General features: G+C 46.6%; 8 protein-coding genes, 2 long non-coding RNA genes, 1 other non-coding gene and 1 pseudogene across 18 annotated transcripts in view; 6 read left to right on the top strand and 6 right to left on the bottom strand.

Annotated features, from left to right (window-relative positions):
• Positions 1-9,098, bottom strand: part of LOC100822243 (probable phosphoribosylformylglycinamidine synthase, chloroplastic/mitochondrial) — a 10,178-nt gene extending 1,080 nt beyond the window's left edge. The window contains exons 1-6 of one of the 6 annotated variants that reach the window (XM_024460618.1): positions 8,769-9,072; positions 7,764-7,859; positions 3,482-7,686; positions 3,106-3,274; positions 2,218-2,311; positions 1,908-2,131 (exon numbers count right to left, since the gene is read on the bottom strand). In XM_024460618.1, coding sequence (XP_024316386.1) covers positions 3,487-7,686; positions 7,764-7,859; positions 8,769-9,062 — 4,590 coding nt within the window. In that variant the 5' untranslated portion in view covers positions 9,063-9,072 and the 3' untranslated portion in view covers positions 1,908-2,131; positions 2,218-2,311; positions 3,106-3,274; positions 3,482-3,486. Of the gene's footprint in view, positions 518-1,907; positions 2,132-2,217; positions 2,312-3,105; positions 3,275-3,481; positions 7,687-7,763; positions 7,860-8,768 lie in introns of those variants that run through there. The other 5 variants (XM_014900883.2, XM_014900884.2, XM_024460617.1 and 2 more) reach the window with 5 other exon arrangements.
• A 1,871-nt stretch (positions 9,099-10,969) lies between these two features.
• Positions 10,970-13,479, top strand: LOC104584154 (annotated as a pseudogene).
• A 14,305-nt stretch (positions 13,480-27,784) lies between these two features.
• Positions 27,785-29,006, bottom strand: LOC112271956. The gene is made up of 4 exons (XM_024462256.1): positions 28,771-29,006; positions 28,254-28,354; positions 27,969-28,152; positions 27,785-27,840 (listed from the first exon to the last, which is right to left on the bottom strand). The coding sequence occupies exons 1-4, from the start codon at positions 28,837-28,839 to the stop codon at positions 27,829-27,831; spliced, it is 366 nt and encodes a 121-aa protein (XP_024318024.1). The 5' UTR covers positions 28,840-29,006; the 3' UTR covers positions 27,785-27,828.
• Positions 29,007-31,541: 2,535 nt separating this feature from the next.
• On the top strand, positions 31,542-32,522 carry LOC104583670. Its single transcript, XR_731563.3, has 2 exons — positions 31,542-31,687; positions 32,131-32,522. It is a non-coding gene; the product is annotated as an uncharacterized LOC104583670 (long non-coding RNA).
• A 6,997-nt stretch (positions 32,523-39,519) lies between these two features.
• LOC100821935 lies at positions 39,520-40,792 on the top strand. Its single transcript, XM_010236512.3, has one exon. It carries the CDS (start codon positions 39,521-39,523, stop codon positions 40,607-40,609), a length of 1,089 nt encoding a protein of 362 aa, XP_010234814.3. The 5' UTR covers position 39,520; the 3' UTR covers positions 40,610-40,792.
• A 3,663-nt stretch (positions 40,793-44,455) lies between these two features.
• Positions 44,456-65,165, top strand: LOC100837496 (UDP-glucose:glycoprotein glucosyltransferase). Of its 2 annotated transcripts, XM_010236508.3 has the most exons (37): positions 44,456-44,858; positions 45,319-45,696; positions 45,779-45,932; positions 46,752-46,923; positions 47,815-47,888; positions 47,969-48,065; positions 48,175-48,287; positions 48,460-48,575; positions 50,293-50,350; positions 52,378-52,530; positions 52,920-53,018; positions 53,132-53,287; positions 53,501-53,569; positions 54,070-54,158; positions 54,247-54,409; positions 54,632-54,766; positions 54,843-54,948; positions 55,038-55,132; positions 55,224-55,336; positions 55,448-55,658; positions 56,468-56,536; positions 57,981-58,126; positions 58,457-58,558; positions 59,727-59,874; positions 60,835-60,891; positions 60,965-61,095; positions 61,186-61,274; positions 61,348-61,661; positions 61,729-61,821; positions 62,485-62,546; positions 62,893-62,995; positions 63,076-63,234; positions 63,357-63,497; positions 63,621-63,664; positions 63,747-63,861; positions 64,388-64,540; positions 64,634-65,165. In XM_010236508.3, exons 1-37 carry the CDS (start codon positions 44,680-44,682, stop codon positions 64,802-64,804), a joined length of 4,827 nt encoding a protein of 1,608 aa, XP_010234810.1. In that variant the 5' UTR covers positions 44,456-44,679; the 3' UTR covers positions 64,805-65,165. The 2 variants fall into 2 exon arrangements, with proteins under 2 accessions (XP_010234810.1, XP_010234811.1); XM_010236509.3 differs by lacking the exon at positions 61,729-61,821.
• A 598-nt stretch (positions 65,166-65,763) lies between these two features.
• Positions 65,764-71,951, bottom strand: LOC100821618. The gene is given in 7 exon segments (XM_024461411.1): positions 65,764-65,943; positions 65,945-66,307; positions 66,417-66,546; positions 66,667-66,923; positions 67,000-67,009; positions 67,087-71,579; positions 71,664-71,951. Coding segments are annotated over 7 exon segments (5,721 nt in total).
• Positions 71,952-75,403: 3,452 nt separating this feature from the next.
• LOC112271440 lies at positions 75,404-77,297 on the bottom strand. Its single transcript, XR_002964383.1, has 2 exons — positions 76,656-77,297; positions 75,404-75,544 (listed from the first exon to the last, which is right to left on the bottom strand). It is a non-coding gene; the product is annotated as an uncharacterized LOC112271440 (long non-coding RNA).
• A 6,282-nt stretch (positions 77,298-83,579) lies between these two features.
• On the bottom strand, positions 83,580-83,718 carry LOC112272085. The gene has a single exon (XR_002965783.1). It is a non-coding gene; the product is annotated as a small nucleolar RNA Z247 (small nucleolar RNA).
• Positions 83,719-92,685: 8,967 nt separating this feature from the next.
• On the top strand, positions 92,686-104,069 carry LOC100837189 (non-lysosomal glucosylceramidase). Of its 2 annotated transcripts, XM_003574002.4 has the most exons (18): positions 92,686-93,164; positions 93,244-93,354; positions 93,471-93,527; positions 93,667-93,743; positions 93,839-93,938; positions 94,726-94,799; positions 95,242-95,342; positions 95,567-95,670; positions 95,946-95,999; positions 97,000-97,055; positions 97,143-97,181; positions 97,312-97,453; positions 97,615-97,799; positions 99,493-99,560; positions 99,786-99,858; positions 101,369-101,430; positions 101,685-102,930; positions 103,279-104,069. In XM_003574002.4, the coding sequence occupies exons 1-18, from the start codon at positions 93,084-93,086 to the stop codon at positions 103,535-103,537; spliced, it is 2,889 nt and encodes a 962-aa protein (XP_003574050.1). In that variant the 5' UTR covers positions 92,686-93,083; the 3' UTR covers positions 103,538-104,069. The 2 variants fall into 2 exon arrangements, with proteins under 2 accessions (XP_003574050.1, XP_024316776.1); XM_024461008.1 differs by lacking the exons at positions 92,686-93,164; positions 93,244-93,354 and having other exon boundaries at positions 93,466-93,527; positions 93,823-93,938; positions 103,279-103,753.
• Positions 104,070-112,726: 8,657 nt separating this feature from the next.
• On the top strand, positions 112,727-116,672 carry LOC100836882. The gene is made up of 4 exons (XM_003574001.4): positions 112,727-112,975; positions 113,065-113,142; positions 114,402-115,245; positions 116,320-116,672. Exon 3 carries the CDS (start codon positions 114,415-114,417, stop codon positions 115,210-115,212), a length of 798 nt encoding a protein of 265 aa, XP_003574049.1. The 5' UTR covers positions 112,727-112,975; positions 113,065-113,142; positions 114,402-114,414; the 3' UTR covers positions 115,213-115,245; positions 116,320-116,672.
• A 5,427-nt stretch (positions 116,673-122,099) lies between these two features.
• LOC100836571 (3-ketoacyl-CoA synthase 12) lies at positions 122,100-125,611 on the bottom strand. The gene is made up of 2 exons (XM_003574000.4): positions 124,715-125,611; positions 122,100-123,093 (listed from the first exon to the last, which is right to left on the bottom strand). The coding sequence occupies exons 1-2, from the start codon at positions 125,284-125,286 to the stop codon at positions 122,244-122,246; spliced, it is 1,422 nt and encodes a 473-aa protein (XP_003574048.1). The 5' UTR covers positions 125,287-125,611; the 3' UTR covers positions 122,100-122,243.
• Positions 125,612-141,066: the final 15,455 nt, after the last annotated feature.

Genomic DNA, 141,066 nt, shown 5'->3' with positions numbered 1-141,066 from the left:
GTTTTCTTCAGATTAGTTTTTCTTTAGATTAACTTGTCATTAAACTGCCAAAACTAGAGCTGCAAATTTTTGACCCTCAGGGTACCCTTTGACCTTTCTTAGTTCAACCAAATGAACTAAAAATTTAAAATGACACAACTTTTTGAAAAACTAGTTCATTTGTTTGAACTAAGAAGGGTCAAAGGGTACCCTGAGGGTCACCATGTTGCACCTCTAGCCAAAACTCTACAACTCTTGCTGAATAACCAAGTCCAAGGATGACCAGCTTGGTCTTCATAGACGTAGAGGCTACCATCTACGACTAGCTCCGGCAGCTTGGTCTTCATCGTCATTCGGGATTTGTGGTGAGTTCTTGGTTTATTCCAGGCATTGTTCAATTTGATTCATATCCCGATGGGTTCTGCTGTGTGTGGGAGAATTATTTGCTCCTGGAATTGTCTTTGAAATGCTTAGAGATTGTAGTACCCCTCTGCTGGTTTGTAAAATGAAATAACCATTCTCCAGCACTAGTCACACTCTGTGAAATGGAGGTTTTAACGGTGTTAATTACCAGTGGGATACATCAGTAGAATATGTTTCAGCTAAAATATGTTCAAAGACGTTTGGTAAAAAACTGTTTTTACGGAACCAACATATAATCGAGATGTAGATGGACTTGACTGTAGTTAACCAAACCACAGTGTGGTAGAAATAATAGCAGCAAGCAGTAACTAGTAAAAGAAGGCAGCCTATGCTATTCCTTGTAAAATCATATTCGCTTTTAGCGCTTCTTGTTGCTGTAAATTCTGTCTTGCCGAAATCTAATAAGTTCCGGTGTGTACTTAGTGTTCGAATTTTCAGTTGTCTAAGCGTGCAACTAACTGAAGTTATAATCTGCAGAACTACCACTCTACCTTACTTTGCCAAACTGAAACTTTTTCTATTAAGTAACCAAAGCTTTTTCTTTCTATTAAGCAACCCAAGCCTTTTCTTTCTATTAAGCAAATTTTCTATTAAGAAGGATTTCTGATAGCTGAGTTGTTTTGAGGACAAGTGGAAGCTTCTAGCTAGTTTATAAAGAAACAAGTGTTTTGTGTTTTAGTTTTGTGCTAATTACAAAAGGGAGCAGATTTAGGACTTATTTCTCTGCTCACTAGGTTAGTTGTTCTTATTAAAAAAAATGTTCAGAATGCTTACTGAAGTTAAATTTATCTGACTTAATTCATTTGCTTCTACCTTGCTTTGTACTGAATGTGCTTTTATAGCTGCACTTGTTTGCAATCTGCTATGATCAATCTTTGTACATTGAGGAATTGCAGAAGCTGCAATATCTGTAATTAAAGCCTCTAAGAAATTTTCACTTCTTTTCAGCTTGTGGCTTCTTGGGACCTAGAAGCTGTCCAAAAGCTGAAAAGAAGGGGGCAATAAAATGGGCTGCTAACAACAACCAAACTTGCAAGAAGTAGGGACCACGCATGCTGCTAAGCTCGGAGGAGTTTGGAACACTTATGGGGGCTATAAATCTGGGATAAATATAACTGGCCCAGGTCAGGACTCATGACAAAGTCTTACTAGAAAGAAGAAAAAAACATATTCTTTCTAGTCTATAATCAGAACTCTCATGCATGGCAAAATAATTAAGGAAGGGTCGATCACATTAGAATACACTGTAACTTGATGGATGCATATAACTTGCAGGTCACAGTACTTCACAAATTGCATCATCACTGTGACTCTGTGAGTGCATCTATACTAGATAAATACATGAGAAACATCTTAAACTGGACTAGGAAAAAAAGATCCTGAAGTGGTCGTTAGCGTTGGAGGATCAATGTGAGGATCTAGGCGATGAGCTAGGCATGATGACCATCTATGAAGTCCATGAAATAGAGAAGAGTTTAAACAATGAAAAAGATAGCACTCCCCACAAATCCAACATGGATGATGGATCACTTGAAGTCTAAGATAAGCACATGCAGACAGGTAAATCAAACTCTCAGGTCTGAAGCTAAAAGCATCAGCCAAGCAAAAGCATCAAAGCCAGGTCAATCAAACATCATCCAAGTTATCTGGTTCAAAGCTAAAACATCATCCAAGCCAATATTGTCATTTACTTGCCCCTACAGTTGCTGCAAAGATACTCCTACAGTACCTGATAGTAAAAGAAAATCAAAAGCATCAACTGCTCTTGATTATACAGGAAGCTCAGATTCAAAGGATCATTAGAAGTTCACAAACCTTATGCTTTCTTGTTGACAGCTACCAGGGTCTCAGCAATGTTAAGCAGCCCTTTACTAGCAGCATACTGGAGAACATAGTGGAGAGCATATAACTGGAAACGAAAGAAACTCCTGTCAAGAAATAGAACTGCAGTAGAACTGAAAATGAAAGAAGCTTCTCATCTTGCAATTGACAGAAATGAAATGGATTGACGAGAAACTCCAACCAAGTTTAGAGAATGAGATGAAATTACTGTACAATACTAGAGATAAGAACTGCACTTCACCATCAATATCTTCCAACAGTATAACAAATTTCTGGAAGATAGAATGGAAAATTTATTTGTACACAACTACAAAGAACTATAGATCTACAGATCAATAGATCAGGTTGGGACTCAGGAGCTATAACAGCTTTGGATTTTGTAAATTATTAATTGGATTCACAAGAAGTCAAAGTGCTAGTGTATATTCATAACATTTCCTTAATGCTTTGTTTTACACTGCAGAGGATGATCAACAGGGACAGTCAGGGCTAGCAGTTGATGGAATCATGATTGTCTTCATTGATAGAACCTTGCTGAATCTTCATTATATCTAATGACTACTGTAATAATTTATGAAGTTTGACAAGGATTTGCTTGAAGAAGCTAATGTGCAACTTTTGAGATGACAATAATATTTTGTTCTATTTTTCTGACATAAAAAATGGTTGTCTGTAATGAAATCTAATTGCTGAAATTAACATGCAGCTATCGATTAACAATATCCATAGTTGTCACTGCATTTGTATGTGCGTTGGTAGCATGGCTATCTATCAATCTAACTAAAATTGGCTCTTCATTAATTTGTTTGTTTCTATGACATCTCTACATATCAATTAGCCAAAAGTGAATGGAACACCCACTTATCATAGCAGGATGGCACCTCGCGGGTTCTTGCGGGATAAATGGGCCAAGACTGCAGAAATCACTTATCCCAGCAGGATGACACCTCGCGGGACACAGGCAGCAACAACCGTCCCGTGTAATACTGCTAATGCGATGCAGGTGGACAAGCACATCCCAGCTGCACCCCTAGGTAGCATTCAAGCAAACACAGTACTTACAATAGACTTGGGTAAGAGTGGGCATTACTACAACATAAAACAACGAGAATACCATTTTTTAAACAGAAATGAGTAGTTTAGATGTACCACAGAAAAGGAAATTGTGTCTAGCTTATGGCTGACAAGAGATCTGCCTGGATTGGAAACAAACCAAGGAGGATATGATATGATTTACCTTTTCTATGAACACCATTCTCGTGCATTCTGGAACATGCGCAACCAAGGACTGGGACCACTCTTCTCAATCTGCCATTCCTTGGGATACCATGGATATTGCCACATCATAAAGGAACGCTCTGGGTGTGGCATCAGAGCAAGGTGTCTTCCATTAGGGGAGCAAAGGGCCGCAATACCAAGTGGAGAACCATTGGGGTTAAAGGGATAGACCTCTGTGATGTTATTAGCATCATCGCAATATCGCAGAGGAGCCAGATTAGATTTGACAACACCAGATAAGACATTTTCATCTGGGAAGAAGGCTCTCCCTTCACCATGAGCACTCCAAATGCCCAAAGTAGAGCCTTCCATACCTTTGAACATTATAGAAGGAGAGTCCCCTATGGCTACACTGATAAACCGACACTCAAAACGACCAGATTCATTGTGAATGAACCTTGGCTGGGACATGTCTCCACCTGTACCAAGGGAGCCTCCAATATCTGGTCCTGGCACCCAGCCAAGAAGAGCCATGAGCTGACAACCATTGCACACTCCAAGGCTGAACGTATCTGGCCTATTGTAGAACTCCTGGAACTGCTGTATGAGGGGCTGGTTGAACCTGATAGATGCAGCCCAACCTTTCGCTGAGTCTAGAACATCTGCATAGCTAAAACCACCAACAAATGCAATCCCACGGAATTCGTTTAGAGAAGCCTTATGATTCAAGAGATCCGACATTGTGATGTCCCACGGTTCAAAACCAGCAGCATGGAATGCAGCAGACATTTCCCTATCACTATTGCTCCCTTCTTCACGAATGATAGCAACCTTTGGTTTTGAAGATGCAGTCAATAGTTTCTTGTCCGTGAATGCGGGAGCGAAAGACAAATGCCATGACGGCGTTTTTCGGCTTTTTAAGCCTTCTTTCTCAAGTAAAACACAAGACTTCAGCCGCTGTAGCTCCTCAAGCTGGAATCCTGTTTCCTCCCATAAATCTCTGAGGTCTGAAGTTCTTTCCTTCAAGCACACCACACCATCAACAAGCAGCTCTATTTCCGGTGCTGCTGTTACTTTCCCTATCACATCAGCAGAAACCCCTGCTGCTTGAAGCTTTTGCTTCACAACATCATAGTCTTTTGAGTGCACTTCCATAACAAGACCAAGCTCCTCGGCGAAAAGTGCTTGAAGAAGGTCATTATCTTTTAATTCTATGTTGAGGTTAACACCACAGTTGCTAGCAAATGCCATCTCAAGTATTGTAACAATAAGCCCACCATCGCTAATGTCATGACCGGAGGAAATCAGACGTTCACTGAGCAATTCTTGAACAATCTCGAACACTTTCTTCAAGTAAGAAACATCTTCTATGTCTGGGCAGTCATTTCCAATTTGGTCAAATGCTTGTGCAAGAGCAGAACAACCAAGTCGGCGTTTTCCTTTAGACAGGTCAATGTGCAACAGAACCCCATCATTCCCAAGCTTTAAATCTGGAGTAACCGTCAAGGTTATATCAGGACATGTCACATAAGCACTGATGACAAGATTCCCTGGAGCCTTGACTACCTCGCCATCACATTGAGCTGCCATAGAAAGACTGTCCTTTCCTCCATCAATTGCAATACCAAGTTCTATCATGCAATCAGCCATTGCAACAGCAGCATCATACATATCCGCTCCCTCTCCATCAAGCTTTGCAGCATACATCCAATTACCGCTCGCTTTGACATCGGCAAGAGATGTAACTTTAGCCCAAACCAGATTGGTCAGTGCTTCCCCAACAGCAAGCCTTGCCATGGCCTCAGGATTAAGTAAACCCTTTATTGGTTGTTCTCCGATGGCGCAAGCACCACCTGTAAGATCTGTGTATGTCTGTGCAATTACAGCGACATCAGCAAGTGGAAGTTGGAGAGGGCCAACTGTCTGCTGCTGTGCAACAAGACCTGTCACACACCTGTCAACCTTTGTGGTCAAGAAACGCTTTGAACATACAGAGGGAAGCTTCAATACTCGCTTAAGAACATTCATTAGTGTGACCTCAGGTGCAATATCTAAGGGCTCACTCGATCGAGAAACTCGCTTGAACTCAAATGTTTTCTGAGGCATGTCTCCTAATACCTTTTCAAGCTCGAGATCAACAACAGGCAGTGGAGGAGGAAGGCCATTCAACTTCGCATGCTCCACAGCAGCACCGTCAATCAAAACAATCTTTCCACTACCATCAATTTCCCCGAGGACAGCCATTGAAACTCTTTCTCTCTCACAAAGTGACTGCAACAGGCTTCTGCTCTCAGGCTTCACCAATAATGCATCTTGTTCCTGGTATTCAGCACCCCAGATCTCCAACACAGATAGTGTGTGATCACCAACAATAATTGAGCGGATATCAATTTCAGCGCCCTTAGGATAAATTATTTCTTTCACAACATTGCAATTTCCTCCAGCTCCCTGATCATGAATGCTGATGATTGGATTCTTCTCTCCCATTTCTGCACATGCCCTGATCACGCGATATAGTTTCTGTGCCATCTCAGCATCTCCACGCTGCACTGCATTGAAATCAAGTTCTGCATCATTCTGTCCGCTAACCATACTTGAGGCAGCACCACCACCCATACCAATTCTGTATGCTGGACCACCAATCTTCACAACTAGCATGCCAATTTCTGGATCCCCTTTGGATATGTGTGCATGGTCAATCTGCCCGATTGCTCCACTGAACATTATTGGCTTCAGCCATTCACGGCGCTCCCCATTTGGCAACCTCATACCGAAAGTTCTTGTGAATCCCTGAATTAAAGGCTCGCCAAACTTGTTCCCATAGTCAGAAGCACCATCACTAGCATCAATAAGAATCTGCAAAGGAGAAGCTAAGTTCAGTGGGTATGAAAAGGATGAATCCTCCCAGGGTGCATATGACTCTTCCATTAGAAGATTTCCAACACAATAACCAGCAGTTGAAGCAACGACAAATGAACCCTTTCCAGTCGCATGTGTGTCTCTTATACGGCCACCTGCACCTGTTTCTGCTCCTGGGTAGGGTGCCACAGCACATGGAAAATTATGGGTTTCTGCTGTGAACAGAATGCCAAGTTCACGCATCATAAGGGATAACGGTGAAGTAGAACCTGGTACTGCTGGACGTAGATGATTTACTGGGTTCCCTTTTATTGCACTTGAGTTATCCTTGAATCCAATTATAGAGTTATTAGGGTTAGCCTTCAAGGGACTCTTTACTAACTGAAACAAAGTTCTCTCCATGGTCTCTCCATCTATCTCAAGCTTTCCGTTAAAAAACCAATGCCTGCTGTGCTCACTATTGGATTGGGCTATGTCAAAAAGTTCCACAGTAGTTGGATTGCGCTTGATGTCATCTCTGAAGAGGTGAGTGTAGTACTTGATATCTTGCTCATCAAACGCCAGCCCCATTCTGATATTTATTTCCTCAAGTGCTTCCCTTCCCCTTTCAATGACTGGTATAACACTGACAGGTTCTGGAACTACATCTGACCGAAATGATGTAAGCTTGCTAGGATAAACACACTCAGTCATTCTGTCATGAATCAAAGCAGCAAAGCTGTTGAGCTGGCTTTCATCAAGTGGGCCACTACCAGGCTGAAGGCACAAAAGATATCTTCTAGATCTCTCCAGGCGAGTTACTTCCATTAATGATAGAGCTTTACAAATTGAGACAGCATTGGTCGAGAAAGCTGTTGAAAATGTCATCCGGGGACCGACCTCAACAAGGAAAGAATAAGGGCTCCTCAAAACTTCCTCCTCCAGAAAACTCCCTGATTGTAAGTTCTCAGGTTCATAAGTTTCCGCTAAGAGCCACTGAAGTGCTGTGAGCTTCTCAGAACTTAGTGCACTTTCCAACTCAACATTGAAGCATTGCTCGGTTTTTATGTCAATAATATTAGAAGACACCTTTGCCTGCACTTTCCTGAGTAAATCCTTGGTCTCACTCTCTTGAAGAAATGGTCTGCGGTAAAGGTGAATAATCCTTGAAAACAATTTTACATCATCGACAGATTCCTCTACCAATGGACTATTAACATCCCTCGATACTGCGGCATTGAGAGCTGGCATTGGTCGGGTATTTGAAAGAGCAAATCTTTGATTAGGTAACCAGCAAAAATGACGTAGGTCCAAGCAACCTCTAACCATTCGTGACCTTCTCAAGGAAGACTGTCTTGCAGAGATAAAGCTATGCCTTTGTTTTACCTGGGGAGGACACACATAATAATTATTACATACAGGAAAAAAAGTATCATTAGGTGACAGTTCAACTATGTGCATACCATATTACTAGGAAAGCTTTGAAGACATAGCATATGTCTTCCTGTCATTTCAGCAGCAGATGCCATGTTCACACAAACCTCGGATACTCCAATAACCTGTGAAACAGGAAATCAAGCATTCAGCCAATGAGCATAACTCAAGTTTAGTCTACAAGGTATAAAGCTATAAATTCAGTTTATGCCATTTGCAAGTGTTGAAATCAGGAACTTATTTCGTTATATTTCAACTACATAAGCAAAAAAGGTTAATGCAGAAACATACAGACAGATCGATATACATATTGTTCACTGTTCCTGGATATGAATAATAGCACATAAAAATACCGAGCAGTCATGAATAGCACATATGTTCTTACCACCTAAAAATCCCTTGGGTTGCACAAATAGAAACAAAAGAAAATAGCTTGCTTAGCCAAATGTTCATGAAGATTTAGTATTTTCATCAATCTCATATTTACATAGTTCATTAATTGCTTGTTTGTGTGACTGCAGGGAGCCCTCCCTTATATAAAAAGAATGAACTGGAATAAGATTATACAAGGGCTATCAAATGCAAGATAGTTCAATGGCAGTCCAGTAGATATATGGGCAATTAAGAATTAACTCTACGTTCAGATTCCATAAAAAAAAATCTAGGTTCAGTATGCAACCATACAGAAATACAGACGAAGCAAAAATAAGTGTGAGCTTGGTTCAGTAAAGCACTCAACTAAGCAAACAAACTTGACCAATACCAAGTACAGACGGCCAAAACAAAACTTAGAGGTTCCTATTTGCTACGGCCAGCAAGCATAGTCCATCGCAAATTAGCACCATGGAAGCAACACAAACCAAATAAAGTAGCACATGGAAAATCGAGAGAATGGGACTGAATCTAGCATATCGGACATAAACAACTGGATAGCTTAATATAAGAAGGCTATGTCATGAAGAGATGAGCATTACTGCATGAGCAGCATATATGCAAGGTACAGAGTGGACACGAGCGGCAAACATGCAAGCTACCGGGTGGACACAAGTGGTGGGTGCCGTAGTGTACCGCCGAAGATGACGCGCGCAGGGCGCCGTCGATGAGCGGACGGTGGAGGCGTTGAGTCGAGGAACAACCGGAAAAGAGTCCGGGACGAGATGCGGGAGTGGAGGACGAGCGGCTGCAGCGAGAGGCGAGTGAGCACGCCGCGCGGTGGAAGGGGCCGGGGTCGGTGCCGGGGAGGAGACGGGTGGAAGCACCTCCTCGCGTGCGTGGAGAGGACGCGGGCAAGGCGGCGCAGAGCGAGGACAGGGACCCCGGCGGCGCATAGATTCTCCCCTGACTTTTGTTTACTTTCCTTTGTTCTTTGGGCCGTCGTCTTTGCAAGGGAAGGGTAGGGTGGGCCTCTGCTTGATTGCCTCGCTGGGCCTGATTTGTTCTTTTTAATTTGAAAGAAGTACATATTTCGTTCTTAAATGTATCTTTTGGGATAAAACCTTCCCGAAGTTAAAAACCGTTTATGTTTAACCCTCAAATCCATAAAACCAGATAAATCACCCATTAGACGGTTTTCATGCTGATCTGGTCAATTTAAAACGGTTTTGTTGCTGATTAGGATTTTAACCTCTGTTTTGACCTGTTGACATGTCATGTAAAAATTTTGTCTTTCCTCTTCGCCCGTTCCTCTCTCTGTGCCCGAGCTCCCTCGTGGCCGAGCCGCCTGGCCCTGACCCCAGGCCGCGCCTTCGGTCGTCACCGCCTGCTCGCAGCCCGGCTCGCCACCGGCCACCGTCTGCCCGCGTCACCCCCGCCCCTTGGCCGAGCTCGAGTTCGAGCCGACTCCATGGCCTCCAGAAAATCCAAGCCCACAAGTACCTGTGTAGCCTACCAGTCAACGAGCGCAAGCAGGGGGAAACCCTCCCGCAGGTGTTCTGGAGCAATCTTCCGCCCTTGCTCTGACGGATCTGTCGTCCGATCCCTCGACACGGCGGACGTCCTTGCCGCTAGTGGCCACAAGCCCGACAACGATATTGCATAGGGAGCGCCTATTGCCCAGTCGACCCAGAAATAAGTCGACGTGGGTAGGTACTGCTGATTGTTTGTGTGTAGTCATCGATGCCTATTTGGTGGGTTGTTGTCATGATGTTTGGGATTTGTCTGTTGGGCTTTGTAATGACTTTCTCCGTTTGTTGGGCTGGTGTCCTGATCTTTGGACTTCGTCTGTTTGGGCTTTATACTGACTTTGCCAATTGGATGTACCCAAAAATGGATCTCTCCTTCTGGCCGTAATCAACAAACAAAACAGCCCGAAAAAAAATGCTAAGTAAACAAGAGAAGGCTGGATCCAGAACAGCAACCCCCCCTTGTTGCCCTCAGGATCCGCAAACAAAAAACACGAAGGAAAAAAAGGAAGGAGATAGAAGCTCTGACGAAGAAGAACTAGATCATGGCGACTCCCAGCTACGGCGCTAACGCGCCGCCAGAAGACAGTGCAACAAAAAATCCAACGGAAGAGGATACATACCAAGGTACTAAAGAACAGCTAACACTTCATCCGTAACCTCCTCTTGTCCAAACCAGCACGTGAATCTTTGAAGTCTTGTTTAGATCTACCTTTACTTTGTCCAAAAAGTACATCCTGTTGTTTTGGAGATAAAAGATGACTTTGGAATTTCCTGTGACTGTGCAACAACAAAAACAAGCAGGCATTGTGGATTCGTATGGTGATTACCTGCTGGGGGTTCGCAGCATGAAGAATCCCATGTAAACGCTGGCAGCTCTCAGGTTTGTCATCGTGCCCCTCCCTCCCACTTTTCCAGCAACAAATCCAATGAATTCAACGATGTTTCCTAGTGGCTGAAAAAAAAAAGAAACTGGTAAGTTCAGTTCTGTTGTGTAAAAAAATTCATTTATTTATTTTGTTTTATTTCAACAAGGACATTTATTAAAATACAGAAACAAACAAATAAGAAGTATATGCTTAGATTCTGAAAACACCATTGGTTGCCCACCCCCTATGCAGGGTCCTGCTTGCGATGGGTGGGGGGATGGGTTTATGCAATTGTTGTTGGGCCCTAATTTGTCGTTTCGCAATAAGGAGGTAAAAAAAATTATATTGTTGGACAGACAAACAAATATATGACAGGGCCATTGTTGGAAATTCTTACTAGTCCATTGGGTTTTATATGTATTATAATTTGGCTATTTTCTGCTTTACATGTCAACATTGTGAAAAATGAAGAATGATATGTTCATGATCACTGGACGTAACGGGAGAGAGGAAGATTTGCCTGATAATTACTTTCATGATTATCGCCCTGTTCCCACAGCAGATCATACAAATGACAGCAGTTGCAGAACCCAGTCTAATGGAGCCCAAGAGAATAACTCTTACATATCTGATGACAACTCTTGTGAAGACAACATAGTTGACATAACAAACAATGGTGCACATGACACAGTGGCTGACTCTGCAGACAAGGCAGTGGGGGAAGAAGCTGAACAAGCTATTGAACATCTATCACAGGAAGACATAGAGATATTCCTTGAAAATGAGAGTGTGATTGGTGCACAAACCTGCAGCCAGGAGGTTAGAAGCCATCACGTCCCGCATATGAACCAAGTTTTTGTTTCTGAGGTTGATGCATTCAGTTTTTACAACACCTATGCAAGCATAGTTGGTTCTCTGTGAAGAGAGCTGGAACCTATCGTTGCAGAAAGGAAGAGGTTAGAGAGGTGACAAGGCACACATATAGATGCAACAGGGCAGGCAAGATAGTTGACAAAGAAGTGATTGAGCAGAGAAAGCAAACAAAGGAGCTTAAAAGGCTGCAGAAGAGAGGGTTGACAGCAGTCCGGGGGAAAAGAAAAAGGAAAACAAACTCCATTGAAATAACAGACTGCCAGGCAAAAATGGTGATCACACTCAAAGATGGTACATGGCTTGTAACAAGCTTGGACATGCAGCACAACCATGAATTGAGCCCGCATGGAGAGGCAAAGTATTTGCGATCACACAAGCATATGACCAATGTGGAAAAATTGTTCATCCGCACGTTCAATTCTGTGAAGCTGCCCACAAGAAAAATTATGGCCATCCTGTCATATCTCAGAGGTGGGATACATGCAACACCGTACACCAAAAAAATTCTGAGCAACATGCGGACATCGATCAGGAAGGAGACAAAAGCCAATGATATGATGATGGTTCTGCAGTACTTCAGGAAAAGACAAGATCATGATCCTCGGTTCTACTATGCATTCAAAGTTGACTCGTCAAAAAAGGTGGAGAACATCTTTTGGTCTGATGGGAACTCAAGAAGATTCTATGAGTTATATGGAGACTGCATTAGCTTCGATACAACATACAAGACAAACAGATATAACCTGCCATTTGCACCTTTTGTTGGGATAACAGGACATGCCCATAACTGCTTATTTGCTTGTGCTATATTGCATGATGAAACTATAGAAACATTCACATGGTTGTTTGACACATTTTTGCACTGCATGGGGGGGAAGAAGCCAGTTACAATTATAGCAGATCAAGATGTTGCCATGAAGCAAGCAATACCAATAGTTTTCACAGGAACAAAGCATAGGAATTGCCTCTTCCATATCAAAAAGAAAGCAGAAGAAAAGTGTGCCCGTTGCTTTGCTACTAAACCAACTTTGCATGAAGATTTTTCTGATATTGTGAACAAGTGCTTCACAGAAACAGAATTTGAAACACTATGGCCTGAGATGATAGTGAGGCACAAGCTGGAGGATATAAAATATTTCAAGCAAATGTGGGACATGAGAAAGAATTTTGTTCCTGTTTATTTCAAGAAAGATTTCTTCCCTTTCATACACTCAACTGCCAGGAGTGAAGACACTAATGCTGTCTTCAAGGACAATGTTGGTTTAACTTATAGTGTTATTAGTTTCCTGAGTGAGTATCAAAGGATTTCGGAAGATATAATGGAGAAAGAGAGGGAACAAGACTCTCTAACTAGAACAACAAGGCCAACAATGTGGGTTGGTTCAGCAATTGAATTACAAGCTGCGAAGAAATATAACAGGAGTATTTTCTACAAGTTTCAAGCACAGCTGAAACTGACACCAAAACTGCATGTCCTGGAAGTTGAGAAGAATTTGAAATATGATGTATACAAATCAAAGATCCTAGCTGACAAAGATTTTAGGCAGAGGAAATTTGTTGTCATGGTGGACTGGTTGAATGAGGATATAAGTTGTATATGTCAGAAATTTCTGAAAGACGGCATTGTGTTTTGTCATGTGCTAAAAGTGCTGGATTTCCTCAACATATCAGAGCTTCCTGATAAGTATTACATTGACAGGTGGATGCCAAAAGAAACAAAGTATACCAGGGACATTGAACACAATATGCCGGTTGAACATACAGAAAACAGCCCCCAACTCCGATACAACATACTATGTCAGTAGTTTATAGAGGTGGCGTCTGATGGCTCGGTCTGTAATGAAAGGTACATGTACTTGCTCGGTGAGATTAAAAGGATTAGGCAACAGCTAAACACAATGCCAGGCAAAGAACATACACAACAGCAGGCGGAAGGTGCAGGTAGTGCACGAACTGGCGATGGTGAGGTGGTATCCGAAAACACAACTGTTGTGCAGCCTGATATGATTCTTGCTGATCCGGATGTAGCTAAATCTAAAGGACGTCCTAAGACTGCAAGGCGTCATAAAACAATAATGGAGATAGTACTCACAAAGCAATAGATAACATGCATCCACTGTGCAGTTTCACCAGGGCAAGGAGTGAAGCACACGGCGCATTTAATGAGCCGACAGGAGGGGCGTTATCCGTCTAGTCGGGCGAACAGTGGTTGTCCAGTCCTATTTTTTAGGCCCTAGGCCCCTAGCCGCGAGGTTGGCGCTCATGCATGTATGCCAGCGCACCAAGGAGGAGCTGCCCGAGCTCCTTGCTCGCCACTTGTAAACCATGCGCCGTGGCACCTATGGTATCCCCTTGGCTATAAAAGGAGGACCCCCGCCAACGGTCAAAGGGTTCGTGGGTTTTCTGGTTGGATTTTTCTTGATTGGTTCGTTGGTTCGATTGTTGAGCCAACTCGTAGTGCAACACTGACAGTAGCCCGAGGTAGCAAAGAACACTTAGCCAAAAAGAGACCACCCAGGGGCTTCCCCCGGCAACCTATAAAACAGCCGATCTCACAGTAATACAAGCTCAGACAAGCAGGACGTAGGGTTTTACACCGCAAGGTGGCCCGAACCTAGGTAAAAAGCGTGTGCGTGCGTTCTTGGTAGGTTCTTACGCCTCACATTGGCCACACCGGCGATCGCCGGAGCGATCCCCGTAGCCCACTGCCGAACCTAAAAAGGGGGTGCCCGCGCATCCCCGGTGTCGGAGCCCTGTGCGACGACATCTGGCGCGCTAGGTCGGGAGCGCGTGATGAGAGCTCGCCGGTGACTGCCGGCGGCAGCGTCTACACCAACATCGGCCTCGTTCTCCTCGACGACGGAGCCAACCACCATGCCTCCCAAGCGGGCTGGTGACCCTCGGATCGACCCACGTGAAGCCCCAGCGGCACACACGCGGTCGCATGACGCACAGCCGGCATCGCGGGTTACGGAGAATCCTGAACCCTCACGAGCGCAGCAATCGCAGCTGCCACCCCCACCTCCTCGGCCGTCGGCAGATAACCGGCCGAGGGGGCCGACGGCCCCCAGTGCCGGGGCCAGTCGTGCGAGCGGCCATGGTGCCGCCCACAACGGCCAGCGATTCGATTCGCGGGCCGAAGGCGCGCAGCATCAGCTGCGCCACGAGCACACCGCGTCGCGGGCGACACCGACAGGGTCGCACCCCGTGCACCCAGGTGCGTCCGGGGATAGAGCAGAGGGCACCCGCTCGGGAAACCGGCTGCCTCCCGCGCGAACCCTGGCGGAGGCCATCATCGCCGCGCGGGTCATGGTGCGGTACGAGCCGCAGTAGGGCACGCCGGCGCACGAGGCATGGAGCGAGGAGCTGGACACGCTCCTCGCGCTCGCCGCCCAACAGCCGCAGGGCGAGGGCGCCTCGACAGGCTCCGGCAGCGGGTAGAACCCGGAGCGCGGAGACGCGTCCCGCGCCTCGCGGCAAGGGGAAAACCCTCCCCCGCAGGGAGGCGGGGACCCGAAGGGGTCCTCGGACTCGTCACCCACCGTCACGCGAGGTGACACGTGCAGCATCTTGAATTCCCGCCAGCAGGAGGACCTGCGTCAGCGCCTGCAGCGCCGGCGCTGGCGCGATGTAGAGCGCCAACGCCCCCAGGAGCAGGAGTATGCTCCTATGGGCACCGAGGACGGCTGCACCGCGTTTACACGCGAGCTGCGGCGGGTGACATGGCCCCGCAAGTTCCGAGCGCCCGCGGTCGGTACGTACGACGGGACCGTGAATCCCAAGGATTTCCTCCTGACCTACACGTTGGTGATGCATGCCATCGGCGCCGACGACAAGGTCAGAGCCAACTGGTTCCCGATGGTCCTGAAAGGATCAGCGAGAACCTGGCTGCTCAACCTGCCTGCTGGGTCCATCGCCACTTGGGCGGACCTGCGCGAGTAGTTTGTGAGTGCGTTTCAGGGCGGTTACAAACGCACGGGAACCATGGCGGAGCTGCACACCGTGGGCAAAAGCCGGGAGAGACGCTCCGGAGCTTCGTCAACCGCTTCTCCAACCTCTCCTACTCTATCCCAGAGGCAGAGGTCGCCGCCATCGTCAACACCTTCGCCATCAACGTCCGCGATCCCAAGATGCGCGAGACACTGAGCACGCATCGGATCCGGATGACGCAGAATCTGTACGCCTTGGCGCACAAGTGGGCAACGGCCGAGGAAGGGCGCCTAGCGTCCGAACTTGCAGCTAAAGCTGCTGCGAGCCCAGGAGAGGGTTCGCAGAAGAAGAGTTCCCGCAAGCACAGCGGGAAGCAAGTCCTCGCCGCGGAGTCGGGGGCTGCTGCGAGGCCTGTGAAGAAGGCCTCGCTCGGTGGCGGGTCTGGCGGCAAGCAGGGTTACGCGCCCTGCTGCCCCATCCATGCCAACTCCACCCACGACGCGCAGGACTGCCACATCCTGCAGGGAATCAAGCAGCGACGCGAGCAGCGCCACGAGGAGCGCCGGGCAGCCGGCGCCTGCTTCAACTGCAGCGACATCGGGCATCTCTCCCGAGATTGCCCGAACGACCCTAGAGCGGGGCCGAAGCCTGCCGGCGGCAGGGAGGAAGCCCAGGGGGGATGCGGCCAAGCCCGCGCCGGTAGGGAGCGCCCCCCCCCCCCCCCGGGGATGAGACCGGGCCCATGCTAAGGAGCAGCACGAGTCCGATTGCACTGGCGGCGATGAGCCAGGCTTTAAGGAGCCCCGTGGCGTCGCCTGCATCCATGGGGGAGCTTACCCTCTCCCATCCCATGCCGCGGTGAAGCGCCTCACCCGTGACGTGTGCGCGTTGTTGCCGGACGCGGAGCCGCAACAGCCGTTAAGGTGGTCGCACGTGCCGATCACCTTCAGCGCCAACGATCACCCAGCGCGGCAGCTGGGTTCAGGGGTCATACCCTTCGTGGTCTCACCGATCATCAGCAACATGACGGTGACCAAGGTGCTGGTGGACAACGGAGCGGGGCTAAACCTCCTGTCCGCCAGGTTGGGGGAGAAACTCCAGTTGCCGGTGGAGCAGCTGAAACCCATTGACCTGTTCCGGGGAGTGAACCCCGGGATCGTGCGCCCCCTGGGGTGCATCACGCTGCCGGTGACCTTCGGGTCCCAGGAAGTGTTCAGAACCGAGCACGTAGTGTTCGACGTGGCGCACACCCCATTGCCCTACAACGGGATCCTTGGTCGGCCGGCGCTGATCAAGTTCATGGCGGCGACACATCGCGCCTATGGCGTGATGAAGATGCCGCCCGTGTACGGAGTCCTCTCCATTAGGTGTGAGGTTGGGGGAGAAACTCTAGTTGCCGGTGGAGCAGCTGAAACCCATTGACCCGTTCCGGGGAGTGAACCCCGGGATCGTGCGCCCCCTGGGGCGCATCACGCTGCCGGTGACCTTCGGGTCCCAGGAAGTGTTCAGAACCGAGCACGTAGTGTTCGACGTGGCGCACACCCCGTTGCCCTACAATGGGATCCTTGGTCGGCCGGCGCTGATCAAGTTCATGGCGGCGACACATCACGCCTATGGCGTGATGAAGATGCCGCCCGTGTACGGAGTCCTCTCCATTAGGTGTGACCTCAAGGATGCGGCCTGGTGCATTGGCGAGGTCGCCAGGGCCGCCGCCGCAGCCGACGCCGGTGACGAGGACGTTGCCAGAGACGAAACCTCGCCTGGGGACGGCCCGGCAACGAAGAAGGCCTGCGCTGCCCCGCAAGAGCTTGCCGGGGGAAACGCAGGCTCGAGCTCGTGCCCCGGCAAGGGCCAGAAGCTCCAGGAGGAGGCCACCAAGGTGAAGAAGCTGCCCCTCCAAGCCGGCAACAAGGAGCGCACCGTCACCGTCGGTGCGAACCTTACTGCCGAATAGGAAAGCGTCCTCATCACTTTCCTCCGGGAGAATGCCGACGTGTTCGCTTGGGAGCCGTCGGACCTTCCCGAAGTCCCTAGGGAGGTGATTGAACATCGACTCGCGGTGCGCCCGGACGCCCGCCCCGTCAAGCTGAAGATTCAACGGCAAGCGCAGGAGCGCAAAGATTTCATCAAGTAAGAGGTGGACAAGCTCAAGGCTGCCGGGGCTATCAGGGAAGTTCTGTACCCAACTTGGTTAGCTAACCCTGTAGTAGTACCCCAGTCGAGAAATAAGCTTCGCATGTGTGTAGATTTTACTGATCTAAACTGTGCATGTCCCAAGGATCCTTTCCCTGTACCTCGCATCGATCAAATAGTTGACTCCACCGCTGGTTGCGACTTGCTGAGCTTTTTGGATGCTTTTTCCGGCTACCATTAAATCAAGATGGCAGTCGAAGACGGGGAAAAAACAACGTTCATCACCCCGGTTGGCTGCTACTGTTACACGTGCATGCCTTTCGGGTTGAAGAACGCGGGCTCAACGTTCCAGCGCGCGTTGCGCGAGTGCTTGGGGCCCCAGCTAGGCCGGAACATGGAGGCCTACATGGACGACATCATCATCAAGTCGAAGCGCGGGGACTCGCTGATTGATGACCTGCGGGAGACGTTTGATAACCTCCGCAGAATCAAACTCAAGCTGAACCCTGAAAAGTGCACCTTTGGTGTGGACTCGGGCCAGCTTCTGGGTTTCTTGGTTTCGCACAGGGGGATACAAGCCAACCCACAGAAAATAGAAGCTATCGAGAAGATGGAGGCTTCCCGCAAGGTGAAGGATGTCCAGCGCCTCAATGGTTGCGTTGCCGCGCTGGGCCGCTTCATATCAAGGCTGGGCGAACGCGCCCTGCCTTTCTTCAAAGTGATGAAGAAGAAGGGCCCAATAGAGTGGACCCCCGAGGCCGAGGCGGCGTTCCGGGAACTCAAACAATACCTGAAGTCGCCGCCCGTCCTCATCGCCCCCAAGTCGGGCGAGCCGCTATTACTCTACCTAGCAGCGACGGAGCAGGTGGTCAGCTCGGTGCGGGTTGCCGAGAGGGAGGAAGATGTTCCGGGGACTGAGGCTACGGGGCAGGGGGCTGAACGGCCCCCAGCAACCGCCTCGGACCCAGGGACCACCCCCGAGTCGGCAACTTTAGCACCACGCAAGTGGCTCGTGCAGCACCCAGTGTACTTCGTCAGCACGGTGCTGCGCGACGCCCGTACGAGGTACCCACAGGTGCAGAAGCTCCTTCTGGGGATACTGCTCGTGTCCCGGAAGCTGCGCCACTACTTTCAGGCGCACCGCGTCACCGTGGTGTCGGGGTTCTGCCTCGAGCGAGCCCTCACCAACCGTGAAGCCACCGGAAGGGTGGCCGAGTGGAGGATGGAGCTGTCAGAGTTCGATCTGCACTTCACCAACTCCAAGAGCATCAAGAGTACGGCCCTGGTGGACTTCGTCGCAGAGTGGACATCGATGAGTGTAGAGGAGGAGGAGCCGGAGACCAGCCTGCCAGGCAAGCTGGACGAAGGCCACTGGGTCATCTACTTCGACGGCGTGTTCAGTCTCCAGAGAGCCGGATCCGGGGTCGTCATCGAGTCACCGACGGGGGATCAGTTGAGGTTCGCTGTTCAACTCGATTTCCCGAACTCCACCAACAACACGGCAAAGTATGAGGGTTTGGTCGCCGGATTGCGGGCAGCGATCGCCCTGGACATCAAGCGCCTGGTCGTTTGCGGGGACTTCCAGCTCGTGATCAACCAGGTTAACAAGGACTATGACTGCCCACAGATGGCACCGTACGTGGAGGAAGTCCGCAAGCTAGAACGCAAGTTCAAGGGCTTGCGATTCAAGCACGTCAAACGCAAGGACAACTTCACAACTGACGAGCTGTCCAAGATGGCAGCGGAACGCCGGAGGCCTCCGGCGGGGGTGTTCTGCCACAAGCAGGCGGCTCCCTCAGTCGCCCCCAAGCCGGTTGCCAGGGAAGCCCCTCTGGCGGCCGAAGGAAACCCCGCGACAGCAGGGGTCCATGCCACTGACGTAGCGGCATGCGTTGGCAGGGAGATCCCTCCCTGGGCGATGGAAATCGCCCGCTACCTGAAGGGAGAGGCCCTCCCAGAAGACGACGTCGCCGCGGAGCAAGTGGCCCGGCAAGCCAAAATGTACACCGTGGTGGACGGAAACCTCTACCGCAGGCGTGCAAATGGAGTCAAGCTCATCTGCGTGCCACAAGACGAAGGGTGCGCACTGTTGGAGGAGATAAATCGAGGCACATGCTCTCACCATGTGGCCTCCAGGGCGCTGGCCTGCAAGGCGTTTCGGCACGGTTTCTACTGGCCCACGGCCCTGGCTGACGCGGAGCAGCTGGTGAAGACGTGTGAGGCATGCCAGTTCCACTCGAAGAAGAGCAACCAGCCGGCGCAGACCCTGCATGTCATCCTGTCCTCGTGGCCATTCATGGTCAGGGGGCTGGACATCATCGGCAAGTTGCCGAGAGCGGTCGGCGGCTACGAGTACTTGCTCGTAGCGATCGACAAATTCTCCAAGTGGGTGGAAGTGGAACCAGTGCGGAAGGTGACCGCCTAGGCGGCCATCAAGTTCTTCAAGAACATTGTGTGCCGGTTTGGTGTGCCCAATGGCATCATCACCGACAACGGCACGCAATTCACGAGGGCGGTGTTCCAGGCCTACTGCGAGGGCATAAGCACCAAGATACACTTCGCGTCCGTTGCTCACCCAAGGAGTAACGGGCAGGCGGAGCAAGCCAACGCGGAAGTGCTGCTGGGGCTCAAGACGAGAACCTTTGACAAGCTCAAAGGCCACGGGAAACACTAGGTCGAGGAACTCCAGCACGTGCTGTGGTCAATCAGGACCACACCTAGCCGGGCAACGGGCAAAACTCCTTTCGCCCTTGTCTACGAGGCAGAAGCGGTGCTGCCCCTCGAGCTCAAGCACGGATCTTCCCGAGTACGCGCGTACGGCAACTCCAGCCAACACGAGCAAAGGGTTGATGATCTGAACTTCATCGAAGAGCTTCGATGCCGGGCTGCTGTGCAAGCCGCGCGCTACCAGCATGGACTCCGTCGTTATCACGACAGGCGAGTCCGTCCCCGGGGGCTCGAGAACGGAGACCTTGTCCTGCACCGGATACAAGGAACGAAGGCCGGGAACAAGTTGACTCCAAAATGGGAGGGGCACTTCCGGGTAGTGCAGGTGACCAGATCGGGGGCTATCCAGCTGGAAACCGAAGAAGGCTTGCCGGTGCAAAATAGCTGGAATATTGAGCACTTGCGCAAGTTCTACCTGTGAAGCGGCGGAGCCCGACCCTCAAGTGATGCCGCCGATGCATACCTCTCGAACTAGTGTAGCCGGGCAGCCCCCGCGTGTAAACCCCTAGTTATTGTGAATAAAGATAAGTGTTGTTTCCTAAATGTTTAATTGCCTCATTTTATCGGCATGTTCCTTCCACTCCTGTCGTCTCCTGCTCTAGGTGCACAGAAGTCTCTTTCCATACTTGGTTGTGAGCAGGGGGCTGCCGGAGCCTCGAAAACGTAAAACCCGTTGCCGGATCACTCCGGCACGGAGCATGCAGTTGCCAGGCTTCCCGCGACGTGCTGGCGTGCAGTTGCTGGGCTTCCCGCGACGTGCATCTTGGCATGCAGTTGCCGGGCTTCCCATAATGTGCATCATGCAGTCGCTGCGTCCGGGAAATAAAAATGCTCACAGCCAAGTTTGGTATCGAACCTTTTGTGCCCGGGGGCTGGGAGGCAGGAGAGCTTTGTGTGTTTATCATGAATTTCGAAAAAAAATTGCAGCATCTCGTGCTTGGTAAGAATCTAATGTACAGGGTAAAGGTGGAATCTTGCGCACTGTAATGCCCGTGGACTGCCCACGAGTCGCGGCGTGTAGCAACGCCTTGTGGTGCGGAGCACCCGCACAACGAGGGGCTTGCCACGTGTGCCACAGCAACTTGGCATGCGGAGTGGCGAAGGCCGTATCGCACTCCAAAGGGCGGGGCGCCACGTATGCTGTGTTGACCCGGCGTGTGTGGTGGCAAGCCCCCCCCCCTTCCGCGCCTATGAAAGGAGCGTCCGGGCCATGGAACAGCACAGACCACAGCCAAGAGGCTAAGAGGGCGGGTGGTGCCGTAGAGGCACGATGGGGGTGCATCCCATCGCGCCCAGCGCCGACGGGTGCACCGCCATCGCGCCCTTGCCGCATCCCCCCACCGAGCCCACTCCGAGGGGTGTCGCAGAGACACGGTGGTGGTGCATCCCACCCGCGCTCAGCGCCGGCGGGTGCACTGCCGCCGTGTCCTTGCCACACCTCCTCTAGCGAGCAACTCCGGGGCGAGGGCTGCCGCGGAAGCACTGTGGTGGTGCATTCCATCAACGCTTGGCGCTGACGGGTGCACTGCCGCAGTGCTCCTGCCGCATCCCTCCAGAGGGTATCTCCGCAAGGAGCAAGGGTTGCCGCGGAGACACTATGGTACTGCATGCCATCAGCGCTCAGCGCCGACGGGTGCACTGCCGTAGTGTCCCTGCCGCACCCCTCCAGAGGCGAGGGTCGTCGCGAGGACGCTGTGATGGCGCCGGTGCCGGCGTCCACCGTTTGCTCCGGCCCACCACAGCGTCCCTGTTGCGTCCCTCAGGCAGATTTTCCCCAAATAGCGAGGGCTGCTGCGGGAACGCCGTGATGTCCTCGCCACCCGCATTTGCCGGTGGTGGTGAGGAAGTCAAGACGTCCCGGCTGCACCCCTCGAAAGAGGTTCCTCCAAATGCAAGGGCTTTTCCAAAGGCGAGGGTTGTTGCGGAGACGCGGCGGTAGCATCGTCGTCGGCGCTTGACGCCGGCGGCGATCCTGCCATGGCGTTCCCGCTGCATCCCTCAAACAGGCTTTCTCAAGGGCGACGTACCAGGCGCACACCTCCGCCAAGCGTGCCGAGCACGAGACCGAACGAAAAGCTAAGTGCTTGCACCTGAACGATAAACTCCTTAAGAACTGAACGTAACTGAATGCTGCCTCGCTAAGTGTTGCCCCGGAACCTGCGTGTAGCCAGAGTGTTAGAAGGACGCTTGCGGGGGGAGTGCGCTCCCCGTGCGGCTTCCGGGTCCGTCCCGGGAGGGCATGGCTTGGAGTAGTTACCCCGCAAGTGGAGTGGCTCGCCTCTACTGCTTGGCCCCAGGTCGGCGCTGCGGGTCCGTCCCGGGTCCCTGGTCTGGTCAAGGGTGAGGCGCACGAGTCCCCGGCAACACAAAGCACAACACACAAGGGCGAAGGGATCCACCCTGCGAGGCAGCCCTGGGAACAAAGGACAAGGATTAAGCAGAACTAAAGAGCTTGATTAACTAAGTAGCGAACGATTACATGAACTAATGAAACTGTAATTGTTCAAACGGCGCCAAGCGCCATGCTTGCAGGAACGAAAACAAAGCAAAGAAACAGCAAGAGGCTGCAGCGACTAGTTGTCGGTGTCTTCCGCCGGGGACGACTCGGGGTCCGGCTTCCGCTGCATCCACTCGACCACCTCGTCGACGAACCCACTGACCGCCTGAGTGTGGGTGGGCTCATCCTCGCTGTCCGACCAGGCGTCCAGCAGCGTCTCGAAGGAAAACTCCGGGTCCCGAAGGTGTACCATCGGAAGGATCGTCCCGGCGACCTCCCGGGCGCAGTTGGCAACCTCGTTGGCGCCAAACTTGGCGATCCATACATCGAGGGGCCCCGAACTTCCCCACCAGGTCGGAGAAGAACGGGATCAGCGTTGAGACGTCCGTGCCGTCCACCTCCGCGGCCTGCAGCTCGAACCTGGGCAGCAGATCACGCAGCGCCTGGGCGATATGGAGCAGCTTCTCGGTCTCCAGCTGCCGTTGCCCGATCAACGTGCTCTGGTGGAGCCGGGCGTTGAGCGTGGCCTTCTTGGCCTTCCGGAGGCGGCTCGCCAGCGACGCGAGCTCCGTGGCTTGGGCCGTGTTGTCCTCGCCGGCCTTGGCGAGCTTCTCCCGGACAGTGGCCAGCTTGTTCTCGAGCCGGGCCGCTCTGTCCATGGCGGCGCCGAGCTAGATCTCATGCCGGGGCTGCCGCGTCGACCGCGCTTTCGGTGGCCTTGACCTGCCCCTCCAGCTTGACGCGCAGGCCCTGGATCTCACCGAGATAGTTGGCGATCAGATCGCTCTTCTCGCTGATCCGAGCCTGGGCTGTAGCGAGCACCTCGGCGTGCTCCTTCTTGGCTTCCGCTTGAGCCACCACCAGCGAGTCCAGAGCCCCCTGGAGCTCGGCGCGCTGAGCCTCCAGTCACCGGTAGAGCTCTTCTTCCGGGATGACTGGTGTGTCGGCATTCTCAAAAGCTTCCTGGGCAAGGCGCGCCTCCTCCCTGTCGAGGCGCGTCTCCTCCCATAGCCGGGAGAGTTCCTGCCGCTCCTTCTCCACGGCTTGCCGCAGCTCGCCAAGCTGGCTCTTGGCGATCGCGTGGTGCTCCCTTACCTCGTTGAAGGAGGTGACGAAGGCCAGTTGCTAGTCCTTGACGGCGTCAAGGAGCCGGTGCCCTCGGTCGAAGACGCTCGGATCCCAGGTGATGGGATTCCAAGCCACCCCGGCAAGGGTGCCGAGGTCGGTGTCGAAGGAAGCAGCCGCCGACGACGAAGCCCCCGCCGCTACCGTATAGCTGGACGGGGGGTCATCCGCTTGCGGCAGAGCATCTTGTCGCTCCTCCCCGGCAACCTCCCCCTCACCCGCGCCCAGGGACTATGGGGATGGTGAGGTTGCCGCGCCCCCAGCAGGGGCCGTCCCCTGTTGGACAGCAGAAGAACCCGCGCCAGCGGCGCCTACGACCGCTGGCGCGTTGCGGGACACCGTCCCGGTGGCGGCGGTAGTCGCCGCTGCCGCTGCCGCTGCGGTCGCCGCAGCAGGGCGTGGCGTGGGGGCTGCTTCTGGCCCCTCCGTTGTCCCTATAACCTCGACGTCGAAGTCGAGGTCAACTACAGTAGCACCTGCTTCCGGTGCGGGTGCGCTTGGGCCTGCAGCAGCAAGAAATGTGAGAAGTGGAAAGCTAGAGAAGTTCCCTAGAAGTGGACGAGGGGGCTCAGGATCGTTACCTTGCAAGAACGTTGGGCTTGCGGGGGGAGCCTCCCCCTCCTCCTCCGTCCCGGCAGGGGTCTCCTGGAGGCTTGCTGCGGGCGGAGCGTCGCCTATGGAAAGAGAAGGTACGGTTACATGAGTAGCTGACAAATGAAAATGCAGGAAAGGAGGCAGGAAGGAGCTGTAACTGTTGCTGGCGCCACCTCTGTTGGGGCTGAGTCGCCGGCAGGTGCGATGGCGGCGCCGTTGGCCCCTGTGCCGGCCGGGTCGGCCGCGCTGCCGTCGTCCGCGCGTGCCTTCTTGCTCGGCGCGACAGGCGGGGACTCGACCCTTCCCCTCTTGCCGGCGCTTGCCGATGAATCAGCCTTCGGGGGGTTGCGCCGGAGCGCAAAGCCTCGGAAGACCCCCCGAGCGGGCGGAGCCGTGGGTGCCCGTGGGGTTGCCGTGGCCCGGGGCACCGCGGGAACCGACGACGGGGCCGCCGCGACGTCGGGGGCCGCCGTCGATGGAGCTGCCGCCGCGGCCCCGGCGGCTGCTGCGGAGGTAGGCGTCGCCGGGTCGATGGCGGTCGCTGCCGGGGTGGTCACCGCCGTGACCCCGGCAACCACTGCAGGGATGGTCGCTGCTGAGATGCCGGCGGACGCCCCCAGGGCGGCCGCCGACGCGGAGCCGGGTGCCGCCGCGGGGGCGGATGCCGTCGTAGCCACTGTGGAGGTAGCCGCGGTCGCTGCGTGCGCCCCTGATCTTCGCACGATCAGGGGCGCGTCGTCATCCACGGGGACGACTGCCTGGGACGTGGCAGGCTGGCCCGCCTCGTTGTCCGAGGACTGCAGGGAGGGCCAGCTCACTTCCGATTCGCCCCCGCTCTCTTCAAGCACCTGCTTCCCGCGGGGTGCGGGCGGGGGACAGCGCAGGGACCGAGTGGGGGTATCGTCCATCAATCCCCACCAGTTGCAGGGCGGGAAGGAGGCGACGATGTCGTTCAGCCCCTGAACGCGGCGTGGAGGGAGATAACCCCCGGCAGGAACCCCGTAGCGGGAAGGTCCTCGGCGGAGATCCCCTTCACCCACACCTGGAGGGATTCCGGGTCCACGCCTTCGTGGTTGTGGCGTGTCCTGTCTCCGGGCCCCGTGTACATCCACGCGGGACGGAAGCGCAGTTGGAGCGGCGCGACTCGCCGGCTGATGAAGGTTCGCGCCACGTCGACGTCGGTGAGCCCCGCAAGCCGCAAGGCCTTGATCTTCTCCACATGGGGAGGAGATCGGCGTCGCGGTGGTACCGGTCCCGCCAGCCACTGTTGGGTTGCCGCAGCTCGGTGGGCGAGAGGATGAACTCCTCGGGGTCTTGCACCTGGACCCAGCACCAGTCGCCCCGTCATTCCTTCTCGATCTTCTTTTCCGACCGGATGATGAACTCAGACTTTATCCGATCGCGGGCGCGGAACACCACCCCCGACGACATCGTGTTCGCGTTATCGATCCGGGGGTAGAAGTAATGCTGGAACAGTGCCACCGACGGCATTACCCCGACGAATGCTTCGCAGAGGAACTGGAAGGTGGCGAGGAGGTAGAGAGACGTGGGGTGGAGCTGCGCCACCCGCAACTGGTACGACTCCATGACCACATGGAGGAACAGGGAGAAGGGCGGCACCAACTCGGTGAGGATGAAGCGCCCGAACACCCGAAAGTCGTTTTCCTGGTGATCGGTGCCTGCGGAGAAGATCAGGGTCTCCCCGTGCTCGTTGAACCCAAAGGCGACGGCGTGCCGGATCTTGGCCAGCGCCTCGCCGTTGTAGCCGGGCCGGTAGAAGGCAAGCGTGGCCCTCATCGCCCGCTTCTTCTGGTCTTTGTCGGCGGCGGCCTTGGCGGCCGCCTCGCTTTTACTGGCCGCCGCTCTCTTTGGGGCCTTCACCTCCTTTCCCTTCCTGGTGGTGGGGGGCGCCATGGGGAGCGGAGGCAGAAGCTAGCGAAGCTCTTGGGCGCAAGATGCGAAGAAGTTGGAAGACGAAGACTGGGGGGCTAAGTGTTTTCCCCTCAACGCAGCTGTAAAAGCTTTATAACACCCCGCCGTTTGGTAACTGCCGGTTCCGCACCCTACGGGCGCGCTGGGATAATTGCTAATCAAAGAGATAACGGGAAGAGTGGCCTTAACTTCCTTGTTTAAGGGGGAGGTTACAGCGGAAATCTCGCACCCACCACTCCGTCCGTAACGGCAGGGTATGTGGGATGGCGATGAGATGCGGGCCCGAGGCGAGTCGGGACCCACGCGTCGGTTGGGGCGTAGCCCGGCAACCGACCGGGGAAAAGTTCGTCTAGGAACAGGTGTTGCCGACCCACGCCCCGAGGCTACTGTCGCACCAGTGGCACCCGGGGTACCACCGTTGCACGACGCGTGGGTCGCATCACTGAGTTCCCGGGAGGATCTCACCCTGGGCAGCAACGTGCAGGCTGCCCGGCAAGCTACCAGCCCGGCAGGGCTAGCGGGGCTTCGGGGAATAATCCCGCCTAGGCACCCCTCAGGAAGGCACTTGCCGGGAGGAGGTGTTCCCGGGCGCAGGTTCCCGCCGTGAGGGCAGGGCCGAGTGAGCAGAGCAGCGGGGCCACGTGGGCGCGTGCCAGGCGCCCAGTGTGCAGTTTCACCAGGGCAAGGAGTGAAACGCACGGCGCATTTAATGAGCCGACAGGAGGGGCGTTATCCATCTAGTCGGGCGAACAGTGGCTGTCCAGTCCTATTTTTTAGGCCCTAGACCCCTAGCCGCGGGGTTGGCGCTCATGCATGCATGCCAGCGCACCAAGGAGGAGCTGCCCGAGCTCCTTGCTCGCCACTTATAAAACATGCGCCGTGGCACTTGTGGTATCCCCTTGGCTATAAAAGGAGGACCCCCGTCAACGGTCAAAGGTTCGTGGGTTTTCTGGTTGGATTTTTCTTGATTGGTTCGATTGTTGAGCCAACTCGTAGTGCAACACTGGCAGTAGCCCGAAGTAGCAAAGAACACTTAGCCAAAAAGAGACCACCTGGGGGCTCCCCCCGACAACCTGTAAAACAGTCGATCTCACAGTAATACAAGCTCAGACAAGCAGGACGTAAGGTTTACACCGCAAGGTGGCCCGAACCTGAGTAAAAAGCGTGTGCGTGCGTTCTTGGTAGGTTCTTACGCCTCACATTGGCCACGCCGGCGATCGCCGGAGCGATCCCCGTAGCCCACTGCCGAACATAAAAAGGAGGTGCCCGCGCATCCCCGGTGTCGAAGCCCCGTGCGACGACACAAAGAAATACTTCATTGGCTCCGCCCCCTCCCACCATCCCTATTTGTAAAAGAACATGAACTAAAAAAAGCAAAAAAAATCTCTCAATCTCGTGATCTATTTTCCTTTGCTGTCCAACTCCTATATTTCTCTGGACAATTTCTTCGTCACTATCTGCTACTGCTAGCTCTGTGAAACTTCTACGGTGTGTGTGTGCCTTGGATGAGTACTCATACTTGACCCTGTCCAAAAAAAAAATTAATAAGAAAGTTCAGTGATGAAAATATTTTACATGAACAAGAAAAAAAAATATTGAGTGACATAAAACCCAATAGAACAAACAAAAAAAACTGAATCTGAGAACACATACCTTTCTGAAATAGTTGTCGACTAGAATCTTTGCTTGTACTTCTATGTTATCTGGTGAGAACATCATTTCATTCGCAAGCTTGATCCTGAAATTTGGTATGTCGCTCCTGGAGAAGCAACAACTTTGTCGGTTGCGCGGTTCCCACAGCTCCATAAATTTCATCGCAAAAATTCCACAGTCGTCACTTGAAACCAAAAAAGAAAAAAGAATTAGAACTGTCAATTAAAATTGGCTGGTACAGATTAAATTACAAGGAAGAACTTGTTGCAAGAAAATGTTTCATACGTGTTGTCTTGGGTTGGAACCCTTGGATAAATAACACTTAATTTGTTAAAATCTTGTGGCTTTAAACCCCTCTCTTGCCAGGTGATCATAAAAAAATTTATCTGCACATAAAAAACACATTGTACCTTTCATGAATCATGACTAGAAAAAAAAACAAAAAGAAAGAATATAGGCGCAGCAAAAAACTTCAGTTCAGTAGACAGATAGTAGACAGGCTGAAGAAAATCAGCATATACCATTGTCTTTTGACACCTCCTTGTGAAATGCGGTGTTCATTCCATATAGGGAATCAAGAAAAATAAATTTCTCGTCTATGATATCCACCACGAAAGCAGACCAGTGGTCCTTCCAGATGGAGGGGAGGAACAACTAGAATGCAATGAAGTTAGGGGAAAAAAAGTAAGGATGCATTGTGATTTTACAACTACAATGCTTTGTTTTTGGATCAAAATGACAAAACACAAAACAGCTAAACAGCAAAAAACATTATTTAAAATCCTTTTGCCAAGAAACTTACTAAATCTGTCAGGTGTAAAGGCGTAGCTCTGCCAGCCCCGTGGATAGCGTTTAACGCTTTCTCCTTCATTGCGAGATAGTTGGCCTCGTTTGCCCATTTCTCGAGGAAGAATTCCTGCGTAAAACAGTAATAAGTAATAACAAGGCACAAAAAGTATAGATAAAAACTAGGTGAAAAAAATGTGGGTATAAACAAAATGCACCAAAATAAACATGTGATTCCCAGGGTACCCAACACAAAAGTAAAAATGTAAAAAAAAAACTTACCCCCAGGTGGTGGAAGAAGAAGTGTTTCCTTGATGAACTTGGATGTTTCTTTGTAAAAAGCTTTCGACAAAAAATATCAATGACATACGCTTCTACCCAACCTCCTTCGTTCATTGAATTGCCAAACAACTCAAACGACACGTTGATTTTGCCAATGTTTAGAGCAACGCAGATGTGTCATATTTTTTTTTTAAAGCATAATACATGTGTTAGTAATTACATACATACATATACATATACATATATATATTAGATACTAAATATTCAGATTATATCGACTAATATTAAATTATATGATTGATTAATATTTAATTATTATGATTATCTTTTACAGGATCTTTTAAGGCTGGTGAGGCCAACGGAGTTACCGACGGTTCGTGCAGTGGTGTAAAAATCCTACTCAGTACTCACTGAATTTTTCACTATATTGCTTCAGGAGTAGCTAAGTTTATTTCCCTAGGTGATCTTAAACAAGTTTATATTGGTGATTTCTTATCGTCTTCCCAGGTAGTTTCACCCGAAAGGAACACTTCTCTACGGTTACATGGTTCTCGTTCAAACGCCATACAAGAGGCTTACCTTACTACCTTCCCGACCTTATGTTACACTGGCTTGATTATGTTGGCTTTATTACAGTGGGAAGAGGTGCTACTACTACTAGAGAGCAGATGGTTTGCTCGCTAGTTGCTCTAACTTCGTGCTACTGAAGGCTTGTGTTCTCAGGAATGTTGTGTGTCCTCCATCGCAGCAAGAAGGCTCTTTTTATAGGCAAGATATGGCTGGCTTCAATAGTGCTCTCATGCATTATTTACCTCTCCTTTCTTATTGGTCATGATGCACCTTCATTATAGGTCTTAGGCCTTCTTTATAGCCTCTTGAGTGCATGCATGCATGAAAAGATGAGGTTTTTTGGCTGCCACTTCTTTGGATGCGAACGTGGCCTCCTTCATCCTGAGAGTATTCTTGTGCTTCAATGATAGTGTACACGACACAATGCACATTTCTTGTCTGCTTACTTGGTTATTCTTCGTCTGCACACCCTAACTCATAGGATCACATGCAATTGTGATCTTGCATGCTGATGATGGGTTTTATATAATTAAGACATGCTAACAATGGATCTTAGGATTTAATATTATTATATATTTTTGGTTTTTTTTAATCTCAATCCTATTCAAATTATATTCTATCAACTATTCAGGTATAGATCAACTATTCGGGTATAGATTCGGAGGTGTATATGTCCTCCCCGCCCGAATTGATAGATATATAGAGAGAGAGACACACACGGAACAGACAAAAAGCAGAAAACGGAGATGTCCCCATCAAAAACAGGAACACACAACGTACTGCTTATGTGCATTGAGTTCGCACAACATGGTGATTGCTTCGTAGCGGATGTATTCTTCCCTGGTTGGAGCCTTAGTTGTTGTTTTGTCATATGGTGAGAATGCATATTTGCTAGGCTGGAAAATTCTCTTCGGTACAACATTTTCTTTCCCTGAGGAGCAACTGCCTGAACCAAACATCACATTCCTCTCATTAAAACCTTGGTTGTAATACTCTTCAGACATTTCAGACAGATTTGCCCGCCCGTGTTTTTCTTGATTTTCCTGTAATACCAACCCTTCTGGAGGTGGCTGCAAAAAGACATGATGCAAAAGGTACCGACAGTTCATATGCACATACATGAAAAAAAGCTATCCCTGGAAAACAACGCGAAATCAAAAAAAAAGGTGCGGGCTAGAGAGTTTCGGGAAAGCTTAGTCCAAGGTACATTGGTCCCTTCAAGATTATGGGACGAGTTGGGAAGTTAGCCTATCGTCTCGAGCTGTCAGAGTCAATGAAGGGAATGCACAATGTGTTTAATGTCTGTATGCTAAGAAAATATTTTCGAGATCCAGAACGTCAGATTACCTTGGAGCCAATTACCATTGAGCAAGATTTAACCTTTGAGGCTTCGCCACTGAGGATTCTGGAGGAGGCCGATAGAGTATTGAGGCGTCGAACACTCAAGTTCGTCAAAGTGCTTTGGACCAACCAAACGGAACGAGAAGCGACATGGGAACTCGAGAAACAGATGCGGCAGAAATACCCAGAGCTTTTTTCTCATGGTGAGTAATTAAGTTTCTGTTTTTTTTGTTTAAATTGCTGCACTTCTGCCTAGTAGTGGAGCGAAGAATTCGAGGGCGAATTCAGTTAAAGGGGGGAAGAATGTAATACCCCAAAACTTATAAAGGTTAGTTCTGTCGAGAGCCGAAAGTGTTGAACAAAAGTTGACTATTCAAACCGTAAGCCATACAGAAAAATTGATACCATGGTTGGATTCGTCTCGTCAAGACGAACGAAAACGACTATAAGCTTGTCAAAATTTGGAGTTCAGAAATTATGAATTTTTTTGTTTGGTGTCCTTTTGCTTTGAGCCCTTAAGATTAATTTGGAATAAAGAATAATAATATATAGAAAAGAAAAACTGATCTCCAAATAAAACCAGATGAAGGGGATTAGGAAATAAAGTTCCCTTTCGGCCCTGCCTTTTGTTTTCCCCAACTCCCCTGCCGACCGTCGCTAGGGTTCCAGCCGCCGCGGCTGCCGTTTGGGCTCTGCCGCGACTCACGATGGTTTTCCGTTGTCTCTCAGCACTGCTGTAGGTACATGGCTGTTTGATCAAGTCCCCGCTGTTTGGTTGAGTAGTTCACTCCTTTTAATTAGAGCAGTGCGCTGGGTTCAGTTTTAGTTGCTTCTGGTTGTTAGCGTTCAGAGGAAGGAAAGAAACTGCATCTGCTAGTGCTGTGCTAGTCGGCTGATTGGAATTGGCTTTCAGGTGTTTGATTAGGTGCTGAACGGCAGTTGCAGGGGCTGTGTGTTCTCTTGAAGATTGATTAGTTGGGTGCAGGCGGATACAAGTATGGGCACTGACCGATTGGTTTACTACAGCATCATAGGGGAATTTAATTCTGTAGATAAGGAGACAAGGAATAAAATTTAGCTTTAGCTGATCTTGGCAAAGGGATTAAGAAAAAAAGACCAAGAACTTGCCCTTTAAGCTGTACCTTTCGATTCGAGATAGGTTCTAAGACTGTCTTACCCACAGGTTCGGGAGCTCCGGGCGTTGGGCATCAATCTTCAGTTTGATCGTCAGCCTATTTCGGGTTTTAAGGCAAGTGCAGATGGAGTTTTCTTTTTTGTGGTTGACTGCACATGTTCCATGCTATTTTTTTCCCTGTGTTTGTTGTCCAACTCAGAGTATATGCACAAGGCATAGGTTGACTAATCCGGCACGGACCAGAGTGAGAAATGTCAAATATGTCTAGTCCGGTGAGGAAAGGACACGGGATGTGTCTAATCCGGAAAGCAATGTGTTCAGCTATGCATTTGTGTTAATTCAGATTTATGTCAGAATTCATCTTAAGAAAATGTTTGATGTTCAGTTTACACCATGTATTTGGCTGAGTATTTTACTCATACTTGTTTCTTCTTGTTGAATTTTATTGGTTTTCATGTACTCAAATAGTAGCATCCATGGGAGGGAGTAGCATCACATCACCAGGACCTCACTTATTGTTCTACCACATTGATTAGTTAAAAGTCTTAATCCATGGGGATTGAAAATATCACACCAGAACTGCTTAGTTTGAGTCTTGTTGGACGCTCAGAGAATATTTCATTTCTATCTTGGAGTCTATTAGTCAGTGTATGAACTGCGTGCATGCCGTATCTTGTATTATGGATTATAATTGAGAGAGATATTAAAATGCATGTCGTGGATGTCCTTATAAACAAAGGAGGCTTTGTCGAAATTTCTAGTTTTTCCTAGAATTTAGTGTTGCTGGGATTAGAGTAGTAATATTCCGGGTATGGTCGATACTTGGGGTGTTACACCGAGAACCCGCCGGAACCCCTCGCCGCCGTTCTCCCGAGCCGCCGCCGACCTCGCTGGAGGTAAGGCCGAAGACTCTCATCCGTCCGATCTAAATCAACGGCCACGATTAGATTTCTCTCTAAATATTTTATTTTGAGAGAATTTTTGTCCCAAAAGTTGAATCATACGAAGATATGATTTTACAAATTTTGTTGCATTTTATTTGACTTAATTTGGAGATTTGAATCAAAAGTTTAGTTCAAAACCAGAAGAAGAAAAAGGAAAAAGAAAAGAAAGAAAAAAGAAACCGGACCGACCCTTATTGGGCCGGCCCACTTACCGAACCACGCGCAGCCCAACTCCGCCGCGCCCGAGCCGCTGCCGCTGCCAGGCGGGCCCCACCTGTCAGCTTCGCCTCCTTCCTCCAACTGCCGCCCGATTTCTCCGCGCAGACGCCGTCGGCCACGCCCACGACTCCACCCCGCGTCCCCCTCGCCCACGACCCTCATCTAACCAACCGAGCGCGTCGGTATAAAGCTCCTCAGCCCTGCAGCCTTTCCCCTCTCTCGCTCGACCGTTTCCAGGTCGCCAGGCTGCCCAATTTCTCGTCGGAAAACTTCGGACGCCACCGCGTTTCTTGGTCGCCGCCGATTAACCGGTGATCCCTAGCCGCCATCTTCTGGTGTTTCTTTCTCCTCTCTTCTTTGCGCACGCCGTGACGCGCTTTCTTTTGCTTCTTGTGCACTGTAGCGCCCAGACCGCCGACGACCGAGAGCTTGCCGTCTTCTCTTCGTCCTAGGCGTCGCCACTGTCGCCCTCGAGGAAGACCGCCGCCACCATCGTCTTCACCTCGCGGAGCTGCTTCTTCCCCAAGTTTCCTCGAGCCTGAGAACCCGCCAGAACCCCTCGCCGCCGTTCTCCCGAGCCGCCGCCGATCTCGCCGGAACCCTAGCTCACCGGAGGTAAGGCCGAAGCCTCTCATCAGTCCGATCTAAATCAACGGCCACGATTAGATTTCTCTTTAAACCGAACCGGTGCGCAAATTCGACCATAGGATCTGCCTTATTCAAATGTTTAAAGTGTTTTCCCTGTCCAGTAGGATCAGAGGGATAATTATTTTTGTAAAATAATCTTGCAGTACCAAACTATTTTGTCCATACCTTCTAAAATACTCATTAAACTATTATTAAATGTGTTATAATAGGTTAATATGTTATAATCTTCCCAATCCTTTGAAAAAAATTCTTTAAAACAGGAACTAAATTTGTGAATACTAAAACCAAGCTAGGAATGCATCATGGCATATTCTTTGTATTGAATTGCATGTTTATGTGTATTTGTGCTTGTTTATTTTAGATTGTTTGGAGTGTGAACCTTGTTGTTGCGAAGAGTGCGAGAACCAGCACAGCTTTGAACAAGGCAAGTCACTTTGATCATTTCCCTAATATTTTACTATGCACTAGATGTTTTATTAGTTGCATTAGGAATATTATTTGTATCTCTATGCTAGCTATGAATTCCAGGTAGTGTAGTTTCTATCCGTGCCATTACCTTGCTACCAAATTGCCATCGTTAGTAGTTGAATGCTATGCTATGGTAGTATGGTGGGGAAAATCACTACATCATGATAATATTGTGGTTATGGAGAAAAGCTGAGTTTTACATGGAGTATGACAAAACAACTTAATTGTTAATGAACCATCCTGAGTGGGCGGCTTTGAGATTTTGGATGTTATGCGATGTCAGGTCCATGTCTATGGGTCCATTTCTATGAGTCGTCTCGCCATGTCTATGGGAGCGCCTGCGTCGCAAAATGTGGGATGCCACCCGGGGTAACTAGAGACTGGACTAGTTTCCTGTTTAGTAGCTTCCAGTACAACCACATGGTAATATGGGCTCTGCCAAGATTGAGTAAGCTGTTTGAACTTGGGCCCGAGGTGATCGTGATGATGTAGCCGTGTAGGTGGGAGTGGGTCTCTCGGTATGGGTCTGGGGGATTACTTCTCAAAGTCTTGTAATCGATGTCGTTGCTACTCTACCCTGAGGACAGCAAGGGATTAACACGTCGGTTTATTGTGGGTAAAGTGTACAACCTCTCGAGAGTGTCAAACTAAGTACTTAGCCGTGTCCCCGGTCATGGACATTTATGAGCAGTTAGATTAGGAAACTGTAAGAAAAGTCTCACTCACTCTAATTTCCTAAAATTAAAATGAATGGTTTGAACTTGGGTTTAGGAGCATTGTTGTGTCTACTCAATGTCCATAGTTTAATAAGAGCATTGGTGTGTCTACCCAATGTCCGATAGTGATAAAACTATTTGATTAAAATGATAGGACTAAACAATTAAGCTTTTATGCAAGTAGCCTGAACTCCACCTTGCCATAAATATGCATGTACTTGTTAGGTGCTATTATATCAAAATGTGATCTTGCTAATACATTCAATGCATTGACTCTAGTGGCTGCATCGTTTAATGATGCAGGAAGTTCTGACGAGGAGTAAGGATACGTTTTGGTCTTTGGGTTGCGAGCCTACATTCCAACACGCTACCACTGTGGTGTTGATGTGACTCTTGTATCTTCGTTTTCCGCTATTAAACTTTTCGTTTTAATTTCGGCTAACCATGTGGTTATGCAAGTTTGTAAGTACTCTTAAATTCTGGATATTGCTTTCTAATATTTGAGACCTTTGTTCTATGGTATTACATTTTGAAACTATGTGTGCTAGTGAGTCGATTCAGAGAGTAGCACTTAAGCACAGAGATCATAATCTTTTATGGGCGCGGTCGTTTCAGGTTAAGTGCAGGAAAACACTCACAGGGGAATATAAAAAAAATAAAAAATAAAAGGTGTGTACACGTCAATGCTAATTTTCTGAAAAAAAAACACAAAACAACTAAACAGAGCTGCACACGCAGCCGCTTGCTGATTGCGCGCATGATTCATACCCACGTGCATATAAAAAAAGCTTCCAGAAAAAAAACATGATATTGTTCTGGCAAAAACCAGACACGGACCCAAAAAAGTTAACATAAAAGGCGGTCTGGCCAGATCTGAGCCACACAAATCCATGTTAGTTTTTGCGGTTAAGGTGAATGTCTTACCTATGGTAGTACTAAAACTAGCTACCTTAATGGAAAAACAAGGGGTTGAAAAAAAATGAGTAAAATGTGGACATGGAGCACACCTCGGCTTACAAAAGTTGAAAAGAAAATGTAGAACTCATTACTATATAAAACATTGCAAAGCCCTGTTTTAACCCTAAATACATCTACTTGGGTTGCAATTAAATTAAAAAAAAGAAAATTTTGGTTCTAAAAAATAAATTTAGTGGCAACCATTTACTGGAACATTTATACAACCATGCATGGGATTTTGTGAGCTACACTCCATTTTAAAACACCAACCCCCCCCACACCCCACACACACACACACACAAAATACGCCTATCGAAACCCGATAACTGCATCCTCTAACATAGAAAATACACAAACAGAAAAAGGGGGTGTGTGGGGGGTTCTCTCTATTATCCAATCTGGGAATAAAAAATTACATCAAGATTAGTTCTGCATGAGAAAAAAAGGACTCATTAATCAAGAACGCAAACTAGTAAAAGCCCAATCATCCTACATTAGACATCTCAACTTCTTAATTTGGTGCATAATTTAAAATCTCAGCTGAACTAAAATTCGTGATTAGAAAAAGTTAGAAGAAACACGGCCTCCTCTCCAAAACAAACAAAAAACAAACACAACCCCTGACTCCGTATCTGCAACACGGTAACAGTCCCCCCCCCCCTCCTATCGAATCAGAGATGCAAGACAACCAAAAAAAAGCCCTAACCCTAGACACACATCCCCTAGCGTGGGCTGCTAGGCGCGGAAGGCGCAGATCGAGGGCGGGGGGAGAAGAATTACCGCAAAGTGGAAGGAGCTGGGCGGCGCAATCCGGCGACACAGGCGCAACACGAAAGTGCTCCCCGGCGACGGCTCTCTCCCTCTTCCCGCACACCGTCCCGTCTCCCCCCTCTTAACTCTGTCGGCTTGTAACATCCACCAGAGACTCGGGGGAGAGAGAGAAATAAAAGAAACAACACGGTTCCCCGTCTTAACTCTGTCGGCTTGTAACATACACCCCGCCCTGAGGCCCCAACAAAAAGCCCAACAACAGACGAGCTCCCGAGCCCAGACAGAATACAACAACGCGCAGCCCAACAAATAGCCCGCCCGGAGGGACAAAAAGAGAAAAAAGAAAAAACGCACGAATCTCCGCGCAGCCCAACAAATCGACGGCGCCTGAAGGTCGACTGAGAAATATCGCCTGATCAATAGCAAATCCGTACTGCATATAGCTAGAGCTCTTTGTATCGTATGAAGAAACATACTGATTGAAGTCTCCGAACAATTGAAAGATTGAATACCAATCTTTAGAGTTGTGCAATTGAGTACCGACCTCTTGTGTTTTACACTTGTAGCTCTCCGTTTATTGGAGTCTCTGAAAATTGAAGGATTGAGTACCAATCTTTTGAGCTGTGCAAGTGTAAAACTGAGCACAAGCAAAAGCTGTACATCTGAACAACTGAAATTTTGAAGCACTTGACTGAAATCTTCTCTTGCATGATAATTCAAGTACAGTACATATATTATGCCATTTTACTTGCACACTCCTTGCAAAATCTCAGTTTTCAAGCTGAACACATCAATACATCTGCAAAATGTCTTAACACGCTTATAATCACCGAACTGTTCCTATCGTGAACATGCCTTTGCACAAGAAAACAACTGGAAGGCTGGAACCCAACACAGCAGCTATCAAGCCACCCAACCTCCGAATGGGGCAATTGCACACGGCACACCGTGGGATGGCCGGGCCGCGCGCAGATCCAGCTCGAGGCGGCTGGAATATTGGCGCGCGGAAGGAATACAAAATAAAGAGGGGTGATTTGGGGCGGCTGGAGGCCATGGAGTCGGCTCCAACTCGAGCTTAACCAGGGGCATGGGCGACACGAGCAGAAGGGACCGCGAGCACGGGCTGGCGGCGGTCGGCGGCGAGTGGGGCTGCAGGCAGGCGGCTCGTCCACAAGGGAGCTCGGGCACACAGAGGGACGGGGAGAGGAAGAAGAAAGGCACGATATCTGCAACTGCCACGTCAGCAGGTCAAAAGAGAGGTCAAAAATCATAATCAGCAGCAAAATCGTCTCAAAACCGTCTAATGGGATGATTTGTCTGGTTTTGTGGATTTGATGGTTAAAAATAAACGGTTTTTGACTTCAGTGGGTTTTTCGTCCCAAGACATACATTTTAGGTTGAAATATGGACTTCTTTCTTTTAATTTTACTACTCGTTGAATTGGCTTCATCCGAATGGAAAGCCTAGAGGAAAGGCCTGTTTGGTCAGAGGAAGGCGTTGGCGAGCACACGAACCTGGACCCTCAACGCGGAAATAAGGACGGACCTCCAGCGCTTCTACCTCGCCACCGGCGCCGACGATGACACGAGGTGATCCATCGATCCATCGAGCTCACCTATAACTCTTCCTACCTGATTACCCATACATTTTGCTACATACCGATACATGATACATCGGCGGCTCTCAAGGTCTTCTTGTTTTTCTTCCTTTCATGTTTCCTTGCACAGTTATACTACTCCGTATTTAATTTATTTCTCAAAAATACTACTTCTTCCGATTCATAACGAGTGTTGAAGCACAAGACACTCCCCGCCAACTTTTTTCTTCTTCTTTGCTCCTTTTCAATAAGTGTCGTTGATTTAGTATAAACGGAAATGCTGGTTAGCACGAGACACTTGCTTACCAACTTTTTGTTTATTCTTTACTCGACTTTAAACATGACCTTCTAGCTTATTCTTTGATTAGAGATGCCTTATCTGATTTACTATATTAACCAAATCATGATAGTGCTCGTTGATGTGCCTATCAATACTTCTGATCGAGTAGTAGAAATTTTCTTAAACATATTAAGGCAAGAAACACACAAGTCAAATTCGTAAAAACTTAAACATGTATTGGTTGATCACCGGAAAAAGTGAATATTATCGGACCCGCGGAGGAGAGACGTGATATAAAAGGAGAGGAGTGGATTTTCTTTCTTGGGTGTGTAGGATGATCTTATAAGCAAATGTCGTCATATACTTATCAAGTATGGCGGCACTTTTTTCTCTTTTCTCTAACTACTAAGCATCGGTACCTACTATGCTATGATCGAGTGTATTTCTTTCTTTTCTTTTCTTTTCTTTTCTTTTCTTTTTGTTGAGTGTATTTCATTCCTCGCGGCCAAGGCCCAAGGCGCGGGGCACAGCCCCCATCTCGCAGGCCAAGTTTTCCTAGATTCGTTGCTTACTCGATCGACGAACCTTTGGATCAAAGTGGTGAACAGCGTCACCGTCCAACAAGTCACCACATGTGCCTTTTCCGTTCCGTAGCCTCCAATCCAACCGCCTTTACCAACTGATGAGCAACCGACTTACTAAAGTTTCCCGATTCCACACTGTCCACTTACCTAATTTTAATCCACCATTCCAGGAAGCAATCAGACACGTGTTGTCGGCACCGACTCTCCTCGCCCATAAATTCCACGCCGTCGTGCCGAGAGCCTCGCCATTCGCCATGGCTTTCATGTCCACGGCAGCCGCACGCACCCGAACCCGCGTCGCCACCGCCGATCACGAAGACGAGGAGGAAATAAGGCATGCCAAGAAGTCACAACACAGCCACAGCAGCAGCTGCACGACCTCTCCGCTCGACGCCGTGCCGGAAATCAAGAGCTGCAGCCGGTATCCGGCTCGCCGCCGCGTGCAGGCCCCGGCGCCGCTCGTCGTCTCCGATCGCACGCTACGAGAGGCCGCCACGCTCGCGTACATCATCCGGGCGGCCCGCCATGATAAAAATGATACTAATACTGATAAGAATAATACTCATAAGCTGCTCGTCTCCTCGGAGCGCCCGCACGTACGCCTCCGCGCCGACGCCCTGCGTCCACTCGCCGTGCCGCTTTCCCGCGACGGCCCGGAGCGCAAGATCTCCGGGCCGGTCATGGACGCGTCCGTCGAGCTCCTGCGCCGCCGCCTGCTGCAGGCCGCAGGAAACGAGCAGGGTACCATCCTCAGGAACGGACGCCGCGTCCTCCTGCTGGGCGTCGAGGAGCAGGACTGGCTGCAGTACCTGGGCAGCAGCTCCCTACGCCCATCGCCAACAACGCCGCCCGACCACCAGAACATGACCTCGACGGCGAGGCATTATCTCGAGCACGACGTGGTCTTCTTCCTGGTGAACCACGAGGAGCACTTCTTCGTGGCGGCCCTCGACGTGGGCAAGGGTGAGTACCGGGTGCTGGACGCGGGGAACTACGCGGCGCGCGGCGACGACGACGCGCGGGCGTACTACGACCGGGCGCTGGCCAGGATCCGCGACGGCGTGGCGCGGTGCATGGAGGCGGCGGGGCGGCCGGCGCCATGCCAGGACGGCGGGTGGGGGATGGTGCGTGTGGAGGAGGGCCTGCCGGAGCAGACGGACGAGTCGTCGTGCGGGCTGTTCGCGCTGAAATGGATGGAGCTGTGGGACGGGGAGAAGCTGGAGCGCGGGTTTGATATGGACGAGGTGCACGCGCTCCGGGCGAGCTTGGCCGAGGAGCTCGTCTTCTCCGAGATGAATGAGATGCGTGGCGTCAAAGAGGAGATCGAGTGGATGATGATGTAGACAGTACTGGATGTAGATGCAATTGTAGCGATTATGTCGATAGATGCGTATCACGCACTAACACGCCTGGGCAGGATTCCATATTTACAGAGAAGAGAGCTCAGAGATTGTAACTTCGTATGTGGTATATTGTCTCAATTGAAAATTAAGAAAATTCCGAGATAAACAGAGTATTCTTTTTCACGCTTTTGCTGCCGAGATGTTTTCTGAGTATTAATTACGGTCATGGATTTTCTGTCGTCTGATTCATTACCGCGCGGCGTGCATCTTTTCTTTTTTGTGATGGTAGCGTGGGCCGTTTGTTTTAGTGTCGATTGGTTGTTTTCTTTTCTGCGCGTCCGTTATCTCCTGTCATTTACAAGTTACAACAGGAAAAAAACTACTGTGCTAGAGCGGCAAAACAAAACAAGGGAGTGGGTAGCCGAAACCTCCAGTGACTCCCCCGCGATCTACCCCCATTTGGTAACCAACCACGTGCCTCTTCCTTTCTTTTAATCCTCTCTCCTTTCCTTTAATCCCCATATTTACTCCGCAATTAAATGAGGTGTCCCACCTTTACCTGATCTCTCTCTCCCTCCCTCACAACCCGCCCTACGTCTCCACGACACCACCGTCGGCACCTCCAGGCGTCCCCTCGGGCTGTGGTCGCACATCGAGGAAGGCCAGGAGGTGGCGCTCAGGGCGCCCCCGCAGGCCACTGTCTCGGCTTCCGCCACCGCCGGCCGTGGGCTTAGCCATGGCTGCCCTCCATGATTCCTTCGGCCTCCGCCCCCATCCCCGGTTGTCTTGTGTTTTTTCTTTGAATCTTGTGGTTTCTCGGCTACCCGTCTTCCCCCATCTATTTTTTTTTTTAGTTGGTATCCCATCGCGGGCTGTGGAAGATGCTGATTTTGGATCTCGCGGTTTCTCGTTGAGTTGAATTGAGAGTCCATACATAGATCTAAGAGGTACTGCGATTGTGGTTGATGAGGTACTTAGGAATAGTTTATGTCTCCTGTGATGATACCTTGTTGAATTCTGAGTACATACGTGGTTTTGTTGAATTTAAAGTTGAATTCGAGTTCTCTTCGTTTCTTCGTTCTATCTCTTTGATCATCGATTGTTGATTGTTACGATCGAGGATTGATGAGGTAATTAGGTATCTGTGATGTTCATCTAACTTATAGATCTGTGATGAACTTGTCGTGTATCTGTCATGCACTATGATTTTTTTTCTGGATAACGTGATGTACCGTCTCGTAAGTTCATGTACACGAGGTATTTAAAAATTGATAAGGGTGCATATCATACGATGTACTAATCTCACAAGTTCATGTGCACGAGGTATTTGAAAACTGATAATATACAAATTATTTACCATAATGTATTAAATATGTATTTAAAACATGTCATGTAGGACAATGCTCTTTAACGTAGGATAGTGAGAGAGATAAAGAGAAAGAATCGGAGAAAAATAAAGTGTTAGAAAAAAATGCGCGTCTGACACAAGTACCACTTTCTTGTTAATCTCTCTGTAGTATAGAAAAAAAAACTAATTCGGCAGGTCTGAGATGAAACATGTGGCTGTGAAGATGGAGATAGCCCGGAGTTACCATCTCCGCGTTAGGAGTGGGTAGCTCAAAGAACAAAAACAAGTGAGAGGGAGAGGCCGGGGGACCATGACAGAGGTGACTCACACCGTGCCTTGCTATCATGCATCCACCACTAAACTTTATCCACCACTCATTCTGGAGTCTCATGTGTTGTGAGACAACGAGTTCAGCATGGGAAAAAAAAGAGCTCCGCCCGCGTTTCTGCGTGAAACTTCAACTGAGCAGGCTCTCAGGCGGAGTTCTGCCGCTCTCCCCTAGCCCCTGACGCCGCAGGAAAGAAGGGGATCAAGCTCCGGCAGCCGCCCCTGGCTCCTCTGCCCCTGTTCCGACTAAACGCCAGCAAGGGCGGCCGTGTCGGTGGAGGTCATGATAGCTGTCCGAATCGCAGCGGGTGACACCTCAGGTGTAGCGACTTGATGACGACTGCTATGCCGCTTAGGTGCGGGGACCTCGTCGTGCCGGACTCCATGAACAGAGGGAAGCATGTAATCATCGGTGAACTCTGGGTGCATCTCGCTCGGCGCCCAGGTTCTCACAGAGCACCATCTTGCCGCTGAACACCTCGTCGGTGTGGGAGCTGCAGGCTCGAGCGTCCAGGTCGCCATTTGCGCATGCGAACACGTGTGGTGCCGCGGCAATTGCCGGGCATCACTGTTGTGCATATCGCGCGGTCCGTGGTGCCAGCCGCGACGGTGAACAACCACTGGTCCTTGCACAGAGACTCCTCCATGAAGAAGTCGGGGTCCCGGGGCAGGTTGGCCTGCGGCTGCGCCCGGCGCCGCCATATCTCGATGTTCTTGGTCGCACGTGGCCAGAACTTCTTCGGGGCCATGGCAAGGGTTTGAGGAAGTGGGGGCGAATGGGAGTGTGGTGGGGAAATGGGGACGAGCGGTCGCCATTTACCTAGGACCGGAGGCGGGTTGATGGGCCCATGAAAGGTGGAGCCGGGAAGCTGAAAGGGTTTGACTCGGCGAACGAGACGGAAGCGGCGCTAGTCCGTTCGTTGTCCGTGCGGACGCAAACCCGACCCAACTATGGGTCCGGAATGCGTCCAAACGGGAAAAAAACGGATGCGGGGCGAAATGAGTGGCCGCATTGGGCGTGCGTTTGTCAGAAATAGATGCGTACAACCTAAATGGGTGGCCGCGCTGGATCCAGCTCCTGCAAATTCCCTAACAATTCGTTTGGATAATTCCCTACCCCTCTACATATTTTCGTCGTTTTTAATCCCGTCTAATCTCAACCTTTGGGAATTAAACAACGTTTGAGAGAATGGGATTGCTGACATAGTGGTAAAATGTGGGATTTGTTGACTAACTCAGTTCAGCTTATTACTACCCAGATTCGTCTCCTATATTTTAGACTAAGTTAGATAATACTCCCTCCGTCCCATAATTCTTGTCTCAAATTCACACAAAATGGATGTATCTAAAAAGCGTGTAGATACGTGTAATATTTCGACGAGAATTATTGGACGGAGGAAATATTATTTACAATTTTGCAAATGCATGTAGGGAATTTTATCATGTGTCTTGGGTTACTTCGGAAATTAATTATATGTCGTTAATAGTCTGTCTTTGATCATTTACCTCGCTTTACTTGGACACCTTGATGATTATCCTTTTCTATTTTTCTAGAATAGTTACACTTTTCTATTTTTAATTCTATTATTTATTTTTCGAGCATGTGTGAAATGACACACATACCCGCCCGCTTGCGTATGCGCATAGTTGTATTGACGTCTACGTGTGCGTGGCATTGAAGAATGAATGCATCTTTTTTTTCTACTTTTTCCGTCCAACAAATGATGTCTCAACTTGAACTAAATTTGAATGCATTTATACACTAAGTCATGTCTAGATACATCCAAATTTTGACAAATTTGAGACATCTTTTATTGGATGGAGGGAGTAATATCTTTGTACTAAAATTATCACAACCTATCTTGTTTTCTAGTTCAATGGTATTTTTATAAAAATCCTGAGATTTATCTATCTTATCAGCAATTCCGCTCTCTCAAACAGAATTTTGGTTCGGGATGCCGACCGAGCATGATTAATAAGGACAGGGTGCTGGTTCGAAGGATCGAGAAGTCGGGGTTTATTTAACTCTTTGTAGAAACCAACCGGTTGTGATTTTGCGAGAACCGAATTTTCTGAAAACAAGAGTACCGAACCGGACGGTTCGGCTAAACCGCTAAACCGAACGCCCAGGCCTTCCCTCTAATCCGGACCTCTCATGCTGCGTGCGTGGAGAATCGGACGCCCGACGAAACCAGTCGCTATTTATGTGAAGTCACAGCACCCAGGTCTCCGGCGAAGTCTCCTGGCACCCCCGCGCTCCACATCTCGTCGGCGGCGAACCCAAAACCCTCACAAAGTCTCTCTTCTGATGCGGGCTTCATATTCCGTCTCCTCTGCCGTCTAGTAACTCGCATCGAAGCGGCGGGAAGGCTTCGGATCGAAGCGCGTCTCGCCCATGGCGGCGGCGCGAGGGTCCCGATCTGGGGTCTCGGGGGCGGCGTTGGCGTTGCTTGCGGCGGTGCTCGTCGGATGCCTCGCCGGGGGCGCCTCGGCGGCTGAGATCCGGCGGCAGAAGAACGTGCAGGTGGCGCTCCGGGCCAAGTGGGCAGGCACGCCGCTGCTGCTCGAAGCCAAGTGAGTAGTTCTCTGTGTCGTAAGTTTTTACACACCGTGTCTTCTCTGTTCACTGAAAATTTGAAATGTTTGCTCTCTTAACGACGTTTTATATACTTTCTTTTTTGCTTTCAACGCAAGCTCATCTTATCTTTGCCAATTTTCCATGTGAGCTTTGATTTTATTAACTGTAACCAAATGCTGTGCCACTAAAATTCTTATTTATGCTTTCGAAGTGAACCAGTGGATTGGCCAAAAGTTGTGCAAAGTTCATACTTACCAAGTACGTCTAACTGATCACTGATAAATAAGTCTAGGTTATACTAACAAGTTCACAACTGACACGCAAAATAAGTAAGCCAGTGAGCATAAGCATGTTAAGTAATGTTAATGAATATTTTGCAGCATTGTTGTTACTAAACAATTTTACCTTTTATTTTCTTGGCAACACCTAATTTGGTATGTTTACTACTCTTATTAGTGAACTGCTCTCAAAAGAGGGGAAGGATCTTTTTTGGGGTTTTGTTGACCATTGGAAGGAGCTGGACAAAGGTTCTGAATGTTTGACGGCCAAGTGTTGTGTCCAGAAGATTGTTGAGGATGTCCACTCACTTATTGGCGAGCCACTGGCTTCAATTTTTGAGTTCTCTCTTACACTCAGATCAGCGTCGCCAAGGCTAGTGCTTTATAGGCAGCTTGCAGAAGAGTCATTATCTTCAGTTCCTGTTGAGGATGATGCACTGGAGCAAATTTCTGGCCATGGTCCTGTGGAAGGAACTTGCTGCTGGGTAGACACAGGGAGTGCTCTATTGTTTAACTCAGCTGATCTACATAAATGGCTTGAGGGATCAGGCAAGCGGTAAGTATCTTTATTATTTATTTGTCACTTTGTGTAGGGCTTCAGGCTGTATGGTGTGAAACTCTGAACTTCTGTTGAACAGAACCATGGACTCCACTGGACAACCAGAACTATTTGACTTTGACCATGTATATCCTCGCTCAAATGTTACTGCTCCAGTTGCTATACTTTATGGGGCTGTTGGGACAAAATGCTTCAAGGAGCTGCACGTTCGTCTAGCAGAAGCATCAAAGAAGGTATCATACTTTTGACTGATTTCTGGTGTATTTCAGGCTTTCAGGGTATCTGAGGTCCTGAGAGAATAATGAACTCAATAAACATAGGTGTTGTTAGAGTGATATTGTCAGTAAAATTGTTGATGTTCAAGCTATTACTACATGTTGATGCATGAAAACATTGGTATCTATTTCCTTCCAAACCAAACAATATCCTAGGCAACTTTGCTAAATACATTAAATTGCCAAAGACCTGGCTTTGCCTAAGTTTGGCTTGCAATATTTTGGCCTGGCCGCTTGGGTCACAGACCAAACAGCCCTTCATGGTCGCTGATAGCCTATTGATTCTTTCGGTTTCCAATTGTTACTACTTACTGGGAATTCATCTTTCACATGGTGTGAGAACTTAGATGAACTTTAGTCACATTAACAGTAATCTTTATGAAGTACTCCCTCTGATCCTAAATTGTTTAATTCATTGCGCCAAACCTCTATGTCATTGTTGTAATCCTACTAATTGGATCGTTTATAGTTTCTATGTGTATTGACCTTCTCCTGCGTAAGAACCACATGTGTAATGGTTTGAACTTCGAACAAGATTGATGTTTGTAGATACTCAAATATGTCTTGTTCTGAGTATGCTTATATTGCATGTTTTTATCACTTCAAATGGTGGCACAAATATAAGGAATCATGACTAACGTCTTCTAATCAGCATCTAGTTTATTTTTTGCAACCATAAACCTTTATGTTTTGCTGGCTTTGCTTCTAGTTTTGCTGTATTATATTTTTTTCCTCAGCTGTAAGCTTTAACTGTTATACAATATATTTTGTTTATAGGGAAAAGTCAGATATGCTCTGCGCCCTGTTCTGCCATCTGGATGCCAGGCTACATCTAGCTTTTGTGCTTCCATTGGTGCTGTAGATGCAGTCACTTTGAGTGGTTATGGGGTGGAACTCGCCCTAAAAAACATGGAATACAAGGCCATGGATGACACTGCTATAAAGAAGGGTAATTTTGTTAGGTGTTATATTTGCACCAGAGCATACACACATCACCAGTCAGTTCTTAATAAGAAAGATATTTATTATGGAATTCTCAAATATGCTGTATCTGTTGAAAACAAGCAAGTGAAAAATCTCGCATGCCACCTCTTTCTATGAAATAAATCAGTTGTGAAGATGGCATCATTCATAACTTTTTCCTTTGGTTGGTCGATGGTTTCGTGTGTGGTGGGGTATGTGCACACGGTTCAAACCTTTTTCCTACAACTGGGTGTGGTTACTTTGAATGCTTAATCTCACAACATAGATTAGGTACTGCATAGCACATCATACAGCATGTACACGTAATATGTAAGCACAATTAGCTAGCATATATAGTACCACATAGTGGCAGTGGTGGGCCCAGAATTTTTTCACTGGGTGTGCACAAGTTAGTTGGCCGTGACTTTAGACACTAATGGGCCTCCCAAGTTGCTCCAAAGTGCAGCTTGGCTGGGGTCTCTAATTTTTCCAAAATTTGTCTATATGCCAGGTCCACCCATGCATAGTAGTATATGAGACATGGGTGCAAGGTTAAGAAAAGTGCTAGGCTCTCTCTCTCTCCCCGACCTCCTAGGACTGAACCACACCTTTTTGAACCTTGGATGGGTGTAGATGCTTGAAAGATGTACTTTATATTTGAACATAGAAAGGAGTATGCCTAAAAAAATGCATACAACATAAAAAAGTAGTGTATATACTACGGTGGTCTTTTCGTAATCCATGCTACGGGTACATACTTTATGTCGTGAGAAACCACACCTGGCTGTAGGATTTGTTTCCTACGTATATATATGCCTTTTGTTTTTTATATATTTCGAAACCTGAACATTCCTTATTAGTCATTACATTCTTCCAGGTGTTGCTCTCGAAGATCCGAAAACTGAGGACCTCGGTCAAGAAGTCAGAGGGTTCATATTTTCCAAGATTTTGGTTCGTTTAGTTCAGTCATGACTTTGTTGACTTGGTATATTGTATCGCGAGACAAGTATTAATCCTTTTTTTTTCTCTAGGAGCGCAAGCCAGAGCTAAATGACGAGGCAATGGCCTTCCGGGATTATTTATTGTCATCGACAGTATCTGACACACTTGAAGTCTGGGAACTCAAAGGTACCGGTTGCCGTTGTTTTGTGATTCTATTTATCTTTCAAGTTACAACTGTACATCATGCCATGGTACAGAAGCGTCCTATTTATTCCTGTTCTACTGCACACCACAGATTTGGGTCATCAGACAGCACAGAGGATCCTTCATGCATCAGATCCTTTGCAGTCAATGCAGGAAATCAATCAAAATTTTCCGAGTGTAGTTTCTTCACTGTCACGGATGAAGGTAGATGTTTTATCTGGAATTCCTTTTAAACCTTCAGCTATGAACAGAAGTAATGAGAAATTGAGAATGACTACTTTTTTTTGCAAGCTTGTAAATATTTCATTTTTGAGGACATTCATATGAACTACTGTTCCATATGCAGACTGTCAATAATAATTTCATGTTTGTACAGCTTGATGATTCCATCAAAGATGAAATCATAGCAAATCAGCGGATGGTTCCACCTGGCAAGTCATTAATGGCTTTGAATGGTGCTTTGATTAACATCGAGGATCTTGATCTCTACCTGTATGTTCTACCGTACTTCCTGGATAACTATTTTTCTTGTCACCTCCATTCCAAAATCCATGACTTATGGAAAGCATGCAGTCAAACTTCTCTATGAAAACTATTTAGTTTTGTTTGGTAGAAATTGCATCATTAGATTTGTCATGAAAATAGTTAAAAAAATATTTTTGCTAACATATACGTATTTTTAAAAGCAAAGGTCAAAGTTGCATCTTGGAGAGTGTGCCCATATCTTAAGTGTCATATATTTTGGAATGGCGGGAGTATAATTTGCTTAGCTTTTCTCACCTTGACGAGCTTACGGTGAATTAATTTACTTCTTCTGGTAGGTTGAAAAGGGACTTCAATCAATATATCCTGTAACAACTGGTGATTAATTCTTTCTGCCACTTGTCACTACGCCATTTGAAACCGTCCAACTGAAGATTTGTGCCCAGAAGTGTCAGTTTCAAACTTATAATGCGAGAGGATCTTTGCAAATAATAGTTTGTTGGCCTTTTTCAAGCTAGTTAAAGCGAAAGATGACATCCCTTCTCCCAAAGTGTAGCACACACCACTTCTCCAATATGTCACTGAGCTTGGGTACTGCCCTGTATCTGACAAGCCCCTCACCCAGTGCAACCACACTCACCCATAACTAGGGCTGTCAATATGTCAAGCTCGAACGAGCCTTAAATTACATTCTAACCTCGAAACAGAATCAAGCCCAGCTCGTCCAAAGCTTGACGGAGCTCGAGCTCAGCTCGGTGTAGCTCGGTAGCAAATAGTTGCACAAATTTTAAGTATAGAACCTAAGCATAGGGGAACCAATAAATAAAATTCCAATGTCAAGACAGCAACATCGCTCAGAGTATCCATGAAGACCATTAAATCCATGACAAGATTCACAATATTCAAGGCAAAAAGGCTTAAGATCCTTGGTGGCATTGTTGCCTTGATGAAAAAAAATTGTGGCGAGATGGGAGCATGGGCGAATGACGGCCTTGCCTAGGTAAAGCCGGAAAGCAGCAGCAGGCGACACCAGTGTCACCCAGGCAGTGGAGGACGTCCTCGTTGATGGAGCAGGTCGGCACCTTGGTCTTTGGCTTTAGTTATGGACGCAGGGCTGGTGAACACAAGGGAAGTTAGGGGATGGATGGTGGTGTTTGGGTGTTCATGATGGGCTGCCCAAGGAGGCCTTGGGACATATACAATCTTTTGCCACCGAGATTACAGAGTCCAGCCTTGACGAGCTTTTTCGAACACGAACCTGTAAGCTTGGAAGCTTGATGACAGGCGTGAGCTTGGCGTTAGTCTCTTGAGTCGAGCCTAAGGCAATGATAAGAGTTTTAGTCTAGGAAATCATAACACAAACATGACTTTTGATTCTGTAGAGTTTGGGAAGCATATGCAGTTAGAGGCGATACGCTAGTTGCAATGGCTGTCCACTCATGCAGGACAGATTTGCTAGGTTTTGCAGTGGGGTTAACATAACAACTATCAAAAGCAGATCAATTTGGCATACATTTCATTCCTTCACTTGTCACTTCCTTTCCCTCAGCACCTCATATTTCGTAACTCTATTGTTGCTTTTTTTGTTTGCTCTGTGTTTGGTCCGTATCTGGCACTACTTCACTAACTTTCAAAGTTTGTTCATGTTAAGATGTTTAACACTTTTGCAGTCTAATATACATATGTGGCTAGAAAAGTAGACATTTGATTAGGGTTTATCTGACAGGTTAATGGATATGGTCCGTGAAGAATTATCTCTGGCTGATCAGTTCATCCGATTAAAGGTGTATTTATTTTAAGTTTGCTTTTAAATGTATTATCTGGCTAGCTATTTCTGTTCCAAGAGAATTACTTTTGGTGTTTGTTATTTACTTCTTTTTAAGTTTCAGTAATGGGGAGATCATGAACATCTACCAATATATTATTAGAGAAACTGGTTAAACCTTGCTTTTGAAAAATGAGAAGTAGATTTGTTATCCTGATTTTTTTTTGTTATGACTTGCGAAGCGTTTGCATGCAATTTGCAGTAGAACTACAAAATGAGATCTGCGGATTATATTACTGCCAGCTTCATTGCTCATCCGAGAACCTATTTAGCACTATATGATTTAGCTTTGCTGGTTTATATACTTCTTCTTATCATAGCTTCTGGAGTAAATTGCATGGAACCACCACATTTCGGTGACTTGTTGTGAAAAACACCGGTTTTGCTAATTTTCGTGAAGTTGTTGCACATAACACTGATTCTGCCGATTGCGGCGTATAAGCGCGTTTTTGATACCTCGGGCCCACACGTCAGGTTGACTGGCTCAACATGGCGTTAGACGTCCGTTAGCCAGGTATGTCCAAGCCTAACTGTTCTACCGCTGACCGCGGGCCCCACCATCCTCCTCCTAATGTTCCTGGCTTCCTGCATCCGCCCGCCCCTCCTCCCCATCAGCGCCGGCGGCCCCCAGCGCTGCCCCCCGGCCGCGCGCCGCCCCGCGCGTGGTCCTTGCTCCGCCTCCGCTGCCTCACCTCGCGCGCGCCGCCCTGTTCCGCCCCCGAGAGCGCCCGCCCTGCCGCCCCTCGCGCTGCCCCCTGCCGCCCCTGGTCCGTGCCTCCGCTGCCGCCCGTCACGCGGCGCGCGCCTCCGCTGCAGCCCCCGCGCTGCCGCCCTTGCTCCGCCACCGCGCGCGTCCGCGCTGTCGCCTGCCGCCCCGCGCGCGTCCCCTGTTTCGCTGTCGCGAGCGCCTCTGCCTTTCTCCACCTCCGCCGCGCGCACGCCCAGCTTCACCCTCCATCCTCGTCGTCTCCCTCCCCAACCGCGGCGGCTCCTTCGCGCAGGAACTGCTCCGGCGCCAGATCAACGCCGCCGCTCCCCCGCGCGCGGCCTGCATCGCCGCTTTGCTTGCATGGAAACGAGAGAGAGCTCGTGGCGGTAGAGCTTCAGAAGGATCTGGCTCTCGTGCTAGCCTGCGCGTGCGCTGGGCCGTGGGATCGGAGGGAAGGCGGAGGAGATGCGCGCGCTCGTGCGTGTGGGGAGGTCGGGGAAGAGGGGTGGGGAAATGGAGGGGTAGAAGCCGTCGTGGCTGCCTGCAATGGAGGAGGCCTCTGTGGCCAAGCTACCCCGCGAGGTCACTGACGGCGCTAACACCATGGTGAGCCGGTCAACCCGACACGTGTGCCCGAGGTGTCAGAAACACGCTTATACGCCGTAATCGACAGAATCAGTGCTATGTGCAACAAGTTAACTGAATTGCGGTGGTTCTGTGCGAAAATTAGCAAAATCGGTGGTTTTCGCAACAAGTCACCGAAATGTGGTGGTTCTGCGCAATTTACTCTAGCTTCTGGGATTTGATTTTGACTTGAAGCGCCTTCGTATCCTTAATTTGTCCAAGTTTGATGATAATTCCATCATTGAATTATTCTTGGAGCTTGAACAGTAAATAGGAGTAAGTACAATGTATTATGTCTAAAAGGCTATCAGAGCATTTGTTCTGCAGTGAGGATGTTTGGAGTATTTCTTGGCTATATTTTTGTAACATATTCATTTCAGCATTGGTCCTTTTATGACCAATATTTTTAAAATGCTAATACATTTTTGTTGAATGTTTCGTATTTATGCTGTGAATTACCATGTTATTAGTTAACAACTTAACATATCATGTTACCTAGTTAGTATGACATGCATGTGCCATATCTATTCTAAGCATTTCATTACCTGATTCCTATTTTTCTCTTATTCCATTTTAGTACATGTACTCTATATTTTTTTACTTTCTCACTGATTCACGTGTTTTGTTTACAAATACTGTAAAATGCTTACCAGTTGCCTAAAAGTGCTGTCCACAAGATCCTGTCAGCAGCGCCACCAGCAGAATCTAATTCATTCCGTGTTGACTTCCGGGCTTCCCATGTTCACTATCTTAATAACTTGGAGGAGGATGACTTGTATAAAAGGTGGAGAAGCAACCTCAATGAGGTTTGTTTTACTTCTCTTTTTATCAACATTATTGGATAGAGATTGTCATTTGAATGTTGCTTTGCTGTGCCAAATTAAATGAGGAACTCGAGTAAATCTATTAATTCCATGAGTTTAGGGGCATAAAGGAATTGATTCTATGTTCTTTACCAATAATAAAATATCTTAATTCATAAGCCTTGGAATAGTATTGCCGTGTCTGTTTATCTTTCTGTCTTTGCATTTTTAGTTTGCTCTATCATCTAGGAGAACTGTTTGGTGTCCAAAGATAATTGGTTTATGCTCTTCACCATCTATTTGACTTGTTTCTCCATACCCTGGTTAAATTGTATCACCAAACTACTTCAATCTTTAATGGTTGTCTCACCATTTCATTTGTTTCTTTGTAGCTATTGATGCCAGTCTACCCTGGTCAGATGCGCTACATCCGCAAAAATCTATTCCATGCTGTTTATGTACTTGATCCGGCTTCAGCATGTGGTGCAGAGGCTAGTATCTTGCTTACCTTTAAGAGGAAATATGCGTTTTCTACACTTTCTGTGCAGTACTCATTTATTGACTTCTAGTCTGGTGTTTGCTATTTTCACTTATAACTTTACAGACTATTGACACGATCATGTCTCTATATCAAGATAGTGTCCCTGTAAGGTTCGGTATCATAATGTACTCTTCAAGATTCATAAATGTTATTGAAGAAAATGATGGCACTCATCAAGTAAACGATGGATCTAAGAGCGAAGATGACACTTCCACTTTGGTAATCCTGTTTTCAATATTGCATTACTGTCATTTCTTGGGATCTACTTTGCTTTATGCATGTTAGAATGGCAAACTGGTTTACATCATTCCTCTAAAAACTTGCATCAATGTAGAACCAGTTTCCCAGTTTGCTCTTAAACTGGTGCCGTGATTTTCTAAAATTTGCACTCCTACACTTTGATGTGCTTGCTAATGTTTCCTCTTTGTACAGATAATAAGGCTTTTCTTGTACATCAAGGAGACATACTCAACACAGTTGGCTTTCGAATTCCTAAGCAATGTGAGTGAACTTGACTCCCCTCTTATAAATTGAATGAAAAATGAGTCAACGAAAGCTCTAGCCCGTCTGCTGATAATCCTTTACATGGTTTCATGAGTGTAATAACAAAACATTGTTTTTATGTTGACAAAATTCTTCGCCTAGTTTTATCACTGAAACCAAAAGGTTGAGATTTATTCCATATATCCTGTCATGATTCTTTCCATACTATATATTTGTTTCTTTAGAACATTTTGCAACGATGATCGAATTATGGCTGATATGGATTCTTAGAAATTAGAATATAGTGACATTAAGATCCAGTTATGTTGGATATTTTCGCTGTCTGGTAATTGCAGCGTGTTACAACTTCAAACTTTGGTTGATAAAACCATGATCCATTGGTTATCAAAATCATTATCTTGGTCTTTGCATCATTTTGACAGGTTAAGCCAAACTATACTGTCTGTAGATGCTCTAAATTTTACATAGCTGTAGTTTAGTGATTATTTCTTCTTCAGATACATAAATTGAGGAATGGTGGCGATGACTATAGTGAAGAGCCTGTGGAAGCTCATCATGTGGAAGAGGCATTTGTTGATTCCGTACTGTAAGCATGTTTACTAAGTTTTTGGAGCTTAATGCCCAAACAGAATCAATGCATTTTCCTTATGTTACTTGTATTTGATAATGTGTAGGTCAGGTGCTAAATCTCACCCTCAAGACGTGCTGCTAAAGTTGCAAAAGGAGAACATGTACAAGCAAGAGGCTGAAGAAAATTCTCGTTTTGTTCACAAACTTGGGTTGTATAAGCTCCACTGCTGTTTATTGATGAACGGACTCGTGCATGAATCAAATGAGGTAATAATTTGCTATCCAACTTAGAAGTTGATGAACTGGGAGAAGCATAGCCTTCATAGTGTTTAAATTTAAGAACTGTAAATTTGTCTTTTCTACATCAGGTGTTCGGTGTTCCATTTACCAGTTGTAAATTTGACTCTACTAAGGAACTTACATTAAAACTGCTGAAGCAATAGTTACTAGCTAACATGGTTCCATTTTACTATTCTTGTACTTCTAAAGGATGCGACCATGAATGCTATGAATGATGAGCTTCCTAGGATACAAGAACAAGTCTATTATGGGCATATCCAGTCCCATACAGATGTTTTGGAGAAATTTTTGTCAGAAAGTAGCTACAAGCGGTACAATCCATCCGTAAGTACAACGATTTCTGAAAATTGTGACAGCATTGGCTCTCTATCCACTTAACCATAGAATATTTTACCTTCAGATTACTGGCAAGAGTACAGAGAAGAAGAGATTTGTCTCACTATTTGCATCGTATCATCAGGAAGATTCTGTCCTTCATGACATTAACTACTTACATTCTGATGGAAGTATGCTTCCTACTACTCTGTGCTTGCACCTTGTCATGTATTGTCAAAGATATCTGGTGTTGTAATTTAGTTGTTAAATGTGTCTGCAGCTACAGATGATGTGAAGCCTGTAACTCATCTACTTGCTGTTGATCTTTCTTCAAAGATTGGGACAAAGTTGCTTCATGAGGCCATATGTTACCTGGTAGATGCAGCAATTGCCTATCATGCCTGTTAATAGTGTGCAATTTATATATTTTTCTACTGATATTGTCTTTCTCTCCAACATGATACAGATGGACGGGTCTAATAGAGCTCGTGTTGGTCTACTACTTTATGCTCGCAGTGATAGTGCTTCAAACATTTTACTTATGAAGGATATCATTGATAGAACTATTTCATCTTTCAGGTTCACTCTTTTTTTTTTCTTTTGTTACAAAAGACAGCCTATGGTTTTCTTCCTCTCATCATTGAATACATCAAGCTTGTCACTAATCTTGTGAGTTATTTCTTGTTTCAGTGACAAGGAAAAGGTACTGGGCTTCCTACATGGGTTTTGCAAATTTTATGAAAGCCAACATATGCCTGCCTCTACTGCGGTCGGCGATAGGATTAGCCCCATGATGGACGAGGTGTATAACTTGGCTGCTGAAACAGACTTGCCTGTTGATGATTATAAGTCGTGGCTTGCAAGTTTTTCTGCTGACACAGTTCTCAAAAGGATTGATAAGGTCAGTATCTGAGGCCTGAACTTTCTTTTCCTCTTTATGAAATTCTCTCTCTAAACTGTTAGTATGTCTAGTTTTAACAGAGCTGGGTTCAAGCAAACACTAGCATGACATGATTTTTTCTTTGTTCATTTGATAGCTCAATTTAATTCGTCCACACGATTGATTGATCAAGTCAATCTGACCATTATGGATACTGGATCTAGCTTGAGTTTGGCTTGAACTGGGAGCAGTTCTAACCATCATAGCGCAGTTTTAGCTGAGCTAATATAGTAATGAGTGTGCTTGGTTCAGCTTAAGAGCCCTAGAGACCAAAATATTTATGTACTTGTAGGTCGTAGGTATCTATTAGCTGAAATTGTTGTTGGTCCCAGCATTGGCTCAATTTCTGCAATAGCTGAGCTCAAATTTAGCAGAGACCAAACCAAACTCTTACTATTAATCTCACCCAATCCTATTTACAGAGCATTCACGTTACTTAGTGGCTCACCAAGTGACACAAAGTGCATATTATAACATAGATAGATTCTCGGAGGATCATTACTACCTGCTTTCTTGCCAGTTGCCCACTGGCCCACCATCTGTTCAAGACCAGTTGGCCTTTCAAACCAGAACTACTTTTTTTTGACAATACAGTTTGGGCGAATCTACTGTAAATACTCTTTTGTGAACTTGGCAACCACAGCCTATTTTCGGTGAAAACTGAAAAACCATAACAATGACTCGCGAGTTTTTCTTATGTTCAAGTTTCATGTCAGTTCCCCATCAAATCTTCCCAGGAACATATCACTCATATTTCTTTGGTTATGCAGCTGAATGACTTCTTGTTTGGTCAACTGGGGCTTGAGTTCGGTAGCAACGCTGTTATCACAAATGGACGGGTAAGATTTATGTTTCCTTCATTTTTCTGTTGATGTCGAAACTAGTTCCATGTCTTGGTCCTTTTGGTGGCCGGCCGCAATACACAAATACTTCCTCTTTACCACACTATATTGTTTTAGGACATTGACTCGGTCTCCAACGTGACACTTTGACCTTCACTTTCTTTGAAAATATGCTGCTTCCCATAAATACACATGCCTTTCTTACGGGAAACCATAGGGGAGAGCCTAACTGGGCATATATATTGAATATAGAAGACAAATTGATAAACCATTATGCATCACGGCAGTATAGTTTATGCTTGTTCTGGTAATATCATTTTGATCTTGCTAATGCTGGTATAATTTCTATATTAATAGTGTAAGCTAAAACAAATTGACTGGCAGATTTTCTTTTTTCGAGATTGGACTGACAGAAATTTTAAAAAGACCTATAACTTGAAATGGAGGGAGTTATTATTACCATTGCTATCTGTCTAGGAACAGTATAACAATCTTTTTGTGGCGACACGATTATTCCGGCGTTGTTTGGTATTGCGGTGGATTCTCATAATCCAGTTTGCACCACCCGCTTTTGCCTATTTTATTGTTTGGTTAACAATTTTTTTACTGCTTTTGTGTATATTATTCTATAGTGGATTATAAAATAAATGAGTAAATTACAGAAAGCCACCACATTAGTGGCTAGGGTTACAGATTGGTACCAGTCTACGTTTTTGTTACTAAAAACCACTGGATGGAACTAAGTGTGCGGTTGTTAGCGAATAACCCCAAAACTGACAGGAGGACCCACTGTCGGGCCAGCATGGCTTGCCACCGTGTTGCCCGCGTGGCGAGTGCGGCCCGCACCTTCCTGCGCTCTCTTTGGACGCCGCGCACCCAGCCTTCTTCTCCAAGTCCGGCCGAGATGCTGCCCGTCCTGATCTCTGGCACTGACTGCTCCCTGTACTTGACAAAGCATGGAGAGACGAGAGGCACCAAACACGAACGAATTCCCTCCTCCTCCTCCTGCACTCACCAAATCAAATCCCCCCAAGAAAATCTCTCTCTTCCTAATGCTACAGGAGCCCAAGAACATGAGATTTCTGCAATCAACTGAGGGAGTAGGCGGGGCAGTAGTGCTCGGCCGTTCTCGTGAAGTTTCTGCACGTGAATCTGGACCTCGATGCGTGGGAGGCGCTGGACACGGTGGCAAGCCACGCTGGCCTGACCGGTGGGCCGTCCTTGTCAGCTTCGGGGTTATTCAACCACACACTTAGTCCAATCCGGTGGTTTTTAGTAACAAAAACGTAGACTGGTACCAATCTGTAACCCTAGCCACTAATGTGGTGGTTTTCTGTAATTTACTCAAATAAATTCAACGCAGTAAAGTTCAGCAACTACAGACTGAACCTCCATCTTCTTGCAGCTTCTGTAATTTATGACTGTTATTCCTACCTTGCAGATTTTTGTTGTGGGTGTAGGTGACTCGTTTTTGACCGATGATTTAGGTCTCCTTGAGTCTATGGAGTATGAGTTAAGAACGAAATACATACATGAAATAGTTGAAGAGGTTGAATGGGCTGGTGTTGACCCTGATTACCTGACAAGGTAAGTTATAGGCATTTAGTAGTTCTAGTGGCTTTTCGGGTTTAATTAGCTACTTAAAGGCTCAACTATAGACAGAGTAGCCTGATTGGCGTCTTCAAACACTTGTACTGTGAGGTACATATTTGTACTAGCACACATTCCTCTGTTAATATATTAGGCGAGGAGCTCTTGATAAATAACAAGTTCTACATCTCCCTCCTGCTTCCCTTTCTGCCCCTTATTTCGGATGACAGCTAAATACAGATATATTTAAAAATTATTTGTCTGGAGTACTTTTATCTGGGATGATTAGAGTAATGATAAATGCTAATAGATGCAACCTGTTTGCAGCAAATTCTACAGTGATATCACCATGTTGGTCTCATCGTCAATGTCTGTCCGTGAAAGACCATCCGAAAGAGCCCACTTTGAAATTTTACACGCGGAACACAGGTAGATTTCCTTTTCTCTTGGATGGATATACATTCAGCTAGAATATACTCCTATTTTTACTGTGTGATATGACTATTTCTAAAAAGCAGTACTACGCAAGTTACACATTGGGGTCACTGGTCCACGATGTAGCTGACATTTTATTGGCTAAAACTATACTTCAGGGAGGAACTACAATGTTTATACACACGGTTTCTGACAAAACTCTAGAATTTGTAAGCTCTGATAATTTGTTTAGTCTTTAGATAAGAAAACAGGGAGAAGATTTGCTCGATGCTAATAACTGTAGCTCAGAAAATAATAGCCTTGATGTAAAGGATAGAGGTGAAGTGGTTCATGGGAGTAGCGCTCCTGGGATTATTAGCAGTAAATTCATAAAAAGTACTTTAAGTGTCAAAAGAATTCCAACAAAACTTACTTCATGTTGTCTATGTTTATGTACATTTTCACCTTTATTTGGTTCTATAAGAAGGTAAATTTAAATATACAGGATGCAAACTTAATCTTTTTCCATGAAATTTAACAAGCACACAATGGACTTGGACATTTATGTCTTTTTCAGATTTTTTTTACATTTGAGAACTTTTTTGTTCCACCCAGGAGGATGTGCTCCTGGGTGCACCATTGAGTTACTCGCCTAAATTGTCTGGTTTGAAATAACTGGGTGTTTACTGTTCAGTATTTCTTTTTTCCTGCAGTTCAATTTTCATGTCAGAAGTTTCTGTAGCGCCGATGAAATTATACCTGGAAACACAAGTTTTATGTATTCCGGTCCATGTTTTAACAAAAATGTTCATTAAATAATATCATGGCGAGCTATTTTGCTGTCATATGCTGGGTTTTGTAACTTGCTCAAATAACATATGTGGGTAATATGATTTGAAATCCAAGGGTGTGTTCAAACTTTATTCAACTTTGTTTAGCTTGTTGCCTTGTTGGTTCTCAACTCTCAAGTCACCTATTGCATTATGACTTGTCTAAATATGTAAGGAGCTTTCAGCATCAAAGCTATGAAGACAAACATGACATGATCTCACACTAGGCTCAACACATGTCTAGTTAAGTGCAAGTCTCAAGCACCAAAACAAGAACCTGCATAAAACTTGGAGTATTCTTGGATTATGATAACTTCAAACAGTTTGACCTCGTTTTGTTCTTTACCATGCAGTGCAATTAAACTGAACTATATGAATTCAAGTATTCACATTGATGCTGTCATTGATCCGCTAAGTCCCGCTGGGCAAAAACTTTCTCCTCTTCTACGCATACTATGGAGACAGATTCAGCCGAGCATGAGAATTGTCCTCAATCCTATTGTATGTATTTTTAAATTTTTTATGAGTTAGCTATAATTCTGCATCTAAAATTAGTTGAAATATGTACCCATAGTTGTTGATTAGTTTTTGTTTCGAATTTCTGAATTACCAGTCTGAGAAATGAATCAACTAGTCTAATATGGCACCTGCTTGTGCACATACAGGCTACTGAATACATCAAATACTTAAAACTATATTGTATTATAGTCACTTAATTAGTTCAGTTGTTGCCAAGGTTAGGTGATGAACCTTAATAATCTAGAGGCTTATCTCTTTTCTCGAGCAATTTGGTTAAATCTTTGTGACCATACGTACAATTAGTTGACTCGGTTCAACAACTGGAACAATTTAACCTAGAGATTTGCTGGCACAATTAGTTCACCATTTTCTGCAAATAATAATAATAATAATAATAGTACACAATCTCATTGAATAGGACAAGGGTAAAGTTCAATTACATATTGGCAATTCCATGCCTCAACTCTAGTGAAATTTAATCTAGATCTCGCAATTTGCATCTGTAGTGACTATAATCCTTTACAATTATCGTCTTATTCTATCTGTTCTTTGTGCTTCTTGACTTTAGAAAATAATGCTCAGTTCATCTCCACAAGCAAAATTTTCCATGCTACTCCCTCTGATCCTAAATTGCTGTCGAAATATTACATGTATCTAGACGCTTTTTAAGAATAGATACATCCATATTTGGGCAAATTTTAGTCAAGAATTTAGGATCAGAGGGAGTATTTATCTGTTATATAGATAGTAAAAATGGAAGATGCATTTGGACCATCTCTGTTTGATTGAAGTGTATGATTGTAGAAACTACTGTGTCTTGTATTTGTTGAAGCCTTATTACTATGTCTAGGTGGATCATGGATGAGATGCTTCTATGCTTGAGCTCTTGCACTAGCTGCATTCCTATCTATTTAGTTGCTAATATTGACAGATTATTTTCAGAGTTCCCTTGCTGATCTTCCTTTAAAGAACTACTACAGATTTGTTCTTCCATCGATGGTAAGACCACCTACATTTTACTGGCTATCATATCCCCACTGTCTACAATAATGCTTGGCTATTTGATATGCAGGATGATTTTAGCAACACAGATTATTCTGTACATGGACCTAAAGCTTTCTTCTCAAACATGCCACTATCTAAAACACTTACTATGAACATCGATGTTCCTGAACCATGGCTTGTCGAGCCTGTCGTTGCCATGTAAGTTAGCCTCCAAGTATTAAGAAAATATCAGAAGGTATATTCTATATTAAAGTACCATCAATTTCTCGTGGTTGTTTGCTGTGGCAGCCATGATTTGGATAATATTCTATTGGAGAATCTTGGTGATGTTAGGACACTGCAAGCAGTATTTGAACTTGAAGCGCTCCTCCTGACAGGTCTGGTATTTTGTAATCATCTCTTTAGTTGTGTTGGATTTTTCTAGTGGACATAATTTTTTTTTTCTTTCAGGTCATTGCATGGAAAAGGACCGAGAACCTCCCCGTGGTCTGCAGTTTATACTTGGAACCAAACAAATGCCACACTTGGTAGACACACTTGTCATGGCCAACTTGGGTTACTGGCAGATGAAAGTTTCTCCAGGGGTGTGGTACCTACAACTTGCTCCTGGACGTAGTGCTGATTTGTATGAATTGCCTTCGAAACTCATTGCTATAGATAGCTTGAGGGGCAAACTTATACACATTGAAGTGCAAAAGAAAAAGGGCAAGGAACATGAGGACTTACTAAATGCTGATGATGAGAACCATTTCCAGGAAAAGATGGTCTGTTTTTATTTAGTTGTAAAACATGTTATTGAATTTCTGAGTATAATTTTACTTTCTAATGCAGGATAACAAAGGCTGGAATAGCAACCTTTTGAAATGGGCGTCTAGTTTCATTAGTGGTGATGCATCATTAAAAAAGAAATCTGAGAAAATTAATGTTAGTATTTCTTCTGCCAGTTATTTAATTCCAGTGCATGCTACTACAAAGAGGGTATAGAAAAGAAAAAACCATGTTTTGCTACTGATGTTTGGATCGTCCAAGTGATTTCTTGGGGAAAAAGAGCAATTACTTGAGAGCGATTACAGAATGAGGCAGATCGAAAAACCATTGATTATTGTTCGCTATGCATTTCAGCATTTGTTGCTGATACAAAATCTAAAACATTTTCCAAAAAGAAACTTCTTAGGAAGTCCAGTTATCTGTTTGATCAAAGATACCGTTGACTGTTCCTGTTATTGCTAATGAACTAGATTTCCATTTGATTTGTATTTACGGGAAATATTAGTAGAAGAATGATTCTACATGTAAAAGTTACAGGCTAGTTTCATGCATGCTTTTTTCTTTTGATGAGAAATGTAAGGGAGGCCAGACGGTGAATTTTATTAAAAGAGAACAAACATATATACAACAGTATATACACAAGGCCTAGAGGTAGAGATATACATGAGAGAACACCCAAAAGTAGCTGTATTTACGAGCTTAGGCTAGAGATTCTATCCAAGCTAGAATCTTGGATGCTTGGATCACATGCTACTGGTTATGCCACGCATTTGTTGCTCAGTGAAATATTCAACAGTTTTAATGTGCATTTCTATTCAGGACCTTAAGGATGCAAGACAAGGGGAGACAATTAACATTTTTTCTGTTGCTTCTGGGCATCTGTAAGTGTCCATTTTGAGGATTTTTATCTATTTTGTGTAAATATGTACAGCATTTTCTGTCCATGCTGTTCAGTGTTACTTATACTTTATAGTGCTGACAGTTCTACACATATTCGATTAAGCCTTGAAGTCATTTTCCTCCTTAGTTGCTTCTTGCTAGAACTGTTACTTTTTCTCTTAGACTAGTTACTAGCATTATTAGAGTTACACATGATTTCTGCAGTATTTTCTATACTGCACACGCAGCTATTCTTGCACCCTAGTTGTACATCATACACTATTTTACTCTTAAAAGAGAAGTTATGGATCAGAACATGTGATTTACCTGCAAGTTACTCTGTTGCAGGTATGAGCGTTTCCTCAAAATTATGATTTTGAGTGTTTTGAAGAAGACACAAAGGCCAGTGAAATTTTGGTTCATAAAGAATTATCTATCTCCACAGTTTAAGGTTGACGAGCTGCTTTTGAGTTTATTAATTAATGAGAGATGTTAGACCTCTCTGTTTTTATCTAACCAGTAATCCTCCAGGATGTCATACCCCACATGGCTCAGGAATATGGATTCGGTTATGAGCTTATCACGTATAAATGGCCAACATGGTTGCACAAACAGAAAGAGAAGCAACGGATTATATGGGCATACAAGATCTTGTTTCTGGATGTCATATTCCCACTTTCTTTGAGGAAGGTACTTTCTTTATGTTATGAACACCTTAAGATCCTTGTAATCCATAGTGTTCTTCAATAATTAAAAGTAATCCGAGCCTCATTATGTTCTAATGGTTTCTTTTTCTGATACTTCCCAAATAGGTTATTTTTGTTGATGCGGATCAAATTGTGAGGACAGACATGGGAGAACTGTATGACATGAATTTGAAGGGCCGCCCCCTTGCATATACCCCATTCTGTGATAACAACAAGGAGATGGATGGCTACCGATTTTGGAAACAAGTTAGTTAACTTACCACACACCATATTACTGCTGTAGATCAAATTATTCATGGTAACGTAAAATAAATTATGGCTTTCTCAAGCTATCTGCTGACTCCTTTGTTCTTTTCCCCTTTGTGAAAGGGTTTCTGGAAAGATCATCTGCGCGGAAGACCATACCATATCAGGTGAATGATCTTTTGCATCAAGTATACTACAAATGATTATTGGTATTACTGTGTGATAGTTGTATGTGTGATGTTGTTTCAGTGCTCTTTATGTTGTTGATTTGGCCAAATTTCGACAAACTGCTGCTGGGGATACTCTACGGGTCGTTTATGAAACACTCAGCAAGGACCCCAATAGTCTCTCAAATCTTGATCAGGTACATATATTGATCCCCCCCTTACATGTAGCATTTGATGATAGTTGACCCCTGGCCTGCAGAATTAGTTCCTGGAGACCAGGGTTCACAAATTATTATGCTGATAAGAACTGAGTTTCTTGGATAGGAGACCAGCTATATTGTATTTGTTTGAATACTGTTATATTTTAGTTGAACTCGTTTTTTTGAAAACAAAATATTATATTTAATTTGAAATTTCAAAGGCTGCATAGCATGGCAGCACAAATCTTCTTCCTCGTAGAATTGTAAGAGTCAAGTTCCATAGCCCTTGCAATTCTTTCTATTCACAGAAGTTCAAGCACTTGCACATCAGGTGCAATATTTTTTCTTTCTAGGGGAACCTGGTCGGAACTGCTGACCAACTAGTTACCAGTTTCAATTTGCATCGGGATTAGCTGGTTTCTGTTTCTAGCAATAAAATCCTGTATTTAGAACCAGGCTCCAGAGTGCAATATTCATAAAAGTGGACATTATCACAATGCTTACTGGTAGTACCTTTATGCAGGATCTCCCAAATTATGCTCAACATACAGTGCCCATATTCTCACTCCCTCAAGAATGGCTATGGTGTGAATCTTGGTGTGGAAACGCGACAAAGGCCAGAGCAAAGACCATTGATCTCTGCAACAATCCAATGACAAAGGAACCAAAGCTCCAGGTAAAATTGTGATGTGTCATAATTCATTTCCTGTTGCTTTTTGTCTAGCACTAAGCCCTGGCTAATCGTAAGATTTATACTCGCGTGCTCTAGGGTGCTAGAAGAATAGTTCCAGAGTGGGTTGATTTCGACAGTGAAGCAAGGCAGTTCACCGCACGAATCCTTGGGGAGAATTTAGAGAGTGCAGAGGCCACTTCCGTACCTTCTGATGCACCAAAGCCTGACGATAAAGACTCGAGACAGGATGTGAAAGATGAGCTATGACCACCAGCTGTAACCCTAGCTTGATCATCTTCCAGAAAAGGCTATACTGAACCGATGCCCCCCGCAGAAAACAGAGTTGGCGCACAGGATAAACGCAGTCCAGGTTCCCATAGCAATTGTAAACGCACTATACCACAGCGACGCACAGCAGCAGAACGTTTTGTACACCCTGATCCCGTAAGGCTAACTCGCCCAAATTATGTGGAAGAGGGAACTAGTAGTGATCTAGGTGGTAGATGTGAAAAACATTGTAATAGTCAACTTCGGGGTGCTGGTATCTGTGAGACGCTGTAAAATGTATCATTGGCATCATACAATTTTGTTTTGCTTCAATTTGATGACCGTGAATTTTGTGACAGCCCACGCCATTTACTTGGATTCTATTTTTATGTGATGCTTCGAACCATAAATTCTGGTGGGTTTCAACTTCACATTTGTTTGAACCATGAGTGCTTGTCTGTTTCAGCTTCACATTTCCCTTCTCCTTGATGAAAATAATAAAACGTTCTCACACCAAACACTTTTTTTTGGGGAACTTAAGAGTAAACCAGTCTGGTTTATAGTGGAGTTACATGCTAGACATACTACGGCAACACGCAGCGGTTTTTACTCGTGCCTCTGTCTAGGCCTTTTAATCTGACGAGGTTTCATGCCAGTGCCATCAATGATCAGTCCAAGACGCATCGAGAAACCACCGGCGGCGAGCTGAGCGATGATGCTAGTGCCATTCCAGGCCTCCGAGCGTGATGGAGCCCATGCCTTCCCACATGTCGTCCGTCCACCCGACCTCCTCGCCGTCCACGCCTTCCTGCTCGCCCTCCCACCACCCGCCGCCGCTCGCGTCTGAAAATCAAAACCACACAAAAAGCTCAGCTCAATCTCAGTGTCTCCCACCCAGCATCTGGGCTCAGCGACGGCGAGCCAGAAGAGAGAATCCAGAATGAATGAATTGGCATATCTTACAGTGGTTGTACAGGGCGCGGTCGCCCTCGTTGCGGCCGGCGGGCCTCCCCCTCCCCCTTCCCCTCCTCCGCCTCACCGCCGCCGCTGAGGGCGGCGGCCTCGGCTTCGGGTCGTCGCCGAGCACTAACACGTGCCTGCGGCCGCTGCTCTTGTTGTTGTGCTCCTCCTCGCCTCCTGGGGAGATGAGATCAATGCCGTGTCACGACTAGTACGGAGTACTAGCCAAGATGTGAGAAACGTGGGGGCGCACGCACCGAGGGGGCTCTTCCGCTTCCTGGACTCCCGCCCGCGGCGGCTCCCCGCCGCGATGTCCTCGACGTCGAGCCGGACGCCGCTGCCGTCGTCGTCCTCCGGGTCATCCCCAGACTCCGCGACACCGCCGCCGCCGCTGACAACGAAGCATTCCGCTCTCGCCGCTGGGGACGACGAGCCGTTGAACCGCTTGAACACCGCCGCGTTCAGAGCGCTCGCTCCGCCGGCCCCGTCCTTCCCCGCGGAGGAGGAGGAGGAGCCCACCGACGAGAACGCGTTCGCCTTTTCCTGCCAGATCCCGCAACGAATCACACGCTGTTGGTTGGGTCGTCGTCTCGCTCCATCTAGACGGAGAAACGCAAGGCAAGGGTGAAACAGATCCAAGGACGATTGATACCTTGATGATGGTCTTGTTGGTGACCCTGATGATCTCCCGCTTCGGCGGTGGCGCCGGCGGCGAGACCGCCTGCTCCTCACCCTCCAGCGGCGGCGGCGGCGGCGAGGGATTCAGTCCTCCATCGGCAACTCTGAAGGATCCGAGAAACAAACGCAAGGGTTAGAGAACTAGAGATCCGAGATTTGCGAAAAAAACAGAAGAAAACGGAGACAAAATTTTGGAGAAAGAGTTGGTGGTTTCCCTCGCCTACCTGGGCTTGAAGAGGAAAGATTGGAGGGTTGTCTGGCCGCCGGACGATCGGATTCTGCGCGGGTGAGCCTTCTGATTCTGCTTCCTCATCCTAGCTCCCCCTTTCTCTGCCTCCCCAAACTTTTGGCTCTCTTTTCTCTTGTCCAGTACTACTAGAGTCTGCCGAAATTTATTGGCGCCAAAGTTCTTCAAAATGGAAACCCTCCCGCCAGAAAATTTGGGGATAAATTGCAAGGCGCACTGCGTTCTTGCCAATGGCTAGTACGTATTTACCAGTTAAGCCTAATGCTATGGGACATGACGATTAACCATAATATTCTCGATCTTAAGAAACCATTCCGGCGCTAAAATTCAAGAGCACATGATGGTAGCAGCATTTCTCGCCTACAGCAAAACTGAAGCCCCGTTGTTGGTCGCTTACTTTTGATTCTGGAGCCTGCGGTACAGCCAGACGATGAACAACAGCTGCACCAGGGAGACGAGTAGGAGGACGACCACCAATACTGGGCCGATGCTCCAAGCCTTCCGGGAGCCATGCTTCCTGTGGCGGCGACGGCGTGAGGCCATCCTCCGGTAGTGCTGCATCGAGCTGAGCAGCCGAGCTCTCAGTGTATCGGTGTCGGTGTCAGCCCAAATAGCGGTGTACACCTTTGGTGCGTGATGCGGCTCGACATCGATGGCACGGCCATTGGTAGCTTCTGTTTTCATGGTTGCTTCAGGGGTACCAATAATAGCACAATGCACTGACAGTGAATTAGTGTTCGTTGATGCTACAGTAGATGGGTATTTCTCTGATTTGGCCTTGCATTTACAGGTAACTTTCTCTGAGATTTTGCTTGCCATGACAGGAATTTTCTTGATCAGTGCGTCTGTGCCATCGCTTGGATCAGGTTCTCGCTTCTTCAGTATCCGCTGTTTGCTCCGGGCTAAACTTGCAGGCAGCTCCGGACCAGAGATGGCTGGCACACTGATGCTCTTGCCCTCCATATGATCACCAATGTTGTCAACAGCAGTACAAGTAGAATCTTTGTAAGCATTGGGAGCTTCTTTTCCTTCACTAGATAACCTTTGTTCCACATGGAGTAATCTGGCACCTGAATCTTGAATAGTTTTAGCACTTGCCATGTGATGACCTTTGCGGATTAAGCTGCTATCTGTAGTGCCAGAAGATTTCAATGCTACTTCTTTTTCTGATGGATTTTCTGAGATTTTTGTTGCATTTCTGCTTGCAGGTGCAGAAGTTGCAATCTCGTTTATCTTGTCAACATTCTTCTGATTGACTGTGCTGGGCGAAGGAATAGCAGCATGAGCATCTTTTCCCTCGCTGGATGTTACTTGCCTGGAGCGAGCCAATATAGCAGGTGAACTATTTTCAGTTTTATCAACGCCAAATTCTTTAGAGTCACTCTTCACTTGTGTTTGCACCTTATTTGCACCGTAATGAACTCTCCTTGTCAGTTTGCTGGTGTCAGCAAAGCTATCCCCTTTGTTCAATGTGGGTTCCTTGCATCGAAGTGAGTTCAACTTTTTATCAGTTTCAGTAATTTTGATTGCTCGAGACCCTTCGCGGACCAAGCTATGACCAACTGCAGCAGCACATTTGTTAGCAGAAGTATCAGTAGGAACATCCTTTCTTATCTTGCGCCATCTTGGCCTGGTAAGAACTGAACTGATGGCATCAGGAGTAGTTTCATGAGGGATAACTTTTGACAATAAACCTGTATCGTTATTATCACTGTGATCATCAGTAACAACAGCATGAAGTTTCTCCACTACTGCATGGGCTTTAGTTGGATGGGCAGCAAATAGTACACCTGAATCTGCACCTTCTTCAGCTTCACCATCTTCATGGACAACTTCTGCCAGCTTATGCATGCGACGTTGGCTATTTCTAGGCAGGGTTCTCTCCGTGTTTCTATGTGTCACGTCGCCCTCTGTCCCGGTAACTCCTCTTTTCACTGCTTTTGAGTCAAAGAAGCCACTAGTTTCCGGATAACCTGTACCTGAAGATGAAACCGGAGAATCTTGATTGGCATTTCTGTTTTCCACGAACTCTTCATCAGCATTATCAGAATCAGCAGTTTTGCCTTCCATGTCAAGGTTTCCATGAGTACTGACATTGCTCTCAAAGATGTAAGGACTCTTGGAATAGAATATGTAACCTGAATCAGTCGTTTTCCCGCGAACTTGTACAATGTCCTTGATCAGGGGCCAGTCTGGACCATCAGCTAGGCACCTTTTTAGCAGCTTCATCGTACCCGTGACATCCAGGGAGCGCAGCTTTGTCGCAAGCGCCTTAATCCATCTCGGAATCTCCTGCAATTCATGATCAAAGATGTGTACTGCTTGCAGCCTGTCGACGTTCTGCACAATCTGAAGCACCGGACAGTGCGATATGCTAAGCTCTTCAAGGGAAGGCATGCTTGATATCTTCTTCAGATTTGGGATGTTCCAAACGCTTAATTCCCTCAATGCAGCAACATCCTCCACAGCCTCTAGGCTCGCCATGTCCACTATGCACAGCTCCATCAGGGATGTCAGATGTCTGAGGCCACCAGGTAGGCATCGCAGTTCGGGGCAGCTCTCAAGCTGCATTGCCTGCAAAGATGGCAACGCCCCTGCCTCAATGTCCATCCATTTCTCAAGCTTATGCAACCCTTGCAGGCGTAGGTTCTCGAGCTTTGGAAATGGTACTTGGTGGTGGTAGGGTGTGCCCATGAACTCTGCATCAATAAACTTGAGAGCTGAAGAATCAGCAATGCACAACGATCTCAACTCTGGCAGCTGGCTTAATGGAGGAGAGGACTGACAGAAGTTGCATCCGATGATGTCGAGATGGCAGAGATTCGGGAGGAATGTTGCTGACAGCCAGCTCGGGAACTTTGCCCCAAAATAGTTGGCAATCTTGAGCGACTCCAGGCATTCTGGAGGGTTCAGCTCTTCGAAGACATCCTCAATCTTGCTGACCACCGTCCGTGTCTGTAAAGGAAGGACTGTGCCGCTGCATGACAGCGCGAGCTCCCTGAGGCTTGTCTTGCAGGCGAGTGCAGCTTCAGCTGCCTCGGATCGATCTATGACCTTCTCTAGCTTCTGCACATGGAGTGTCCTCAGCTGACACAAGTGCTTGAGCTCAGCCAGAGGCCACTCGCACATACCCGGTGCAGCACGCGCATCTTTCCTCATCACGGTGAAGCACCGGAGCGACGTGAGGCTTGTCAGCTGGCCTACTCTGAACACAGCGGCATTGATCACCGTGCCGGCAAGGTCAAGGTCTCTGAGCGCTTTAAGATGTTCTATCCCTTTCGGCAGAGCATGCAGTGACTTGCACTCTCTGAGTAGCAAGAATTTCAGGCTCCACAGATTGCCGATGGACTCTGGAACTGCCTGTATCCTTGTCCGGGACAGGTTAAGAAACCTCAGCTGAACTAGATTCCCCAGAGTCTCTGGAATGAGCTCCATTCCTGTTTCACTCAGGTCTAGGACTATCAGGTGACTCAATCTTGTGAAGATCTTAACTTCAGTTGTCAGTGGGTTCTTCGGAAGCAGCAGCGTTCTTATCCCCTCTGAATTCAGAATGCTCTCTGGTATCGCAGCCATGTTTCTCCCAGGAAGCGAGACAAGGCGCACCACGAAGGAGTTGTCATCACCATCGTTGGGCAGCAGTCGCTGGGCGTCGTTGGTGAAGGCCTCGCTCTCCAAGAGCAGCCGTGCTAGAGCATGTAGCATGCCATGCATCGTGCACCACCCGGCGTCTTCCTCTGCCGGCTGGAGAAGGTTCCTTTCGACGAGCTCATCATAGTACTCCTCGGCTACCTCCTGGACGCAAGCGTCGCTACTGATCTGCACGAGGCGTTCGGCTATCCAGTGCTGCACGAGCAGTCGCCTTTCCACGGCAAAATCCGGGGAGAACAGCAGCCCGCAGTACAGGAAGCATTGCTTCAGGTGGCACGGCAGGTCGTCATAGCACAGGTACAACGGCTTCAAGGCGTCTTCCGGCAGCCCCTTCACCGACCATGCCGGGCTCGCGAGCACCACCGCCCACTCGCTAGCGCTGGCCTCCCGTGTCCTCAGGATGCTGGCGACGGCCTTAATCGCCAGTGGGGTGCCGCCACACTTCTCGACGACCTTCTCTCCGATGCTCCTCAGCTCGTCGGCATCACCGTCATTGGTGACGCACGCCGCCGTGCGGAGCAGCAGCCAGCCTTCGTCGGCACTCAGCTTCTTTGCTCGGTGGACATGGTCGGCGCCCATCTCTCGTGCGATCCTGCCGTGCCGTGCCGTGACCAGAACCTTGCCGCCATGGCCACCGCTGAGTGGCTTCCGCAGCACGTCGTCCCACACTCCGCCGTGCCACACGTCGTCGAGCACCAGCAAGAACCTCCTGTTCGCCGCCAGGCCAGTCAGCATTGCCTCCAGGTCGGCGACGCTCTCGTCGCCTGTCATGTCGCCGCCACCAATGGCGTCAACGACCTGCCATAGCAGGCCGGCCTTTGTGTACACCCTGGAGAGGCGAACCCATGACCTTGTCTCGAAGCTGCATCGCACCCTCTTGCTCTCGTACACCGCCTTGGCGAGCGTGGTCTTGCCAATGCCGTCCGGGCCGACCACGGCCACGACCTCGCACGCGGCCTGGAGCTTGTCTTTCTGCGTCAACCGGTGCACGAGCCGGCCTGCGTCATCTTCGATTGTCGCGCCGACGAAGCCGATGTTGGCAAATTTGGATTTCCGGTGCCTCGGCACTGTCCGTGCACGGACTGGGTGATCATCGACTGATGATGCGTGGAGCTGCAGCCGACGCTGCTCCTTCAGGATCGCCTTCAGCTTTCGGTTCACGTTCTTGACATCGGTGGCGACCTTCCGCGGGGTCTCTGCGTCGTCATCGTCGCAGCACGAGGATAGCAGCCAAGGCAGAGCCTGCACGCCAAGATCGCAGAAGCTAATTAACCAAACCATGCAACGCAATGCAACAATTGTTCTAGCCAGAGGTAGCAATCTCACCTGCTGCTGCGGTTCCCTGCCCCTGCGCCATCTCGCCGCGACCCTGCAGCGGTCGACGGTGGCGTCTGCCTCGTAAGCCGCGGCGCGGACCTCGGCGAGCCAACGTATGGCGGCCTCGTCTTCCCCGCGCGCCTCGGCGTCACCCAGCCCGGCGCTCACACGCTCTAGCCTCGCCGCTAGCTTCCGGGCCGCCGCAGCGACGCCCAGCCCCCTCGCCGCTTCGCCCTTCGCCACAGCGCGCCACCGCGCAGCGGTGTCCGGCACGAACGCGCCGAGCACCGCGGCCATGTCAATCGCCTCCGGTTGATCGCACTTTCTCTCCCCCTCTGAAAATCGATATACTGGTTTCTTGGAAGAGAATCGAACAGCTGTGGATAATATCTCTGGATGGTATAAAGTCAACTACTAGCACTAAGGTAAGTTAATCAGAACGTAAATTATGTCCTGGGATCGCGTCATGATGATTGATGAGCATGTACTTCGGTGGTTAGGTTTTGCGATGCATTAGGAAAGGGTCTTTGAATTAACAAATATAGAGATCAAATGAGTGTTCAGATTGTACAGGTCGTAGATTCTTTTAATGGAAATATTTTCTATTTGGATTAGTTTTTTTCTTGATATTCGTGCGAAACTTTGATCAGGACATCAGGTACATGGTATTTGAACCAGGAGCCGTACCAGTGTTATGCTTTGATCATTCGTCTCACTTTACTTTACACTTTAATGATTTTTTTTGTGTCACTTACATGTGGGATATAATGCCATATGTAAGTGATAGGACGAGGCAAAGATCAAAGTGAAAAGTAAAGTGAGGCAAATGATCATCTCTTTTTTTATCATTTGTTGTTTCTACTCTGTTACTCTTTTCTTTGCACTGAGTACTTACCATCATTTAAGATAGAAGGGTGATGTCAGTCTTAGTGGAAAACTGAGGAGATAGATGGGTTTGCCGTGAGAATTCTCAGGCGGCCGATGTTTCTATTTATAGGGAATTACATGTTAGTTCACATTACAACAACCTAACAATCTTATCCTATTGCCGGACGATGTGTACTAACAACCACGTCGTCTATACAAGCTAAGCTCAACAACTTATCTACTCGATATCTATCTAGTTGTTTCACACTCCCCCTCAATCTTAACAGGGACTGAGGTTCAGATTGTGCCGGAGACGCTCCAGCATCTCCTTTGTTGACGGCTTGGTAAAAGCATCGGCAATTTGATCTTTGGTAGAGACATGCCGTACCTCAAGAGCTCCAAGCGCGACTTTCTCTCGAACGAAATGAAAGTCAACCTCGATGTGCTTGGTTCGGGCGTGGAACACAGGGTTGGCTATGAGATACGTGGCACCAAGATTGTCACACCATAGCACAGGAGCTCTTGGTTGCTCAACATGCAGCTCTTTCAGAAGCGATTGCACCCATGTCACTTTAGCAGTTCCATTAGCCAGCACCTTGTACTCAGCTTCGGTGGAGGATCTCGACACCGTTGGCTGCTTCCTTGCACTCCAGGAGATGATGTTGGGGCCAAAGAACACGGCAAACCCTCCCATGGAGCGCCGGTCATCAGAACACCCTGCCCAGGTCAGCATCCGTGAAAACACTCAACAATGATGATGCTGACTTCTTGAGAAATAACGCAGTTATGGCTGTTCCTTTGATGTATCGCAGAATTCTCTTCATCGCTTCCCAGTGTACATCAGTTGGGCGTGCCAAGTACTGGCAAACTTTATTCACCGCGAAGGAAATATCGGGGCGAGTAAGCGTGAGATACTGCAAACCTCCCACCATGCTTCTGTACTTGAAAGCATCGTTAGGTTCAAGGGGACGACCTGTCTCGGCAGACAGTTTGTCCTGCACAGCCATAGGCGTCGAGACAGACTTGCACTTCTCCATGCATGATCGGTGAAGAAGACCGAGAGCATATTTCTTCTGAGTGGGTTTCAGTCCCCCTGAAGTGCGAGCCACTTCGATGCCAATGAAGTAGTGGAGTGGCCCCAAATCCTTGACCGGGAAGGAAGAGGCGAGGTCACCAAGAAGCCGATCAGTGGCAGCATTGTTGGAGCTGGCGATGACAATATCATCAACGTAGACGAGCACGTACATCAGCAAGTCACCATGAGACATGATTAACAGGGATGTGTCAGCGTGCGAGGGCACAAAACCCAGTTGATGTAGGCGATCGCTCAGGCGGGCGAACCATGCCCATGGCGATTGCTTGAGGCCGTAGAGCGGCTTTGTTGCATGTATGCACTCTCTTCCAAGATCCCATAGAGGAAAGCATTGCTGATGTCGATCTGCCGAAGGCTCCTGTTGTGGGAGATGGCGAGGGAGAGAACCAGCCGGACCGTGGCCGGCTTGACGACCGGGCTGAACGTGTCGGTGTAGTCAATCCCGTGTCGCTGCGTGTACCCCTTGGCGACAAGGCGAGCTTTATATTTGTCGATGGAGCCATCGGGGCGCTCCTTGAGCTTGAAGACCCACTTGCACCTGATGATGTTGTGGCCACGTGTGGTTCTGCAGGAGCGCAGCATGCTCATCCTCCATGGCATGGTGCCACGGCTCGTCAAAGAGGGCGGCGCGATAGGAGACTGGGAGGGCGAGGAAGGCGCGCCGCGACGGGTCATGGCGGATGGTGCCATCCGTCGGCTTGACAGGCTTGACGATGTTGTTCTTGGCGCGGGTCACCATGCGGTGACCAGTTGGTGCAGCGGGCATGGCCGGCTGGGCGGGTCACTACAAGAAATATGCTGATTTATGACCCCCAATTTTCGTCACTAAATCGTCACTAGTTTTCATTTATGACCTTCGAACGACCAAAATCAAATCGTCAAAAAGCGATCGTCACTAACGACACTTTATGACCTTTTTGTTTAAATGGTCATAAACGGTTATGACCAAATTGGATCGTCACAAAATTGATGACGAATTTATTTCGTCACTCAGAACCCGGCCTGGACACGTCCGATCCTACTTGGAAGTCTGACGTGGCAAACTTTGTGACGATATCAAATGGTTATAATATGAAATCAGCCCAGTCCATACAGATCATGTTAATGGGCCTAGCACAACACTTCATTTGGGCCATGGCCTTTTTACAATCGAGAAATCTATTTCTCTGGATCTTTTCGTAATTTTGGGTTTCAACCATTGTTTTCCAATTCCTGCCAAATATTAATTGGGACACGGCCTTTTTACGGTCGAGTAAACTTTGTTTGTTATTAAACATATTAAAATTATTGATTCTTCCGGCAAAAACAACAGCCTGGTACTCTAATGTTTGGGCCTCTCCCGGTCCAGCTTTTAGCCCAATACATGCATTCAACCAATATATACATCCAGTTGATGGCGAAGTATCCGATGAAAACCCTCATTCGGTGCAAACCGTGCAAACTTCATAAAAACCACATTTAAAAGTTTCAAAAAAATTCTACAAAAATACCATATGTTGGGAGTGTGATGTTCTACAAACCTGCAAAATTTCAAGTTCAAAATCAAAATCATTTGGAAGGAATTAAAAAGAGAAACTATTCATGCAATTATTCATGCAGAATTTGTCTTTTTTGCTGCTACCAAACGAAATTGAGTTTGGACTTGAAATTTTACACATATATAAAACATCACATTTCTAACATATGTGATTTATTTGAGAATTTTTTGAATTTTTTTGGATAGAGTTTTCACAGTTTGCACCGTAGAAGTTGTTTTCACCGGATACTTCGCCGAAGTTGATTCAGCCCATCAGACATAGAATTCGAATGGCCTTATTAGCATATCTTGGTAGCAAGACTTGCAAGGATGGCTGCCTAAGACTGACGCTGCGCTTCTTAATGCTCGATCACAACAAAGCATTTTGGCGCCCTCACAAGTACAACATTCCTCCTGCATGATGTTGGCATTAGAGTTAGTTGTATAAATTTATGAAGCATGAAGCTCAGGTGGACTAAGTGTACATGTAAACAAAATCTCATGTATACTTACATGAAATAATAATTGAAAGGCAAACAAACAAAAATTAAAAAAAACAATCAATCCCTCATGTACATAATATTATGTGTGCTTATATAATATGTTATATCGAACTTATCATGTAGAAGTAGAACTGACATCTTTCTAATAGTTCATTGGATGCAAATAATGATATTCTATTATGACAACTCAAGTAAATTAATCTGCCTGCTAAAGACAATATAATGACATAATGACAATGCTATCCAACATTAATGTAGTTTTCAAAATTCTGCCTTGTATCTCCAACAGCAGAGTATTTCTAATATTCACTTCAAAATGGAATTAAATAAGAACTAATATAAGAATAACAGATGGTGGTGCCTACACCCAGGAGTATGCGGAGTACAGAGGATGATGGTGAGTTAGTGCGAAATGTTTCCTGAGAGCATAAACTAAGATTCTCAAGATACACAAAGAAGACCGATGGAATTCAAAACAGCGATTGCTAAAGAACCAGACACCTATGCTAGGATAAAACACACTAGAAAACAACAAATTATTGAATGCACATGTTATTTAAGAGTCCAGCACACAAACTGAAATTGTAGCCAGTACAACTTTTAACACATAAAAAAAAAATGCTCGATCAAGCATCTGTTAAATGCTTCAGGCATAAGGATTCTTCTATAACAATTTGACAATAAAGAAGATAGTTAAGTTACACAGCTTTTAACGCATCAAAAATCAATACAGGTAATCTGTAAAACTGCTTGGCTACTTATTTCTACCATACACTGAGCCAGCTTCAGGCATAACGATTCTTCTATAACAATTTAACAAAAATAAACAAAATCAATAAATTCTCCTCTCAATCTCTAGGCATCTAAACAGTACAAGAAACTACTGTGTGACTACTTAATTCTACCATACACTGAGCCATTTTGGAATGGAAACTTACGATAAACTGAACCCAAGCAGCTGGTTCATCCATAGATTTCAGCTCGTAACATTAAAGCATGGACATGTGTTAATGTATCGTTACCTTCTACTATGAATACTCGGCCGTTCCACCCTGCAGCAACCAGCCAACCACCCATTATCCACATCGTCCTGCAACGTACTTCATTAGGATAAAACACGAAAATCATGGGATGGGATCAGAGGACCATAGCCATGAAATACTGTTGGTAAGAGAAGATGCTGCCGAGGACATGGGAGTGGAGAAAAGATGCAGCCCTATACTCTGCTCTGCTGTCAGACAGGCGGTCCTCAACGGCGAACGACCTGCTGCTCCTTGGAGCTCATGTACCGCTGCGTCTGAGGGGGCGGGCACGGATCCGGCGCGTCGTTAGGGGAGCGGAATGAATCCACGAGAGAGGGAAGGTCGACAAGCTGCAGTGAGGCTGGATCCGGCCGCAGCGAGGCAGGGGATGGCCGGATCGGCAGCGAGGTAAGGGGAGGCCGGATCCGGCGGCAACGAGGCCATGGACGGCAATACAATCTTGCCTCCGCCGCCGGGTGTCTCGTAGTTGCAGGTGGACAAAGAGATGGTTAAGGGAGAGCGCCTGGAGGAGAAACGGAGGTCGGAGGTGATGCTGTTGTTCGGGGAGGAGAAACGACGGTGAGGTTGAATGGAGGAGGGAGGCAGATTGCGGCGGGGAGAGGAGGCTGGAGATGAGAGGGTGTGTCCAAGGGTTAGGGTTAGGACGATGCTTATATAGCTAGGTCCTGCCACCCCGAACGGGCCGGAGGGCAGCCCAACTTGGCGGATTGCTAAACCAGCCCATTTGTAGTTCTGACAAAGTAAAGATAAAATGTACCCGTGGTAGTACAAGACACTAACATTTAGGTTGTCTAATGGCTCGGTCGTAGAGATATGCAATTTAGGTCTTGCGTTTGAGTTCTGCCGCTAGTAAATTTTTCTCTGCATGTCAATAGTTGGTTCTTGACCATGGGTCCCACGTGTCATTGGAACACTAGGCTGGACAAATAAGCATGGATTGACACATAGACGCGACAAGTGGACGAAATTGCTGAGTTGGCTGTCCAGTCATACTAATGCAACATAGTTTATGAGGTTATGACGGTTTAAATTGGTCACAATCAACTAGAAATAAGTAAACCGCGTTGTTGTTTTATGACCATTTTGTGTGATGAAATTATGACCTTTTTGAAGCAAATGGTCATAAATATTTAGGATATGGGGTCTTCCGAACAGTCTATGACCATTTGATGCGGAATGGTCATAAAGTTATGACCATTTCAACAACCGTCACTAAGAAAATGTCATAAATCAACACATTTGTTGTAGTGGGTGCAGCTGCAGCAACCGGTGAAGTGGCAGCTAAAGACGAAGGTGTCGGCGAGTCAGAGGAGCCTGGGGACGTTGGATCCGAAGCAGCAGGCGACGGTGCGGCCGCAAACGGCAACGTGGTCGGGATGCGTGGTGACGGTGGCGATGGATCCGAGTCACCAGACGAGTTATCGTGGGGGCCGTCAGACATGGAATTGCCGCTGCTACCTGCATCAGAGAAGGAACTGCTCGCGGCAGAGTTGTCAGGGTTCAATAGGAGAAGCTCATAACGCCTTTGATCGTCCTGTAAACCCGGCTCATAGGTTGGGAATGTGGTGCGGCTAGAGTTAGGATTTTGGCTGGGCGAGCTTGTGGAGGCAAATGAGAATACATGCTCGTCGAAGACGACGTCACGAGAGATGTAGATGCGTGCAGTGGAGCGATCCAGGCACTTGTAGCCCTTATGCCGACTGCTATACCCGAGAAAAACATAGAGGGTAGACCAGTAGATAAGCTTGCGATTGTTGTAGGGATGTAGATTTGGCCTGCAGGCGCAGCCGAAGGCACAAATGAAGGAGTAATCTGGGCTGTCGCCAAGGAGGGTGGTGAGTGGAGTCGAATTCTGTAGGCACGAGTAGGCATTCGATTAATCAAATAACAAGCAGTCAAAAATGATTCATCTCAGAATTTCACCGGAAGAGAGGAATGAGCAAGAAGAGCAATGCCAGTTTCCACAATATGCATGTGTTTGCGTTCTGCTATGCCGTTCTGTGCAGACGTATGGGGGTAGGAGACATGGTGGGTGATGCCCGTGTCGTCAAAGTAACGATTGAGGCGATGATACTCTCCTCCCCAGTCTGATTGAACGGCATGAATTTTAGCATTAAGTGTTCGTTCGGCTAATTTGGAAGGAATAAAACATTTGCTCGACTTCAGATTTATGCTTTAGAAGGTAGATCCAAGTGTAACGACTGAAATCATCTAACAAGCTCACATAGTATTTAAAACCACCGACAGAGGTAATTGCCGGTCCCCAAAAATCTGAATGAACTAACTCAAGTGGAGCAGAAGTAACATGATTGGATCTATTAAAAGGAAGCTGATGAACCTTTGCACACTGACAAGCATTGCAAACAGATGGTTCATGGCCAGATGCAGTAACACGAAGATTATTTTGCCGAAGAACAGACTCTACTACGGACGACGAGGATGGCCCAGACGCGTGTGCCAGTGCCCTTTGGTGATGCTGGCAAGACCCTGATGACGTGAAATGCCGAGGTGCTGAAGGGAAGACGCCGGTATGGGGTAGAGGCCACCTCTGCTTTTACCTCGAAGAAGGACCCTCCTCGTTGCCTGATCCTTAAGAAGAAAGGCCAAAAGGTGAAACTCGGCAAAGGCAGTGTTGTCCGTAACAAGTTTGTTTACAGAGAGGAGGTTCTTTTTAATTCTAGGAACATGAAGAACATCTTTCAGGATTATAGGTTTTGTTGAGCCGGGAATTAGGGATCGACCAATATGCGAAACCATTGGCAACTTGGACTTGATCCTTCGCATTGTAGCCCTCATGCACGTGCAATCTATCGAGATTGCTTGTGCGTCACGCCGGTATCCACGTACCAGTTGTTGTCAATGGAGTAGCCCGCGGTTGACACCGATTTTGGCGTCGCACCTAAATTAATATGGTAATTATATTAAAGGGTATTTTATAACGGCTAAATCCTATCATATGCAAAATAAAATATCGACAAATTAATAATTATATGTATCGACCAATCAAATGAGCCAATATAAAACATACATGCCACCCATGGCGGCGGGTCCTAATAGTGACCTAAATCACGCTATAAGGACATCACAAATATTTTTTTTAAGCATTAGACAGTGGGATAAAAATCGATATCCATCTGGCGACTCCACGAGATATTATGTAATACGGTGGCTATACAAAATATACGTATGGTGTTGCACACAAATAGGTGTTAAACATCTCTATGATCGATGATTAAACAAAAAGAAAACAATTGACGGCATGTACAGTAGCCACACAAGCCTTGAACGTGTGCATGCTGCAGTATATGTTAGCTAGCATGACTAAATTAAGATTAATTGATAATCACCCCATGCATGACTAAGCAAGGCCCACGTATGCATACACGTTGCCTAGCTGGTGCTGTTAATGCAATCCAAATCCAAACAGCAATGAGATAAGAAGAAAAGATAAAAGGATAATTAAAAGGAGAGATCCGGCGCATGCGACCAGGTCCATCGATAGGAAACTTGGAGCGTGCTTCAGCCTGCAACGGCCAACGCCCACGATCTCCTGCTGCCCACGCTGCAAGCCTTCAGTTGATTAAGAAAATAAGAGCTCTTTTACGTTATCCGGTAACTAATATGGACCCTCTGTTTCTTTCGATCGGCCGGTTGATTTCAACTGGCACTCCAACGCCATTAGGATGGAGTACCGTGTGAAAAAACTATGGAGTACTTTGAATTTAAGGGTAAAAACGTAATCTCGACGGCAAATAACCAAGATGCTAATGACGTTATCCATACATCCATAGAGTGCGACGCAGGGATTTATGATCCTCATTAATTAGTCACAGAAGGTGACGCCAGCTATCATTATTCCACCTGCACCGAAGGATCAGGTTTCCAACTAGTTAGCGAGGCATCGATTAATGATCGCCTGACCACAGAGTCTGACCAAGCTCCGGGGCATGGCAGGATCACAAAAGCGGGCTGGATCGAGTTCCACGCATCTCGCACAGCGACCTAACCGGCGAGGTGGATGCGCCATGGCGCCATGAGCAAGAGGGGGCGACCAGAGCGGTTGTGCAAGAAATATCAGCAGCGGCGGGGTGAATAAGACAACGCAGATGGGCTCGCGGCGCACGAGCATTCTTCTACCAGACGTACGATTTCATCGGGATTTAGTTGTAAACACAGAAGATAATAACTAAACTACCCTTCAATTCAATGGCCAGATTCAGTGGTACTCCACCCACTCCAAAGGAGTATCAGGATACCGTAAAATCCCACGAAAATAAAAAGAAAGGGATAACTCTTGCCGGCTTCCACGATCGGCAGGACGTGCGCACGTCGCCCTGCTGAAAGCCACCTCGCCAGCTGCCTATAAAAGGGGCAGCAAACAACACATCGAAGGTGGGGAGAAATCCATCGAAGAGCTATGCAAAATGCTGCGCTAGTTCATAACCCGGGAGAAATCGATCATCACAAAGCCAAAACGCTGCCATCGCTGCTGCTCTAGTTCATACGCAAAGGCAGAGGCTACTCGAAAGAAACGAGAGGTTGCTGCAGCTCAGCTCTCTCACGCCCTCAGCCACACCACGCTAGCTAGCTCGGCACGCTTGCTTGCTGGAAGTCCGGCTATATACATCTGAGATAAATCAACGTCTCCAAGAAGTGAGAAGGTAGGAAATCATGCCATCCCTCTGCCCTTAGGCTCGGTCTTTTGGTTCAAGTCAAGGAGCATCCTCATCTCCCCATGTTACGTCTTTCGTTTCGGCCTTTTTGTTCGGATCAAGGAATATATATCTTAATTTCCTCTTCATGATACCATGCCCTTAGGTTCGGCCTTTTGGTTCGGATCAAGAAAATTTGCATAGTCACATGTTTTGCATACCTTTGTTTGGGCCTTCGCGGTTCCGAACAAGGATCATATATTTTGCATACCTTTGTTTGGGCCTTCGCGGTTCCGAACAAGTATCATATATTTGGCATACCTTCGTTCTGGTCTTAGCAGTTTAGAACAAGGATCATATATTTTGCATAGCTTCATTTTGGGCCTTCGCGGTTCAGGACAATGATTATATATTTGCATACCTTCGTTTTGGCCTTCGCGGTTCAGGATAAGGACAAATGTTCAGGGAAACACCTAAAATTAATATGTTAACAAAAATTCTTAATATACACTCTGCGCATGGGTTCTTCACGAATTCCATGATATAAGCGATTAAAAATCTTAAAATTATGATGTTCTGCACATGGTTCTTCGTGAATTCCATGATACGAGCCATTAAAAGCTTGAAATTATAAATCGAAGCTCTGCTCATGTGTTCCTCGCGAATTCCATGATATGAGCCATAAAAAATCCTAACATTATAATTCGACACTCTGCGCATGGGTTCTCAACAAGAATTCCATGATATGAGCCATAAAATTCCTAAAATTATAACTCGATCCTCTGCGCATGGTTTTTTTTTTCAGAATTCCATGATATGAGCAATAAAATGCTAAAATCATAAATCGTGCTCTACACATGGGTTCCCATCAGAATTCCATGATATGAGAAATAAAGTGCTAAAATCGTCAATAACGCTCGCGCATTGTTTCTCGTCAAAATTCCATGATATGATGTGAAAAATGCTAAACTATAAGTAACGCTCTCGAAGAGTAACATGATAAGAATAAATAAAATGCATTACAACATATTTATATCATATAACCTCCTTAAAGAAAGGTTACAACCATGCTAAAACCATATGTTTGCATGCATGTTTCCTAGGAGACACGGTAGGATATATATGATAGATTTAAAATTAAATCACACAGTTGCTTCATATAAATTTATGTATCTGCAAAGAACCAATGTCACAACATAAGCTCATATAGATTAAAATCAAACTATGCACTCTCTTCATGTAGGTGTATGTATCTACAAAACCAATATACAAATGCATGTAGGCAATCAACTTACGTGTCATGATATAATCTCACGGAGTTTAAAATTAAACCATGCACTTCTTTCATGTAGGTGCATGTATCCATAAAATTAAATTATAAACAGGATCATATCCTATATCACTTGCACTAGAAAACATAACATAGTGCACTTCAATATTTCATCCTCGAACTTCATTTAGACTCACCATATACGGTGTCGTCAAAACCCAATATTCCATACATTCCATACATGCATACAAAAATACTATGTACTACAAAAATTAGTACAAATGGATAGTATGACTACTAAATACGTCATATTTGCAAACAAATTGAAATATTATTATGATGCTACTTATATGTTAGCATAAACAAATTTCAAGACTTCCGCGAACACGCCGGCACCGACGACATCGAGGAGGACTTTTGTTTTCATAGTTTTAGATATTCATGTGTTGCTATGTCATGTAATAGATACATTGGAATTTCTTAATCAGGGGTTTTCTCTTCGGAGATGTAATTAACAGAATTTTTATGCAAATGTAAGAGTTCTGGAAATAAAGATCCTGCAATGTTTGGTCCTTTATTTATTTTCCGCATTTGCGCATTTAATTTATACTATCTATCTCTATGACGTGGACGCGTAATATATTTCCTCGCCCCATTTTCCCGTCATCACCCGCATGACCGGCTGAGTTGTCGGAGCGATCCTGATGTTCCTCGGGCTGGAAGGAGTGGTTGAAGCGTTGTCAGCATCGCAGCGCGTCATGACCAAACTTTCCGCACACTTGGCACTGCACCCTGCCCCCGCCGTTGTTGTTGTTGCGGCCGTTGTTGTTGTTGCGGGTGTCGGTGCGAGTGTTGTCGTTGTGGCCGTCATTGCACTGAGTGTTGGAGTTGTTACGTCCGCCATTGCGGTTTGAGTTCCCGCGCGTGACGTGTTGGCGGACGAGTGGATCTCCTGCTGGGCGTTGTTGTCGGCGAGCCGCTGCTCGAAGGTGAGGAGGTGAGCATACAGCGTGTCCGAGCTCGCCTCGTCAACTCCGGTGGTGATGGAGGCAACGAGTGGATCGTATTCCGATCCAAGTCCTCCAAGGACGTAGCTGACGAAATCTTCTTCGTCGAGGGGCTTCCCAATGGTCGCCATGGTGTCGGCGAGACTCTTCATCTTGTTGAAGTAATATGTGGCCGACATGTCCTTCTTCAGGTTCGACAGTTGGCGTCGAATCTGCATCTTTCTCGCCTTGCTTGTGGACGAGAACATCGCCTTTAGTGCTGCCCACACTTTGGCGGCGGTGGTGTGGCGCATCACCTGACCGAGTACTTCCTCGGTCATGGATCCCCGCAAGGCGCCGAGAACCAACTTGTCCTGCTGGTACCAGGCAAGGTAGGCAGGATTGGCACCCATGACGATGGTCTTGGAAGGTGCAGCAATTGTGCCATTGACATGTCCATACAACTGGTGGACATACAGGGCCGGCTCGACCTGAGCCTTCCAGAGGAGATAATGCGGAGTTGAGCCGAATCGTGATGAAGCTGCTCAATGGCGGAAGCTGTGGCAAGACGGCGGAGGAAGTCGCATTATGAGATCGGGCTCTAATACCAAGTGGAAAACTGAGCAGATAGATTGGTTTGCCATGAGAATTCCCTGGCGGCCGATGCTTCTATTTATAGGGAATTACATGTTAGTTCAGATTACAACAACCTAACAACCCTATCCTATTGCCGGACGATGGGTACTAACAACCACGCCGTCTATACAAGCTAAGCTCAACAACTTATCTACTCGATATCTATCTAGTTGTTTCACAATCTTCACATTACAACATCACACGGGATGATTGTTGATGTGGAAGAGGGAATTTAAAAAAATGCTTTTATTTCTCTTGACTGAGATATGGCCTCTTAGCAAGAAGAATAATTCATTTTTTTCATTAGACTAGATTTCACATTTTCTTCACATTTATTTAAAGAATTTACGCACTTAAACATTAATCGCAAGATATAAGAGAAGGCGGTCATTGTGTCTATGTCTCTGAATCTAGCACATGTGGACTCATTTCTTGAAAAAAGAGAGTATATTTTTGTTTTTTCAATTAGCAAAGAAGTCTAGAAATGGTCCGTGAATTCGAAAGTGTGTACATTTGGTCCCTCGCGATTTTTTTCCCACATTAGATGCTAGGATGACGTCAGGTTTGTTCCTCACAAATGGTCCTAAACTCGCATTACGTCATATGTTTGATCTATCTAGTGTGCATTGTAGTAGGGTTTTTTGTCCATGGTTTGCTATTTTTGCAGTTTACATTCCAATATTCTGTTACATCGAGACAGCCGAACGGGCGAATGCTGTTGTCGACGACCAGCGTGTTGTACTGTTGTTCGGCGGGAAGAAAAAATAAACAAAACAACTGACTTTCTCGTGACATGTATATCATGGATGGATATGCATTGCGATGCAGCTTGTGCAGAATCGATTCAATTTACGTGCAAGACGACGCAACATCACGAATTCACGATGACATTGTTGGTGGTCAACAAAACAAAAGGGTGACATGCTGAAGTTTACCAAAACAAAAGGAGTTGTATGCTGACATGATCGTTTCGAAACGAAGAGTTGACGTTCCCGGACGCGTCCCGCGTGTCCTACGGCCGAAATGCGGCTCCAGGCGTGCACGTCTCTCAATCCTACGGCCAGGATAAGCTGGAGGTCGCCGGGGCGAGGCGACGGGGCGGAGGAGACGGACAGCCGAGCAGGGTGCACGGGCCGTGCTGGAGTCAGTAACCCGGTCCTAGAGTTGTCGGGTGGGCCGCGCGGTGCTTGCTCGGGCCGTGTGTGAGGCTGTGGCTGGTATCTGTAACGGACGGCACGGGCCGGAAGCTTGCTTGCCGGTTGCCGCCGATGGTCAAAAAGACCACAACGTCGCCGATGATACTCTAGTAATTTTTTTCCAGTTTTTCCTTTTAGTTGCTGAGCGTCCGAGCAACAATCTTTTACAGGAGACTACAATGCTATTTCTGATCGTAGCTCTATTTGTTGATTAACCAAACAAATATCTCTTCTTTGAATAGTTTCTCAACTTTTTTTTGGCACGCTTTAAATTTGAAACGCAGATATCTCGTAGTATCAAATACTATCGCAGCCGTCGGTTTTTATTTTCTGAGAAGCAAAGGAGCCCTTGCTGGTTGCTTGGTTTACCCAAATATAAAGGGCAATCTAATCATTTATTCCAAACGTGTTACAATTTAATTAGAACATGTGCAAAGCAATATGTTTAGAAAGGTTTTAAAAAAATTAACCGGTTTTTGTTAATCCTTGGTGCTTACTTATACTAGTCAGATGCCTAACTTGGCACATCTTCTATACAAATAAACACTTATGTTTAAGAAGATGCTTGATTCATCGTAAACACCCATTTAAACACTTGCATTTGCATTGTACTAATCTTGGAGTCCCTTCTAAATTCGTCACGAAAGAGGACACATCTGGGCGACAAGAAAAGTTGGCTGTCAAAATGAAGCATGAAACTTGCAATTCGGTAGTACTCGTACGTACGTAGTCACCGCACCACTCTCAAATTCCAAACCGATCGTGTACGCAAACAATTTTATTTTGAAGTGCGTCGGCAATTGTATAGTACCCAGGCTCGTGTGCCTTTCTTTTTCGGTGTTGATGTCGACTACGAGATTGGCCGTGCCGACATGCATCATTGCCGATGTAGCACGAGTGGCCCAGCCGCAGCCGCAGCCGCCGGTGATATGGTATTTGTTCTTTTTCCTCTGCACTTCGTGTTTGGAGTAGGGGTTTTTCGCTGGGAAGAGAAAATTAGCATATGCCGGTTGTGTAGGCCGAGCACTACTGTAGCAGCCAACGCCAGGACGGGGAGGGCTTGGCGGCGGGTGGCAGGCCTAGCTAGCTAGATCGAAGCCACGCGTCGGTGCAGCGCAGGCACGAGCAAAGCAACCAAACCCGGGCGGCACACGTACTTGTGTGAGTGGAGCATGGCATTCACATGCATGCGAGCCACGTCACACACGCTCGGTGCATCTTTCTGGAATCCGCCGTCGGAGAATCACGACCTACTCCTTGTCGCGTTTTCTGCTATGCGGCTGACGCGCGCGCGCGCTGTGCTACACTAACCCTCGACCTCCAGCTAGCGCGCGCTGGCGTCTCATCTCGCGTATTCGCGGTCGAGGATGCGCAGGGAAAACCGAAGCGTGTCCGGTCGCGTGACGGCGAGCAGACAATATATGCACGGACGGATCGACAATTGCGACCATCGAGGGATCTTTTCGTCGGGTGGTGCTTTGCGCGCGGTTACATTTTTGACGCTTTGGCTGTGACATTTTTTTCTGCCTAAGAAGATTGTCTAAGTTAGATCTTGCGTCACCACTCTGTATATAAGTACGAACCATATGTGCTCGAACGGCTCATCGGTATTCAACGGCAACTCTGCACGTAATATTCGGCGCAAGTTTAACGTTCGCGTCTGTACGCAGTCCACAATTACTAATCGAATTGAATGGTTAAAACTCATGTGCGCGCGAAAACGACGACCTGTCATGCTACATTGGAATCAGAACCGTAAACAAACCCTGCCTACGATCGACACCTTCACTCTCGCGGATGCCCTGAGGTGAAAAGACACCACACGTATCGGCCTAGCTGCGTGTGTGGATGGATGCAGCGTCAAGTGCCCACTAAACAAAAAGCGATCGAGGCCGCTCCTTCCTTTGCCGCCGCACGTTTTTATTATCTCGTTCCTCCTTCTCCGCGGAGGGATAACAGAGCACGACCGCATATATACTCGAGCTTCGAACGCAGGACGTAACTGTCAGCCTTTTTTGTAACGTGACGGTGCACCCGCGCGGGAGGACACGTCGTTTTCGTGACTTCGGTGCGGACGTACGACGGTGCATGGATGACGCGAAGAGAGAGGAGCGTCTGGAGCGAGGCCGGTCGGCTCGATCGTGCCGACGGCAGGACGCGACACGACTCACACGAGGCTCTGGCTCTAGTCTGAGAAAATATAAACGCCACCTCCGCTAGAACAACGCCAAGGAGGCGATGTCGCTAGGAGATACGATACGAGGAAGGAGCCGACTGAAGAGGCAAGTGGACCAATGGGTCCCGTGCAAAACCAGGACCCGAATGAACCAAGTTACAAAGATTTTGGCTTGCAAGGCAGAATCCCGCCTACGATAGGTCGACCCATTAATCCAGTTGCATGCTCGTTGCCGAAGATCCGAGGCTCCTAGGTCGCCCTGTTATGCTATCTCTTAATATCTACTTCCACCGTTCATATTTTCTGTCGTGGTTTTACATAAAATTCTTGTGCCCTATTTACTTCCTCCGATTTGAACTTAAACCATAACACGAATTATAGGACGGAGGAAGTACCATTCATTGTTTTTAGGGCACTTTCAATGCTAGTCTCTTAGCGCGTTATTTTAGCCATTTTACTGACATGGCACCTTATTAATTATGAAGCTGTTTATTTATGCCAGCGGCTGTCTTTTCACGCAAACCAACACAACAAAGCTATTAAATAACTTTTACTTTAGAATCGCATTAAGAGACTAAGAAACGACGTATAAGAGACGATGACTTGGAGCGGAGAGTGAAATAAATTGTGTTTGCGTGGATTTTTCCCGGTGTTCATGGTCTGGACGTAACAGGGAGAGCGGCTGCAGAGAATCCGGCCGTTGCTCGCAGCGATCATGTGCGTCCGCCTCGACACACCGATTCCCGACGCGCCGCACCACGTCAGCGGCGCCGCATGGTAGCGAGCCCGTGACCAGAGTCTGTACGTGGCGACGTTCACGCGCACGCAAAGGAAAGCTGCGGTGACTGGTGAGCCATAGCATCAGTATTTTAGTACTAGCAGATTACGAGACATTAGAGAAAGGAATTGCTGAAAAGAAATACAGTAGACATTAGAGAAAGGAAACTGTCCTGTTTTGTGCTATAGTACTTCGCTGAGAACGGAAAAAGTCTCATCAAGAAAGGAGTTTCCGATGGTCTATTGGAAATTCATTATTTTCTGACTTTTCAGTCAACGGATATATTTTTCCTCATGAGAATGGGACTACAATGTTTCCGATTAATTAAACTTCGACGTGCGATATAGGACAAAATTAACACTAATTTTACTGTTTTGCTGACAAGCAAATGGACAGCAGCTGCTTTCCGACATTAAGACCTTCTAGTCGTTACAAAGTCCAAACTTGCTCTAAGGTGAAGTCCAATGTAAAATCTCGTGCGTGAAGAAGAGGGAAATTTGACGGTCAAAAAGACGGCTATCACGTCAGAATCATGAAACTAACGTCCAGAGAAACGGCAGGAGGCTAACCAAATTGAGATGGAGTGCCCCGGAGTGGTTGTACACGGTATGACGGTAGCATTTAAAGTGTGTCACTATGTCGGCAATTGTTTGATGCCGTTAATTGGATCGAAATGATTATATTTGAGGCTAGTTGACTAGCTTCTTTTATGGGGGTTTTTCAGCCACTTGCGCGATTCTATAATTTTTTTCGAACAGGACATGGTATCATACGTCATTTACTCTCTCCGTTTCTAAATACTTGTTTTAGTTCAAATTTACACTAAAATCACAACAAGTATTTAGGAAAGGAGCGAGTAGTTGTCAGAGTCACACGCTGTCGTTTGGTAAGTTTAATCGCATCGACATGGATGCACTGCTGGCATAAAGAAAAGATTGTGATTCTATTTTCCTCTCTTACTTTTGATGTTGTGTGACACGTGCGCATATATTCGTGTAAGAATAACCAATTGAGCGGACATGACAAACCAAAACTTTACAGGAGTGTGCATACGTTCTAGTGCAAGAACAACCAGTAGAGCAGAACAAAACATTACAGGAGGTAGCGGCATGCAAACCCTAGATGATCGTGGTGAATAATGAATTAATGGTGGAACCAACTGCACAGATAATTATGCTCATGAGTTTATGTCTCAGGTTGCCGGTGGGTAACCGTCACCCATTACCCTACCCTTACCCGTACATTTGGGCCACGTATGGGCAGAACTTTTTTTTACCGTGCGTGAATGGAGGAATGGGTATTATCCATTTGGCTTCGATCGCATGATAGGCCAGAGCATCATCTTCTCCCGATTCTTCTCTTCTCCCGTGCAGCCGCCTCCTCCCTTCTCTAGTTCGGCATGTTGGCAGCAGCCTCGTGGCGCCGCCCTCCTGGACCCCTTGCGTGGCCGTCCCTCCTCACTGCCTCGCGTTGTTGCGCCCCCACTCCGGAGCCTGTCATCCTCTCCGGCGACCCGGCGCAGGACGGCTCAAGGAGGAGATCGAGGGCGCTCCTCCACGTCTCTGCCGCCTAGTGCCGCCCTCTCCTTTCTCGCCGGTACGGGATGGCGTCGGTACGGGCCGCCGTCGCTTGCTCGATTGGAGAATTTTCTCTCTTGATTTGATTTTTTATGGTCTTGATTCCAAATGCTATGCAATAGATATGGGTAAAACAAGCAATGAGCAAATTTTGGGGAGGGTAAGAATGGGGATCTCCTTCTTTGGGCATGGGGAGGGTAAATCACGCGTTGACCCAAACCCTCCCCAACGGCATCGTGAGTTTATGATCCTGGGTCTTGCATCAAGAATCAAGATATGAACCAAATGTACACGACAAAAATAAGTTGTTCCCTATTTCAGATGTTTTGTAATGTTTGTTTTATTTGCGTTATTGAGCACACACTATATATCCTGTAATATTTTGGACGTGTGCATTTTGGTGGTAGAGACTAAAAACATTGCTTCTCAATTATTAAAATGATATTCATACTAATATATAGTAATTCTAGATATGAACATATCCCTGTAATATTGATCAGATTACACCGGTTATTAATTTTTATGGGTGTGTGGCGTATTGTCCCTATCAAATCCCATGAGTTCATTCATATTTGGACGATGATAAGCCGTCAACCTCTACACCCTCGTCCAAGGTTATCAAGAGCCACACCACTTACACCATGCCACTATGCAAGCTGACCTCACCTCGATGATCTCTACATGGTGTGTGCATACCTAAATAACATGCCATTGGTGCACGAGTTGAAGGAAAAGAAAACGAGAAACAAGAGAGTGACGTTTATTTAATCTACTCAGTGAAAACCAATTAACTGCGAAACATGTTTAATCCATATAAAAAGGTTAAAGGCAACTTTAAGGGATCCAAATGATCAAAGCATGCATTTTCACACCGTTATTTTAAGGGATGACCAAATCTATCGGTTATATAATCAATTCTCTTAACACAATCAATTTCTTAACAATAATAGCACTGGTACATTATGCCCCCGTCCAAAACTAGACTCCACAAAGACACCTTAACACAACTAATTCTACGTGCGCAATCAAAATCAATCTAAGTCTAAATCTAAATCTAGTTGAGATTAATGTAATCTTAGAAATTTAACATCACGCGACATCATATTTGTTAGATTGTTTTATGAGAAAATTACGCAAAACCACCACATTTGGAACAACATTTTAGAAAAACCGGTTTTTTTTTTCAAATCACCACCACTTTTGTGGACCGTTGTACTCTCGCGCACTAATTGGCGACTTGACCGCGTTTTGATTGAAAACCTGACAGGGGTCCCACCCGTCGGTGCCACCGTGGCGGCATGCTGGACAAGTGGTGCCACTGTGTTCGAACCGAGTAAATTGCGCAGAACCACCACATTGAAGACACTTGTTGCGAAAACCGTCATTTTTTGCTAATTTTTGCGCAGAACCACCGTGTTTCAGACAAGTTTTTGCACATAGCATTGATTATGTCGTTTGGGCGCACAAGCTCATTTTTGACACCTCGAGCCCATATGTCGGTTGACCAACTCAACCTAGTGTTAGCTCCATCCGGTAGCACCGCTTGGAGTCGTTGCAACGTGAGGACGGCCTTCTCGCGGCCGACGACGGCAGACCCCGCCATCCTGATGAGCGGCGGCTGCGCGCCCTCCGCGACCTTCAACCTGTTGACAAATTGCTCAAACTACACAGTCGATGTGCCACTACTTGCTTCCCCAACCAACAACAACACAACATTGAATATTTGGAGCGTCCCGTCCACTTTGAATTGCTGAAAAAGACACCCACAAGATGTTCGACCATATGCTTTGCCGGCGATTTTGGCGTCGGCAGTGCTCCCCCATGCCGGTGCAAGGGAGAGGGAGTGCGTGAGGGACGAGGTGGCGCCTTCCATTGTTGCCTGCCTGCTTGCGTGTGCTGTGTCAGGGACGAGGTAGAAGACGACAGACGAAGGGGCCAGGGGCCTGCCTAACGGACGGAGCTAACGCTAGGTTGACTTGCTAGGTTGACTTTGTCAACTCGACATGTGGGCCTGAGGTGTCAGAAATGAGTTTATGCGTCTCAAACGACAGAATTAGTGTTACGTGCAAAAACTTGCCTGAAACGCGGTAGTTCTGCGCAAAAATTAACGAAAATTGTGGTTTTCGCAACAAGTGTCCAATGTGGTGGTTGCGCAATCTTGTCGGTTCGGACACGGTGTCACCACTTGTCCAGCGTGTCACCACAGTGGCACCGGCAAGTGGGCTCATGTCAGGTTTTCAATCAAAACGTGCTCAAGTCGTAAATTAGTGTGTGAGTCCAATCGTCCAAAAAAATGATGGTGATTTGATTTTTTTAAATGTGGTTTTTCTAGAAGTTGCCCTAAATGTGATGGTTTTGCATAATTTTTTCTTATTTTATTGACATAACACAAACATGTTACCAAAGAAGCATAGGTTCCCAGGAAATGAAAAAAAAAATACCCACATGATCTTTAAACAACCCTTGTCACTTCTATAATTCATCATTAATCCGTCCTAAATGAACATGCTTTATTTACAGGTAAAAGGTCGCATTGGAGTTCAAACATGTCGCCGAGACTGGAATTCAGCGTAGATCCCCGTTTGAATTTGGAACTTTGGTTTTTGGATAATCCCCTTTTGCCGTTTGTTCTATTATTCATCTGATCTGAAATCAACGAACATACTCCCCTTACAGAAAATCCCAAACGGAACTGCTACCGCCACCCATAAAGCGCACACCGGCGGCGGGTTCACACGTAGCCACTTCCTTCCTCCCGTCCCCCTTCCAAAAGTTCAGCCTCCGCTTCCCCTTCTCATCATCTTCCTCGCTGCTGCTTCTCCCCACCACACCCGCGAACACAGCTCAGCAGCAGCAAAAAGCACACGACAAGCACGCGCGTGAATTCCACTCGAGGGTTTCGTTTCGATTCTCGACTTCGTCGTCGGCCGCCGCAGCGAATCGAGGCGCTGAGGGGCGACGGGGGCTCGGATCCACGCGGGCGCAAGGGCTCATGAGGCGGCCTGCTACCTGTGGATCTCCTGGTTTCACCGCAGCATCGAGTTCAGGCCTCTGATAGGACCGCGGCCGGCGCGTGGCGGATCGTACTGGGGTGAGGAAGTAGAGGTTGTGGCACTAGAGGACGGGGTGGGGGGAGATGGTGAGCGGCCATCTATTCCACTGTCGTAAGAACTCGTGGCCGCCGGAGGAGTACGTGGGCCGCAGCGCCTTACAACTGGTAAGACGAGCTGGCGTCTCGATCGCGGCGGATTTTGTTTTCTGTGCTCTTGTGGTGATTCGTTTGCGGATTTTCGCAGTTGGACTTAGACGGCGCTGCTCCGCCGGAGCAGGCATGGCGGCGGCGACTGAACAGTCACGCCAACATACTCAAGGAATTCAGCGTCACCTTTATGGAAGCAATGAAAATGGTATCGTACTGGGATTTGGTCTCATGTGTCGGGTTCTTATGGCGTTTGGTTTCTTCACCTGTCCGATTTTGTTCCCGTAGCTGCTAAGTTTTTGCCTTGCAATGCAAAAATTTCAGATGAGCCTTGGGGTGAGGCTTTGGTCATATGTCCGTGAGGAGGCTTCCCATGGAAGGGTAACATTGTCTTTAGTCTTGCACATATTTGTGTCAAACACTTGCAGAATGGTACCATGGACCGTTCAAAAAAAAAAGAATGGTACCATGGAGATTGTCTCGTGTGGTGACAGAATAGAGTCTGTTTTTGTGCCTGCAGAAAGCTCCTATTGATCCATTCACAAGAGAGAGCTGTAAGCCATCAGCTTCACAGGGTGTACCGCTCGGAGGGATGGGGTATGACTGCTCAAGCTGATGTTTCTGTCATTAGTCATTTTTTTGTTCACATCGTACAGGCTTTAGATTTTGATATCAGTACATTACTTCTGCAGGAGCGGTAGCATTTCAAGAGGATTCAGGGGAGAGTTCAAGAATTGGCACATCATTCCTGGTTTGTGTGAGAATTCGCCGGTCATGGAGAACCAGTTTTCTGTAATGCTTTCATCTTATCTTGATATTATCAGCTAACAATAACCCTTAGTTTGTTGTTGCTTGCAAAGTAATTTTTATTTTATCTTATCGTAAGATACTGATGCACTACGTTGTTTGGAGCAATACTGTATCTTGATGTATGTCTTTTACGTTCTGACTTTTTAGTGCCTCAGATGCTCAAATCACTACTTCAAAATGTTGTGATGCCCACCCATGATCTAAGCACCGTTTTTTATTTGTTTCACTAAATCCCCAGAAGGGACCTTTTTGGCTTTTATGTATTTCTTGTGTTGCTGCCACTGTGCTCTAGTGTGAAATTACAGTGTTAGCAGTTTATGGGAAGGGTTGTTGAGATAAGATGAAATTACCTCACCAAGTCTTTCAATGGATGTACATAGAAAACATTCTTTTGTGGATTACTTGTTGATAGCTGGAAAGGGACACTTTTTTTTGATCCTCAGGGACACTTTCTTTTTCACTTTGTAAATTTGTTTGCATTTTCTTGTCAGTAGCTGTATACTACTCCCTCCGATCCTAAATTGTTGTCGAAATATTACATGTATCTAGACGCTTTTTAAGAATAGATACATCCATATTTGGGCAAATTTGAGTCAAGAATTTAGGATCAGAGGGAGTACTATAGTATGAGTTTTTTTTTGCATGTAGATGTAGAACAACTATGTATTCACCCTTTTCCTTAGTGCTCTACTCTCAATATCCTTGTCTCATGTTTTCTCACAAGTATGATGTGAGGCATGAACTGTTCCTAAACATTATGCTCTTCCAGATTTTTGTATCACGGGATGGGGGGAATAAAAAATGCTCATCGGTATTGGCTCCTGGACACCATGATGGTTTAAAGTAAGTCCTTAGCCTGTTTTATTTTTTAGATGTGAGCAAAGTCAATCCTGTATCTTGCAAAAGTCTCTGCTTAAGCAAGTATCATTGTACAAATTTCTTTTTTTCCTTTTTGTAGTCCAGGCTGAATTTAAAAAAATATTGATTCAACTTTCTAGCTAAGCCAGTGTATACCTTATTTTCTTGCAGCTATTCTTTCGATTTGTTTCCTCTTTTTTCGTACCCTTTTGGAATGTGTTTGGACAGATCAACTTGCTCTATTATGTCAGTCGGTTGTATTTTTAGTTTTAATCCGTTAGTCAAGAGCCAACAATATATCCCGTAATGTGATGCAGGATATAGTTATTGAATTGTCTGCTGCTTGGTTATACAGGATAAGATTATGTTTTGCTATGTCATGGCTTCTGCAGAAATAGTGCTCTTGTGATGTCTTCCATGGTTTCAGGAAATATAGCGACTCCGGAATTTCATCATGGGACTGGAACTTGAGTGGCCAACATTCTACCTATCATGCATTGTTCCCTAGGGCCTGGACTGTTTATGATGGTATGACACTGGAGCTGTGGGTACATGACTTGCATCACCAAGAGTTCTTGCTCCATTCTATTTTGTTTTGGAAAGTTTGTCTACCAGTGAGCTGAAGTAGTTAATTATATTATTGCCAAGCCAGCCTATGTGTTGAGTGCAGAATGAATATACTTTGTGGGTCGCTATTTCTTTAGCTGACAGCTGTTTCAAACTGAAGGTTGTGAAAATTTCCATGAATGCAGGTGAACCAGATCCAGACCTTAAAATCTCATGTCGCCAGATATCACCATTCATACCTCATGATTACAAAGAAAGCAGTCTTCCTACATCTGTGTTTGTGTACACTGTAAGTGACTTACTTTAATTTTTTTAAGCTAAGTTGGCAACTGCAGTAGGTGTATTCTCATAGCTTCTTATATTCTATTTCCCAACAAAGTGTGTTCTATTGGATATATGTTGTGAAATCTATTTCGTCAACTTCAGACAAGGTATTGGCCTATTGGGCATGCGAATTCCAATTGAGTAGTTTTTATATATGTTTCACGCATCAAGATGTTCTAAATACATATAAACCTTTTCGATGCAGTATACTTGACCATTTTTTTTGTATCTTATTTATAGCTAGTGAACACTGGGAGAGACCGTGCAAAAGTAAGCCTGTTAATGACATGGGCGGTAAGCATATGACTAAAGCTTCTGCATAATATTAGCATTACTTGCATAGTTGTGTTTTCACTTTTGCGTTGTTGGGCTTCAGCTTTATGGCCCATATTGCTTTTGATGCCTTGCATGCCAATGCTAATTACATGGAAAAGCGATATGATAACCGCAACATTTCATAACAAAAGGGGTGGATAGTGTCAGCAATCTTGTCGTAATTCGTCATGACTAAGAGATAAGAAGTAGGCTGTGCAATTCCGGATAATTTGAGAAAAGGGGTTGTAAAGGGTAATTGTCTAATTGATATCATGTTATTAAGATATAAGATGTGCAATTAGGACAGAATTTTCCGTTATTCAACTTAATTCTTGAGACGTAGATTGGATTGGATGGCTAAGATGGTTTGATTCAGACCCTACCTCATGTGCAATTGGGACATAATTTTCAGATATTCAACTTAACTTGAGCCGTAGATTGGATTTGATGGCTAACATGGTTTGCTACAAACCCTACCTTGTACATTTTGTTGGTATAGAGGTATAGATGAAAACTGCCAGACATGTCAAGTGCCACCCTGGCAGTGCTTTGTTCATTTAAAACAAAGTTTCTGTGCGGCGAGCTGATTTCTTGAGTTTGATGTAGAGGACAATAACTGGTTATATAGCTTCTATCACTAGGGAAATATCCAACCTATTTGCCAAGTTGAGAGAATGTGGAAGTCAAATCTCATTGCAAATTAAATTTATGATGTACTCCCTCCGATCCGAAATTGTTGTTGAAATATTACATGTATCTAGACGCCTTTTAAGAGTAGATACATCCATATTTGGGCAAATTTGAGACAAGAATTTAGGATCGGAGGGAGTAGAAGAATGGACAGGTTACTACTGGTTGGTTTAGCTTCTATAACAATAAAAAGTCAAAAACTATTTCTCTAGAAACTCAGATCCCATTTATATTAGGTTACCATATGCGCTTTAAGTTCCTTTTTAGTGATATTTCTTTTCAAACACAGAACTCTATTGGAGGTTTTTCTCATCATTCAGGAGGCCACTTCAATGAGCCCTTCATGTAAGTATGTATATATACGCCTTCGTTAGTGTCTGTTAAGCCTTCTGGAATGATGGTACTCATTATTTGATCTCATCATGTGTTCAGTGGGGAGGATGGAGTGTCAGGAGTGCTTCTGCATCACAAGTGAGTTTCAAACCCTCTGCTTTTAACTGATGATATCTACTTTGTGGAACCTTCTGCGTTACGTTCCGCATCTACGATGCCCTAAAAAATGTTACACATCTACAAGCTGACAAGCTGCTATATGCTGCAGAACAGCAAAGGATAATCCTCCAGTTACTTTTGCTATCGCTGCCTGTGAAACGCAGAATGTGAACGTGACAGTCTTGCCTGTATTTGGCCTTTCTGGAGAAAATCATGTTTCCGCGAAGGATATGTGGGATATCATGAAAAAGGCAATTGCTGTTACCCCTTTTTTCTTTAACATTGCAGTATGGGTGATTTTCATACCAGCTGTTCCTTGCCTTGTTTTCTTATGTACTATAATAACCATTTTATGTTTCCGTATCAGGTTAACTCTTGATTCTTCCTCATTTTTTTCTACACCATTCCTCAGGATGGCCACTTTAATCTGGAAAATTTCAATGCTGGCTGTAGTATGCCTTCCTCTCCTGGGGAGACACTTTGTGCGGCTGTCACAGCCTCTACTTGGGTGGAGCCACATGGTAGGTGTACAGTTGCGTTTGCTTTGTCTTGGTCCTCACCTAAAGTGAAGTTTCAGAAGGGATGCACATATAACAGGTCAGCGTTCTTGTTTCTATACAATGGAAAGCACTTTTGTTGATTCTATTTTACATCTGATAGTCATCTATCTGTAAATTCTACTCATAAAACATCACTTTGCTTTCTTTATTTAGTTGTATGTTCACATTAGATTGAACACAACAGCACATTCCTCGCCAAAAAAAAAAGACCACAACAGCACATGCATTCTCTTTATTGTTTTCATGGGGTTTCATAATGGAATACAAAGAGTTATAAGTGGTAATCCCTCCCTTTCAGATCATAAGGCCTATCTCCTAATTCACACTAACCAAGAAGTGCCTATTTAGGTGTTAGACTAGTGATTGATAAAGCATGTATGCACCCATTTCTTCTTCAACTATTGGTTGATTCCACATAGGGAACCAAAGTTTGCTTGTTTCCTAGACAAATGGGCTTAGAAAATAAAGAGAGTAAATATCACAAAACCCCTAGTTTCTGACGAACTGTATCAGAGAGCTACACCTTTTCGGTTTTTAATCACTTAACCCGTATTCTTGGACAAAACTGTATCGCAAAACCCGTAATCTCGCTGTCAACACGGCTAACAGAGTTACTGACACTGGGGCCCACCTGTCAGCCTCAGACACGAAAACTGGTTTAGCTAGTTTGGTCCGGTTCGGTTTTCTCTCGTCTGTTGGCCCGGAACTCCTTCAGTTTCACGTCTGTTGGCCCGAACCGGCAAAGCAATCGGGGAGCTCCTCGCTGCGAGGCAGGTCGATGGACAGAGGGCTGGGCTGCCCGTAGAGGCCGCCGCGGATGCAGAGCGTGAGGTGGAAGAAGAGCAGCGGCCCAGAAGGTGCACCAGCTCCGTCCTCAGGAGGATCGCTGGCCTGCACCCACCGAATCTCCAGCTCCAGCGAGAACCTCCGCGCGCAGACGCGGGCCAGCGGCGGGCACACCCAGGCGAAGAGCTTGAACCACCATGAAGGTGTTGTCGTTGCCCATGGCATCTTCCCTGCAATAGCCTGACGAGGTCATGGAGACCTGCACGGTGTAACATTTGTCAACCGGCGGCGTGGGCAGAGAGCAGAACTTGCTGAAGGCAGGGTCAAAGACCGGCACGCGGTACAGCAGCTGCTGTTCCTCCTCCTCTGCCGCTGTTGTCCTCTGCTCATGGGACGACTCTCCGCCGGCGCCAACCTGGTCGAGCACCACGACGATGAGCCACCAGGAGTCCACGTGGCGTGGGCGAGGGTGCAGGACAGAAGGAAGAACAGAGCAGGCCCGAACCCACCTGAACCGACAGAAAAATGGGAGAAAACCGAACCAGACCGAACTAGATAAGCCAGTTGTCGTGTCTGAGGCCGACAGGTGGGTCCCAATGTCAGTAACGCTGTTAGCCGTGTTGACAGCGGGATCACGGGTTTTGCGATACAGTTTTGTCCAAGAATACGGGGTAAGTGATAAAAAATCCAAAAGGTGGAGTTCTATGTTACAGTTCGTTAGAAACTAGGGGTTTTATGAGATGTGCTCAAATAAAAAATTAAGATTTTTGAATATGCTTTATAAACTGAAAAGGAGTAGTACTGTGGTATTTGGATAGAAAAAGTGGTACCGTGGTGCCTAACAATTGAATTCGTTTGTGTAATAATATGCACAACTAGCAGTTAGTATGCTGCAATGCCTTAATCATGACGAGAGAACTCATACATATTTTATCATGTTGCAGGAGGTACACTGAATTCTATGGAACTTCTGAAAGATCATCTATTAATTTGGTTCATGATGCCTTAACAAGTATGCTTTCGTGTCACTTGCTAGACTTACTAATTTTGTATGTATTCAGACACAGTTTAGTAACTAATAGTTGCCTTCACAATCCGCCATATGTCGACAACAGAACTGTTGTAATGTTGATAGGATATGTGCACTATTGATCTGTCGGTTTCTGATTCACTTATCGCTCTTTATTTATTTACTTTCCAACTTATGCTGTTGTACGATCATTCCTTGTTTTTTCAGAATATAGACTTTGGGAAGAAGAGATCGAGAAGTGGCAAAACCCCATACTCAGGGATGAAAGACTTCCAGAATGGTATAAGCTTTCTCTCTCGCTACTATATATATAGCTATTATCATCGAGTTGTGTGTTTGCACCTGATACATATAAAGCGTGATCCTGTGCAACTTTGTAACTTGCTTAACTACTGAAAAAAGGGGTCAAGCAAGAACATAGTATTTTATTTGTACTTGTTATCAATGGTGAAAAGTGACCAGATAACTAAAGATGATGCAGATGTTTCAAGTAAATTTGTAAGGACAATAGGGGTAGTAAGCAGGTCCCCGGCCTGGGAATTTGGAAATGACCGTAAATATATTCATTTAAGAATTTCACCTTTGTCTTGAGTTATATGCAGAGCAGTCATCCTACTCCCTCCGAGTCATTTTGGCCGTCTTAACTCATCTTAAAATTTAAGCCATTAACATTCCAAGGCACTTCTGCTCCTTATGTTCCCGTGTTCCATTAACAAATTGGTCCTTTTTTACTCTACGCGGTTTCGCATTAGCCAAAATCATCACCTGTGCACTAAAAGGGTAGTAGTGCTATTTATTGTGAGTGAATCTAAAAATAAAAGTACTCCCTCCGATCCATATTAAATGTCGAAATATTACATGTATCTAGACGCTTTTTAGGCATAGATACATCCATATTTGGTCAAATTTGAGACAATTAATATGGATCAGAGGGAGTACTACTGTACTAGTTAGGTTCTGACACAAATCATCACAGCCATCCAATCTAATCTAGTAAAATATGCCTTAATCGAACATTTATTCCCTTAAGGACACCAGATTAATTACTCTTACAACCTTTCTTTTCTATGAGTTCCACAACATATCTCTCACTCATTAGTCATGACTCTGTTATTGGCTATTACTGACCTTATTTGTGGCTCCACTTGATATATTGTTGAAAAAATTATGTTGATGTATCCTTTTCTAATTATTAATATTAAATTGTGCTAAGTTCACAATTTTTTAATAAAATAAACTTATCCATAAAGATGTTCTAGAAATACAGACTTTGGAGATGTAAATTATAAATTGCACAAAAACATGCGTTGTGCGTGTTTGAGAAAACAATGTGCAAATTTAGGAGTATATTGATTAAACTTAAGAGGAAAATAAAGAAGATTACCGAAATGACTGAGGGGTACCAATGTCACGCGACTTGTTCCCTTAGTTATTGTGCTCGCCTGTTAATGACCTACACCGTCACTCAGCGATAGTGCGGACATAGTTGACCGATCATGTCTGCCTTTTTTCTCGTAGCACTGGCAGACTAGTAGATATTTCTCATCCTCTATTTGGTTGCCCATCACCAGGGTTGAGTGCATACATGTATTGCATTCATTGTAAGCTGCCTTCCGTGTTAGGTGTAGCAGACTGATCCCCTCCTTGATGTCTTGGTGCATGGGTTATACATGAGAATGTTGTAGAAGGTCTATGGTACTATATCACATGATGTATTTCAGTTTGTTCAAACAATGCTAGTTAATGTCTTAATTTCCTCTTAAACTAACTAGTCGATGCCTTATCTGCAGGTACAAGTTCACCCTTTTTAACGAGCTTTACTTTCTGGTAGCTGGGGGTACTGTTTGGACAGGTATGCTGTATAAAAATTTGTGATGGGTTTAGGCTTCTTAAGATGTCTAGCATATTGTACGAACTAGATTACATAATGATGGTTTGCTCTTTTCAGTTGCACTATTCCTTTTATTCTATTCTATATTCTATTTCAGGATTTATTCCTTTTATTCTAAAACTGCTTGCAAGAGTTCTGTTTTAGTATCTACATCTAGTCCGGCCCTTCCATGCGCTAGTACCTGTCCTTACATTTTTTTCCTTTTGATCATGTAGATGGTCAACCTCCAGCGATTGATGAGAAAACAAATCCTGCTTCTAACCAGCAGAAACATTCAAAAAAGCCTATAAAAGATACCAAATCGGAATCTGTTAAAGATAACCTTCCCAGGCCAACAGCAGAGCAAGTCTTTAATGGAGATGACCTGACTAATGGTGGACCACAGATGCCAGAACAAACCAATGGACTTAGGGTGCAAGAACCAGTTCCTTGCATACACTCCAAGGATGGCCCTGAAAATGTTGGGAAATTCTTGTACCTGGAGGGAGTGGAATACATCATGTGGAATACATATGATGTGCATTTCTATGCTTCTTTTGCTCTCCTTGATTTATTTCCCAAAATAGAGCTGAGTATTCAACGTGATTTTGCTGATGCTGTTCTGTATGAAGATCGCCGGAGAGTCAAATTTCTGGCTGATGGTACCTCAGGAATCCGCAAAGTCAAAGGTGCTGTTCCTCATGACTTGGGAACACATGACCCCTGGCATGAAATGAATGCATATAACATACACGACACGAGTAAATGGAAAGATCTAAATCCCAAGTTTGTACTCCAGGTATACAGAGACTTTGCTGCCACAGGTGATATGACGTTTGGTAGAGATGTCTGGCCTGCAGTCTGTGCTGCAATGGACTACATGGATCAGTTTGATCGAGATGGTGATGGTCTCATTGAGAATGATGGATTTCCTGATCAAACCTATGATGCTTGGACCGTTCACGGGATTAGTGCGTACTGTGGTTGTCTCTGGCTTGCCGCACTTCAAGCTGCAGCTACAATGGCCCATCGCCTTGGGGATCGTCCATATGCTGAAAAGTACAAGCTCAAGTTCATAAAAGCTAAAGCAGTGTATGAGGCTAAGTTATGGAATGGATCTTATTTCAATTATGACAGTGGTACAAGCAGCAATAGCCGATCCATCCAGGCTGATCAGCTTGCAGGACAGTGGTATGCTGCATCGTCAGGCTTGCCCCCAATTTTTGACGAGCACAAAATAAGAAGTGCTCTACAGAAAATATTTGAATTCAATGTAATGAAGGTAAAAGGAGGACGGATGGGGGCTGTAAATGGTATGACTCCTAAAGGGAAGGTGGACGAGACATGCATGCAATCTCGGGAAATCTGGACTGGTGTTACATACGGTGTTGCTGCTAACATGCTACTCCATGGAATGGAGCATCAAGGTTTTATCACCGCGGAAGGAATATTTCTTGCTGGGTGGTCAGAAGAAGGCTATGGGTAAGTGCTGCTTTTATACATTGTTGAGCAATCTAATAGTTCACAGTGGTGCAACTTTGATAGTTTGATTTAGCTTTGGCAATATTTTGTTTTCTAGTGCTTCATGTCTTCCATGCTAAGGATTCCTGTCAGTTCCATCTTAAAACAGAAATTGGATGCTGTCGGTGGTTTTTCCATTCTATTACCGCTTGCTTTGTGCCCCTATTAATCTGTCTAGTGTAGCTCTGTAGGTAGCTGTTACTTTGTGCCCAACAACTTGCGACGCTAATTGCTCGCAGCAATTTTATGTTTCATGATCAAATACTATTTGTTACAAGTTATAAGACATGATTTCCTGTGGTACTGCAGGTATTGGTTCCAAACACCAGAAGGATGGACCACAGATGGGCATTACAGGTCACTGATATACATGCGACCTCTTGCTATCTGGGCGATGCAGTGGGCATTATCGCCCCCAAAGGCGATCCTCGAGGCACCCAAGGTAAACCTGATGGACAGGATACACGTATCCCCTCAAGCAGCCCGAGCAATCAGCGAGATAAGCATTAGAAAGATTGCGCCTGATAACAGATGTATTTCTAGCTCCACGTTCCAGTGTGAATGCTGACCACGGGAAGAAGATAACATGCAACAACTGAGTTTATAACTTCTTTTGATGGATTTTCCTTGGCCCCCGCCAAGGTCCAGTGGGGTTCAGGGGGTTTTCCTTGGACAATAGGGAAAGCAAGCGTTAATCTCACAGCTCGATGGAGCTCTTGTTGTATAATTGTACAGTAAATTGTAAAATCACATCATCGGAGAGTTTGCACATCCTTGTATCCGATGTCTGAGCGTACCAGTGTTATCAGTTCACTGCATAGATTACAGAGAAAGGTACCCCGCCGTCCTTTATACAAGAATAACTGTGCTAACGGATCTGTGACTGCATGACTTCTGGAAGAAGGTTGGAAAAGAGCAACAGAATTTTGCATGAGATACAATCTTTCTCTAGAAACGTCACGAACTTTGTGCAACGCGCCAACGCCTGTATATCGGATCCATCAAATTTTGTCTTTTGGCATGAGATACAACCTTTCTCTAAAATTCTTAATACCTTGTAAACGCTAAAATTCTTATGTACGTGCTGTTTTGGTGGATCACTCGGATTGCCAAGTTGCATGTAATAGTGATTCTGAAAAAACTGTCAGTGCACTTCATATTTCTTCCTTCACATATGAGAGTCGGCCCGAAAGTGAGAGCTCCCATGTTTCCCATCCACTCGGAAAAGGCCTCCAACATCTTAGAATGGATTGCCAAAAAAACTGAGGTAACGCCACCTCCAAAAATTAATAAGGGATTTATAACGGGAGAACGTGAGTGCTGTGGCCTCCTCGCGCGACGCCCGCTTCGTCGTTGAGTACACACGGTGCTACTTCCTCTTGATTTTGTCATTAGTTGCATGCACGTAAGGTGCATTCATGCAGTTTTAGAGAAAAAGAAACAAAGTTATTTTTAAATTTTAAAATGTTTTATAGCTTCAACCGTGTATCCGAATCATGATCCGTTTGCACCGCTAGATTTGTATCGACGAGGGCTTCAAAACTAGATCCCACTCGGGTGTGTTTCGACAAACTTTTTTCGGCATCTTAAGTTACTGGGGGATAATGCAAAAGTTATCATTCTATTTTGAAAAAAGTTGCCATGTGATGACTTGTTACTAACACAGTGGCAATTTCATAAATTACTGGATGGCAACTTCATATACTATGAGATGATAACTTCAGTGCATAAATGACGATCCTATTTTCGATGAAGTTACCAAGAAATATACGGATAAACCATTCTAAAACATAGATCACACACTAACTTTGCATGCATGCATGTACATGCAAGTAAAACTGCGTGTCATTTAATTGTTGATTAATATAAGAAATTGTAAGTGATCTATAGCTCAGGCTATCTATCCGTTTCATATTCCCATCTCATTGTTTCGAACTTTTTTGTTACCGTGCGCTGATACACAAGTTACCAAACTACTTCGAAAGAAGTTACCACGTGAACTATGTGGCAACTTTATTATCAACAGGTTGGCAATTTTAGTACACAAACTTTAGTCTTCTTTTTTATGAAATTACCACGTGGCAACTTCATATATTACAGGGTGGCAACTTTATATATTAGAAGTTGGCAATTTTTAAGATGAAAAAAAGCTGTCGAAAGATATCAATACGGGATCTGGTTTCGAAGATCTCGTCGAAACAAAGTTAACTGTGAAGACGGATTGTAAATCGGGTATACGGTTTGAGAGATATAACATTTTAAAATTTTCTTTTGCAAAAACATAAAAAGACATGCATGCATGCAGACTCCGCGGTGCCTCCGCTCTGCTGTACGCGCTGACCTGCTAACGCGGGCACGTTGGCGCCCTATTTGCGTCCAAACTAATATCATCAAGGAGAGAGAGAGGAGATGGTAATGGCTAGCTGCTGTGCTAAAAAGACCGTTGCGTTGGGCAAGCAGCTGTGATGACGGTTAGTTTTTTTTGTAACGTGGCTATCAAGTGCTTATGACAGTGTATGCGATACATGTGTGATGTGACGTGTGTAACTGATTAGAGCAGCTCTAGATACTGAAAACCAGCGATCCGAACTCCTTTTTCGGTTTTGGGCAAAAAATGGGACATACAAGAAACCGAATAAGGCCTGTTTATTGAAAACCTAATTCGGTTACCTGAATCGGCCCATATTATTTCCCTATATGTACCTTTCGGAAGGGCGAGTTCGGATCCACCGCCGCGGCCCCTTCCGCCACCCTAACTCCGAATTCGCCGCCCCTTCCGACGGAATCTTCGCCATCTCCGACGAGTTCGGACCCCAGCAGAGCCGAGATGGTTCTCTCCGATTGCCGCGCCGTTTCCCCACGGGCCCGAGCAAACCCTAGCGGCAGGCGAGGTGGACTGGACGACGAAGAGGCGGCACACCGTCGGTCCATCGGGGCTTGGCGGCACAACACACCCACAAGTGGGAGAGGCACCGGCAGCTTAGCCAGGATTCCGGGCACCGATACCAGCGGTACCTAGCGGAAGAACCCTAGCGGCGGGCGCTTGGGCCGGCCCACACGGCCGGCGCGCTCGGGAGGAGGAGGAGGCGGCGGAGAGCTCCTCCTCCGCTTCTCGCCGGCGCATCCCGAAGCCCGAGGCGGAGAGCTCCGCCTCTGCTTCTTGTCGCTGCATCCGGAGAGCTCCGCCTCTGCTTCTCGTACGACGAGGTGGCGGCATACGAGGCGGCGAGGCTCGACTCGAAGCAGTCGGCGACGGAGGAGGCTGCTTGGAGGGAGGCTGAGTTTGAGGAAGACCTCACGGAGGCAATCCGTCGCTCCCAGGACGACCAGTAGTCCGTCCGGCAGCTAGACGAGGCTGCGCCGACGACGAACTTTATTATTATTATTATTATTATTATTATTATTATTATTATTATTATTATTATTATTATTATTATTATTATCTATGTTTGTTTTTAGTTCTACTGTAGGAACTGTATGAACAAGTCAGATGAAATATGTATGTTTGTTTCTCGGTTGATCGAGGTGTGAATGTGTTTCTTCAAAAGTTCGGATTTCAGATCAGGTTCTGTTCTGCGCAACGTTCTGTTAAACTGAAATCTGTAATTTAGCTAATCCGAACTCGGCCAATTCAATCGGTAACTGCTAGAATTGCTCTTAGTAATGTTTTACGTGAGGATATGTGTGCATTGTCAAATCTTTTGCAAGAATTTCAGCGAACTGTTTAGTCAGCATTTCAAAATATTATTATTATTTGCATAAACATATATAAATAGGAATGCCTAGGGCTTAGTCGGCTGAGAAATCATATTTCTCAGTCGACCGGCCAGGTTGCATGTGTGTGTGACGTCCGTATCAGTGCATGCATGCATATGTGTGTGTGTGACCGTGTGTGTATGTTTTCCAGAGTTTGAGATCACCATTAAAAAGCATGCGTCCTTATATTAGCACAAATTCAGTCCCAATTTATATGCGACAAAAATTTAAAACAGCGCTAAATACTTGAAATTTGAAAATGACCGATCCTGGCGAAAGCACACTTGCACAGCACATCCAATGTCACGGTGAATGAAAAAAGGCAACAAAAATAATAACAATCATTTTTTTTAAATTGCAGGTGAAACATTATGCGTGTTTCTAAAAATTGCAGGTGAAACTTTATGCGCGATTCAAAAAATTGCAGGTGAAATTTTATGCCCGGTTCTATAAATTGCGGGTGAAAGTTATGCACGATTCTAAAAATTGCAGGTGAAAATTTATGCGCGATTTGAAAAATTGCAGGTGAAATTATATGCCGGTTCTTGCGGGTGAAAGTTATGCACGATTCAAAAAAAATTGCAGGTAAAACTTTTCAAATTGCGGATGAAAGTTTCTAACTTGGACTGAAATTTTTGGAATGCAACTCGTCCGAAATGTGCAGATTATCTTATACTTCTATTTTACGTTAGTGCACATATACAAACTTGAAAACAATTAGAAACCAAAAATAGAAAAAAAAGGGAAAAGGAAAAAAGAGCGCAGGAGATTCGAACCTGCTTCCTGCCCTAGGGAGTAGCATCAACGAACCATTACAACAACCAATTGTTCGTGTCTTATGTTAGTTGTTAACTTATTTATCTATACTTCCGCGTCGACTCTGATCCCTAGCAAAACCGATCGTTCTTTCTTATATATAAAACGCAGTGAACTTCCCTACGCGTCATTTCTATTACTGCATGAAGATAGTTATGTACAAAGGGTATTTACAAGATAGCAATAAAATAAAACCTGATATCAACTTATGATAAGTATGTTACACTTGTCTAGGTATGGTGGGATCATTTTAAACATTTCTTCAGTTCACAACCTGTTCATACACCCACTCGTAACAACTCCTAAGAACGTGCGTACACACACATATCCTAACTCTATGAAGATTTCTGGGAGGCTGGACAAATCCAATATGAATACAGGCACAAACCCCCTCCGCCCTCCCAAGAACCTGTCTGGACTCCTATAGGAGGTCGGACGCGGTGAAGATGTTGGCCGCGATGATGCGGTGGCGGCGAGCCAGGCGACCACGCCTTCACCGTTATGCATGAGTATCTCCTTCAACTTCATCTCCCCTCTTCTCTTACCTTCCGTCATAATCTGCTCTCATTCTTTCACCGGTTCTTGATTTTGATGTTGCCGAAGGTCCCCCTATCTTTCCTCCAGCTACGCATTAACCGCTTACTCTTCTGTTATTAGTTCTCCCTACTCCCAAATGCTATCACCATGCAGAATTTTGGAGCAAATTTGTTGCATCGAGTGCAAATTGTAACATGAAAAAACAAAGTATAACTTTGTACTAAATTGCCGGCACTTATTATGGATCACAGAGAGTACAAACTTTCTTGCTGGCTGGGTGCAATTAGGCCATGGCCTTTCAGATGAAGCATTATTCTGAATAAGGTCATATGTAATTCGCTTTAGAAAAATCAGCCTCCTGAATTCTTATTAGCAAAACATACGTTTTATTTTCTAGCACGATACTCCCTTGGATTGTTTTCATATAGGTTTAATGATATGTTGTGCGTTGGTACAGGACATTGCCACTTTCTTCAGGAAAATATAATATAGGGGCCTGCATTGAAGCTTTGGGTAGACATGAAAATAATAAACCATATGCACCCTATGTATTTTCATTGAGTTTTTATGTATATGAGTTTGGTTACAAAGAAGTGCAACACATGCGAGCAACCAAGACGGGCATACGATCAAAAGACATGTATTCTATACTTGATTGGCAACTCAAAGGAGCACACAAGTAGGTGTCTGCCAATTGCATTAAATTTTAAGAGGGCATTGTTCATGCAACCTGCCTTTATATTTAGTACCGTGTCGAGTTCCAACAAACACAAACAACATTTTGTTTGTATACTTTTCCGTGAAAACGACATTTAATTTTCTTATATGTATATTTAGATCTCGAGACATACAAAATTTTAAACATTTTTAATATTTACTTACATTAGTTAATCCTAAATAAAGTCATTTTTTAATTATATTCTTCTCAAACTATTCTCATGTGCATTACATTTCAACCCGCGAGGCATTATTAGTATTAAAAAATACAAGTAGAATCGCGTTTTTTCTCTCTCATCTGTGCTATAGCGAACCGACGAACCCGAATGAGGGGAGAGCACGAGCCAAAACAGCAGAAGCAGCTTCTTCGCAGCCATGGGCTTCAGCCCCATCCTCGCTCCGTCTAGATTAGATGAGATCACAAGCGAAGGAGATTTTTTTTGAGGAAAGCCAAACTAGTATACACATATCATTCAATATTAATTTTAGAGGTAAATGCACCGTCGGTCTATTAACTTGGCGTGTATGTGTAGATTAGTCACCGTACTTGCGAAATGCTAAATTCAAGTGTTATAACTTGGCACGTATGAGCACGTGAGGTCAAAAATACGAATTCGTATGTTTCTATGTTGACGTGGACTAAAACAATTCGACTTATTTAAACAATTGGACGTATTTACAAAAAAACACCTTAAATTAAGATGCGAGGGGTTAATTGCAAAATCACGACGAATGAAAATAAGAGGTTTCATTTTCTTCGTCCTCCAAATCCATAGCCTCAGGCCGTCCCAGGCCCAAGGCGGCTGACCTCCTGCAGGTTGCAGCGTGCGACCACCGTCTTCACCAGCCCCGGCGGCGCCTCCGTTCCTCCCGCGCCTCCTAAAGCTCCTCCGCCGCATCGCGTCGACCTACATCTCCCGTCGCAAGTACTGCAAGGGCGGGCAGATCCCATCGGAGCTGTGCGTGCCGGGGAGAGACAACTGAGCCTGACGAACAAGCTCCTCTCCGGTGTGATACTTGCCCGCACCGGGCTCCTATCGGAGCTCTACTACCTCGACCTCTCTGCCAACCGCCTACCGACAGCATCCGGTGACGCTCTTCTGCAACTGCTCCGCCTTGCAGTACATGGACCTCGCCAACAACTCCTTCGTCGGCAACATCCCCTATGCCGACAAGTGCCACCTCCTTAGCCTCCGGTATCTCCTCCTCTTCAGCCCGATCTCGCCGGCGATTCCCAACTCAGCGGCACTTGAGTGGGCCGACCTCGAGTTCAACTAACTCCGCAGCATCGTGTTGGCCTACATCTCCCGACGCAAGTAATGTAAGCTCAGTGAGTTCGTTGCCGGCGTTGGGCCCCATCGTCGGAATGCCGGCCACCTGCTCTGGAACCTCTACCTCCTCTCCTTCACCGCCAACTTCAAGACGAAGTCGCTGCAGCACGCCTTCTTGGCGATGCTCGCCCGATGGCTCGGCGACAGCACCGATGTGCCCGCCGTGGCCACAGCCACGTGTTTGAGGATGTGGTGAAGAGGATGTGTTCCATGTTGAGACTAGAAGAGGAGGGGCTATTTGCAAACATTACATGGCGGCAAAACCTACAAATTCTTATTTTTGACCTCGCGTGCTCACACGTGCCAAGTTATAACACTCAAATTTAGCATTTTGCAAGTATGGTGACTAATCTGCACATACGCGCCAAGTTAATAGACTGATGGTGCATTTACCTCTTAATTTTATGGTTGAAAAATATATTTTAATCAATTTGGTTTTATTTTTTAATAACTTTTATATTGTTGTGTTTTTAACATTCAATATTTGAACAAGTGGATTTGTATTAATTTTGGGGTCCAATTTGATAATTGAAAAGCTCGTAAGCAGTCTACAATATCTAGGTCTCATAGAAGTACGTACAAGGCACCGACAAATATATAGTTGTACTATTTAGGAATGTGTCAGCCAAGATATGCATACATGTTGTGATAGTTTTTGTGCTACGTATCTTTGATGAATACAATGTTTTGTTTAAGGATCTAACACATAGAGATGAATTATCAACTTAGGTTTTATAACAATAAATATAAATATATAGTTACTAGCTAAGTGACTTTGCGTTGCTGCGGTCTTCACAAATAATTTATATTGAAAACAGTTGTATTTTGAACTATAGTTATCCTCTTACTTGTTGTCTTTTTCAGAACATCTTAATCGTTGTTAAGATCTTGTTGCCGATTTTGGGCTAGACCTATTAATTCACGTTGTTGATCTTGGGCCAGACCCATTAATTATGTTGTGATGGTGATAGATTTGTGGATGAACATATGTGAACGGACACTAGCGGATAGTTATTTTTTTTGCATGTATGTTTTTGATGATATTTGTGCTACATAGATGTAAATTATCAACTCAGATCTTTATAACAGTAAATATACAGTTATATTGCTTCTAGTAACATCTCCATACTTATACACCAAAAAAGATCAAGTAAATATTTTCCATTATAAACAAGACTCTCCTCAACAAAGATATTGTTACATTAAAAGCAGTACAAGAAGTATCAAATAATGCATCTATTGTTTATGTAGATTTTTCCCGTGTGTATAACACAAAGACAAATAAGAATAAGTCAATCATTATAGTTATTCCGCTACTAAACTTTGTCAAAGGATTTTACAAAGGTGAGAAAAATGGTAACAACTCATGCAAAAAAGATATAGTTGCAAACAGTATACAAATCAAATATCACCCACTCAAAACAACGGGAACATCAAAATCCGAACTCATCAGCTAGAACTACATAAGCTGAAACATGATTAATTAAAATCTCAAATCATTATAATCCATATCTACTATCGTAAGTAAGATGACATGCATGTAAGGAAAGATAGCTGAGGTAGCCGGTCTTTGCATACCGTGTTGTTTTCACCAGGCGAAATCATGTCAAGACGCCACACATATTGGGACCAATCATTACCGTCGAGGCGATGCTTAACCTACCCTCATCGTTGTTGCTTCCTACGACGCAGACACTGTCCAAATCCTTCATCGCCGTCGCTACTGCTCATGATCCGTAGTTGAGATTAGTTGAAAATTAGTTTGCTCATCAGAAACGCAAATGCAAATCTAGAAGGCCCGTAGAAATGGACATCTAATAAGGATGTATTAACTTATCTTAGAATTTACCCGAATAACAAACAATTCATGCGCAACAGCTGCGGCATCTAATGCGAGTTCGTATTTTTTCCATGCAAGTATTTTCTATTTAGAAGCAAATTAGGTACTTCCTCCGTCCAACAAAGGATGTCTCAATTTTGACTAAATTTGAATGCATCTATACACTAAGTCATGTCTAGATACATCCAAATTTTGACAAACTTGAGACATCTTTTGTTAGACGGAGCGAGTACTTTAATTGACTCTCTGACCAAATTGGTGCTTGTGCGGGATGTGATTACAAAGAGGCCGAAGTTAAATTTGAACGAGTCAGATGCGGTTTACCAACGAGGTGCATCTCAAGAAGTCGGTCATAACAAATCTTGTCGACTGCAGTGATATTAATAGTTCATATGACTATGCCTAAGTGTAAACTATAGAAAACTCTTCAACTGCATCACCATAATTCACAAGAGGTCCAACTCTTTTTTTTTTTAGGGAACAAGAGATCCAACTCGCTGCTGCCAAGTTGAGTGGAGTGTGTGTTGAAAACAACGTTGCAAAGAAATCTGTTTGGTACAGCTCCACTTCACAGCTTTACCACTGAAGCAGGTGAAGTTATCCAAAACGCTCTAAACTCCACGTCCTAGGTGAAGTGGAACAGTATATCCTTCTAATTCATTTTACTGGAGTTAAGAAATGGATGCTTCACCTGCTCCACTTCATCTAAACTTGGACTAATTTACCCACCAATGCCATTAGTGATTCCGGAACCGTTATCTCCTCAGCCCAGGCCCGACACCTCTTCGTCTCCCTCGCGTACATCGACAGGAGCTCCCCCATGGCGACTCGATTCCAACCCTAGCTGACCCGGCCGCCGCCCGCATCTCCGGCGCTCCCGTCGGGATCCATCTCCGGTGATCCCGCCCTCGTTCTCCCGCGAGCCCGCCCTCGCTCGCCCTCGCCCTCGCCCTCGAGCCCGCCCCTGCAAGTGATTCCGCCGCCACGGGGATTCGTCGCCGCCACGGAGGTAAGAACTTCGCCGTCCCCCTCCACCAGACCCTAGTCACCGTTCCCACTTCTAGGACCCCTAACCTCTGCTATTCCCCAATTTTCCAGGACATTGCCGCCTGTGAACAAGGCTTTCTTCCCGGCCTCTGATTCCTCTTCTCCATCAATTGCGCCTGGAATTAGAAGGTAAAGGCGTTGTTCTTTTGTTTCCTCTTACCTGTTTCTCTCATCCTCTCATGTATGTTGTGTGCATGAATTTGTTTGGTCTTGTACGTATATCACAATGCAATTTGATGTGATAACAGAATGGTATTTCTGTAGTATGGTTATCGGACTATGTCGTGAACCTATAGTGTAAGAACACTTGTTTTGATGTGAATGTTAAAACATTTTGCGGGCTGCTCGTATGGCTTTTTAAAGTGTTGTGATATGATTATTCGTGTTCAAAGCTGGGTTATCAAAATGATTAATTGATGCGGGTTCATTTTCTAAAGCAAACAGGTCGTGTGTTTGATGTATGTACACAACACGGGAAGCACACAAAAAAAAGTACGTACATGCAAAAAATCGATCAGCTAGCAGCTGTATTCATCGGCCAGGTTCATCAATTCGGTCCTAGCACCAACAGACGAACCAATCTCGTACATGATCGATCGATAGTGAAAAGAAACAATAAAAATGACAGCAAACAAGGGAAGGGGTAGTCTGGAGCTGGCTTGTGTGCCAAACACATTTTTAGGTGAAGTGGAGCTGAGGTGGAGTGGAGTTTAAGTGAAGTGAGGCCCTCCTCCGGCCCACAGAGACCGCAGTGACATTGTCTATTTCCTCATCTTTTAACCATGGCTTTTGAAGCGTTTATTCTTCAACTTCTGCTTCTGTTTTTTTAACAGTACCATCTTCTTGCTTCTGTTTTGTTTAACAGTACCATCTTCCTGCTTCTGTAATACTACATGGCTACTCCGATTGCTGATGTACATTGTTTTATTCGGTGGTTCACATCAAAAAATTATATGGCCATGTCTATGACAAAATTGGGGTTGTAGCTGCCGAATCCACATGCTCCACCAAGTCCACCCCTGTATGTTAGCTTCAATTTTATCACAAATAATGAAGATATTACATGTTGATTAGTTTTTAGTACGTATTAGTAATTCTGAAAAAAGTGAAGAGTGAACCCAAAGTATTGAATCGGTCTGGGCGAAAACCACACTGAAACCGAAATATTTCCTGCTATTTTCGGTTACCATTTGTCACTAACTGAATACAAAAGCATCGAACTTTACTGACCGAAATTTCAGTTTCTGCCGAACGCCCAGGACTATTGATGATTCTGTTCTGGTAGCTTTCTAGCATGCTTAGGGATAGTAAAACTGGTTTTGGAATTAACTGCCAATGAAAACTATGAGCATTCCAAAACTTAATTTTTTTTGTGCTGATTTGTGCAGCAAAGGTGGTCCAATGGCTTCAGGTGCTCCCAGTATCATGTTTCGACGTCTTTTCAAAACCCTTACTGTAAACCCAGCATTGGTGTCTGGCATGACCAGCCAGCATCAGCAGCTGCAACAGCGTGCACCAGTGAGTGGCACATCCAAAGGCAAGGCTAAGCTGAAAGCAGGCCTGCCTTTGAAGCGTAACGTCATAGCAAAGAAGGGCGGCACGGCTTCCACTGGTGGGGGTGGTGGAGCTGGCCGTGGTCGTCGGGAGGCCATTGAGCGTATTACTCAGATTGCAGAATCCTGTCTCAATTCCCCTACTCCTCTACGTCACTTGACCCCCAAGGAGCGTCTTCGCGAGGCAAAACGGGAGGAGCTTGGACTTGTCTCCAAGGAACGGCAACGTGAACTTGACATCGCCAAGGCTAAAGCCAAGTCCAAAGATAAGGGTGGAGGTGACGGTGGCCGTGTGCTTATGGGGCCGCCGGGCCTTGACTATATCAGTCTAGGTCTGGTAGATGAGGAGGCCATCCCTGAATATGAGCTGACAGTTGAAGATGGTCGGCGTCTTGCCAAAGAATACAGCCGTGTGCTAATGCGACGGCACCGTGCACGGCAAACTGCAGAATCAGCACTTTTGAGGCTCAAGAATGAGGCCATCGCTGCACTCCCTGAGAAGCTGCGAGCTGCTGCTATGGTTCCTGACATGGCACCGTTCCCTGCAAACCGGTACATGGCAACTCTCACACCACCAATCGAAGGGTATATTGAGAAGGTGCGGGATGCTGCCAAGAAGTATTCGGTGAAGGAGAAACTTCGCTGAGTTTTATTCGAGGGGGGAAAGAGTCGATATAAGGTACTGACAGTTTTGGACACTTTCTTATGCTGCATTCTTGGCATGTCTAGTTTTGCGTAGTTTCTATTATGTTGGCCTTTCATAGTCAGATTGCTGTTAATAAACTGTCAGAATTTTACTCGATGCCAAAATTGTTGCTTTTTTCCACCTCGTTTAACATAAGTAGCATGTTAATGTCCCGCCATGAGTGTTTTGTGTTCAGTGCTAGTAATGTGCCTTGGCCCCTTAGAAGATAAATTAAGTAGACGATAAATTAAGTTTACTTCTAGGATCCAGTAAGGGCAGATATAGAGGTATAGTCATGATGGTGAGTCTTTGTTTGTGCTAGTAACCTAAATAATTTCTCTTTTGTTACACAAATTAGTTTGGAACTTTTGCCACAAGATTGCTCCACAGAAACAAAATCTGCTCAGGTTACTAAGCTGAAAGTTGAAGCTGAGCAGGAGATTTGTCATATAATCCAAGCTGAACAAACCATATGCTTCCATATTCTGTATATCTGGCATTCAGTATATATACACTACTCCCTCCGTTCCAAAACACAACTCATATAGATTTGTGCACTTGGACCAAGGCAGCTCTCGTTTCTAGTGTCTGACCACTCATATTGGATTAATAGTAAATGGATGTGAGTAGTTATTGGCCGGGTGCGGGTACCAAGAGAAAAATGAGGTGTGTTGTGGAACAAATGAGAAAAATCTATATGAGTTGTGTTTTGGAATGGAGGGAGTATACAGGAAACCCACATATACTAATCTAGCATCTGTCAATCCTTCTAATCCACTGTCCTCTTTTATCTTTGCCTACCAACTACTCCCTCCGTTTCATATACAACTCATATAGATTTATGCATTTGGACCAAGGCAGCTCTCGTTTCTAGTGCCTGGCCATTCAAATTGAGTAAATGAGTGTGAGCCGTTATTGGGCGGGTGTGCGAGCCAAGAGAACAAATGAACTTTATAAGGGAATGGAGGGAGTAGCGGGATGCCTGATGATTGTTGTGTCATGTATGATTCCTATTGGTTCCTTCATTTTCCCTCCTAACTAGGTTTGTTTTCTCAATTGCATCTCCAGGTACCTGAGCATGTGAGCTATGATGTGAAAGCAGCCTCTGTAGACTGGCATAACGTTTTCAATTAATTGGAAGCTTGGTGATCTAGTCAGACCCAAGAGCTGGAAATCCTTTGTGCCAGATTATCCACTATGTTTTGTTTTCTCGATTTAATTATATGAATGGCACTTTCTGCAGCTGGTAAATGTTTCTAGTTTTTTCTCCACTGGATCTAGGATGCATGTTGTTACAGCTGTAACTTGTGTAATAAGAGTGCTGACAATGAGAGAAGAATTTGCGGCTCCTTTCAAATGGTGCCTGGGATGCTTATGTCTTCCATTTCGATCTTAGGAACTTGTTTCGCTGTTAAGTTTTCCTTAAGTTTTCTTGGCCTTGATGGCAGTACAGTTCTGTACTAGTAGGAGAAGGTATTATGTTCTCCGTGCCCTTTCTACTCTGAATCACTGGGCAACCTAACGGAGAACGCACAAACACCTACAACTAGACCAACCATATAGCCTCTTGTGGAACCACGCCCGGAGCTTTTCTAGATTGGTACAAGAAAATTGAGATCGTTTTATACAGAGGTGCAGAATAATAAGTGCGGAGTACATCAGAGCTATTGCTAGATCAAACAACCCGACTCAATTCATGGAATTCTTGGACTTGTAGGATCTGCTCACGGCGACCACAGCCTGGACTGGAAGCAGGTGGCCAAACATGGTAACGGCTCTAGGATGCCAATGATGTTTACTCTGCAGTCTCTGCTAGCATGGCAGCCATCTAAAGTCCGATGGCGGATGCAGAAGCAAAGTGTAAGATTTTCTTTGTAAGATTTTCTCTTGATTGGTCCTCCACGAGCAGGTCCTCTCCGCAGACATGGTTGCGGTGCACAGGGGACTCCACTACTAAATCGCATAAAAACCTGTCTTATTTTCCTCTGATACACACTCAAGCAGATGATCAACTCTACTTTTCAGAAGTTACTCCCTCCGTTCCTAAATACTTGTCGTTGTTTTAATACAACCACGACAATTTTTAGAAACAAAAGAAGTATTAAGCAGCAGAAAGCAAATCTACAGAGAAGCCATGAACTGCAGTGAAGCTTCTTGACGCCGCGATGGTCTGGTCTGCCCATGCTGCCATGCTTGCCGGGCGGGTGCTCGTCTCAGCGCTGATTCATCAGTCTGATCGGCGTTGCGCGAGTAGTAGAGTTGTACGAGTATACGTACTCATATTGCTGTTGCTGTCAAGAAAAAAACTCATATTGCTGCCTGGCTGACGTCGGTCGCATGGCTGGACGCAATGCACCGACGTGTCCAATCAACAGTATTTTACAGCCAGAGATCCATGCGTGTAGGCTTCCTTGCTTGCAATCCGTGCATCCAGATCCCCAACAAGCGAGCCCACGGCAAATTTGTACCAGAGGGTCAGTTTTACTTTCCAGCTCTGTGACTAATCAATTCCAACTTAAGTTGTAGTATATGGCTGCCCGTATAGGTCCTTCGAGGAGCGACCTGTGGGTATAATATCACCGTGAAATCATGCATGGTTGACACTCCTCACGGCGTAGGCCGGTCAGGGTAACTCCAGTCACGCGATCCATTTGGGACGGATCGAACAAAAACACGCGATCCATTTGGGGCGGACCGAACAAAAACACGCCCATGCAACGCGAGCCATTTCGGTCACCATCCGCTTTTCTGTCCTCAAATTTGGATTGAAAATGGATTGGACCGGACAACAACATCTTTGCACGTTCCTTTGTTCCTTTTTCCTCCTGTGATCCGCATGTGTGATATGCAGCTCCTAATTTCACCATTTGAGAGCCATTTTGGCTTGTTAGTCAAGCCTAACAATGCTAATACATGTGTTAGCCTGAAATAGGAGTTGTTGCAAAGCTTTTTATTTAGGCACCTTTCCTTGCTCGAAAATAGACAGAGAGTTAAATCTTCTGTGTTCTTGAGAGCTCTAGGTTTAGGGTGAGAGAAAAGGTATTTGATTTACCAAATCCACCTAGATTTGAGAGAGATTGTTGTGGGATTGGAGCCTTCCCATCCTTGTTGGGTTCCACCTTGTACTTTTCATCTCCATAGTGAAGCTCCATGCTCGCCGCCGCCCGTGGTTTTTCCCCGCAAGGGATTTTCACGTAAATCTTTGTGTCTTCTCTTGATTTGGTGTTTCCCTTGCTATATGTGTTGGTATTCATCATCTCTACTTGCTATTGGCATCTATTGCTCAAGTTTGGTGCTATTTGGTTGAGTTGACATTTGAGGCAAGACATACTTGTGTTCTTTGATATATGGATGATTCTATTGGGGTATTGATGTTCTAGTAAGTTATCATTGCAGCTGTTAATCTTGTGTGCAGGTTTGAGAACTCGGTGTGTTCAGATTTGATATACCGGTTCAGATTTGTTCTATGCACACAAAGTGTGTGTTGAAATGCTTGCGAGGAGCAGCTTGCTGTTTTGAAAGTCTTCCCCTGCCCCTTCTGTGCTCACAGCATGTCTATGAACAATAAATCTGACCAAATGGATGGTCTCCTTGGACGCACTGGAGATCCAAACGGACGGGTGTCGGTCAACTCATCCAGATCCGTCTGAGTCGTGACACAAACAGAACAAAACAGACACATTTGTCCACGGATTTGAGTGGAGTTGCCTTTGGTGCTCCCACGCCTGTGCGAAGCTAACATGCTCCCTCCCGCACCGGCACCGGCCAAGCGGTCTCTGTTCTGCGCCGCCTCGCACTTTAATTTCCCCCTGTTTCCACCATCAAACGCGTACCTCGGCCTGGTTTCCCGTACCCGTGCTGGCATCCAGCAACAGCGGGCCGGGCGGCAGGACGGGACGGGACGGGACGGGAGACGTTCTAATTACCGACCCCCCATGTGGCTTTTATTTCGGCCGCCGACCGGGCAGGCGGAGCTAGCTAGCTGGGCACCACTGGAATTTTCCGGCACCAGTGACGACGTCCCGTACGTGCACCGCGTCCATCAGTCCATGAGCGGCCAGGAGATCAACGTGCGCGGCCAACTGCCGCCGAACCGGTAATTCGGTATGCCAATACGGGGCCAATCCGTCGAACGAGTTACATGCGTCGGCGCGTCGCCACCACAACCACACGCTAGGCTGCACTGTTGTTCCTGGTGGTGCCACGACCGTATATATACATAAAAAATAATCAAATTCTTCCTTTTGAAGCAAAGAGGCATATCACACTGTTGTTGTGTGCAAGCAAATGGAAGAAGTATATATTGGATCCTGTGCCAACTGAGCGTGAGTTGTGTTGCGTACTTGCTTGTGCAATGCATGCATGGTCCCGTATTAAAGATGATTACATATATTGATATATATCAATATATGCACAGTGCAATTTATCTGGCGATGTCGCGCATTCCAAACGTGTACAGACCCATCGGTCTTTATAACGTGCATACTTAAACCCATCGGTCTTATGAGATACTTCCTCCGTCCCATATTAAGGGACGAAATATTACATATATTTAGATATTTTTTATATATAAATACATTAATATTTTGGTAAATTTGAGACACTTATATATGACGGAGAGAATACTTTTTTAGCATTGCTTGGTACGTGGTCAGTGGTCGCTCATGGACTATGGTATATACAGCCTAACATACTAGTGTATTCGTAGAAAGATATCTCTCGATGGCGTGTTCCATTTCCAACCATGGCCCTGTGACGCACCAATGCCACCGTGCCATCCAGTCGCGCGCAGGTCAGGTTCTGAGAGAAGGCGCTTAATGTACTACCGTCCTGTGAACTGAGACTATCTCAGATGGTCTGATTCCTTGCGGTGGAACCAGCCCACTCAGAATTTAACCGGCGCTATTCTTTCAGTGTTAGGTGACATACCCGTCAACAGCGAGGCGTCTGCGGTGACTTCGTCAATCTCTCAAGATCTGCTGGCCCAGTCTTTCGGAGGTGCTCATATGCGTTCATAGGGGTGAGTTTACGCATGTGTTGTGAACGTCTGCGTTTGTATTGTGTTTCTAAAAAAAATATGGTGAAATTCTGCTCCCTCTGTTTTAAATATATTCTACCTTTGTCCAACAACAGACTTACTAAAATTGATTAAGCTTATAAAAAATCTAAAAATATTATAACTCTGTATTTTCGTAGTATAATTATTTGATATTATAAATATTATCATGTTTTTTCTATATATTTAGTCATTCTTTAGAAGTTTGACTTTTAGGACAAAGGTAAAACATTTTACTTTATAGTATGTTTCAAAAATATGCCTTATTTTTTCATGAGATGTTTAGCTTTGTTCAAATTAAAAAAAAATTAAGTTTGACCATTTATTTAAAAAAATACCACTATCTAAAATATCAAATAGGTATACTATGGATATATACACATAATGGATTTAATAAAATTAATTTAGAGTTATCAATGTTGATAGATTTTTCAGTAAATTTCAACAAAAAAATTAAAATGATTTATGACAACATTAGAACAAAGAGTGGCCGGCCAATATCTAACGAAAAAAGGCTTTTGTACCTCCCGGCTCTATAACATCGGCACAATAAAATAAGAAGAAAATCATGCACGTTACTTCATTCGTTCCTTTATAAAATGTATATAATTTTTTCTATTTATTTTCTAATATAAGTCATTATTCTTTTGGCTCACGGACCCAATGAATAAATATTCACACTCATTTACTCTTCAATCAATATCAGTAGGCAGAAAATAAAAATACGAGAATTGTATTGGTGTAAGTGCACAGATTTATATTAGTTGTATTAAGAACAGAGGGAGTAACACAAATCAGCTACTCCCTCCGTCCACAAATTAGTGTATACATGAGAGTTTCAAGAAAATTAAGAAGTGAGATAGAAAATGCATTGGAAAGGTGCGAACCACCATCTCTTTCTCTTTGTAATTCTCACACCTCCAATAAGTTAAGTGCATGAAGAATAATTTAAGATGATTTAAGACAACATTACAACAACGAGTGGTCAATGTATAACAGAAAAAGGCACCTCTCGGCTAACAGCGAAACAATAAAATAAGAAGAAAATCATGCACGGTAGTAGTCCCTCCATCCCATATTAAGTGACTCAAATTTGATCAAATATGGATGCATCTATGTCTAAAAGGTATCTAGATACATGTAATAGAAAAGACACTTAATATGAGACGGAGGGATTACTTCCTCCGTTACCTTATAAAACTTATATGATATTTTCTATTTATTTTCTAATATAGCTCAGTATTCTTTTGGCTCACTAATATAGCTCAGTATTCTTTTGGCTCACTGTGCCCAACCAATAAATATGCACGCTCATTTACTCTTAGATCAATATGAATATGCAGACAGTAGAAATACGAGAGCTGTATTAGTTTGAGTGCACAAATTTATATGAGTTGTATTAGAAAACAGATTATATGAGTTGTATTAGGAAACAGAGGGAGTAACACCAATCAGCTATGTATCTTCTATACTATTGGGTCTACGATCCTTAATAAAAAATCATCACATAACAACCCTATTAATGTATTAACTCAGTTCTCCAAGAACAACAGAACCAATTACAAGGCACGTCTTTCTGAACAAAAATAAATACAAGGACACGTCTTAAAAAAAAAGTACACCGGAAATTAACTTACAAAGCAGCAAAATTAAAGCCGTATCCCCGCAATCCACAGGCTCCATCGCCCACGAAGTGTACAATTAGGCACTGGCTCCATCACAGCCACACCATCGAAAGAATTTTAAGCTATAAACGAATCCTTAGCTTAACTCTAGCCTTCTGTTCTCCATAATTCTTGTAATTATCTTAATCAACGGATCGAGTAATAATTATCTTTACTCGTTCCAGCTGCCGGCGGGTGTGTTTGATTCTCGAGTTGATGAAGAAATGAACCTGCAGTTGTTGGATCAGGATCGAATACGCAGCGATGATGAATCACAAGGCCATCATGTCCTTGACGAATCCGTACTTCTCCATGAAGGGGTTCCTGATCTCCTTGGGCGGGTACTCGTGGATGCAGTCCTTCCAGACCCCGGCATCGGCGATGTCGTCCTTCTCGACGGTCCAGACGCAGCTGTTGCACTTGAAGCCGGCGCCGAAGGTGAGCATGAGCACGCGGTCGCCCCTCTTGAGCCTGCGCTTGGCCTCCATGTAGGAGAGCACGTACCAGACGCTGCTGGCGGACGTGTTGCCGAACCTGTGCAGCGTCATCCTGGACGGCTCGATGTCGTGCTCCGTCAGCGTGAGCCCCTTCCCCACGCCGTCGATCACCGCCGCTCCCCCAGTGTGCACGCAGAAATGGTCCACCCCGGCCTTCATCCGGATCGTCATCGCCGAAGACGATTTCGGCTTCGTGTTGTTGTTGTTGTTGTTGTTGTTGTTGCTGCGGCGTGCGAGGCGGGAGGAGAGCGTGGAGTAGGCGAGGCGGAGGAGTTCCGGGAGCGGGAGCACGCGTGGCGCGAGGACCCGGAGGTTCTTGACGAAGGCGCCGACGGCGGCGCGGGGAAGCTCCTTGCCGAGGTGGAACCCCGGGCGGCCGGCGTCGTCCTCCATCTGGAGCGCGCAGTTGTAGGACTCGTCGGAGGCGCCCGTGTGGGTGCGGACCACGTGGCGGAGCCGGAGCTTGGCGTGCGGGCGGAGCCGGGGAGAGTTCGTCAGGAAGTAGGCGCAGCCGCCCGAGCGGAAGAGGCAGTTGCCCAGCATGAAGGACCGCTTGTTGCCCGGGTACCAGTTGGGCGCGATCGACTCCGATGTCATCACCAGCGCCACCTTGCTCGCGTGCGTCCTGCAATTTTTCAATCGTTTTCACTTTGAAATTTCTCATATCATACTGTATATTAATTCGTATTATCAATGCCAATGGCAGTACACTGCCATGGACCCGTGTATCGGCTACCAAACTTGGAGTGAAGCATTGAAGGGGGGCAGGACAAACGGAAATTTAGTAGGGTAGATGGCTGGCGAACGTGCAGTGCTGGTACTCAACTGCTGGTGCCTACTCCAGCTAGCTAGCTAAGGCTCGACGAACAGCGGCAGGTTTACTTCACTGCATCGATCGCTCACATTTATTCGCGTGTCCATCATGCATGGCATTAGTCACTCGCTTCATCGATCACATGACGGATATGGGAATAGTAGGATCGAGTCATTTTGGGAGAGTGGGCACGTACGAAATGTATATATGGTTATTCATTCTCCTTATGGTAACAACTAGCAGTGTTATGTGTGCGGGTGCTGCCGAAGGTAGGACCACGGTTGTGTCATTTTACCAATTTGTAGCTTTTATTATTATACAGCTGGGGAAAATATACTACGCCGTAGAAATAACAGGCATTTTCGCATGTCTTAATCTAACTAACTCATTTTAGGAGGCCATTCTTATGGTAGTACAGAAATTTTTATTTGTTTTGCGCATAGTAACAGGCTAACAGCAAATGTTTTCTATGCTACTGCAAAATGTACGTAGCAGCACGGTTGTCATTTTTAATTACTCCCCAGTTTCAAAATGTAGGCATATAACTTTTGTTGACTCAAACCTTTTGAATTTTCATCAAACTTTATAGAAAAAATATCAACATTTATAATGCGATCACAATGGATCTAATGATCATCATCTGGAACCGTGGGTGTTAGATGTTTTTTTTATAAAGTTGGTCAGACTTTATAAAGTTTGACGGTCAACAAAAGTCATGTGTCATACATTTTGGAACAGAGAGAGTACAGTTTTCAGTTTTTAAAATATGTGATGCAGGTTATAGGGACACCATGCAAGAACTAATCCGAATCCTCTAGGAAAATATAAAATGCAGTTTTTCACAGGGTGGATCTTATTACTAGGCACGTGATGCTGAATTATCATTCATCTCCTCCCGGATAAGAAGGGAAAGGTACGAGAAGGTTCAAGCAATTGTCATTTTGCTCGGCACCTCAATCTGTAAAAATGGATCTACTCCTGCGGCCTGCCTTCTGCGGTTATGTCTCAGAAAAAAGAAATTGATCTAATCCTACTATATATACGGACACCAAAATAAAAACTGCATTAACTCCGGCCTTGATCTGATCTGAATTGAGAGCTGGTCGCCAGAAGGATCGGACGACGATAATGAGCACGCAAACAATTTAATTGCTAGGGCCCAATGCCGCCCAACTTTAGGCTTTTGGTTGTCAGGACACATTGATAACTGACACTACACAACACGTATGCTCTGCATCGTCTGTCTACTCAATGACTGCACACAGCCACGCCGGATCGACGGTCTGGATCAAGATCAAGCAAGCGTCCAGGACAGATTTGTTAGTGTTGTTGGTTTAATCGATCCATGCCGTTGAACTAGCCAGCCGTTGTTATTTTGCAGCAAAGGAAAACAAACAATTAAGCTGGAGCAGCAACAGCGCCGATGGAATACCTGAAGAAGTTGTTGGCGAGGTCGAGCGCGATAAGGGTGGCGCTGCACCCCATTCCTGTAAGGTTGAACACCTTGACGTCCTCCCGGAGCCCGTAGCGGCGCACCACCCTGGCCGAGAGCGATGGGGCCGGGGAGAACATGGACACGTTGACGACGAGCAAGTCCACGTCTTCCGGCCGCACGCCGATGCCCCCCGGCGCAGCCGACCTCGCGAAGAGCTCGTCCAGCACGGCGTGGAAGGTCTCGTCCATCTCCTCCATGCCCTCGTTGACGCGGTCGGGGCTGGCGTCCCCGCCCGCGATGATGTTCCTGGGCCCGTACGTCTCCTCGCCGATGCCCGAGTTGACGATCACCTTGAGCAGGAACTTGTACTCCTCCAGCCCCAGCAGCTTGTTCCGCTGGATGATTTCGCCGCACAGGTCCGTGGGGAGCTTCCGGTCGTCGGTGCCCTTGTAGCACACGTAGTCCAGAAGGTAGCACCGCCGCATGCGCGCGCGGGCTACTAGGACACGCGCCAGCGTCGCCAGCGACAGGGCCAGCAGCGTCAGCGTCACCATCGTCGCCAACTCCATTCTTATCTCCACTCTAGCTTGCCTGGCCCGGCCCTCTCCTTTACGATGAGGAGAGATCTTTCGATGCTTCGAGCTAGGCTAGGCTAGCTAGATGTGTAGTAGGGAGATGGCAATGCTGCCACTCATGGAGATGGAGGCGAGAGGTTGGGGAAGAAATTTGGGAAAAAAAATATTGCGGTCTTGTGAGTTGTGAGTGCTTGCTCATCAGCTGGAGCTCTCGCTAATGGAGTCACCAACTAGCTAAGGTGTGTGAGCTGGGTAGGTGAGTGAGATTAATGGAAAGAATTGAAGGGCCGGGGGTTTAGAGGAAGGGGAAGGAGAGGAGTGGAAGTTTTATAGGGAGAGAGGAGTAGGGCTCATGAGATGCTTCTTCAGATTTCCTCTGTTCTTCATTTTTTTTTTCAATTAATTGCAACTTCTTTCGACAACGTGGCATGATGCATGCATGCTTCCCACTTTTCCAGTTTTGTCGATTCAGAGGATTTACTGCTTCTTGGAAAAGAAAAATCAATCTGTTCTATGTTATTTTTATGTCAATGATGATAGGTGGAGCTCGAAGGGAAATAATACCGAGAGTGTTCCTAACACAGGTTGTACGGTTGTATCTTAACGTTGTTGATCTCGACAATAATTAGAGTAAGTGGTGCCAAAACTCGATGACACAAGTGCGTAAAAGCAGGACGTGTACGTCGGTCTTATAGCGAAGGTCGCCGTACACTTGGACAAGTTAACACGTCGATATTTTTTGAATAGGTTCGGTCGATTCTGCGGGTGCGACCTAGTCCTATGTTAGGAGAGGTTTCGAGAAAATCGTTAGCCAAAGTGTTTCGGGTCGATCGAGTCTCCCCGAATCACTTAGCGAGAGGTCGAAAGGGGCCGCCTCGTACTTGAGCCGAACGAGGCTTCCCAAGTAACAATGTCGAGATAATCTTAGGACTCTGTCGCACCAGTGGCACCCGGGGTACCACCGCTGCATGACGCGTGGGCCACCTCGCTTGCTCCCCGGAAGGACCGCACAAGCTGCCCGGCAAGTCACCAGCCCGGCAGAGCTAGCCGGACTGCGGGGGTTGCCTTGTAGGGCAGCAAGAGAAATCCCGTCTGGGCGCTTCTCGGGAAGGTTACTTGCCGGGAAGGGTGTTCCCGGACGCAGGCGCCCGTTACAGGAGCGGGACCGAGCGGGCAGGACGGAGGCACCACATGGCTGCTCGGTTGACTCCCTATGCGCAGGGCTCGTCAGGACGAAGAGCGAAGCACACGCGAGCATTTAATGCACCGACAGAAAAGGGGATTCCCCGTCCAGTCAGCCTACAGTGACTGGCTGGATATAATTTTTAGGCGCTTAGGCCCCTAATTGCAGGGCTACTTTTTGTGCATGTAAGCTAGCACACCGAGGGGGAGCTGGACTAACTCCCTGCTCGCCATTTGTCACCCATGCACCGTGGCACCTGTGGTATCCCCTTGAGTATAAAAGGAGGACCCCCGCCAACGGTCACAGGGTTCAATTCGGGTTTGGTTAGATGAGTTTCCAGTTCACTACTAGCGATAGCCAAAAGTAGCAAGTAGCACTCAGCGAAAAAGAGAGAGAGCACCCGGGTACTCCCCCCCAGCAACTTGTAATCCCTTGTTCAGTGGTTAATAGAAAAGCTCAGAGGCAGGACATACGGTTTTACACCGCAGGGTGGCCCGAACCTGGGTAAAAACGTTCTCATGTTCTTTGTGTTCCCACGCCTCGCATTGGCCTCACCGGCGATCGCCGGAGCGATAGACGTCGCCCATTGCCGAACCTAAAAGGGGGTGCTCGCCCATCCCCGGTGTCTGAGTCCCGTGCTACGACAGACTCTAACCCGATTCCCTCTCGTTCCGAGCTGTCGTACGACCGTTTTGTAGGTGGCTTGAACCTTGGCGGAAAAGGCGTGTCTTGGATTTCCCGCGTGAGCGGGTTACAAGTCAGCCGGTCTTTCCGGTTCCTTCGGCGACGAGGTCCTCCTTCGTCAGAGTCGCTTTCGTCGCTAGAAGGGTCGCTGGGAGAATGATCTCGGCGTTTCCTTGGGGGGTCGGGTGTCGACGGGAATTCCTTTCGCCGCCGACACGAGCCCCGGACTCCGCCACTTGCTCGTTCCCATGCACGCTGGGGTCTCATTTCCCGCGAGGCGCAGCTTGAGGCGGTACCTGGTTGCCACCTTGCTCAACCCTGACGGGGGGAGCAAGGGGCGCTGCGGGGCGCTCGCAAAAGCAAGGTTGGTGCTGAGCATGCGCGACTTGGAGAGCTCCTTGCGGCGGAAGCCCCCAATAAGGATGATACCAAGGAGCTTCATGGGCGATTGCGGCGAGCGCCAGCGGAGGCAGTCTCGGGTTGGAGGGGTCGTAGGCTGGGACTCCTTGGTTTTCTGGCGCGGATCCTCCTGACGCCACATTGTTTCCTCTTGTAGGTTTCGAGGGAAAGGTCACTACCGGTTGTAAGGAAGGTGGCGCGAAGCCGATCGAGCGAGGCATGCCGAGTTCCGTATCCCTTGTGGGTCGGCAACCGTAGGCAGCTCGCCGATCCTTGCCACTACGTCGGTGAGTGTCGAGGGACCGCCTACGACGGTTTCGAGCACCGCGATTCCTTCTGGGACGGTCGGGAGCGAAGAGGCAACCATGACTTCCGTCGTAGCGGCCATGCTTGCGGCGACGTCCGGATTGGTGAGGATTCCTTCTTCCACGGGAGCCCCCAAGGCACTTGCTTTTCTTTGTTTGCAACCGTGTAGACTTCGCGGCAAGTTGGATACCCGATAAAGTAGGCTTCGTTGGGGCCATTAAATCTTCAATTGCAGCGAGAGTTCCCCACGACCGGCGCCACTATTGTTGTTCTCAACAACAATTAGAGTAAGGGGTGCCAAAGCTCGATGACACAAGTGCCTAAAAGTAGGACGTGTACGCCGGCCTTATAGTGAAGGTCGCCGTATACCTGGACAAGTTGACACATCGATATTTTTTGAATAAGTTCGGTCGACCCTGCGGGTGCGACCTAGTCCTATGTTAGGAGAGGCTTCGAGGAAATCGTTAGCCAAAGTGTTTCAGGTCGATCGAGGCTCCCCGAATCACTTAGCGAGAGGTCGGAAGGGGCTGCCTCGTACTTGGGCCGAACGAGGCTTCCCAAGTAGCGAGATCGAGATACCCTTAGAACTCTAACCCGATTCCCTCTCCTTCGGGCTCGGGCCGAACGAGGCTTCGCGAGATCCCGAAACTAGACCTCCTCTCAAAGAGGCTCTCTAGTCCTCTCCCCTTTATTCTATTCAAGTTGAATGTGAATGGTACATGCCCCCATGGGGTGGTATTTATAACCTAGGGGTCCATGACAGAAGACCATGCCTACTCTTTGGGGAGAGAGAAAAGTGGGGGCAAAACGGTAAAAATAGCTTCTTGGTTCATATCTTTTGTGTGCACCAAGTCGGAAAAGTAGCGGTTGGTCATGATCCACCATGGACTAAAGGCCCCATCCCAACATCTTTTTTGTCCCCTACTCAAGCTCCTTTCTCTCTTTGACCAAGGCATGAGAGGCTTGACTTGTTGACTAGTCTTGCTTGTTGCCACGTAGGATTGACCGCGCCACGTAGGTATCTTGACCCTTGTACGGAAATGTTGACTTGGTCGTTGCCACGTAGGATTCACGGCCCGGCCCATATAAGGGTTTTATTTTACTACAACACTTAATATTGTAATTCTTATAGTAGATTGTTCTCATTTGTTTCACAATACACCTCATTCTTTTTTCTTGAAACCCGCACCTCAGGCACTAGAACGAGAGCTGATTTGGTCCAAGTGCACAAATCTATATGAGTTGTGTTTTGTAACGGAGGGAGTATCTGAATAAGGTGTTTTGTGATTGAGAAATCCGTAATTAGATTAAAATATGATGTATCTCTCTTTCTTCATTAAACGGGATGGCACATGAGACTTTTACTTAGGTGGCTTGTTGCAGGGAAGTGGCTTCGGTTCCCCTTAGGTAGGTGCGCTGTTGCTGACTTGTGGGGTCTGGCCCGTGTGTCGGTGACTCCCGTGACACCTGGTACACGTCAACGGATCTCAATCCTTGTTTTACATACATTACATGCCAATAGATCTCAGTCCTGGTTTTACATACATGATGGAGGCCACATACTGCCTTAACATGCTACGGTCAGAGAGTTATGAGTTATGTCCATCAAAATTAGAAATTAGATCGGTAACCACTCCGCTCCAAAATGTTTGGCGTATAATTTTTGTTCACTCTCAAACTTTCTCCACTAGGCCGTTGAGCACTAGAGTGAATCCGAAGTAGCAGCAATGGCTAACTTATCTAAACGAGTAAATTGCGCAAAACCACCACATTTGAGGCACTTGTAACGAAAACCACCGGTTTTGCTAATTTTTGTGCAGAACCACCGCGATTCAGTGAACTTGTTGCACATAGCATTGATTCTGTCGATTGAACCATATAAATGTGTTTCTGACCGACCGGACCCACATGTCAGGTTGACCGGGCTGGAGCCGGCGTTAGCGCCGTTTGGATTACGATCTCTTCTTTGTCTCCGACGCAGGCACCACTCCGAGACGTCGTACGTGGTGGCCGGCGACGTGCACGGTGACGGCGGGGCAAGCAGCAGTGGCTAGCTCCCCGCCCCCTTCCCTTCCTGCATGTTGTCTCTGTTCTGCCGCAACCAAGCAGCGACGGCACGTGGGCGCGCGCGGGGCTGGAGGCGTCAGCGCGGAGGCACGCGCGACCTCGCGCGGGGCTAGATGCGTCGGCGCTTGAGGCGCCGGCGCGGGCGCGGCAGCGGAGGCACGCGCGGCGACGGAGCAGCGACGGCGCGGGGGCGGCAGCAAAGGCACTCGCCGCCACCCGCGGAGCCGAGCGCTTGCGGCGGCGGAGCAGCGACGGCGGTGCGCGGGGCTGGAGGCGTCGGTGCGGGGGACCGCAGCGGAGCCGTGCGCTCCTGGCGGCGGGGCACTTGGGAGCGGGGCAGTGCGCTCTTTGGACATGCGGGCGTCGAGGAGGAATCAGAAACGTGGCGCCGTGCACAGCCGCGGCGAGTGCGGACGTGCCGCTCGGGTTACGACCCAGAGCACAAGCAGGCACGAGCGTGGCGATGTGCTGTCGCAGCGAGCTAGCTGGTGCTCTTGGTCAGACCATCACCATCTTCAGCATGGCCCTGTCCCGTTTTAAAGGTTAGAGGCAAAAAAAAAAAGCTCTTCACCAAGGTTTTACTTGGGTCCATGAACTAGGGAGGCCCTAGATAAGCCATCCAGCCCCCGTTCACAGGGACTGCCATGTCATTTTCCCTCGTGCACATCTTCCTACTGCAAGTCTCGATTCCTTCGGCCTCCTCCATTCGGCGCTGCCCCTCACCGGCGGTCAATCCCGCCGCCACCTCTACCTTGCCTCCCTCCACCACTCCACGCGCCTCTGGCCGCCGCCGTGCCCTAGGCTGCCGCCGCCCCGTGCACCCCTGGCCGCCCCCGTGCCCTGGGCGACAGCCTCGCGCCGCTCGCCCTCGGTCGCCCCAGCGCCTCGCCGGCCACCTCTGTCTCCCGCCCCGCCGCCTCTCCCTCGGCCGCCCCAGCGCCTCACCGCTGGCCACCTCCGCGACCCCGGCGCCTCGCCCTCTGCCGTCCCCGGGCCTCACTGTTGGCCGCCCCCGCGCTTCGTCCCCCCCCCCCCCACCCCCCCACCCCACCCCACGCCTCGCCTCCCCGCCAGCCGCCCTACGCCTCTCCCTCGTCCTCCCCTTCGTCGGACGCCTGCTCCATGGGGAAGAAGATGATGACAGGAGAAAAAAGAAAAAAAAAAGGCAATGCAAAACTAAATAGGGGCTGAAGTTTATGGGTAGTGATCAAGCTCAAATTAAAATAGGGACTAAAATTTTTAAGAGGGAAGCTCCTAGAGAGGATTTAGGGACCTTGTTTTAAGGGCTACTGCTGAAGATGCTCTTAGAAGCCGCGGTCTTGGCCTTAGCCGACGTGCCAGCTACGTGGCGTGTTTAAGCCTCGACGAACCGTTTTTGGACGAAACTGTTACACTAATCCCAGTTTATGGATTAATCTGTGCGTTTTGAGAGTTTATGGACTAAAGTGTTCATTTCGCTCGAGTTTATGAACTAATGGTGTATTCTATTCTTTCATTCATGAGAAAAATGAGCGGAATGTCAATTGAGTGACAAGAGAGCTTCCGCATATTCTTTTGCTAATCCAAAATTTTATTTTCATTTCGAAAGGCGTGTTCCTTCCTCGTAAGTTGCTATCATCGGCGATATGCAGTTAGCACATCGATCGGTTTTAGCTGATCCCCACTGACAATTTAGGGTTATGAATCTCTGTGTCACGCGTACAGTGACCAACGGAACCACATTGCTATGGATCTATGTGTATACTCAAAGCTTCAATCCCGGGCCCGGATCGGCCATGTATTGCTGGTGACGCATCAACATCGATCAAATCATGGGCAAACAAAGGTTGATCTGATCCGGCAACAAGCACAAAGACTTGGTGATGGGATGAGCTAGAATTTAATTTAGGAAACAGGCTGGCGATCGATATATCGAGTTGGCCGGCAGCGATGAGCTCGATCATATCAGCTGATCATATACATGTACTGTACTGCTAGCTAGCTAGATCAGCAACGTGATCGCAGTTAAGAGCAGGCATGTGGGCGGTTAAGCTAATGCCCCGTAGTACTGTGCATGCACGCAGTATAGAAATTAATCGGCCTCATTTGTCCATAGAATCGTGTTTGTGCTGATTCAGATCGAACTGCTGGCTGTTTGTATGTATAATATTGACACACACGCGCGTATATCCATGCTGATCACCGTCATTTTTCATTGATCATGTATACTATGGTGTGTGCATCGTTTCGATTCAGAGGCCAAGGAACTCACCTTTCCGAATTTTTTTTATCATGTGTGCGTACCCATGCTCGATTTGCATCTAACCTAACCACTTGCGCTGCTGTTGCTGCTGGCGCGAATTAACTGCGATACGTATTGTCTCATTGCAACATAATTAGTATTATATGCTACTTCTGTGGTCACGCAAAGCATATATACAGCTGGAGAATCTTAGCTAGCTAGAGCTATTTTCAGACAAGTATGCTTGGTTTGTTTACTCGATCGATCGATCGAAAGAGCCGCATGCATGATTGGTCGCCAAGGAAGTCGATCGGTTTAAAAACAGAATGTTTTGCTACTGCACAGTGTCTGAATTAACTTGACTATAATCAATTTCATCGTGGGCAGATGGCTTGTCTAGTATTGGTCTTGAGTTGATCTACCGGCCGGGTGGTCCACATGAACAGACTGGGACTTAATTATTTTTTATAGGAAAGTGATTATTATTTTTCTCTTGTTTCCAAAACTAGAAAACTATTACTCCGTATGAAGCTATGGACTAATTCCAAATTGGCATGTCATAAAAATCTGTTTGTAGTTTTGTTCGCAGTGGCGGATCTAGAATTTCACCGCTGGGGGTGCCACACTTTACACGAACAATATTTTTTAGTACGGAGCTACATAAATATTTCAGTCCTCACCGAAATGTCCAAAGTCTTGGAAATTTTTGACATTATCTTGGATTTTTTATGAATTTGGTAAGCTTGAGTACTAGTTTCAGAGAGAATCTACCGATGTTTCTTGCTAAGGTCATATATGAGGACGCCACCACTGTCCCTCGTGACATTGTGGTTAGAGAGGTCATGGTGGTTGGGGGAAGGACTGTCAGTTGGACATTCCCGGTTTATATACTGAATAGTGACTTTGCTGATGAGTTCCCCCCTCCTGAGGACCAGCTTCCTCCACATGGTGGCAACCAGCATCTTTTGCCTGGTCATGAACCTGTTTAGCAGCAACATGCCTGGGTTCCTGATCCTGCTTGGCACGATGCTGGACAAGGGGGCAACTGGGGTCAGCCTCAAGATGAGGATGATGATGATATGGAGGGTGTGGTTGATGAGCTGAACATCACCCCTCCCAACTCAAGTTCTTCTGGTGCTCTGCTTCGTGCTACTGGGCCTAGCCTGACTCTGGAGGTGGTTTCCACTTGGAGGAATGAGGGCTTTTCTGATGGGATGACACAATGCTGGGCCATTGTGCCATTTCTACCCTCAAGGCCTGTGGAATCTGATTTGCTTTTGAAGGCTTGGGCCTGGAACTTTGTTTCTGTTCTTCCCAAGATTTTGGCAGTGCAGATACCGTCACAGTTGCCTTCCTTTCTGGACCCAATGCTTCCTGTCACTTTATGCAAGAGATCCTGGTCTGTTGCTTTTGAGCAGAACTCTGGCTTTTCAATGTCCTGCAGCAGGTGGATTTGGTTCCTAGAGTTGCTCCACGCAGGGTAGCTAGATCACTCAGTTTTGATGCTCCCTCCCCTGATGAGGATACACAGATTGTGACTCCTGTCTTTGCTCAGACCCCCATTGTCACTCCTAAGAAGCGTGGGCGCCCCCCTAAGGTGGCTACTCCTGTGGTTTCCTCTGGACTGCGAAGGTGCACTAGGCAGAGTGTTAAGCAGGGTGGTTTTAAGTCGGCTGGCCCAATTGATTCAGTCAAGAGGAGTAAGAGGCCCAGGGCATCTGCTAAAGGGGAAGACCAGCCTGTGATTCCATTTCTGGCAGTGGGGCAGGCTAGAAGGATTGGGTCTGATCTTGAGATAGCTGCTGAAGAGCTCACTGATACCTCCCTTATGGGTGCATCCACTATTGTTGCGCCAGCTGGTTCTACTGTTATTTAGACCTTGTTATTATCTTCGGCTCCTGGTTGAGCTTATTTTGAGCTTTTTCTATCTTTATGGCACTGTGGAATCTTATTTTGTGCTCCATTTAGCTGGTCTATTTGGATTGTCTGCTTTACATTATGGTTGTTTTAATGAATAACAATCCTGGTGTTAACAATTGGCGTGTCCTCTGCTGGAATGTGAAGAGCATTAACTCTGCTGATAGACACCGTGCCATTAGAAATAAGATTGAGGAAAGTCTTTGCTCTGTGGTTTGCTTGCAAGAGACAAAGAGAGATAGCTTTGATAGCTCATATATTCGCCAATTCTGCCCTAGGAGATTTGACAATTTTGTTTTTTCTCCTTCGGTTGGTCTTTCTGGTGGTATCTTGATTGTCTGGAATAGCTCTGTTTTCGCTGGAGTTCTTATTGATACGTGTTCCTTTGGTATCAATGTTCGTTTTACTTCGGTGCAATCAGAGGAAACTTGGACCTTTGTTAATGTATATGGGCCATGTTCTGGGCCACAGAGAGATAATTTCATGCAATGGCTTTTTTACTTGGAAATTGATGAGGTGGATAATTGGCTTTTGTTAGGAGATTTTAATTTCACTAGGTCCTCTAATAACAGGAATCAACCGGGGGGGGGGGGGCGGATATGAATGATATCTTTCTCTTCAATGAGATCATCAGTCACCTTTGTCTATTGGAACTTCCTATTAAAGGAAGGAGGTACACCTGGTCTAATATGCAATCTAATCCTATGCTGGAACAATTGGACTGGTTCTTTACCTCTGCTGCATGGACCTCTGTTTACCCTGACACTGTGGTGCTGCCGCTGGCTAAGACTGCCTCCGATCATGTCCTTTGTGTTATGGTTATTAATACTTGTATTCCCAAATCGACTATCTTTCGGTTTGAGAATTATTGGGGGTTGAACAAGCTGGTTTCTTCGAGGTGGTGATGGGTGCTTGGAATGCCCCGACTAGGAGGGATGACATTGCTTTGATCATCTGAAAAGCTTAAACGTGTTCGGTACTCGTTGAAGCATTGGAGCAAAAATATTTCTAACATCAACGCCTTAATTGATAGATGCAATAGGGTCATTTTTGTTATTGACTCCGTGGAGGATCAGGGGCTTCTGTGTACTGTTGAGAGAAATTTTTGTATTATTGTTCAGCGACATCTTGCAAAGCTTCTTCGCTTCAGGCAGCTCTATTGGAGGAAACGATGCACTATTCGTTGGGTTAAGTTGGTGATGAGAACACCAAGTTCTTTCATGCTATGGCAACTGAAAGATATCGCAAAAACTCTATTACTCAACTAGTTTTGGATGATGGTAGGGTGGTCACTGATCATCATGAGAAAGCTGCCGCGTTGTGGGCTTGTTATCGGCAACGCATGGGAATGTCTTCCGGGACTCAGATGGTTTTTAATCCGCAAATTATTATTCAGCCTATTGAGGATTTGGATGGGCTTGTGGCCCTGTTTGGTAGAAAGGAAATTGATAGTATTGTGAAGAGGATGCCCATCAATAAGGCTCCTGGGCCGGATGGATTTAATGGGCTTTTCCTTAAGAAATGCTGGAGCATTATCAGAGAAGATTTATATGCTTTATGCGAGGCCTTTTTCCATGGAACTTCATCTTTGCAATGCTTAAATGGGTCCTTCATCACACTAGTTCCCAAGAAGAACTCGCCTGAATCGGTCAATGATTTCAGGCCCATCTCCTTGACAAATACTTGTCTGAAATTCTTGACCAAGATTGCTGCTGATAGATTACAGGGACAGTCTTGCGATGTGTGCATGCCAATCAGTATGGGTTTATTAAATCTCGTACTATTCAGGATTGTCTTGCTTGGGCTTGTGAATATTTACACATCTGTTAGCAATCTCGAGAGAAGATCATTATCTTAAAACTTGATTTTGAAAAAGCTATTGATACAATTGAGCACTCGGCCATTCTTCAGGTCCTTCAGGCTAAGGGATTTCCTGTTAAATGGAATTGTTGGGTTAAGGAAATTTTGTCTTCTGGCACTTCTAGTGTTTTACTCAATGGTACTGTTGGCAAGAGGTTCCATTGCGGCCGGGGTGTCAGGCAAGGTGATCCCTTGTCACCTTTGCTCTTTGTGCTTGGTGCTGATCTCCTTTAGTCTGTGGTCAATGAGGCCTTTAGGAAGGGTAGATTATCTCTCCCAGTGCCAGCTTGCCATTTGGAGGATTTTCCGGTTATATAGTATGCGCATGATACTTTGTTAATCTTGCCTGCAAGTCAGGATCATTTGGAGGTGCTGAAGGAGCTGCTTCTGAATTATGAAACTTTCACTAGGTTGCGAGTCAACTTTCATAAATCTTCGATGACCCCTATTAATCTGGAGGATGGGGAGGTGGACATGCTAGCGGCTAACTTTGGTTGTGTTGTGGGGACTCTCCCCTTCACTTATTTGGGTTTGCCGCTGGGAACTACACGTCCTCGGGTCTGTGACTTCACTCCCCTGCTTGATAGGGTGGATCATCGTCTTACTGCAAGCTGCTCCTTCTTGTCTCAGGCTGGTAAATTGCAGATGGTCAATTATGTGCTTCTTCACTTCCCACCTATTATATGTGTTCGTTGCGTATCCCACAAGGTGTGATCGCCTCGATTGATCGTGCGAGGAGGCACTGTCTTTGGAGTGGGTCTGCAAAGAATCGCCACCGTCAATCTTTATTGGCTTGGGATGCTGTCTGCCGACCAAAATCCAGAGGTGGTCTGGGGATTGTTAATCTCAGGCTTCAGAATGACGCCTTACTCATGAAACATCTGCATAAATTTTATAATCGTGTCAGGGTGCCGTGGGTGGAGTTGATTTGGAATTCTCATTATGCACATGAGGTCCCCCATGCTGCTAACCAGTTGTTAGAAACGGACTCCATTACGTATATGTGTGGTTACGTACCCGTATCGTATTGTAATTGTATTGACCTGTCTGAGTATATAAATAGAGGAGAGGTGGAGGCTTAGACCACACGAAAACCCTAAACCTATTCTTCAAACTCGGTATCAGAGCCTAGCCGCCGCCGCGAGTTCCTTCCGCCGCCGCCGCCGAGAGTCCTCTCCTCCGCGGCCGCGATGTCGTCTTCCGCCCTCTCCCTCTCCCAGTCCATGGGGGCCATCGCCTCGTCGTCGACCGCCTCCACCTCCGTCGGATCTCAGGTGGTGTTCCCGGCGGTCTCCGTCCGCCTGGAGGTGGGCAACTTTGCCCTATGGAAGGGCCTCCTCCTCCCCAACCTCGCCGGCGCCGGCCTTCACCATCATCTCGACGAGACCATCGCGGCGCCCGAGAAGACCATCACCCAAGGAGAGGGGGACGAGGCCATCACCGTCGCGAATCTGGAGTACGCGCGCTGGTGGTCTACTGATCAGAAGGTCATTGGCTATCTTCTCGGCTCCATGGAGCCCGACATCGCCAACCAGCTCCTCGGTTGCAAGACCGCTGCTGCGGTGTGGAACGGCATCCACAACATGAACGGTGCCTAGAGTCGCGCCGACGTGCGCTACATCCACCGTCAACTGTCCTCCACGCGTAAGGAGGATCTCTCCGCCGCCGCGTACATGCACAAGATGAAGTCCTTCGCGGATGCCATGGCAGCCGCCGGGTCCCCCGTCACCAACGACGAGCTCGTCGATTACATCGTCATCGGGCTCGGGTCTGCGTACAACTCCATCGCCGCCAAGCTCACCTTCGGCAACAAGTCGATCCCGTACGACGAGTTCTACTCCGCCATCCTCTCGTACGAGTCTCTCCTGGCTCAACAGGCTCAGGCCGAGGGCGGGTGGTCCTCCTCGGCCAACACCGCCCAGCGTGGCTACGGCGCCCCTTACGGCGCCCCATACGGCAACCCTGGCCGCCAACATGCGCCAGAGTATCCTCCACCGCATCAAGGTGGAGGGAATCGTCCTCCTAGCAATGGTGGCCAGCAAGGGCAGGGCCGCCATTGCAACTATGGAGGCAACGGCGGAGGAGGCCGCCAGGATGGCTGCATTGGCGGCAACGGCCGCAACGGCCGCAACAACGGGGGCGGTAACAGCAAGAAGTGGAGGCCGCGCTGCCAGATATGTGGCTACTAGGGCACGAAGCGTACGAGTGCCGCAGCCACTTCGACCAGGACTGCTGCGCAGATAATTCACGCGCGGGGAACGCCGCCACCACGACATCCAACTCAATCCCGCCCTGGTTCATGGACTCTGGGAATACGAATCATCTGACGAGTAACCTCGAGCGCCTCCACGTCCACGAGCGTTACGGAGGCAAGGATCAGGTCCAGGTGGCCAATGGTGTAGGTTTGTCTATTTCGCATATTGGTCATTTGACTTTAACCGGTTCATCTCTCAAATTGAACAATGCCCTTCATGTTCCTAATCTTAGCAAAAATCTCCTCTCCGTTTATCGTCATGTCTGGGATAATGACGTGTTTGTTGAGTTTCACCGTCACTTTTTCTTTGTTAAGGACAAGGTAACGAGGAGAATCCTGCTGTCCGGTAGAAGCGGGGGAGGTCTCTATCCCATCCCGTTCGCTTGCGCATCAGCGTCGTCGCGTCATGCCTCCGCTAGTGCTGTCACGTCTTCACGGTGGCATCAACGTCTTGGTCATCCTACAAATAATGTAGTTCAGTCCGTAGTTAAATCTCATGAGCTTTCGTGTACTTTGGATAATTCATCTTTGGTTTGTGATGCTTGTCAGTGTGCCAAGAGCCGCCAACTATCTTATAGTGCTTCTTCTCGTGTTTCTACTGCCCCTCTTGAACTTGTTCATTCTGATGTTTGGGGTAAAGCACGTACGTCCTCCGGGGGGTACTAGTACTATGTTAGTTTCATAGATGATTATTCCCGATTCACTTGGATTTATCTTCTTAAACACAAGTCTGATGTTGAACAAGTATTTTATGCTTTCCAGGCTTATGTTGAACGCCTTCTGAATACTAGAATCAAGGCCATTCAGTCCGATTGGGGGGGGGGGGGGGGTGAGTATCATCGTCTCAATGGCTACTTCTAGCGCACGGGTATTGTTCACCGTGTCTCGTGTCCACATATGTCTCAGCAGAATGGGGTCGCTGAGCGTAAACATCGACATATAGTCGAAACAGGGCTTGCCCTGCTTGCACACTCCTCGCTTCCCCTTCATTATTCGGATGAAGCGTTCTTGACGGCTTGCTATCTGATAAATCGCATGCCCACTCCGGTTCTCAATAAAGATACACCGATCTCTCGCTTGCTTCATGTTCAGCCGAACTATGATTTTCTCCGCGTCTTTGGATGCGCGTGTTGGCCGAGTCTCCGCAAATATAACTCACACAAACTAGATTTTCGTTCTAAGATATGTGTTTTCCTCGGATATAGTCCCATGCATAAGGGGTACAAGTGTTTAGATCGCACTACGGGTAGAATCTATATCTCACGTGATGTCGTTTTCGATGAATCCATGTTTCCTTGTGTTACACCTGGTGTTTCTGTTGATGCGTCCACTCTTGCAGATTCCATCGCTTTTCCTTCTAATGAACCGGTTACGAGTGTACCTATGCGAAATTATGACTTGACTTACCTGTCCGCTGATCCGCCCGTGGTAGGCGAAGTTCTTCCTGTGCAGGTGATCGATGTGCCCGGCGCGGCTAGCCCTTGGCCGCTCGACGTGCATTGCGTGCATGCCTCGGGGCACGCGCCAGCAGGCCGCGTCGCCCCCGGCGCCCGATGCTTCCGCATCGCCCATCACTTCGGCCCAGCCCGTGTCGCCTGCTGCCGTGTCGCCGGTCGCGGCACCTCCGGCTGGGTCGCCCGACGTCCCTGCTGTTGCTCACCCGATGGTGACGCGTAACCACGACGCTACGCGGAAGGAGAAAACGTACACGGACGGGACGGTTCATTATGATCCCCATCGTCGAGCCTTCTTTGCTGCATCGACGTCACATCATGATGCGCTGGATGAGCCCGCCTGGCGTGCTGCTATGGCGGACGAGATCGCTGCCCTCCGTGATACTAGAACATGGGTTCTCGTACCGCGAGACCCCCCGGCATCAATATTGTTGGCAGTAAATGGATCTTCAAGACCAAGCATCGGCCGGATGGTAGCATTGACAAGCATAAAGCTCGTTTGGTTGCTCGCGGCTTCACTCAGCAGCATGGCATTGATTATGGTGACACATTTAGCCCGGTTGTGAAGCCTGCTACGGTTCGCCTGGTTCTCTCTCTCGCTGTTTCTCGAGATTGGTGTCTACGATAGATTGATGTCAGCAATGCCTTCCTCCATGGTTTCCTATCAGAGGATGTTTACATGCAGCAGCCCCCTGGCTTCGAGGATGATCGTTATCCCTCTCATGTGTGCAAACTTCAGCGTTGTTTGTATGGTCTGAAGCAGTCACCCCATGCATGGTATGCGCGCCTCAGTCAGCTCCTCCTGCAGCTTGGTTTTGAGTCTTCCAAAGCTGATACGTCCTTGTTCATATTCTCGCGGGAAGGAGTTCAGATCTATATGCTGGTCTATGTTGATGATATTGTTATTGCTGGCTCCACATCGGCTGCTGTTGATGGTCTGGTCAAGTCGTTGGCTGCTACTTTTCCTATCAAGGATATGGGCAAGTTAGAGTACTTTCTTGGATTGGAAGCATCTTACAATTCAGGGGGATGATCATCACTCAACGGAAGTATGAAGATCCACAGAATTGCAAGTCCACTCCCACACCATTGCCGACGTCAGAGAGTTTGTCGCGAAGTACTGGCACGTTGCTTGGCACCGAGGATTCTTTCAGGTACCGAAGCATTGTTGGTGGTTTACAATACTTGACACTCACCAGACCGGATATCTCGTTCGCCGTGAACAAGGTGTGTCAGTTTCTTTTACAGCCCACTGATGTTCATTGGGAGGCAGTAAAGCGTATTCTGCGATACGTAAAGGGAACGTTGCATACAGGCTTGCAGTTTCGTAGATCCCCTTTCACTGGCATTAGCATATTCACTGATGCTGACTGGGCGGGGTGTGTGGACGACCGTCGATCCACGAGTGGTTTTGCTGTGTTTGTTGGAC

The sequence above is a fragment of the Brachypodium distachyon genome, chromosome 3, assembly GCF_000005505.3.
Source record: "Brachypodium distachyon strain Bd21 chromosome 3, Brachypodium_distachyon_v3.0, whole genome shotgun sequence".
NCBI classification, from domain to species: Eukaryota; Viridiplantae; Streptophyta; class Magnoliopsida; order Poales; family Poaceae; genus Brachypodium; species Brachypodium distachyon.
This window is presented reverse-complemented; position numbering and strand designations above follow the sequence as displayed.

What these genes read in the sequence shown, in the direction of transcription:
- LOC100837496 (XM_010236508.3), top strand. Translation starts at nt 44,680, where the DNA reads ATGGCGGCGGCGCGAGGGTCCCGATCTGGGGTCTCGGGGGCGGCGTTG. An exon ending in TAGCAGAAGCATCAAAGAAG is followed by an intron (nt 45,933 to 46,751) that starts GTATCATACTTT and finishes TTTTGTTTATAG; the next exon opens with GGAAAAGTCAGATATGCTCT. An exon ending in CTTTCGAATTCCTAAGCAAT is followed by an intron (nt 53,570 to 54,069) that starts GTGAGTGAACTT and finishes TTTCTTCTTCAG; the next exon opens with ATACATAAATTGAGGAATGG.
- LOC112271956 (XM_024462256.1), bottom strand. Translation starts at nt 28,839, where the DNA reads ATGAAGGAGAAAGCGTTAAACGCTATCCACGGGGCTGGCAGAGCTACG. An exon ending in CTTTACACCTGACAGATTTA is followed by an intron (nt 28,355 to 28,770) that starts GTAAGTTTCTTG and finishes TTTTATGTGCAG; the next exon opens with ATAAATTTTTTTATGATCAC. An exon ending in GTTCCAACCCAAGACAACAC is followed by an intron (nt 28,153 to 28,253) that starts GTATGAAACATT and finishes TTTGGTTTCAAG; the next exon opens with TGACGACTGTGGAATTTTTG.
- LOC100836571 (XM_003574000.4), bottom strand. Translation starts at nt 125,286, where the DNA reads ATGGAGTTGGCGACGATGGTGACGCTGACGCTGCTGGCCCTGTCGCTG. An exon ending in CTCGCCAACAACTTCTTCAG is followed by an intron (nt 123,094 to 124,714) that starts GTATTCCATCGG and finishes GAAAAATTGCAG; the next exon opens with GACGCACGCGAGCAAGGTGG.
- LOC100837189 (XM_003574002.4), top strand. Translation starts at nt 93,084, where the DNA reads ATGGTGAGCGGCCATCTATTCCACTGTCGTAAGAACTCGTGGCCGCCG. An exon ending in AAGGGATGCACATATAACAG is followed by an intron (nt 97,800 to 99,492) that starts GTCAGCGTTCTT and finishes ATCATGTTGCAG; the next exon opens with GAGGTACACTGAATTCTATG. An exon ending in TGGGGGTACTGTTTGGACAG is followed by an intron (nt 101,431 to 101,684) that starts GTATGCTGTATA and finishes TTGATCATGTAG; the next exon opens with ATGGTCAACCTCCAGCGATT.
- LOC100836882 (XM_003574001.4), top strand. Translation starts at nt 114,415, where the DNA reads ATGGCTTCAGGTGCTCCCAGTATCATGTTTCGACGTCTTTTCAAAACC.
- LOC100821935 (XM_010236512.3), top strand. Translation starts at nt 39,521, where the DNA reads ATGGCTTTCATGTCCACGGCAGCCGCACGCACCCGAACCCGCGTCGCC.